At 44.6% G+C, this 141974-nt stretch overlaps 8 protein-coding genes, 1 long non-coding RNA gene and 1 pseudogene across 18 annotated transcripts in view; 3 read left to right on the top strand and 7 right to left on the bottom strand.

Moving 5' to 3' along the window:
* Positions 1–6865: 6865 nt before the first annotated feature.
* On the bottom strand, positions 6866–19409 carry LOC101465854 (sorting nexin-9). 3 transcript variants are annotated; one of them, XM_012916154.3, is made up of 17 exons: positions 19293–19409; positions 15837–15923; positions 15686–15760; positions 13079–13190; positions 12839–12995; positions 12321–12405; positions 12116–12241; positions 11791–11908; positions 11585–11715; positions 10719–10822; positions 10312–10415; positions 10140–10217; positions 9352–9428; positions 9151–9240; positions 8783–8897; positions 7202–7293; positions 6866–7111 (listed from the first exon to the last, which is right to left on the bottom strand). In XM_012916154.3, the coding sequence occupies exons 1-17, from the start codon at positions 19302–19304 to the stop codon at positions 7064–7066; spliced, it is 1611 nt and encodes a 536-aa protein (XP_012771608.1). In that variant the 5' UTR covers positions 19305–19409; the 3' UTR covers positions 6866–7063. The 3 variants fall into 3 exon arrangements, with proteins under 3 accessions (XP_012771608.1, XP_076730636.1, XP_014268979.2); XM_076874521.1 differs by lacking the exon at positions 19293–19409 and having other exon boundaries at positions 15837–19096; XM_014413493.3 differs by lacking the exon at positions 19293–19409 and having other exon boundaries at positions 12839–12983; positions 15837–19096.
* Positions 19410–31266: 11857 nt separating this feature from the next.
* On the bottom strand, positions 31267–40609 carry cd59a (CD59 molecule (CD59 blood group) a). Its single transcript, XM_004575590.5, has 4 exons — positions 40452–40609; positions 39235–39336; positions 39003–39076; positions 31267–32347 (listed from the first exon to the last, which is right to left on the bottom strand). The coding sequence occupies exons 1-4, from the start codon at positions 40510–40512 to the stop codon at positions 32225–32227; spliced, it is 360 nt and encodes a 119-aa protein (XP_004575647.2). The 5' UTR covers positions 40513–40609; the 3' UTR covers positions 31267–32224.
* A 9861-nt stretch (positions 40610–50470) lies between these two features.
* dytn (dystrotelin) lies at positions 50471–57351 on the top strand. 4 transcript variants are annotated; one of them, XM_012916156.3, is made up of 15 exons: positions 50471–50624; positions 51654–51679; positions 52505–52579; positions 54118–54316; positions 54428–54513; positions 54638–54717; positions 54784–54855; positions 54926–55089; positions 55164–55275; positions 55668–55801; positions 55878–56037; positions 56126–56172; positions 56302–56443; positions 56526–56955; positions 57216–57351. In XM_012916156.3, the coding sequence occupies exons 1-15, from the start codon at positions 50590–50592 to the stop codon at positions 57338–57340; spliced, it is 1887 nt and encodes a 628-aa protein (XP_012771610.1). In that variant the 5' UTR covers positions 50471–50589; the 3' UTR covers positions 57341–57351. The 4 variants fall into 4 exon arrangements, with proteins under 4 accessions (XP_012771610.1, XP_076730635.1, XP_076730634.1 ...); XM_076874520.1 differs by having other exon boundaries at positions 52457–52579; positions 54431–54513; XM_076874519.1 differs by having other exon boundaries at positions 52457–52579.
* On the bottom strand, positions 57317–73776 carry zdbf2 (zinc finger, DBF-type containing 2). 2 transcript variants are annotated; one of them, XM_004575593.3, is made up of 11 exons: positions 73585–73776; positions 68894–69082; positions 68694–68728; positions 68556–68586; positions 68374–68470; positions 68142–68293; positions 61001–61541; positions 60809–60925; positions 60388–60734; positions 58819–58981; positions 57317–58747 (listed from the first exon to the last, which is right to left on the bottom strand). In XM_004575593.3, exons 3-11 carry the CDS (start codon positions 68713–68715, stop codon positions 57959–57961), a joined length of 2259 nt encoding a protein of 752 aa, XP_004575650.2. In that variant the 5' UTR covers positions 68716–68728; positions 68894–69082; positions 73585–73776; the 3' UTR covers positions 57317–57958. The 2 variants fall into 2 exon arrangements, with proteins under 2 accessions (XP_004575650.2, XP_076730633.1); XM_076874518.1 differs by having other exon boundaries at positions 68894–68984.
* Positions 73777–74853: 1077 nt separating this feature from the next.
* On the bottom strand, positions 74854–77944 carry eef1b2 (eukaryotic translation elongation factor 1 beta 2). Its single transcript, XM_004575595.4, has 7 exons — positions 77786–77944; positions 77302–77424; positions 77095–77227; positions 76958–77024; positions 76659–76784; positions 75088–75155; positions 74854–74960 (listed from the first exon to the last, which is right to left on the bottom strand). The coding sequence occupies exons 1-7, from the start codon at positions 77863–77865 to the stop codon at positions 74874–74876; spliced, it is 684 nt and encodes a 227-aa protein (XP_004575652.1). The 5' UTR covers positions 77866–77944; the 3' UTR covers positions 74854–74873.
* Positions 77945–81203: 3259 nt separating this feature from the next.
* Positions 81204–83103, bottom strand: LOC101466148 (collagenase 3-like; annotated as a pseudogene). The gene is made up of 8 exons (XR_013093065.1): positions 82944–83103; positions 82722–82850; positions 82474–82632; positions 82024–82116; positions 81814–81969; positions 81575–81732; positions 81417–81520; positions 81204–81342 (listed from the first exon to the last, which is right to left on the bottom strand). The product of XR_013093065.1 is annotated as a collagenase 3-like (transcript).
* A 27181-nt stretch (positions 83104–110284) lies between these two features.
* Positions 110285–111679, top strand: ebpl (EBP like). 2 transcript variants are annotated; one of them, XM_004575596.4, is made up of 5 exons: positions 110285–110319; positions 110476–110652; positions 110853–110922; positions 111092–111230; positions 111308–111679. In XM_004575596.4, the coding sequence occupies exons 2-5, from the start codon at positions 110476–110478 to the stop codon at positions 111552–111554; spliced, it is 633 nt and encodes a 210-aa protein (XP_004575653.2). In that variant the 5' UTR covers positions 110285–110319; the 3' UTR covers positions 111555–111679. The 2 variants fall into 2 exon arrangements, with proteins under 2 accessions (XP_004575653.2, XP_076729707.1); XM_076873592.1 differs by lacking the exon at positions 110285–110319 and having other exon boundaries at positions 110328–110652.
* Positions 111680–112661: 982 nt separating this feature from the next.
* On the bottom strand, positions 112662–113409 carry LOC143412548 (uncharacterized). Its single transcript, XR_013093061.1, has 3 exons — positions 113242–113409; positions 112962–113168; positions 112662–112882 (listed from the first exon to the last, which is right to left on the bottom strand). It is a non-coding gene; the product is annotated as an uncharacterized LOC143412548 (long non-coding RNA).
* Positions 113410–127726: 14317 nt separating this feature from the next.
* LOC143412547 (uncharacterized) lies at positions 127727–128563 on the bottom strand. The gene has a single exon (XM_076873591.1). The coding sequence runs from the start codon at positions 128561–128563 to the stop codon at positions 127808–127810; it is 756 nt and encodes a 251-aa protein (XP_076729706.1). The 3' UTR covers positions 127727–127807.
* Positions 128564–137383: 8820 nt separating this feature from the next.
* The window catches only part of LOC101463733 (uncharacterized), a 12966-nt gene continuing 8375 nt past the window's right edge, over positions 137384–141974 (top strand). The window contains exon 1 of one of the 2 annotated variants that reach the window (XM_014413492.3): positions 137384–137442. Coding sequence is in view for 1 of the 2 variants with exons in the window: in XM_023155163.3 (XP_023010931.2) it covers positions 137947–137949 (3 nt within the window). In the remaining variant the exon portion in view is untranslated. The other variant, XM_023155163.3, reaches the window with a different exon arrangement.

The raw sequence follows: 141974 nt of genomic DNA, 5'->3' as shown, positions 1-141974 counted from the left end.
AATAAAGAAAACTGGAATTTACACCTCAATGGAGCTCTGGTACCTGGATTCACCATGGCAACAAGTAAATAAGAGCAGAGCTTCCATCGCCCGGTACGTCTGGTATATTGTAGTAAAAGACAACATCGATGTTACGGTCCACAGGTATGAATCATGTGATACCAGCATGTATATCAGACAGAGGATGTTCTCAGTGTGTGAAGACCTGAACCACATTAACATGATCACATGTCCAGAAGATCACATCTTAGGCCTTGTGGTGTTCCTGGTCAGCAGAGGTGAGGACCTACAGAGCTAGGGTTGCCAACCGTCCCTTAAAATACGGAATCGTCCCGTATTTAGAAACAAAAGTACACGTCCCGTATTGAGCTAATAAGGGACGCACTTTGTCCCGTAATACAGTGAGAATCAAAAGTAGTCTATAAATGTTTATGGAATTAACGCTTTGTTTGAAAACATAATTCCCAGCCCCTCTCCTGCTTTGTGACCAATGAGCTGACAGCACACTTATGACAATTCGAGTATGACAATTCAGATTACCGCTCATCTCATTGGTCGAGGAAAGGTCGCTTACGGAGAAAATACCGGAAGACAACAGATGACCACAACAAGAAGCATGGCCAACAGGGAAACAAACGCCGTCACTGCGGTGCAAGTCTCGGACGACAGTACACCTAAAGCTGGGCAGACACTGTGCGATTTTTTCAGTCGCGTTATTCAGCTCCTGCTCAAACTGCACGATTGACTCGCAGGGGTTAGAAGTTGGTATGTCACGATGTACTCTCACACTATACCGCCCGATGCTCTGATGCGACCTGAGTGCTCACACTGTGCGTCCATAAAATTAAGGTTATAACAGAAAATCTGTCGCTCGCTCTCTCTGTCTCTCACTCACACAGACACACCACCACCATCAACTTTGCTAAATTGCTAATGAAAAACATGATCAGGCAGCTGTGATTTAGCAGCGATGTAGATCCAACTATTTTCACGGTTGTTGTGGTCGTGATAATTTTATGAGGCCACATCGAAAAGGCTCGGATGAGCTTTCCAAAGTTCTACAAGTTGTGCCTCCATCGCTTGTGTCCAGATCACACGCTGCACAGCCGTGCTGCTCCGTCTTTTTCACGGCGTTTACGTGTTTGCGCGCGAGCAGTGTGAGCGGCTCACGAGCGATTGATGATCGGGAGCTGGTCGTGAGGTGTTAATCACTTCTCGTTACCCCACGTATACTACACGACGCACGATGAAGGCCAAAATCGGTCCGATCACTCAAAAATCGGCTCAAAATGGGCCTAAAACCGCACAGTGTGAGCCCAGCGTTAGAGCAGCAATGTTTGTTCCCCTCAGAGAAAGGGAAGAATGGAAAAAGGAAAACACCTGGCTGGAAAAAGTTAATATGGGCATGTGCAGTGAATATCAGCGCTATGTGGCCAGAAGTGTGATAATATAATTTATTTTGTGTAATAAACGACTGCAAGGATAGATGATTACAACAAATAGATGACTAATACATAAAAGTAATACATAGATGAATAATGATGATGAGTTAAGATGCGTAATCATGGGAACAAGCGGGTTTTCAAACGGGAGCAGCTGATTAGCATTAGAAAAGCTGAAATAATACCTCAGCTGAAGCCAATTGTACTAAATGCACTAAATGTGCACTGTTACAAGAATATTTTTCTTTCTATTGTTTTCTATTATTTTAAGTTAAGCAGGACAGAGTTCTTTTAACGAAAGATTTACTTATATTCTCAAAAGTTAAGCATGACAGGCTTCTGTTTAAGAAAGAGACCTGTTTTATGTGTTAATGTTGTCATTTTGAGCTAAAAATAAATGGCTAAATGATCATTTGTTTCACATGTGTTCATATCACAAAGAATACACATCTACTTAAATCAAATTCAAGTCAAAGGGTTAAAAAAAATAATTTCACACACAAAAAAAGAGCTAGAAAATTCACCACACTGGGAAGGGTGAAGACAACTGGGTCGCCCGGCCCTGGCCACGAGGTGTCCCTTATTTATTTTTCAGGGAGTTGGCAACCCTATACAGAGCAGAAAGCAGAATATTCATGTTTTCTTTTTACAAGGATCGGATTAATTCATGAAGAATGAATTGAAAAACAGAAGGCACAGACAACACTAAAGCTTTAATAATCGGGTTATGTTCACACACACATAAGATTCACATTCCTCAGTGCATCACAGCACCAGGTTAAAATAGACTGTAGTAAAGTAAAATTATAATAATTCTGGTATTCTATGGCAAATGCCAGTCAGGCTCCATGGTGCCGGGCAGTGAGCACAGGGGTCAAACTCCAGCCCTCGAAACTTTTACCTGTTCCTGCTGCAACACACCTGAATAAAATTAGTAGGTCATTTGCAAGACTCTGTAGAACAGGGGTGGGAACTCCAGGCCCCGAGGACTGGTGTCCAGCAGGTTTTAGATAGACCACCTAAGTGATTAGTTCATTACTTCAAGACATGTTGAAATGGTCATTTAGCCCTTTAAATCAGCTGTGTTGGAAGAACAGGACACATCTAAAACCTGCAGGATACCGACCCTTGGGACCTGGAGTTGGACATACCTGCTATAGAACTTGCCTGCATGCTGAATGGCAGTTCAGTCATTTGATGCATGTCACAGCTTGTCATGGTGCAAAAGGACTACTTTTGACACCACTGCACTAGAGGATGTCGGGCCCTCAGACCACCTTCATGAAGTCTGGTCAGGAGAGACAGAGAGGGAACATCAAACACGAGAAACACAGGAGGCAGTAAAGATGGCAGACATGATGACATAAACCTAAAGATTACATAACAAACCTAAAAGCAGAAAATACAAACACTAAACGTAGAAGAAATACAGTCACGACAACCAGAAAGATCAACATACATAAGTCTGGGTCACAGAGATCCAACTGTGGGTTTCCTGTTTTATCTTCAAGGACACAACAATGACGATTCATGTTGATATTGATGAGACATCCTGTTAACAACTATGTTTATCAGTGTCTGCTGGCACTCACTTTTTAAATAAAGTTTAAATAAATCACCGCCCATGTGTTCCCGGTGAACAGTCACTAGAGGGCAGCAGAGCTCCCTCACACTCACCTGAGACTCAGAAACATGTCATCACTCAGGTATTTACCTGAACCACAGGTGTGATCAGTCCTGTGTGTTTACAGGGAGAAAACAAACCAGGTACCTTAAAAAAAAGTCCATATTTAACATCAGGGAAAGGGAAAGTCTGGAAAGGCCTTCAACTTTGGCTACCAAGGATCTTCCACTGATGGATAAATCCCTTTGAAGCCAAAGATTAAATCTTTGTTATATTGAAGTTATGAGGGACTAAATGTTCAGATAATCTAGCATCTTGGTCTTTTTGAATGATAATACCAAGATATTTAGCCTTATCTTTAACAGGAACACCTGATATAATAGTATCTGTGCAGCATTTAACTGTGAAAAGATCACATTTTGGAATGTTGCGTTGGAGACCAGAGGCTATTGAGAAATTTTTGATGACTTTGAGAGCTTCACCAATTTGAGATTTATCCTTTTAAAAAAGTATTGTGTCATCCGCTAGTTGAGTAATAGATAAAGTTCTGCCAGCAACATTACACTGCTGTTTTTAAAATGAATAGAAAGTCTGCATAGGAAGAAGGAAAAGATATGCCGAAATCGGACAACCTTGACGGATCCCACGGTTGATATCAAATCTCTTCGTTGTACCATACAGGAGTTTGATTGAGCTTTTTGCATCTGCATATAAAGTTTGAATGGATTTTTTAAACATATTTCCAAAACCAAAAATATCAAGTGCGCTGAACATGAATTCATGTTCAATGGAGTTGAAAACTTTATAAAAATCCAAAAAAAGAATGAAACTATTATCTGTGATTAAACCTGAATGACCAAAAATATTAATTATTATGTTGTTTGTTATGTGTCTGCCCAGTCATAAAACCAGAATGTGTTTCATCAATAATATCATTAAGTGCACATTTTAATTTTTTAGCCAGACATAGCAATTATTTTATGATCATTATTGAGCAGTGAAATAGGTCCAAATTTCTATCAAAAGGACGTCTTTTTGAGGCTTGGAAATCAAAGTAATTAGTCCCTGAATCAAGGAAGGAGGGACTTTTTCATTAGCAATGCTTTCAATATATACTTTATGTAAAAGCGTGAGAAGTCCTTTAAAAATAATTTGTAAAATTCACAAGTCCACCCGTCATTCCCTGGACTCTTATTAAGTTGCTGTGATGAGGGCATCAGACATAGTTTTATTATTGTCAATAATTGTTTTAATATTACCTAAGGAATCATAAAAAATGTTCATGACTTCTGTAGAAAAAATAGATTTATATAAAGTTTTATAAAAAAGTTCACAAGTCTTGGTAATCACTTGAGGGTCTTGTGTGATGACCCATCTGAACACAGTTTAGTCATGGTGCCAAGTGTGTTGTGATGTTTTTCTAATTTGAAAAAATAGCTGGAGTTTTTGTTCTCCCTCTTAGACCCATTTCCTTCTCACAAAGGTACCTTTTGCCTTTTAAATATATATATTTTCTAATTTAATGTAAAATTTGAAGTCTGTTCCTGTTATCTTCAGATAAATTATCAGGTGATCTTGACAAAGCCATAATTTCAGAAGTTATTTCCAACTCTTCTTTTTTTCTATTTTTAACTATTTCAGCTCCTCTTCTCATTAAGAGAGATGTCAATTCAAATTTCATGAACTCCCAATTTTTACTAAAAGCATTTTCAACACATGCCTTTTCCAATACTCATCTATTTTTGTTTTAATTTCCTTTACCAAAGAATCATTCAGTATAAGAGAATTATTTAACTCTCAATATGAATTCACTCTTTTAGACGGTAGTTTTATGATCTGTTAAGGGTGTTGGCAACATTTTTAATATAGAAACATATTTGGATAAAGGATCAGAAATTAACCAATAATCAATACGAGACTGTAAGAAACTTGATCTATTTTTTCATGAAAATTCCTTAATTGTTGGAGTTTTAAGTCTCCAGTTATCAATTAGGTCTCTTTCCTTTATAAAATCCATCATATAATTGCTACTTTCCTGACTTTTACTCGGCCATCTACCTATCATGGTATTGAGTGAATGATTCCAGTCCCCTCCTAATATAATCTTTAGATTAGCAAATTTACTCATTAAAGACTGATTTCTTTTCATTTACTATAAGTATTAGGTCAGTATTCTCCTGTTTGTTATTGTAGCCATAAATGTTTCCCAGTAAAAGGGTCTGATCATCAGCAAAATAAAATGTCCTCTTTCGGATCAGTTTCTGAAGATATATTTTTTCCTTAAACTTATGTTTCAGAATCAGTTCCCGCTGGATGGTTGGTGCCATGAGACATCCATAAATCTTCACCCCATTGGGATTTCCAGAAGTTAGCGTCCTTAGGTTCAGAATGGGATACTTGTATGAGACAAAAGTCAGCATTCAAACGTTTAGCATATAAAAACAGAGCCTTCCTTTTGGTATTGTCCCTTAGTCCTCGAGCATTTAAAGAATTAAAGGATAGAGATGAAACTTTGAAAAGTAAATTAACTTTTTACCCTGAGAAGAGTGTGTAAGCTTCAGAGAGAACAGAACTACTCTGTCTAAAAAAGTGCTTCAAAAACGTTTTTAGCAACAACAGCTTATTATAAGTCTTTAGAACAATAAGGAAAAGAGACCTTGAGGCACATCCGCAAACAGGACTGAAAGGGATTTCAGTGAATTTCTTTTCTGTTCACGAAAGCACGGGCTCCGACGAAGTAGACAATTTCCCCCTCCTTATGTGCTTTCTCCACCTGTGGCCATAAGTGGTTGCATCTCTCTCGGTTCTCAGGAGAGAGATCTTCTTCGAAATGGAGCTTCCTTGTCTTCAGGTAGTCAGATCCCTTCAACGCCTTTCAGGTGATGACTCGAAAGTGTCTCATGGTAAATTGCAAGATTATGGCACTGGGCAATGGCACAGAAGAGGACTCACGTTGTTGTCCGATCCTGTGGACTGAATCAAGTACCTCCGGGAACTTTAAGCAGAAGTCAGCCTGTTTAAGGCTCTGATGTCTATTCTGTATGACTTAAAGCAGTTATGACATGGTCTGATTTTCTCACCCAATAAAGGAATATTTCATATATCAGTCTACTCTTCATTCTATCAGACACAGTTATCACAGCTCGTACATTTTCTTTTTACACATAAAATGGTAAATGGCCTGCATTTGTATAGCGCTTTTCTAGTCCCTAAGGACCCCAAAGCGCTTCACACTACATTCAGTCATTCACCCATTCACACACACATTCACACACTGGCGATGGCAGCTACATTGTAGCCACAGCTGCCCTGGGGCGCACTGACAGAGGCATACACATGTATGTAAGCATTGAGCCAAATTTAGTAATGCCAACATATTAAAAGAACAATATTTGTCTCTCATATATAATACATCTATATATACACTGTCACAGATACTGGTCTTTGAGTGAAGGTATAAGGTGATAGGAAATATAAATAACTTCCAATTTTACAAGCCTCGCACTTCTGGCCTTAGCGGTCTTTGAGTACGCGGCCCTTGTGGACTGTTAAGGCTGCGTACTCTAAGGCTGCAGACCCTGAACTGAGATATAGCCAGTGTTCCTGCAGCTTCCTGAGTCAGGGTCAATAATCATAATGTTCAGCCTGAACAGATCTGCAGCTGAAAAAAACCTTCCCTGTTTTACAGTTTCGATGGAAACTGAGCAGCTTATCCCGCACACATTTAAACAAGTTTTCTGCACTGTCACAGTAAAATAATTGCTACTGATAATATCAATAAAGATGAGGTAGAGCCAGGTGGAGGCGTAGAAAGTTTTATTAAACGTGTAAAATCAACTGTTAAAAAGTTTTTAAATAAAGCAGAAAAAGAAGGAAACTCATCATTAATCATTATCATATCAACATTTACACTATAAAGATTATGAGGCTTTTATTTTGTTAACAGTGACTCAGGCTGTGATGTCACATGTGACATCACATGGTGGCGGCGGCGTCCTCACAGCGTGGTGAACTGGCTCAGAGCTTCTCTCAGCTTATCTGCGATCTGACCAATCAGAGAGCAGATAGGAGACGACATCACAGACCTAAACACGCAACCAGACTCCGCCCACCCCGCCTCCCGCCTGGCGCTCACCTGCTGGTAGAAGGTGACCTGCTGCTCCAGGTAAAGCTGCATCACTCGGTTGTAGTCGTAGATACGGTTGCTATGGAAATGGTTCATCTCAGCTGGAGGAGAGCAGACAGCGGCGAGTTACCCTTGGACATTTTTTTATTTATTACACATACAAACATTAACTTTATACTATTGTGGTATCATTTTATTTACTTTATTATTTAGTTCTTAGATCAGTCGTTCTTGGATTTTTATTTTGGTGGAATTGACATGAACCCAACATTATCATCTCTTCATACACATGTGGTATGTAGGTGGTGGCTGCAGCTCAGGTGGCACAGCAGGTCAGCCACTAATCAGAAGGTCGGTGGTTCGATCCCAGGCTGCCTCCTGGCTGCATGTCAAATATCCTTGGGCAAGATACTAACCCTATGTTTGCCTACTGCTGGTGGTCAGAGGGCCCGGTAGCGCCTGTGTCCGGCAGCCTCGCCTCTGTCAGTGCGCCCCAGGGTGGCTGTGGCTACAATGTAGCTTGCCATCACCTGTGTGTGGATAGGTGGATGACTGAATGTAGTGTAAAGCGCTTTGGGGTCCTTAGGGACTGAATAAAGCACTATACAAATGACATTTACCTTTTTTTTTTTTTTTTTTTTACATGTGAAACAGAAACAGCTGAAACTATGGCCGGTGATGAGGTAACGCGATGACATCATGAAAAGGCAGCAGGTGACTAAAGCTGAGTGTCTGACGAGACGAGCTGAGCAGGAAACACCCTCACAGGGTTTGTACATGTGACCGTCTACTCTGCTGTCAGACAGAGCAAGACAGTTTTATTTTGAAGGGTTGCATGAAGTCCCTGAATGATCCTGTGATGCTAAAGGTCAGCTGTGTGTCTCTGTCTCCTGAGTGACCGCGGCCCCTTCTCCTTCTTCTGAAGCTCCTCCAGATGTGATGTGTCCTGATGGGGATCTTGGTCTTCGGCTCAGGCCAAAGATTAAAGTTGGGGCTCTGAGTGGGTGGTGGTAACGCCCATTCTGGTCTCCTGCAGCATGTTCCTCAGCAGGATCGTCGTGGTTCTCTCTGAGTTTCTCCTCACTCCTGTTGTCCACACTTGGAGACACTGTGATAACTTTCACTCTTCTCCTCAGGTCTGAAGTGATTTATAAAGTGTCTTTGGATTTGGGACGCTGCTTTCTCAGATCAAACCCTCACAGATGTGTTTATACCAACTGTAAACTGGAGAAATTCCTTGGTTTGGTCTTAATTTAACATCTTTGAGTGTTACAGAGTGAACACAGGTCATTGCACAGCAGGTCCAAGCTGTGAGTCAATGACAAGCTCAGTTCTTCAGGAGGACAAACTGACTGTGGTCATGTTTGTCTCTCTGAAATTATTCTGTCATTGTTTGTAAACAGATTTATGCTTTTTAAATAAAACAAGCATGTTCAGAAACACTGCGCAGAAAATCCATCGCTCTGCTAAAAGCATGACAGCTTTAAATTTCACCAGGGGCTGATAACTTTATCAAAGAGATTACTTTGACCTTTGGGTTTGCTGGGATTTTTGGGTGGTGTGTGTGTGTGTGTCTGTGTGTGCTGTTACCCTGCAGGGCGTAGCTCATGCAGCTGAGCCGCTGGTTCATGCACTTCCTGTCGCTGTTGTTCATTTTTCCTGCAGAAACCAAACGATCACCTTCCTTCACTTTATCTGCAGCAGCCTGAAACACAAACACACACACACACACAGGTGAGACCACGCCCTCCTCAGCACATCTGCAGCACATCTGGAGCCTCAGCAATTAATGTTGCTCTGACAGCGATTGAATAAAAACCTCCAAAATAAAAGCCTCAGTTTCCAGCTTCAGTCTGTTTTATTGTCTCATGTTTTCAGACATTCTCTGTGTGCACCTGCAGTTATGTGTAGCAGTACTGTGTGTAGTATAGTCACTACACACAGTAGTTCTGCTGTACCTTGTGTACAGCGATGATGTCTGGAAAACATGCCAGCAACCCTTTGTACTCGCTGTTAGTCTCCAACAGGAAGTGGAGGTCCTTCTGAGGCTGGAAACATCAACACAACAAAGAATGCAGTAAGAGAATAAACAAATATTATTGTAAGACTGAGAAAACACAGTATACTGTGTATTTATACATAGGTGTGTGTGTTTTTACCTGCTGGGCGACGACCTCAGCAATCTCCTCGTAGGTTTTTCCAGCAGCCGTCAGAGCGTCGGTCAACGTCGCCTCGCCTGCATCGCAGACACTTAAAAGTCTGTACTTATACCACATAATAGATGTTTACTGGATATTTACGTATTTCACAATGGAAACCAGCTTTAAGGAAAATGGTTCAGAAAGAACACACTGAGCTCAGAGTCCCTGAATGCACCGCGGGAGAGCTTCAAGTCCTCCGAGAATGTAAACAAAACCGTTGGTTAGTCAATAAAGTTGTTCCTGTTTAAGTGTTGCTGGAGTCCCTGCATTGTGATTATCTTTCCATCCACCCTCCCTCCTTCCATCCACCCTCCTTCCATCCTCCCTCTCTTCCTCCCTCCTTTCTTCTATACTTCCATCCTCCCTCTTTCTATCTTTCCATCCTTCCTCAGTCCTTCCACCCTCCCTCCTTCTTTCCTACCTACTTCTATCCTTCCATCCTCCTTCCTTTCATCCTTCCTCTCTTCCTCCCTCCTTTCTTCTATACTTCCATCCTCCCTCTTTCTATCTTTCTATCCTTCCTCAGTCCTTCCACCGTCAATCCTTCATTCCTACCTACTTCTATCCTACCCTCCTCCCTCCTTCCATCCTCCCTCCTTCTATCCTACCCTCCTCCCTCCTTCCATCCTCCCTCCTTCTATCCTACCCTCCTCCCTCCTTCTATCCTACCCTCCTCCCTCCTTCCATCCTTCTATCTTCCATCCTCCCTCCTCCACCCTCCACCCCCACACTCCTCCCTCGCTCACCTGGATATTTGCTGGTGATGAATACAGTTGACAGGTTTCTGAAGGCTTGGCCGATGCGCTCATACTCTTTAGGAAGCGCTGGTTAAAAACAGATGAACACATTACCACCCAATCACAGCTGTAAGTATTCTGTGTACATGTACACGGAATAACTTTAAATGTATGCACTGACGTCCGGTGCAGCGTTTCCAGTGCGCGTGCCCGACGTTCAGCAGCTCTCTGATGCCGTCATCCATGGACTTTGTAAAGCGGCTGTAGTGTTCACACCTCTGTTCACTGCACACACACTCAGAGGTCACACAAAGGTAAAAAGCCACAGGTAAAAACATGTGAAACTGAGCTGCTGTTTGATGGAAGAACAGTGAAAGTACATTTATAATAAGGAACAGTAATGGGCCCAGTACACCGCCCTGTGGACTCCCAGTGAGCTACAGCTAAAAAAGGGATTGACGCCTGATGACTGGTCATGTGACATTTGACAGACACAAGTTAGACAACCCTAATGAGCGAACCAATCAGAGGTAGCCTGACAGACCAAACCCAGGGTATAGGCCTTTACAAGCAGACTGAGTGACTTACACCTGGATGACATCGAGCTCTGCAGCTTCAGGTTCAACCAAACTGAACATCATTGGACCCACCGTCTCGTCTTTCTCTGCCTTCCTCTTCCCCGCCTTCCACTCCTGAAACAACAACAAACAGCCTTAGCCAATCAGCAAGCAGCATCAGATATCATCACACCTGACTGGCTCAAACATAATCTCCATAAAAGACCATACAAACATTTATAACCTATGGGTGGGGTCTGTTCTGTACCTGAAGCCTTCTGGTTTGTTTGTAGTCTTTCATTTGTTTGTGAGTAAACAAAAAGTACATCCCAGAGGCTTAGACAGCAGGTTCTCAGGTTTTCATTCATTCATTCATTTATTTATTCATTTTCAGGCACAACAAATACCTATATTGAACATAAAATACACAAAACAAAAAACAAAAATTGCCTGAAAAAGGAGTGGGACGAAGAAAACTTATTAAATCCCACCCCTATACTCACTCATCAACAAAAAAAACAATAAACTTCCCGCAGCTACGCCCATCATTGCATACAGACCCATCAACAGCTCTAAGCGGCAGCTCGCAACCAACAATTAGAGCCTTCATAACTGAATACAGAATATATAAATTATAAATTGCATTACCACAGGTAACAGGTAGTAATAACTACAAGTAACAAACACACACACACAAACACACATACATATACATACATATATATCTACACACACAAGTACATATATGTACATACATACGCACACTTTATTTATTTATTTTATTTTTTATTTTGGAATCCATACCAGCAATGGTAAGAGAACAGACATTACAGAGCACACTAAAACCCATCATTGAGTACCTGAAAGATGTAAAGCAGGAGGTGGAGCTTCACCTACCTTCTCATCTCTGTGGGTGAGGAAGAGCTGAAAGACTTCACTCTGAGAGACGATGGGGTGCCGACACATCCGAGTCATCCAGGCCTGCAGACCCTCCATCCTCATCCTAATGAAGTCATCATCAAACCTGCCTACAAGCACGGGTGAGACTGGTAAGGTCAAAGGTGTTTGCTGGGTCATACAGGGTAGCTATGGCGATGGCTCACCTGTCACCTGTTTGTCAGGCAGTGAGGGGATGGGCAGTATGGACCCAAACTTCTCCAGCAGACGCTCATACAGCCAATCAAAGTGCTTGTAGCGATGATTGACAGGGCTGTTGGTTGTCTGGAGGAAGAGGGAGAAGTCAGAGATTGATACCCAGTGATACTGCAAGTACTACTAAGTACTACAGAGTAAGTAAAGTAAGTAAGTAAAATTTTATTTATATAGCACCTTTCAAGATAAAAATCACAAAGTGCTTCACAGAAGCTAAAACCTAAAAATAAAAATCAACCAAAAGCAAGTTTTAAAAAAAAGTGCTACTAAGCTCACATTGGGCGTTATCTGGTACTCGATGAAGCTCTTCAGTCCGTACATTTTGGACTCTTTCTTTGGATCAGCAATCACACAGTCCAGAGGAGACGTCGGGTACAGCCAGACGGGACCTACTTCTCCCATCTGATCGGACGAGGACCAAGAGCCAATCAGAGCAATCAACACCACACATCATTAACCAAGAGAAAAATGTTGGACTCACGTAGACAGGAAGCCTCTCTCTGCTGTCAGCCGGAGGTCGGGCTAACATAAAGACTTCTGGACTCGGACCTTTGGAGAACGAGAACCTAAAGACAAGAAGGCATCACTGTCTTCTACTCGTTTCTACTGATTTCTACTGACATCTACCGAATTATACTGACATCTACTCATTTCTACTGATTTCTACTGACATCTACCAAATTCTGCCAACTTCCACTGACATCTGCTTCCATTAATTTTTAATAATATCTAACAACTACCAACATTCACTCCCTTCCACTGAAATCTACTAGGGTTTACCATCACTACTGACATCTACTGACATCTACTGAACTCAACTGATGTTTAGTAAGCTCTACTGTCTTCTACAGGAATCTACCAACTGCTAACCACTGTGACTGACATCTAATGACTCCTACCAGTGTTTACTTTGCTCTATGGACCGACATCTACTGGACTCTACTTTTAGCTCTACTGTGAGTCGTCTGTTATATTTGCATATTTCAGAAACATATGTACTTATTGAGGGAGATCTTAACACTGGGTCCATGGGCGCTTCGTCCTGAGGCTCCGGCCTCCCCTTCCGGTTGGTTGTTGTCATGGTAACTGCTCACCGACTGGTCATCCCATTCGTCGTCCCACTCGCCGTCATCATCCTGAACAGCTGATAGGGACACTGCTCGACATTCCTGATGTAAAACCTTTTTCCTCACAGTAACACACTATACTTGAAAATGAGCTGAAACAAGCGTATGTTACCGTGCTGTGTGGGATTGTATCCTCGACTGTCCCATCCCTGTGTGTGACTGACAAAAGCCCCGCCCCCCGAGCTCAGGTCGCCGCCTCCTCCAACACCACCAGTGTTTCTGATCTGAAACATGACAACATCTTTAACAAACAGATGTTCCTGCAGACGATACAGACTTTACTGTAGCCATCAGAGCAGGGTGCTACCAATATGGTCGCAAATGCAACCAAATTTTTCAATTGTGCGACTAAAAAAAATCTTGGGTCACACCAGTTTGACCAATTGTTCGAGTACGAACAAAAAAAAGCCTCGGCAACTCTGAAGATCTCCGTGTGGTCAACAACAGACACGCATTATGCCCCTATCGTGGTCTGAACCAATCAGAGATAGTCAGGGGTTTGAAAGTGCAGACGGACAGAGAGGTGAGTAGCTTGAATAAAGCGGTATCGATTAATTAAATCCTGATTGAAATATAAATGTATTCTGGAGCTGAAAGCCGACAGCTCACTGACTCTGATGTGTCGGCGGGTCCGTGCTTTGTGTTTACATCTTTTTTGAGCTAGATTCTGAGGTGCAGGTTTTGTCTCTCTCTAACCAAAATTCGCTGAACCAGCAGCAAAAGAAGATCCAAACTATGCTTCACATTTGATAAATGTCATCATTAATTCCCTCTTACGTTTGCTGTTTTGCTTCCACCACGATAAAGTCACACTTCATGCACAGCTCTCTCTCTCTGTCTGTACTTTAAGTACAGTTTCCCATCTAAAAGTCTCTCCTTTCTGCATTATTCATTCACTTATTGCCCACCAGTCTACCGTTGTTTACAGCGCTGTCGGCCACTCTTTTTTTTTTTTTTTTAAACTTAAATGACCTTGGACAAGAAAGCTTAATTTCTGCTGTTCAATACTGATCTTAGAAATATGGTATCTAACCAGATTCTTACTATCTTAATGACCTTGTAGTACCATATCACCCTATTAGAGCACTTCGCTCTTGCTCTGCAGGCCTACTTGTTGTTCCTAGAGTATTTAAAAGTAGAATGGGAGGCAGAGCCTTCAGTTTTCAGGCCCCTCTTCTGTGGAACCAGCTTCCAGTTTGGATTCAGGAGACAGACACTGTCTCTACTTTTAAGATTAGGCTTCAAACTTTCCTTTTTGCTAAAGCATATAGTTAGGGCTGGACCAGGTGACCCTGGATCCTCCCTTAGTTATGCTGCAATAGATGTAGGCTGCCGGGGATTCCCATGATGCATTGAGTTTTTCCTTTCAAGTCACCTTTCTCACTCACTATGTATTAACAGACCTCTCTGCACTGAATCATATCTGTTATTAACCTCTGTCTCTCTTCCACAGCATGTCTTTATCCTGTCTTCCTTCTCTCACCCCAACTCGTCGCAGCAGATGGCCCCGCCCCTCCCTGAGCCTTGTTCTGCCGGAGGTTTCTTCCTGTTAAAAGGGAGTTTTTCCTTCCCACTGTCGCCAAAGTGCTTGCTCATATGATTGTTGGGTTTTTCTCTGTATCTATAATTGTACGATCTACTGTACAATATAAAGCGCCTTGAGGCGACTGTTGTTGTGATTTGGTGCTATATAAATAAAACTGAATTGAATTGAATAAGAAAAGATGAAAAGAACTATTGATACATGTTTTGTTAAGGCCTGATCCGTCTGAAATTCATAGCCAGTGCTCTGAAATGGAGCCATCAATCTTTGAACGCTGAAAAAGCACACAGTGTATCCAGAAAACACATTATATGCTGCAATAAATGCACTGCCCAAGTGTCCCCTCTCCCCACTGCCTTTCAGCAGCAGGCAGCAGCAAACAGGTCGTCAGAGGAGCCGATGTGATGATTAGGTTTAACATTGCCTACAATATTACCAAAGAGTGCCGAAGCACTTCAAGCACAAGCACTTTTTCACTAACTTATCTTTCTGGTAGAACTGTGCTCCAAATAAAGAACTTTGTGTTGACAAGATTGTTAGTTAATTGTTTACAAATCAATATTGTCTGTATGGACAGCAATTTCCGCCCCCAAAAAAGTGCACATGTAAAACTGCGGTGTTAAGTGATGCGGTTGAAAAATTTGGGTGCGCCTAACTTTTGTGCTGGTGCGCCTAAGAAAAAAAGTCAGGCACACCAGTGCAACCGTGGCAAAAAGTTATTCTAGAGCGCTGCAGAGGTTACACTGTGTGGTCCAGTGGTCTCCATGGTGGGTTTATCACTCTGTGCTGTGATTTTCAGTATCTCTGTGAAGTGTTTGTGCCTTTGTGAACTTGAAATCAAATAAAGATGAAATATCCTCGGTTTTAGTCTCTGTCGGTTTGGTAAAATAAATGATTGCAGTTTGCCCAATGAAGCCCTGATGGACGTATTTATTGATGTTTGGACGTCTATCAGCCTGTGAGTCAGCTGCTTGTTTTCACTGAAATACTGATTTTCTGGCCTCTGTTCTGGAATCTCACTGAAACTGAGCTGAATTCAAACAAGCAGTCAAATAATAATAAAAACTAAACTCAAAGGTAAGTGTTGGACAGAGTGTGTGACACTGATGAAGGTGAAATTCGCTGATCTGTGCCTCTTTGTGTTGACACGACATGAAATAATGTCACAGCGCTCACCTGTAAATATCCCTCAGGTACAAGGCCGGTTTGTCCGCTGGAGTTCTGGGCCTGGATCCAGCCTCCACCCACAGTCTGAAGAACAGGGACACGTGAGGGGGTGGAGCCGTGTTTCCTTTGCAGTGTGTGCAGTGTAAACACCTGTGTTTACCTGGTCTGTCACAGTGATGGTCTCCCCCTCTCTCACCGACAGCTCGTTGTTTCCTGGCTCCGCTGTGAAGTCGTACAGAACCAGAGCCTGGAGAGCGCACACACACATGCACACACACGCACACACACACAAACACACACGCACAAACACACATGCACACAAGCATGCACACAAGCATGCACACACACACACACACACAAACACACGCACGCGTGCGCGCACACACACACGCACACACACGCACAGAGCTCAGACTGGTACAAACTAAAGTTTAGGGGCAGTCAGAGGAACCAGCTCTGGTTTGGGCTCAGAGGAAACGTCTGGATGTCAGTGAAACTACAAACTCTCGAACCTGACTTCCTGTTGGACCACAGTACTTCCTGACATCCACATATCAGGAACTTCCAGGCTTTCTGGGTTTTTCTTTCCAGAGAAGCTCACACAGAGACATTTCCATGTGCAGCGATGAAACGTCGTCTCCTGCCTCCACACGTTTATTCATGAACACAAATATGATTTCTGCTTGTCGCATTGACAAACACGTCTGCAGAGCCGAACAGTCACAAAATAATTTGAAGTTATATTTGAGTTCAGGACTAACGCTGATGCAGGAGCGCTACGTCGTTGCAAGTCAGTCATATAAAAGTTTACTCTGTGGAGACTGTCACAAACTCTCTCACTGATTAGAGTAATTGTGATTGTTATATTACAACTTCTTTCTACTTACAGTAGAAATGATCATGTGAGTTTTCCATTGCCACGCCCCCACCTGAGGACAACGACGGTCCCCATCACCCTCAGGTCTGTTTCACTCCAACACACCATCACTTCCTGCAGCACCACCCACGCCCACAGCTCAGTCTCTGCCCCAAGCGTGATGGTGGAGGCTGCAGACCTGCCACCACGTCTCCCTCATTGTTAAACTGTTACCATGGTTTCATCCCTCGCATCACTGATCCCCGATCAGGACGCCGTCCTTCAGTGAAACCATCAGAGTAAACATGAGATGTCTGATTGATTTATTCATCCAGGCTCTCATTCCCACCACACCAGCAAAGGTGCAACAGACACAACAGGTAACGAGACATCAAGTACAAACAAGTACAGATGTGTCAATTTGATTATTCCTGGAAACACCAGCAGCACATTTGAAATCCTGATTTTGTCCGATTCCCAGGGCGATCATTTGGATGATGCTGTGAATGCGAAGGCCGTGTTGGTTGTTACACATATAAACACGAAGGTAAGAGGAAAGCAGGCCAAGCAGGGCTTCATAGACAAGTACCAGCCAATGGGAACATCCGCAGCAACACGCAGAGAACAGTGAGCCACGTGATTTCCACAGCCAGTAATAAACCTGAAGCGTGGACAACATCCAGGTGTTTGGGTGATGGGCAGGTACATTCATATCATGAAGCGCTTAGAGTCAAGTTTAAAAACAATCTGAGGTCTTTATGAGCTTCAGCTCTCCGTCTGCAGCACAGCTGATATCTCACACCCAGGCATGCCAGCGTTATTTTAAATAAATCAATAAGCGATGAGTTCTCTGACTGTCAGACAGTAGCGGTTTTAGATACGGGCGACACGGGCGGTTGCCCGGGACGGCATCACGGGCATCAGCAAAAAATAAAAAATAAAAAAAATTGCTCGTACTCGTGCTGCCCCGACATCAGCTAGCGCATATTGGGAATGGTACAGGGACCGATCGGTTTTCTATCGCCCATTTGCTGGGAGTAAGGGCGCCCTCCGTTAGCGAGGTGCGCCTGCTGCTTGCGGCGCAGAGAGGAGAGGGCGGCGCGACGCAGCGGGGGATTCACTGGCTGGCTGGAGCAGCATCTAATAACCAACTCGCAATAAAACAAAATAAAAACAAAACAACAAACACGAAAACACCAGACATCATGATACAGACTTATAATTTGCACCGATGTTTTTTCAAAATTCTATACGCGAAAAGTGAGCGCGAGCCCTCGGTGCACCTGCTCGCTGCTGAAGTCAAAGTAAACTTTATTGTCATCTCCGCTACATACAGTCCAGTATATAGAGAGACGAGACGACGAGGCTCCAGTTACAGCAGTGCAAGTAAACAAACAATAAATATAAGAAGAGTAAGACAATAAATATACACTTTAGGACTCGGGGTAAAGGGATCAATAACAATTTAAAATTTATAATTTACAGTTTGATGATTTAAAGTCTCACACACAACCCGTCGAAAGGGGAGGAAGACCTGCTACTTCCAAATAGAGCACATTTCATTCATAATGTTGTAAATTATGTATTCATGATTTGAATCCTGGATTGTGCGAAATCTCAGAAATAAACCTTAGACAAAGTGAATCTGTGAACTAAGGTGTAGGTCTGTTAGATCATGTTGTGGTGATCCTCGATATGGGGGATTTGTGTTCATACCGGAGTGCAAAATTAAAACCAATGTAAGGTGGACAAGAAAAGTTCAAAGCCATCAGGAGCTCAGTTTAGAAAAAATAAAAAAGAAGAGGAGGAGAAACGAGCAACAGATGCAGGTAAGCAGATGTGTGATTGGATAATGGCAGGTCATCCTGAAACAATCAGAATCAGAATACTTTATTAATCCCTAAGGAAATTATGTGGATTACAGTTGCTCCAAGAAGAAATGGTAAAAATACTAAACTCCAAACAGTACATTATGTTACAGGTTTTAATATTAATTGTCAATTGTTGATTTGTCCTGTTCTCATTGTATGACGAATTATGATGACTGTTTGGTAGCCGTTTGCATACAATGCATACTCTCTCTCTCTCTTCATATGTGTGTTTCTCTGGCAAAATTCAGTATGTTTCGACAACAGTTTTATCGTAATGTATAATCCTTAATATGTTTTTTGTGTATGTGGGGGGGCGCCAGAGGGAGCGTTCGCCCGGGGCGCCAAACAGGCTAGGACCGCCACTGGTGTCAGAGGACTGTGCTGTGGGAAACAGGAGACCTCCTCACACTGACAATCTCTGAGTTCGTCCTCACAATCTAAAGTTTCTGATATATCGCCTGCAGACCTCACTGATCATCGCAGGGATCAATAACTCTCATCGATCTCTCCTCAGCAGCAGGTCTGTGACTTTTGACCCTCCTCTGAGCTTCTCCGACAACTTTTAAACGTGGGCTGGTGTTCCCGCACATGCGCAGCAACAGCCTGTGCGTTCCTATTTTCCCAACTGGATGTTGGCAGTTCTCCCCACGGCTGTACAAGCCGTGCCTGCCGCTCTTCCCTCCCCCCTTGTCTCCCCCCTGTCTCCCCTGTGTCCCCCTCCTCTCCTCGTGCCGCTCGCTGCACCTGTCTGCTGACACCTGCCGTGTCTCAGGTGTGTCCCCGCCGTTCTGTTGCTCCCCGAATCCGGTTCGGTTCAGCGCGCTGATTGGAGCCAGCCGCGGGGTCAGAGGTCACCGCAGATAGGTACGCGTGCAGGCGATGGTCTTACCTGAGCAGCCATGGTGACGTCACAGGAGTAGGTTCGATCCCGGTTCTTGCCGTCAGCTCGCGGACCGACCTGAGCCCCGCTGCGTCAAGGTAGGGAGCGCGAGGACGGCACTTCCGCTGTGGCGCTTCACAATTAAAGCACCGCAGTAGCTCTAGGGCAAACAAACCTATAAAACGACACCTTTAGTGACGACACTTTAGTGACGTCTAAAGAAGCTGTGAACACAGGCAAGTTGAATTCATATAATAAAATACAGGAATGCGTTAAATAAATCACACAGATTCACTTAGTTTTATTAATTTTTATTTTGAAAGTCCGCTTCCGTTAGTTTATTTTTGTGCTCTGAAACCTTGACCACATATGACGTCATACGCGGAAGGGCTATTCCACTGGGCGTCTCCTGAAAACTCTCCAGTTACACGCTGTAAAAATACTGCAGTTGAAAATACTATTGAAGCACATTAAAATACTCCAAAATACACAGACGAACACTACAAAATACAAAATGCTAAAATATTACGAAATACTTGTTAAAATACTGCTATTAAATGCATTAAAACACTACAAAATACACTAAGATCATTAGGATCAGTGTGCAGAGTGTAAAATATGAACTTTAACTGTAAATTTAATAACACAGTAAACAGTAGTTTTTTATAAAAAGTAAAAGTACAGATAGGGGGCGTGGTTATGGCGCTGAACTAGGCACACGTATTTTTGTGAGCTCCTGGCGATATTTTAGTAAGTTCCTGAAAACTGTCCTTTAACTGCGTGAACAGTGATAACTATTGCTTGTAACGAGTTATTATCGTATATCCGCGACATTATGCCGGCTAAGAAAGCACAAAATAAATCTAAGGCACACTCTTCTCTGAGTGAGGAAGACGACGTCTCTGATGCTAGCAGTCAAGCTAACTCTGCAGGTGATGCTAGCCCTGGGAGTCTCCTGGACGTGAGTACTGGAATGGCCCATAACATGGATGTTATTCAAATACTCGACGGAATCAGAAATGACTTTTCCACAAAACTTGATGTGGTCCTGTCAGCGATCCAAGATGTTAAAAGAGACGTGCAGGACTTTTCGGTGCGCATGGATGGGGCAGAGATGCGCATTAGCAGCGTGGAGGACGCCATTAACTCAGAGAAAGGCAAGATAGATGCGCTAGTTAAACAAGTGGCTCTCCTCACGAACAAACTCGAGGACCTCGAAAATCGCTCTCGTCGTTCCAACCTACGACTAGTTAATGTGCCGGAGAAAATAGAAGGACATGACGCGGTGGCTTTCCTAGAGAAGTGGCTCCCCGAAGCGCTGGGACCAGCAACATTCCCGAGACAACCTCTCATCGAAAGAGCTCACCGGTTGCCCGGCCGGACGCAACCCAACCGACCACCCTCACCGAGAGTCCTCATCGTGAAGTTTTTAAGCTTCCAAGACAAGGTTCGGGTGATGCGGGCGGCTATGGCCAAAGGGAAAGTTATCTGCGGGGGTCAAGAGGTCATGTTCTTCCCGGATCTTTCTACAGATCTCCACCGACGGAGGAGGGGCTTCGACCGGGTGAAACAGCAGCTCAGGGCGATGAACGTACGTTACGGATTAATTTACCCGGCGAAGCTACGAGTGTCATCTGGTGGACATACGCATGTCTTTGAGACCCCAGCAGATGCGGAAAAGTTCATCCGAGGTTTGCAGAATACAGAGGACTAGCAGAATATCTGACGGGGACTGCCGAATCCTTCACTATCTGCCCATAACAACTGTAGTTTGAAATTGTTGGATTTAATGGTCAATATCGCTCATCCTTACTGTTGAATTTTTTGGGGAGAGTATTTTTCTTTTTTGTATTTACTTTGGTTGACCGTTCCTTCGTTCTCCTCAGTTGTATTGGGCATTTTATTTATCCCTTATAGATAACTAGCCACGCCCACTTGTTGATTGGGCTTTCATTTGTGTCTTGGAGTACTGGTTGTTCGACATACAGTCGGCTCTCCGGGATGAGAGTTATGCTACAAGAAAGTTTGTAATGATCATTGTATACATACTTGTTCATGTAGGATATACATTTTCGTCAGGAGACGCAATTGTCCAGGTGGTTTGGTTTTGTTTGACCATGTCAGCTCGGTTTGGTCTAGCTGCTCCCTTGTTTACATTGGATCAGCGTGTGCACTTAACTGCAGGGGGAGGGCGGGGTAGGGCGAGGGGCTGTCCGGTTCAGGTTGACAGCTAAGGGGGTTCATTTATGGCAGATTTTGTGTTATTTCTTTGTGTTTTTGTATTTTTCACAACGTGTTGCTTTTTACTGGTTTACTCCCACCACAACAGTTAGAGATACTGAAAGGTTTACCAACAACCAAATGAAGATACTATGTTGCACAATCTGTTGTATTAATAAGAATAGATGACTTCATATAAGACTTTTAAATTTACTTCTTGGAATGTGAGAGGAATGGTAAAAGTGGTTAAACTAAAACAGGTTATTACCAGGCTTAAACAACTTGAGTCATCAATAGCGTTTATCCAAGAGACCCATTTACTCAGAGAGGATCTGGTGAAAGTACGTAGGAGATGGCCAGGCAAAGTGCTAGCATCCTGTTGCCCTTCGCACGCGAGAGGGGTTATGGTGTTAATTCATAATTCAGTGCCTTTCCAAGTAAATAACACTATTTATGATAAAGCTGGCAGATTTTTGGTGGTTCAAGGAACTCTCTTGAAAGAGAATTTCAATTTAGTTAATGTTTATGGCCCTAATGATGATAACCCTTCATTTTTTGAGAATTTATTTCTATTGATAGCTACCCTTCCTGGTAGGATAATATTGGCAGGTGACTTAAATTGTACTCTGGACCCGAAGCTTGACCGCTCATCAGGGATAGACACTTCACACTCTCAAACAAGAAAAAAAATACAACAATATTTGAAAGATCTGAATTTCTGTGATCCATGGAGAATTCAAAACCCCAATAAAAGGGAATTCTCATGCTATTCAGCAGTATTTAAATCCCACTCCCGAATAGATTATTTTTTAATCTCCTCATCTTTGCTACCCAATATAACTAAGTGTATATATGACAGCATTGTGTTGTCAGATCATGCCCCAACCTCACTATTTTATGAGGTAGAACAAGTGAATAGCCACTCAAACAAGTGGCGCTTGCACCCTAAATGGATACATGATTCTGACTTTATGAAATTTGTAGGAGAACACATTGATCTCTACTTCTCAATTAATACAATTCAAACAACTGCAGCCGTAAGGTGGGAAGCTTTTAAGGCATATATTAGAGGACAAATGATAAGTTTCACCAGTTCTAAATTTAACAAATTCAAACAGACAATGAACGAATTAGACAATAAAATTAGAGAATTAGAGAGAGAAGTTAACATAGATGATTCAACACAGAAAAAACAGGAGTTATTGACCCTTAAAGCTAAATACGAGGAGCTGTCTATGCTTAAAGCTGAAGATGGTTTAATAAGATTGAAACAGACGTTTTATGATCAGGGTGAAAAGCCGGGTAGACTACTAGCTTGGCAGATAAAGAAACTTGAATCTGACAGAGCCATTAATATAATTAGGAACGATCAAGGGGAATTATCTACAGATCCCACAGAAATTAATAACACCTTTGTCTCGTATTATAAAACCCTATATAAATCTGACAGCCCACTGGACCTGGTAAGCCAAAGTGCTTTCTTGGATAGATTGATCTTTCCCTGTATTTCTGAGGTTGTGAAAAATGAATTGGAGAGAGAAATAAATTTCAATGACGTTTCTGATGCAATTACGAACATGAGAGGTGGTAAGGCTTCGGGTCCTGATGGGCTTCCGATAGATATTTACAAGCTATTTAAAGCAAAATTAATTCCCCCATTATTAGATGTTTATTTGGAATCCTATGAAACAGGTCGCCTCCCTGCTACATTTCGTAGTGCCCTGATCACTCTCATTCTAAAACCGAGCAAAGCGCCAGCCGAAAGTGGTTCTTACAGACCCATATCGCTGTTAAATTCTGACTCCAAAATCATAGCTAAGGCTTTGGCTATGAGGCTGGAGAGGGCTCTTCCAGCCATTATACACGGAGATCAAAATGGTTTCGTTCAAAATCGCCAGGGGTTCCACAATGTGAGGAGAGTTCTCAATATAATCCACGAATGTGAAGAATTACCTGATACTGCAATACTATCACTCGACGCGGAGAAGGCGTTCGATCGAGTTGAATGGCCCTATCTAATTGAGGTGCTTAAGCGTTTTGGATTTGGTGATCACTTCCGCCGATGGATTGAAATTTTACTTGCTGATTCGGTTGCAATGGTATCTACCAATAATCTCATCTCTAGTCCTTTTGAGCTATCTCGAGGCACCAGGCAAGGGTCTCCGATTTCACCTCTGCTTTTTGTACTAGCCATGGAACCTTTAGCGATAGCAATTAGATCACATCCCTCGATCCATGGTATTAAAATCGGGGAGATGCTACACAAAATTGCAATGTACGCTGACGATACTGTTGTGTTTCTATCACACCTTGCAGAATCAATACCATCTCTCCTGAAGCTATTTGATCAATTTAGCAGTTTCTCTGGGTTCAAAATGAACGAAGAAAAATCATCCATTATGTTTTTAAATATGAACGAGAGGTTGAAACCAGTTGTATCCCACCCATTTGTGAATGCCGCAGAGGGATTTAAATATTTAGGCATCAGAGTAACCCCAACGATAAGCAATCTTAGTTCAGCCAATTATGAGCCCCTGGTGGTAGGGTTGTCGGATGAGATCACTAGATTAATATCATTGCCTCTTTCTTTACTGGGAAGAATAAACATAGTAAAGATGACTATATTACCTAAATTCCTATATATCTTTCAGTCAATTCCGCTGGCCCCTCCTCCTTCTTTTTTTTCCAAGACCAGAAAGCTTCTTTCTAATTTCATCTGGAACAATAGGAAGCCAAGACTCAGACTCTCCCTCTTGTATTTACCATATGATAGGGGAGGACTACAGTTTCCAAATTTAAAATGGTACTATTGGGCTGCTCAGCTGAGGACCACTATGTTTTGGTTTTCAAACGATATTTCCCTTCCCTGGTTAGCAACTGAAAGAATGTCCTCAAAGGGTCTGTCGTTAAATAGCTATTTATACTCAGCACCCTTTAAAACTTTAAAGAAAATTACTACTAATCCCTTTGTAAAAAACACTGTTGTTGTTTGGCATGAAGTACAAAAAATGTTGAATGAATCTTCTGGGTTGTCCTGTTTCTCCCCAATTTGGGGTAATGAACTCTTTGCCCCGGCTAAGAATGACATGGGCTTTAAAGCTTGGCTGAACAAGGGCATTGCGAAACTACAGGACGTATATGAGGAATATTCTCTAATGTCATTCAGTGAATTAAGGGCAAAGTTTGATTTACCGCAGAAACACTTTTTTAAGTATCTGCAACTTAGAAGTTTTATTCTGGCACACTTAAACAATTCAGTGCACCAACCCTCACTCTCCATCCTAGAAACTCATGTTACAAAAAACTGTTTTGGTAAAAGACTGGTGTCCCAGTTTTATAGCCTGTTAGTTGAACACCATAAGGATAACTCTGATAGTAAAAGACGGGAGTGGATTAATGACTTACAAGAAGATATTTCATATACTGAATGGGGTAAAATATGTTCAAAAACACACACTCAGACCATTAACACTCGTTTGAGAATGATACAATTTAATTGGATAATGCGAACATACATATCCCCTGTACAATTAAATAAATTTGATCCTAATATAATTGATCTATGCTATAAGTGTAATAGGCATCAGGGTACACTATATCACTGCCTGTGGAAATGTGAAGAGATCCAAAAATTTTGGAGCTCTGTGTTAAAATATATCTCTCAGATCACAACTTCTCCTGTACCGCTTTGCCCTAAGTTATGCATTTTTAGGCTTGTATCCAGATGACTACTCTGTCTTGTGAGGAAAGAAAAATGGTCGATCTTTGTTTGCTACAGGCCAAACGCTGTATCGCCTTATGCTGGAAGAATGTTGGTTGCCCCTCTTTTAACCACTGGTTAAATAACTTAACATCGAGTTTAGCTCTTGAGAAACTGACCTATATTGTTAGAAAGAAGGCTTCTGAATTTTACAACATCTGGAAGATATTTTTGGATCTACTGAGGAGTGGGGATGTGGGGGGGGGGGCGGGCGGTGAGTGAATAAGACAACTAGATAATGAATAATGTCTGACTTGCTGTTGGGAATATACTATGTAACCTATATTATGATTTATTTTTTTATTTTTGTTTATTTATTTATTTTTATTTATTTTTTATTTATTTTTATTTTTTTTAATTGTATTTATTCGTATGGTTTAATTTAATTTATTTAACTATGCATTTATTTGGAACCCTTTAGGATTAACACTTCAATTATCGTTATTACTATTACTATTATTATTATTATTATTAGTGTTGTTACTATTATTATTATTATTTTAATGACTGCCATACGTTCATTTTATGTTGGTGTTGATACTGTTGAAAAAACAAATAAACATACGTTTAAAAAAAAAAAAAAAAAAAAAAAAAAAGTACAGATAATAACTGTAGAAACACAAAAATAAACAGTGCGTCATAAAACTGTATGATTGTTGTTACAGTGAAACACACATGTGGAGACTCGGGCTTCACTCTGTCTGCTGTGTGTGGTCTCTGGGGGGCTGGGTGGGCTTGCCCTTCCCCAGCCAAACTACAGCTACACCCACAGGTTGGAGTAAACGCTCCTGAAATCTTAAAGTTTGTGTGTTTTCTGGAAAACAAAGACGTGTTGTTGATTCGGAAACAATTTCTTTGCTCTGGTCGATAAACGTTCGTCCTCTCTCGCCAAATGTTAAAGCATGTTGTTGCACACAGGTGGGGATGCTCACATAGGAGGAAGTAGAACTACAATCAGGAACTCCAGAAAACCAACCTTCACACTAAAACAGGAAGTAACCAAAAGACTAAACACACAGAGACACCAACACTGACCCAGGGAGGAGAGTGAACAGAGACAGGAGAAGTAACCTGTAAGCAGGAAGCAGCGCTCTAAGAGTGTCCCTGAAACAAATGAGTCACATTAGAAACAGGTAAACAAAGAGCAGCGCAGCAGGAAGATGAAAGTGAGTCAGCGTCATGTTGATGAATCCAGGGTCCTGCACATTTTTAAACCTCACAGCTGGAACTCAGAATGACTGCAATGATGTCAGTCATGTATAGGGTCACACTTCATGTTTCTAGACTCTATCAAACCTTTAAAATGCTGTTGGACATCTTTAATGACAGAATCTCAGTAATGTTTCAGCGTAAAATGTAACCAGATTACAATCAAACTGTCTCTAAGTCCATGTAGTTTAAGTCTTACGGTGTGTTCACACCGAATGCGATAGAGGTGGCCAGAGCGTCAGGTTTACATGTAAAGTCAATGGAAAAAGCGCGATGATGAAATTGGGAAGCAGATTTGTATCGCGAAAACGCGTGAAACGGGCGTCAGTGTACCGCGTCTGCCGCGTTTGGCTCGCGAATAAAACCACACGCGTCAGTTTTTGTGTTGCATTTGTGCATACGCGCGTTTCGCGTCTACCGCTCGAGTTGGAAAGATCTGAACTCAAGCGTCAAATCACGCCACGACAACCAATCAGGAGCCTGCTGACGTGGCTCTGACCAAAGGGGAAATGGTCCAAGGGGCAGATCCAGCCAAAGCCCTTCATTCTTCATTCAGTATGGAGGAAAAGCTCATCACTGCCGTGGACCCTAGCAATCAGTCGTTTTCTGATGAGGCAGCAGCTCTCCAGGGCAGAAACAATGCTGTTATTTTTCTCCTCCTTCTCCCTGAGGCTCTTCCACTCCAAGCTGGGTCCTTTTTATTCCTGTCTCTCTGTAAAAAGTTAAATGTTATATATTTATGTTTAATGTTTTTGTTAGTGAATTTATATATTTTTTCCAATAAACATTTGTAATGACTAATGTCTCAGTTCTACTACACAGCAAATATTGGCACCCGACTTGACACAAGTAGAATTTATTTCATATTACACTAATAACAAAATATACCAATACAGTGGGATGCAAAAGTTTGGGCAACCTTGTGAAAAGTAATTATTTTCCTGTACAAATCGTTGGTTGTTACAATAAAAATTGTCAGTTAAATATATCATACAGGAGACACACACAGTGATATTTGAGAAGTGAAATGCAGTTCACTGGATTTACAGAAAGTGTTCAATAACTCTTTAAACTAAATCAAGAAGGTGCATAAATTGGCAACACAAAAAAAGAGAAATGAAATGAATATTTAGTGTATATCAATGTGTGTGTCTCCTATATGATATATGCAAGTGACATTTTTTACTGTAACAGCGATTCATACAGGAAAATAATGACTATTAATAAGGTTGCCCAAACGGTTGCATCACACTGTATATAGGAACATAGTGAAGACAAGTTATTTAAGAGAGTAAAGAGAGGTCAGTTTATTTTGGAGTAGAGCTGCATTTATTAAGAAAAATTAAAAAAGACAGGAACACTCTTTAGAGGTTTGTGGGTGGCTCTTAAAAGAGCCGTTGTGGGGAAGTCACTCAGACTTCAAACAGGCTACTCCTTTGGTTGCCAAGACACAGCTCCCTCCGCCGAGAAGTGGGCCATGAACTTCTCCCTCACCAGGACAGCCTCTCTGGAGGAGTTGTTTGCTGCTACATGACCCAGGCCTTGCAACGGCTCCACCACAGCAGGTGCCACACCCCTCACAGCAGGTGCCACACCCCTCACAGCAGGTGCCCCTCTCTCATCCAAACAGCGCAGAAAATTGTGGAGAACACAAGTTGCCTTCACGCATTTCTCCGCAATTTCAGGACGGAGCTCCATGGAGCGCAGATACAACCTCTACTGTGATGGAGAGAGGGAAGTTCCAGCGCTCCTGGAATCCCTCTGCAATGGACCGCCAGTCTGCAGTTGAAGGCACAGCCATGAAATCATCCACTAGACAGTCCCAGATGGCCGTCGCTACCTGGGAGATGATCTGGCTCACCGTGGACACACCAACTCGAAAACTGAATGCGATGGTCCTGAAGGTAGGGCTGTTTGATATAACGATATATATCGGATGACGATATAAAAACGTCTATCGTTTCATTTTACGCTGTCGTTTGTTTCGTGTTGTTGCAAAATAAACTGTTTACGACAATATTTTCTCATGGTTCTGATGGTCCCTGTAGTGGTTATATTCATTTCTTAAAGTTCTCTCTTTCTCTTATATTTAATATAACCGCACTACAGACGGACAAGCGCCTGTTTTTGTGCGTTGTCTTTAGCAACAACAACGGTAACACCATCGCGTGTCCGCTTGTTTATGTTCCACATAAACCTTTCACAATAAAGCTCAAGATCCTGTTGAGACTTTTCAAAATAAACTGAATCACATGAAAGAGCAGATTATTTACGGATGAGAAGTAAAAAGAGCCGCCAGGTGCTAAAAAATAAACCTTAGACTCAAACGTTAGAACAGGCTTTTCCCCGCAGCACGCTGTGTAATAAATACTCACAAAAAAAACGGCGGCCGTTACAACTTATGTCTAAAATGTATTGTTTCATGCATCGGTTAAAACACTCGACTCCAGCTACACGACGCGCAGCTGGAAACACTTCACGCAAGTCGAGCTGCCCGAGATTCACAGAATTGACAGAAAATGTTACATTTTTGTGATTTATATCGTTATCGGACGATAGATGTCTTATATCGGGATATGAGATTTTGGTCATATCGCACAGCCCTACCTGAAGGAGTCCCCGGTGGCAAGGAACCTGGACAAAATTGTTTAAAATTAGTATTATGTGTACTGCAGTTACAAATGCATTATTCCAATTCCAAAACACTTTTGTGATTCAGATTTAAATTACAAAGCATAAATCTTACATAAAACCTTTTGTAATTATAAGGATAATTACATAATGTATATTAGATATAATCTAAAACAGTCTGCAGGGATTATATACAAATATTCAACTATCCCAGAATTAAACCAGGTCTAAATAAAAGAAAGGAGTGAGTGTCACAACAAAGATTAACCCTGTGGTCCTCGTACGACAGTTTGATATCAGCAAACACCGAGAGCATACACTGATAGACACCACAGCCATGCTATCATTGCAAACACTGATAACAGCATAAATCGAATTAAATCGGGACTTGATGAGACCTTTCGAGTATCACTAGAAATATTATACACAGTCGTCTCCGTACCACAGTTTGCTTTCAGTAAACACCAACAGCATGCACTGTTATCATAGCACATCCATGTTACCAGTGTATAAACGGATGGTTTAGCATATATTAGCACAGGTATCAATAAAGGACTACTGTATTAAACACTTTTACTAACCTCAGGCAGACGGACAGGCGCTCTGCAGGTGGGATTGAGCGCCTGTAATTGGTGTCTAGGCGGGCGATGCTGGGACTGACGCGGGACAGCAGGTCCTCAAACTGGGCGAGGGGAAGATATCGCTGAAATAAACGTCATCCAGGCGCAGCTCCTGGAGCAAGTGGTGAAACTCACCAAACTGCTCATGCGTCTGGAGGACCTGATGGACCCAGGTACGGCGAGGACGTCCTTAACGCCGCTGCTCTGCTCTCCACAGTAAATAGAGAAGGGAGACTCTCTCTTCAAACGCTAGCTCGACAGCTGCCATGTAGCAAAGATACCGTCCGGCACAACTTCCTCCCACATCCCTCCCACATTTCCGGTTCACGCGCGTATTTTGACACACGATGAATTCGCGTTGGACACGCGTCGAGGTGCGAATGTGCACACGTCAAATTAGGGGCGTCTGGGCCGTTTTCGCTCGCGTCTATCGTGTTCGGTGTAAACACACCGTTACAGACACAAGATAAACCAGATAACTCTGCACTGAGCTCCATCTGAAGGTTTAAGACAAGTTCAAATACGATAAAGCACAGAGGTAGCAAAAACAAGTCAGATGTCATGAAAATCAAAAACATGTCTCAATAATGAAACGAGCTGTTACACCGGAGACTCATACTGAGTCATGTCAGTGATTACTTCAGCTGTTTCCTGGAATACAGCTCCTTCCTGGAGGACTGAACGGGTGGAGGCTAGGATGGAGGAGCTCTCTGACATCCGGTGCTGATGGTCCCATCAGGGTAAAGGACGCCAGCTGACCTCAGTCAGGTGGGCTGTGTTAACAATGCTGGTTTCAGACAGTGTTCCCGGGCACATTTGGTAAGCAGCACAATCATGCTGATGAGGAATGCAGTGTGGTCCACAGGTGTCCAATAAAGGAGTGCAGCCTCGTCCCACACACACACACTCTGGTGTGACGCACTGCAGACCATGGCGAAGTCTTTGTGTTGTTTATGAAGTACTCCACAGTCTTTTAAAACCTCTGCCATCTTTACCTCTAAACATCTTTACATCTTTACCCCTAACCCTACCCTAACTTATTACCAGCTGAACCGTCTTGCTTTTTCAGACATTTTTACCTTGTGCCAACTTTATTGGGACCTGCAGCAAGCATCAAATTTAGTTTAAACATTTGTTATTTCTGTTCTGTAGTGAATTGTAGTGAATCTTGCCTCATGTGACTGAAAGTCTTTAAATATTTCACATTGAAAGAACTTTTGTGGTTGTAACAGTCTTGTTTCCTCTGGGTTAAAAAATGATTCTGACTATGAAAGCTCAGCCACCGGGATCAGTCAGTTGTGTTGCCGATCGCGGACTAATAGTGATATCACACGATTCCTGCAGTAGAAGGAATTGATCGATAGATAGATAGATAGATAGATAGATAGATAGATAGATAGATAGATAGATAGATAGATAGATAGATAGATAGATAGATAGATATAGACGTCAAACCTGAGTCAGCCAGCAGGGGGCAATGCTGTCCAACTCTTCAGCATCATCATCAGCTTTTACAGAAACACAAACATCAGAGACTGCAGACTGCTCTGAAAGCAGCAGAAGGCCTTTAATCATTCAAATGTAGTCACACCATCAGAGATAACATTATTTTGACTTTATTTTGAAAGACAGGAGCAGAAACCTTTATTCATGTACACAGAGATGAGTGAGAGCAGCTTTCAGGGCTCGGCGTTAGCTTTGACTTTACTGAAGGTTTCCTCTTATGCTTTGTGCTTCTGCAAACAGCAGCAGAACAAACGCCACACAAATCATCATTTAAGGGTTTTAGTTTTATTTAAGCAGCTGCTTCGAGGAAGGCCTTCAGGCTTCTACAGAGAGCTAAACCTCAGTCACATATCAGCTCAGACGCAACGTTCAGAATCAGAGAGGCTTCCACTTCTTATCCATAACTGAACCTCCAGAAACCTGACAGAGAGAAACCCAGTCAGAACCTGCCTGAGAATCTGTCTGATTTAAGTTCCTGTCTGTGATGCAGAGACAGCCACAGGGAGCTGCTCACAACTTATTTTATTTTGAAAATCTGACTGAGAACCGCAGAAAGAGCTATGTTGAAGCTGTAGTGTGTAAGTGTGAAGTACACAAGTGGGTTAAAATGAATAAAATCTTCATGTTTTCTCACAAACACTGGCCTGAAACATCAATCACTCCCTCAGTGCAGGTCTCGGTCAGTCTTCAGGTGTTTGTGATGCGTCTTTGCTGAGATGTGACTGATCAGCGATCGATCAGGCTGAATATTCATGTTTGATCAGCAGCTGGGATGCTGCAGGATTCACTTTTAAACATTTATGGGAGCTTCGTGATCGATCAAAGGTCGGGATGTTGGATCTTTAAGGCTGAAACTGATCGATTAATTATCAATAATGTAACAAAGTGAGGAGGACTGGCTGATTGATCAGTGAGCATCAGTACTGCGATTGATGAGAAGCTGCCGTGGTTAAAGAGGACTCAGGGGGGCACCGCAGAGCTGCTCAGGTCGCCCTTCAGTGGATGCACCACCACATGACCGCCAGCGAGGCCAGTACACCAATCACAGAGCTTGTTGCAGAGGAGGGGGCGGAGTTACACAGGTCAGAGTTGCAGCACTTGAAGGTAAAACTGGAAACCTGGAAGTAATTGATGATGTCACAAATCAGTGATCAGACAAAACACGCACAGCAGTAGGAGCATATTCATAATCAATACACTAATTCCTCCTTGTTAGGGTATCAATCACACTGGAGTCTGGACTCCAGAAACTTCAAGAACTGCAGGAACCTTCAGGAACCTTTAAGGCGGTTCTAAAGGAGGGTTTTGAACGTGCCAGAGGAGAAGAGTTTACAACAGCACTGCAGTTATGTGCAATGTTCCCTCTAAGCTGCGCGCGTGCGCAATTGTGCACTGCTGGCTCGGTCTCTGCGCACAGAAAAGCTGCGCACAAAAATAAATCTAACCTGAATTGAGATTAAAATTAATACTTTAACAATTCAGTTTTGCAGTGTGAGTCAGTGACTGGCTGCTCCCGTATGGGATCAGAACGATGCCACCTTATCCCAAAGTCCAGCCAATGATGCGATGCACATTCGTATATACGCAGCTAATCAACGTGGTTGACAGGCTATGACGGCGTCCTTATGTGCTGGTGTTTTAGCGAGCAAAGCGGCTGATGTGGAGTGAAGCCACGTTAATGACAACGTGTACGACCATTGGAGATGTGAGCAGGACAGACGGAACAACTGACGGACAAAGTGTGGACTTTATACCAGTTTTTAAATTGTGTTGATCGGCCACGTAAAACCAGAGTTATGATAAAATATCTGCAATGTTTGTTTTTCTTCCTGAATACTGTCGTTGTTTATATTTACTGCGGGAAGAAACGGTAAAAACGGCGTTTTATAAGGAAAACGCTCGAAAGCCTGTGAGCAAAAACACCCCCCCACACACACACACACACAAAAGGCATTTAGTTGTTAAGGGAGGGGGAAGTTTTAGGAGTGACGGCGTGTTTGAGATGTGAGAGATTTGAGACGTTTAGCACAACACAAATCTTGTGTAGTCAGTGTGTAGTCAGTGTGTAGTGAGTGTGTAGTCAGTGTGTAGTGTAGTCAGTAGTGTTGTGTGTGTCAGAACAATGAGGCGACTGCTGAGTGTTACAGGTGTTACAGCAGTGACACATCTGCTGCTGTCAGGCCTGCAGGTATCAGGCTGTTGTTCTCCTTCATCTCATAGTGGACACAAATTATTTTTGGAGCGGCACAAATAATTTGTGTGGCATCAGATTTGATGCAGAACAGCTGATTGTTCTGTAAATAGTTTGAAATGTTTGTTTAAAAAACGCCTTGGCTGCATTTTTAGGTAAACAGCTGCAAAAAACTTTGTTGTTTGCAAAACTCAGTTATTTTTTTGAAGAAGTAACTATATCATTAATTGCCCAACATTGGTCATTATTTACTGTATTTTACAGACAGAGTTACAGACTCTCTAACTGTTACGTTCCCCTGAGGGGTCTAGGCGTTGAGGGGGAAGTAACAAAAAGTGTCCAGGTCAGAAAAAGGAGACAAGGCATGAGGGTTAAATTAAGGAGTTTTATTAAAGTAGCTCAACTAAAAGAGACAGACAAGCCGCTATCACCATTTAAGGAAAACAAACAAAACTCAGGCATTGGTCAATAAAGTACAACCTAAGTCAAAAAGAGTGCAGCTCACTAGCTGTAACCACACTAATGGCACTCTGGCCCAGAGCTCACCTTTCCCTGGGCTTAAATACTTTAAATTACTGATGTGAGTCAGCTGTGTAACAGGGAAAGGTGGCACCTCAGGCAGAAGAGGTGGTGGGACACGCCCACACAGGCACCTTCAGGAGGAGGCCCTGCTAACCTCCACCATCCAACAAAGAACCTGTGTTTTGATTCATTGCTGTGTAGAGTTTCTTTGACAAAGTGATTTGCAAGTATAACCTCGTGTGTGTGTGTGTGTCTGGCGTTAGTACTTCAATTTTGTAAATAGCTGTAAATAGATTTGTCAAGTAGCTATCGTGTATTTTGTTCACCTTGTATATATCCTTCACTGCAGCAGCCTAGTAGGCGTGAGAAGCCATTTTTGTTGATTAAGTTTTCTCCTGTTTTTCATTTAGAAAGTTAGGTAAGTGAATTGTCTTTTGTTTGGTTTTCATTTTGTGTAGGAAAGCGTAGGGACCATTAGGGAGTTTTGTTTGTTATTTTTGGCATTGCTCACTGCTGAAGAAAATAAATGGCTGCTTAGCACTTTAAAAAGATATTGTTGTTGGTGTTCTTGCTTGGGTGGTGTGTGAGTGGGCCAGCTTCTTGTTGCGTTCAATACTCGCCTAGACTAAGAACGTAACATTAATTAATTGCATAACTCAGTTACTTTTTTGAAGAAGTAACTATATAATTAATTGCCCAACATTGGTCATTATTTACTGTATTTTACAGACAGAGTTACAGACTCTCTAACAGACCACAGACTCACAATACAAGTCAGAGCTTTATAAATATATAAAAAAAGAAAGTTGTGTTTTCAAAATTGCAGTTGAAGTTATTTTTCCTTCCAATAGTGTTAACATGCTGCACAGGTCATCAACAAGATCTTCTTTAAATTTTCATTGTAAGTGGGCTGAAGCAGTTAATTAAAAGTAGTCTAACAGAAATGCTGTAATTTGATTATTTTAATAAACATGTAACTTGGATGCTGGCGTGACCACAGTGCACACGTCTGCTGTTGCTCACAGTGGTCCAAGTGTCGGCTCAGGGAGTTTGTGTGTTCGCTCAGACACGTGAAACATTAGAGGGAACATTGTTTATGTGATGTTATTTCTTCAGAGAAATCTCGAAGAACTGAGTTCAGATTTGTTTTTACATTTTGGATTTTGGATTGTTTGTTCAGCCACAGCTCTCTGATTTTTACAGGTTTGTGAGGAGGACTCATGAAGCATAGACTGATTATTGAAAATGTCTGTGCGGGTTCTCTGTGGCGGTCTTAATCAATGGAAGTGGAAAAAAAAATGAAGATGCCTCTTTGATAAGAGGTGAAATAGCTTCATGAAACATCTGTTGAGCTGTGACTTTTTGATTATTCGAGGGTTTTTTTGCAGTGAAGTAAATCATCTGCATTTGAAGCAAAGCTTTCTTTAAACTATCAGCAGCCTCACTTTAGTGTAAAATACAGATGGTGTGTCTCAGTGACGTCCATGGATGCACAGAGTTAGCTAAACCCTCTCATGTGTTGGTCCAGACATGGGATGTCAACCTCATTTTACACTGTGGGCCGGAAGTCGACCTTAGGTGGGCCAGATCCTCTTTATTTACACATTTAATGCCTGACATATATAAATAGTTAAATTCCAACAGCATGTTTGCATGATGAAGAAAAAAAATGCTGCTCGGATTACATTTACAAAACATTTTTATAGTTAATAAGGAAAACATGGAATTTTTCTATTATTTCATGACTTTCATGAACCGTCATGGGGGAGGTTTCTATGAGTAACAATAAACCTAAAAAACTTATGAAAATACAGTTCAAAATTTAAAAAAATCATGCCCTTCTGTACATTTTGCAAAGGCTTCATGTGGGCATCTTTGCTGTGCCTGATTTTGGCCCCCAGGCCTTATGTTTGTTACCCCTGGTCTAGACTCTGAACTGAACACTTCCTTAGCAGAAAAAGTCCTTGCAGCTAAAATGTCCCAGAAATAAAGAAATGTTAAAACTTGGACATGTCCTTAAAGGAAATATTTGCATCGGTATCCCGGCGCACCCACTGACCGATCCCACTGACTGGGATCGGTCAGTGGGTGCGCTAATGGAAACATTTTTTTGGGAAAGGTTCACTTCAGGCTTTTAATGAGCCACATGAGGTGATAACATTTGTTCTGGCGGGTTTTGAAAAATCTGCCATTTTACTGTGAAAGATGTGACTGTGCCACTGTAACACATCTGACCACCACACCATCCTGCTGGCCTCTTGATGGCTAGTCATTGATGGCTAACACTCTGTACAAACTGGAACAACTAACTCCGGACTCTCCCAAATTCATCCTGGGTAATTTCAACCACTGTTCCCCTGACAAGTCGCTTAAAGGATACCAACAGTATGTTACATGCAGCACACGTCAGGGGAAGACTCTGGATAAAAGCTACGGCTCTGTACCAGATGCATTCAAAGCCTCCCCCCTCCCCCCTCTCGGCTCAGCAGACCACCACACCATCCTGCTGGCCCCTGCTTACAGCCCAGTCATCAAGAGGATTAAAAAGGTCACCAAAAACATCAAGCAGTGGACAGAGGAAAGTATCCTCACCCTACAAGGATGTTTCGAAGCCACTGACTGGGACAGCCTTCTTTCTCCCTCTGATGACATCGACAAATAGGTTGACACGATGACATCATACATCTCCTTCCGTGTTGACAAGATTATCCCCTCAAAAACAGTCTCCATCTACCCCAACAACAAACCCTGGATCACCAAGGAGCTCAAGGAAATCCTTAATTAAAAAAACAGGACTTTCTTCACCGGCTCTGCACTGGATAAAAAGGAGGTCAACAGGGAGGTCAAGAGGGCCATAAGAACTGCTAAACTGGAGTACAAAAATACTGCTGAAAAAAAATTCACCACAGTGGACCTCCGCTCACCCTGGCAGGGCCTCAAAACCATGGCCTCTGTGAATACTGTGGTCACCACCCCCAGAACCATCCAGGTGGAGGGCAGAAACCCCTCCTGCCTCCCTGACGACCTCAACGCTTTCTACACCAAGTTTGAGACGGACAACATGGCCCAGCTTGAGGAGTCCAGATCCTCACTCAAACCTGGCAGCTCTGCACTCACCTTCAGGACTGAGGACGTGGTGAGAGCCCTCAGGAGGATCAGGGAGAGGAGCTCACCTGGCCCTGACAACATCAGCAGTCAAGTTCTGAGGCACTGTGCAGGGCAACTAGGAAGTGTGTCCTGGACTCTATTTGAACACTCAGTTGACAGTCACACCGTCCCCCAGCTGTGGAAACACTCCACAGTCATCCTCATCCCCAAAAGAAACAACACAAAGTCTCTGAATGATCTTCGTCCTGTGGCCCTCACCTCCCTGGTGATGAAGGCCATGGAGAAGATCATAAAACAGCACATCGTAAGAGCAACTGACCCCCTGATGGATCCACTCCAGTTTGCTTACTGTGCACGCAGAGGTGTCGATGATGCAAAACTCTTCATCTCGGACTCCATCCACAAACATCTGGAGCTCCCTGACTCTGCCAGACTTCTGTTTGCTGATTTCTCATCAGCGTTCAACACTCTGCAGCCTCACATCCTGGCCACTAAACTTTCCTCCCGATTTCACCTGGATGTTCAGTGGATATTGGACTTTTTGACCAACAGGACGGGTCAACAACTCTCTCTCCGGTCTCCATTCCACCTCCACTGGCTCCCCCCAGGGCTGTGTGCTCTCCCCCCTGCTCTTCATCCTCTACACTGATGACTGCAGATCCACACAGCCCAACTGTCACCTGGTTAAATATGCTGACAACACAGTTCTCCTGTCACTGCTGTCAGGCCCTCACAACACCACGGGCCCGCTCTGCAGGAGTTTGTAGAGTGGTGTGACAGCTCCAAACTTGAACTGAACGTGAGCAAAACCAAAGAGATGGTGGTGACCTTCTCGAGCAGGCAGAGGGATCTGGCTGCTTCAGTCACCACCACCATCCACGGGAAGCCAGTGGAGGTAGCTGAGGTGTACAAACACCTGAGAACCATCTTTGACAACCTCCTGAGATTCTCTGCCAACACAGAGGAGATTCTCAGAAGGTGCCACCAACGGCTATACCTCTTTAGGAAACTCAACTCCTTTTGAGTCAGCACAGCCGTCATGATGACTTTTTACTATGCCTTCCTGGAAAGCATCATGACCTTCTCCATCACCTGCTGGTTCCACTCCCTCAGCCTTCATACAGGAACAGACTGCAGCACACTGCATCAATGTGCTCTACAATCATTGGCCTGTCAGAACCCTGGCAGGTTTTCAGCCAACAGGCCCTCAGACAGGCAGCCAAAATCATCAACGACCCCTCTCACATTCTTCACCCTGCATTTCAATGGCTCCCCTCTGGGCGACGCCTCCACTGCATTTCCTGCAGGACTGAGAGGAGGAGGAGCGCCACCTTTGTCCCCAAAGCAGCTCTGCTTTTTAACTCCAGCCGATGAGGCCATTTCCCACACCCAGAAACATAAACTACTCTACACTCTTGTTATACTGCCGACACTTTACTCACTTTTAGTCACTTACAGTTATTTATTCACGTATTCAGTCACTTTAATTTTAAAACTGTGTATGTATTGTATATTCTGTGTATTTATTATCTCATTCTTATTACCTGTTTGTGCCCTGTCCTTATCTTCAACGTCATGCTGCTCTGTTGTATCTTAATTGCCCCTTGGGGATAAATAAAGGCTTTCTGATTCTGATTCTGTACTGGTGTCAGTGGATGCTCTGATGGCACAAAGAGGAGCTTCATCACATCAACATCAGCAGCAGAACAGAGCGGCTCAGTCTGTGGGGGCCTCAGCACTGATGCTAGCTGTTACCATCAGAATAATGACTGGAGTTGAAAACCAACGGGTTATTCTATTCAATTCAAATACTTTATTGTCCCACAAGTGGAAATCTGTTTAGCAGCAAGGCAACAATAAGAGTGAACAAAACAATAACCACAACAACAACCACTTCCACTCTAACCCTAACATAGTTCCACTGAGGCTCAGGGGTTAAAGGTCAGAGGTACCTGGGGGAACATCTGTGCCAGCCGGCCGTACTCACAGTCCGAGTACTTCATACACTGACGGTACGTCATCCCACCTGCAGGACAGAAACATTAGAAACATGAGTAGAACCTTGGAGGTAAGAGCTGCTGGGCTGATTTGCATCCAGCTGGAGGATCAGACGTGGAGCCTCCAGACTTACAGAGGTCAGGAACAGTTCTATAGGTGAACAGGTAAAAGCAGGTGTGACTGTACCTCTCTCCCTGAGCGTGAGGCAGGCGTCGTCATAGCTACACTCTCGCTCTTTGGTGCAGCTGGCTGTGTAGTCCTTACAGCTGTAACAGCGGATGGCTGATCCTGAAACACACCACACATCTGGATTACAACATGTCCACTCAGGGCTCTGAAGGCCATCTGAGTGGGAACAATGATCAGAAACATAAAAAAGTGTTCCCTGCCTTCTAAAATGAATCAGAACCAAGACTTTCAGTCCACACTAGTTCTTCATCTGATCAACGTGAAACCAGCTCCAGCCAGGATGAGGGTCCAGGTCATTAGGGTCGTCAAATAATTACAGGTTAAATGAGCAAGAATCTTAAACACAGTCGGACTTTCAGCTCTGCAGACACTCCAAACATATTGAGTCAGGTAACAACAGGTCATCACTGACAGAGGCTGATTATTCCCATAGAGCCAGTTCCTGTCACAGTACAGCCTTTCTGTTAATGAAACGTTAACTGTAGACTCTACATGGACCTACAGCCTCCTCACACCTGACCGCAACATCTGTGGTCACATCTGCAGTTTTATCCCATCAATCACCTGAACCCGTTAACCAGACTCAGACCGATTCACCATCTGCCAAATGACTCTGACTGTATCGGAACTCGGGCTTCACGTCAGACCCCAGTTTACTCAGAACAATCAGACCCTGGATATGCATACATCACGACTTCCATTCCTTAACTTTCTGTTATCTGCAGTCAGAGAGCAGTGCCCTAGTTTAAAACCAACAAGAGTGTACGAATAACTGTTTCCACGTGGGACTCGAACTACAGTTTGGAAAAAGAGAAAAACGTCATCTTTTCTAAAGCTTCATGAACAAAAAGCCACATTTAATCTGAAGCTCTTCTTTTCAGCCCACAGTATCCTCATAAATGTGCAAAACCTTATTTCTTTATAACCATTTTCATTAGTTATGATTTAAACCAACAGCTAGCAGCCGCACCCATCACCCGTCCCACTCACTGTGAATGCTTCCTATTCAGCACTTTCAGTATCGTTCAGATACACAGGGACTGTTGAGCTTTTGTATTCAGTTTCATTTACACAGCAGTAAATCACAACAGCAGTCTCTTCAAGGCTCTCTCTGTTTTACAGTAAAGACCCTATGTTTATAAGTATATATGTATATGTTTAAGTATATGTATATAAAGTCTACAGAGTCAGACATGTGAATGAATCAAACATACCCAGTCCGATCAGAGTGCAGCAGATCACCAGACAGATCCCCAGGGTGCTCTTCATTTTCATCTCTGCACAGCTCACAAACTCATCTGTCAGAATAACAGAGCAGGTCCACGGCTCATCCAGCAGCAGCTCTGATGATGATGATCAGGAGGAGGAGCGATGACTGACTCTCATCAAGGCTGAGTGTAGCTCAGAGGCCACACCCACTGGATGGAGCCTGTGCCATCATCTTATAAACAATCACATGCATTATTTCCATGGGTCTGCGGTCTGCAGTCACCATGAACACAGGCGTGTCCTCAGTACCAGCAGTCACAGAACCTCTAGTGTCAAACGTTCGGTCCGTTTCTTTGGTGAGTTTGTTCCACTGCAATGTTCAAACTGACACGTTCAGCAGGAAGTTTACAGTTTGCAGTTTCTGTGGTGTTCGTACAAACCAAAGAATGAAAACAGAGAGGTGAAAGCACCAAAGGATTACTGTCTCTCTGTGGGAGCCGTGGTCAGAGGTGGGCGAGGAGACATGACTTACACCAACTTTCTGCTTGACCTTTCACATTTAACCTCGAATCAACTCAAACTGCTCGACCGTCTCCACGAAGCTTTCGTGGTTCAAACCTTTAACATATATCAGGGGGTGCATAATATCATATCAGGCCTCACGGAATAAAAATAATAAACTAGAACAGTTAAAATTAGAAAAAATGATCCACGATTTGGACGCCAACAATGCAAGGGCTCCCTCTTTAGATAAGTACAACACTATTTGTGCATTAAAATATAAACTAAATCAAATACTAACCAGCAACATTAATAGAGCGTTCACCTTTGTAAGACAGAAGTACTTTGAATTTGGGGACAAGCCACATAAGTTGTTAGCTAGACAGCTAAAGAAGTTAAAAAATGACAGAATGATTCATAAAATTAGATCACGCAATGGAAACCTGGTTACATCACATAAAGACATTAATGATAACTTTAGGCAGTTTTATCAATCTCTCTATACTTCTCATTCCACTGCAGGGCCTAAAGATATGCAGGACTTTTTAGATAAGTGTGATCTCCCTGTGTTAGATCAGGTGGATCGCAAGATTTTGAATGCCAGGATTACAACTGAAGAAATTATTAAATCTATTGGTTTATTAAAAAATGGTATGCATCCAGGCTGGGACAAGATTTTATTTCCTGGATAAAATTACTCTACAAGAATCCCACAGCCAGAATCCTTACAAACCAAACATTATCCACTCAGTTTAAGCTCAGCAGAGGGACACGTCAGGCATGTGTTCTTAGTCCTGTTCGCTCTGGAACCCCTGGCACAGACGATTCGTACTCACCCTGATATACGTGGCTATGACACAGCATATACTTCTAATACTATATCGCTCTATGCTGATGACATTTTACTATACATAACAAAACCCCAAACCTCCGTCCCGGCAGCCCTCTCCGTTATTGACAAATTTGGCACCTTCGCCGGTTACAAGATCAACTGGAAAAAAAGTGAAGTATTGCCCATCAAATTGGAAAGCAATGAGTGGTTTGCATCTCTCCCATTTAAAATAACTTGTGAAAAAATTACATATCTGGGCATCACAATAACAAGAAAATATATTTCCTTAGTGAAAGAAAACTTTCTCCCTCTACTGGAGAAGCTAAAAAACAACATCCAGTTTTGGAGGACACTCCCTATCTCCTTGATAGGAAGAGTGAACTCAGAATGGTATTTCTCCCGCAATATCTGTATTTGGTCCAAAATATCCCAATTTTCCTGCCCAAATCTTTCTTCAACAAGCTGGATGCCATTATTATGCCGTTTAAATGGAACTACAAAACACATAGAATAAAAAAAGAACATCTATGTAAACACGGATCCCTTGGTGGACTTGCACTACCTAACTTTATGCATTATTATTGGGCATCAAATTTAAGAATAATTTACCTCTTACTGGATGATACAGCGTTACTCCCCCATGTTCTGCAGATGGAGCGGGAGGACTGCCTTCCTTACTGTGTTGGTGGAATATTACTTTCTCCTACTCCCTTGACAAGTGCACACTATAACTATAACCCAGTGATCCATACCACAGTGCGAATTTGGAAACAAATAATTAAGCACTTTAAACTGAAATCATTATCAATGAGTATGCCTGTTACAGCTAACCCCTCTTTCCTTCCATCATGTGCAGACGGAGCCTTCAACGTGTGGCAGGAACTGGGAATTCGTAAATTAAAAGACATACTCAAATGACACCTTCATGTCATTTCAACAATTAATAGATAGATTTGGACTACCGTGCAGCCATTTTTTTTAGATATCTTCAACTACGAAATTATATCCGCACACATCTGCTGCAGTTTGAAAGCATGTCGTCTGACACCTTGGATAGATGCCTTAGTGATAGCCGGGGGTTCGAACAGAGTCTCATTATTCTATAACTCAGTACAGGAGATGAGTACACCTTCAACTCACTCAATTAAAGAGGAGTGGGAAAAGGAATTTGGGATTTCCGTATCGGAAGATTTTTGGCAGGAGGTCTTACTCAACATAAATATGCTTTTTATTAATTCCCGTCACTCTTTAATTCAGTATAAAATTGTACACAGGTTACATTGCTCAAAGGAAAGACTTCACAAAATGTACCCAGACTGCTCTCCTCTCTGCGAAAAACGTATGACACATTATGGAAATCTGTTAGATAGTTTTGCACTTTGTCCAAGGCTTCAGGGTTTTTGGTGTGACATTTTTACTTACCTCTCTAATATTTTTAAAAACAAGATTGAGCCAAATCCAACAGTAATTATCTTCGGGATCTCCAAAGAAACACAAAGTTTACAACATTCTCAAAAAAGGTTTATGTCATATGCATTGATCATCGCAAAGAAACTGATCCTGCAGCTTTGGAAAGGCAAAGAGGTTCCTGTGTTAAAGATGCGGCTTGCAGAACTTACAAATACTCTTCACCTTGAAAAAATAAGATATACCATGAATGGCAATGTGAAAGATTTTGAACTAATCTGGCACCCTTTACTTGCATATCTTGGGAAAATTTAAATTTTTGGCAGTTGGGGGATCGGGGCCCATAGAGGGTGTTGGGTTTTTTTTCTTTTGTTTGTTTTGTCTTGTTTTGTTTAGAGAAAAAGGGGGCATAAGTTCTATTAATTTGTAACAACTGTGATACTTGCTTCTAATAAAAGACATTTGAAACAAACCTTTAACATATATAATGATTGCTGTGAAACTTTAAAATCAAAAACTTTTCAAGATGTTTCTGAAAAACGATCCGTTGAAATCTGAGGGAAAGTTTGAAACTGAATATCTGAAAAACTATCAAAGATAAAAGCTTGAAACTTCACTGCTCTTTCTCGTCATCAGAATAATTCAGGATCTGTGATTTGGGACGTCTCTGAGCAAAGGGCTTTGATCAGTGGTTGTTGACAATTGTTGACAATTCAGATTTTGACTGATTCTGATGAAAACTCCAGGCTGTTATTTCTAGGGTGTTTTAGATATTCTTGTGCAGACATTTTCAAACTAATGACCTGAAAGTAGGTCGATGGACTGTTTTTCAAGGACACACATCTAGAAGTTTTTGATGTATGAAGCTAAAATTTCACAACACAAATTAGTTCTGTGAAAATCTTATGGAACAACGTCAAGCCTGAAATGTTTTAAAATGTACTGATTTCAGGAAGAATGACCACCTGGACAAACCTCAGGTCATAAATCAGGGGACTAGATCTCATGAATATTTTACAGCCTGTCTGAGAGCTCAGAGCTGGATGTGGAGTCTCTACAGAGTAACAGCATCTCAAAATGGCCTTAAAGCTCATGTTGTCATGTTTCTTTGACCAATCAAAACCACGGTCTGAGACACATACCAGATAAGAGTAACTTTCATGCCCCCCCTCCCCCCCACAGGGAGAGCACAGAGAGGCCAACCTGTCATCAGTGTTTGAATGCCGCAGAAACGTTGTTTTTTTAAATAGTGCCTTTTCCTTCATCAGCTCATCAACTCTAGTAAATTGAAAACATTATGAAAGAAAGCAGCTTCACAGATGTTCAGGATCAACTCTGATGATGCCTTTGTCTCCTCCTCAGCCTCAACTACACACTCTAGACCAGGGGTCCCCAATCCCAGTCCACGAGGGCCGGTGTCCCTGCAGGTTTTAGATGTGTCCTTGATCCATCACAGCTGATTTAAATGGATAAATTACCTTCTCAACATGTCTTGAAGTTCTCCAGAGGCCTGGTAATGAACTAATCATGTGATTCAGGTGTGTTGACCCAGGGTGAGATCTAAAACCTGCAGGGACACCGGCTTTCGTGGACTGGGATTGGGGACCCCTGGTCTAGACTCTCGGTAGGAGTTAAATAAGAGTGTCGCTGCACGGCCCTCGGGGCTGATGTGATGGTGGCGTTCGATGACAGTCGTTTAACTCAGAGTGGCAGAAGAAGAAAAGCTCAGTGTTGGTACTCGAACACTCCAGAAACAAACAACAAGCTTCATTGAAAGAGAAACAAAGAGGAGAGGAGGTCAGCGGGCAGCAGAGACAGAGAACAACAGCCAGTTCATGGCCTGGCCACAGCAGCTGCTTTGTTCTCCAGCATCAGGCCATCAGCCCCTCATTGAGCATTCATGTCAATCAGCTGCTCCACCCGCAGAGCAAACACGCTGCTGGACAGGTCCAACAAGGTTCAAGAACACAATGGAGAAATGCACCAAGCCCCCAGTATGTCAGTCCTTCATATACGTTCCACAGACACATGTGCTCAACACTGATACCAGATATGTCCCATGATGCTTTGGGTTTTAGACCAGGTGCAGAGCTTTAGTAACACACGATCAAAAACAAGGAAAACACCATAAAAATGCAGAGTAATTGATTTCCACATTTTTAGGGTTGTTGTTTTTGTTCTGTATAGCCAACACTGAAAACATTGTCATATTTTCACATTTCCTCTTTAGTTAACCCGTCAGTCTAAGTTTGCTCTTCATCATCATCTTCCTCTACCTCTGATGTAACCGTCCGCACTGTATCTCTGATTCTACTCTTTTATATATCGATTTCATCACCTCTTTATTTATTCTCGTTTACTGCTCACTTCATCTCTCACCCTGCTCCAAATCATTGATCCTGATAAATTGTGTTGGCACCCTCTGGTGGTCACAGTCTGCAGCAGCAGCCTTCTGTGGTCAGCTGACTCTGAAGTCTGAACCAATTAAATCAGAGGAAGACTGAAGCAAACTGTTTCTCTGATGATGAGAACAGTGGAGGTAAGTGCTGTGTGACGGACTTTCCACCATGTTATATGGACCAACCTTTGACCTCCCCAAAGGAGGACTTTTGAGGATTTGCATTTTTTCCCCTCTCAATATTAAACACCTTCATTTTGTGTTTACTTGTGTTATCTTTTCTAACACTTAAATTTGTCTGACGATCTAAAACCTTTAAGTGTGGCAAACACAAAAAGAGGACGTCAGGAAGGGGGCGAACACTTTTTCACACCACTGTAACTCAAAGGATGAACCAACAGCCAGTCTGTGAGACACAGAGGGATATGTAGAGTTGGATATCTTGAGACCGGTCTTGCTGTCTCAGATTGACATAGTGGTCGGGAGATTTGGAGTCAACAGTATCCATGAACGTAACGTTCGATAATGTGCCATGCGCAGAAGCATCAGCTCTAAGAGCCGTGCTTACAGAGCGCTTTGTAGTGAATCAGAAGAGTCGACTCCCATTGAGCGAGAGCCGCTCCTCACTTAATTTCCTTTGGCTGCTCAGCTCTCACACAGTGGCTCAGCTATGCTCCAATCCCTCCATATTGTGGCCAATCACATGTGAGGATATAGGATAATATCATTATGTGAAAAACAGAGAGGGTGAGAGACACGACAGTCAAGTGGAGCATACGTCTGTCCTCTCAGTGAGTGATTGAGACAGTAGACAGCGGTGAGGAGGGCTGTGCCAGTGCAAAAACACATAAATATGCCCGACACCCGTAAACGAAGCAGCATCTGGCTGCAGTTTAAAGACTTTTTTGTCTCCGCCTCAGTCTTGGTCTTGTCTCAACTTTGTTTTAGTCTTGACTCGGTCTGTCTTGGTCTCGATACCCTCTGGTCTTGGTATTGTCTTGGTCTTGGTTTAGGCGATCTTGACTACAAGTCTAGGAATATGTTTGGTGTCTCTGGAGACTTCATACGTTCTCCAGGTTAATCTGATTTGATTATTGAGAGATAAGTTGGCAGCTTTTATTACTCCATAAAAAAGAGAAATAAAATGAAAAGAAAATCAATGTAATGAACATTATATTATTTTATATGACAGAACAGAACACACCAATATTTAGATCACACACTAAAAATTGATTGAAATGGTTAGGAATGGAGTTACTAATGAGATAATACATGTTTATTGGAACTTTTTGGTTTCTGGATAACTAAACACACCCCGGGTCAAACAGACCCAGGAACATCATTGGTGTACCTGAGCAGGGTTAAAAGGTGATTCTGAGCTCATCTTCTCAGTGACTGCTGTAAAATAAAATAAATAAATAAATAAAATTATAAATGAACACGCAAAGCAAATTATTGTGCAACAGTTGCAGAACAAAGAGGGAATAATGCAAATGTACACTTACAATTTAAAACAAGATAAAAACGTGTATTTATTAAAACCGAAGAGAAATTTGGTTTAAAAAAACCAAAAAGAAATGTTTCTCCTAAATTCAGCCAGCAGACAGGTTTATATATTTAAGGTTTATAAACTTTGTTATGTATGTCGAGTATAAAATGTGTCCATGTGCATGTGTTTGACTGTATTAGACCTAAATCTGAAGAAGATATGTGTTTCTACTTGTCCTACATTAGATATATTAGTATATTTACATTAGCTAACGTTGCATAAACAGTCTGACTGCAAAGCAACAAATGAAGCTAAAAACAGACAAACTGATGATGACTTTGTACACATGATGAAGACAACAGGTGTTACCTGTTCAGTCTGTACCGTACTTTTCTGCCATCTCTCTGAGACAACTGCACAGATTTTGCACAGATATGAGATCTCATGTGATTTCATGATATCACAGGAGCTTCTGCCTATGAGTCACATGACCACAGCCTGGCTAGATTGTATCAAGTTATATCAACATGACTGAATTTAACAAATGTTAAGTAAACTGTACATGATTTAACTACTTTCATTGTGAAAATTTATAATTGTTTTGTTTAAATTACACTACTTGTTAACAAAACCACCAAATTTCACTTTATCTCACTCCACTCAGATGTCCAACAGAACAAATGTTAATGAATAATCTTAAAACATTAAATTCAGCTAAATTTTGACTGAGCTAAATCAGTGGCTCATGCCCCACATGCCTCTGTTAGTAAGTTTTGTTAGCCGGGTCTGTTTATAATAATGGATTGGATTTATATAGCGCTTTTCTAGGCACCCAAAGCGCTTTACAATACCACTATTCATTCACTCTCACATTCATACACTGGTGGAGGCAGCTACAGTTGTAGCCACAGCTGCCCTGGGGCAGACTGACAGAAGCGAGGCTGCCATATCGCGCCATCGGCCCCTCTGGCCATCACCAGTAGGCAAGTAGGGTAAAGTGTCTTGCCCAAGGACACAACGACCAGGACAGAGAGCCCAGGGATCGAACCGGCGACCTTCCGGTTACAGATGCGATTCCCAACCCCCTGAGCCACAGTCGCCCTTTTCGGTGTGAAGCCAAACGAACTTAAACGTTTTAGGATAAACCGAGCAGACAGTTCACTCTTTAAGCTAAGTGTATTTATGGGAGCCAAACAGCTGCCCGTGGACTGTGGTGAAGACACAGACTCAACCATGCTGTGCTGAAGTTTGTCCTTAAAGCGCTCTTATCCAGTATAAACCACTAATAATGAGACAGACAGTAGATGGAAAAGTCCTCCTCCTGTTTCTTTTGTTGTTAACTGCCATGGTTTGTTTTCTTTCTGCAAGTGTCCAGAGTCAGAAGAGACTGAGAAGGTGAGAGGAGATGGGACACTGGCTCTCCATTCTTTGCCATTATTCGCCTCTTCCTCAAAGCCATGCTCACCTCAGCTATCAATGTACCCGCTCCATTCCAGTCACACCTGTCAATTATCAGTTTACCCTCACTGACCCACGGCCACGTCCAGCTCTAAAAACACTTTACTACGAATAAATCTGTTTTCTTAATGAAACACTGTAAAATGTATGTGCTGTCTCTGCGTTTGAGTCCAGTTTTTCCTGTCGGCCTGTGACACTGCATCCCTGATGATACACCAGGACAGATCCAGCAGTGTGTGAGGAAGAGGAGGAGAAAAAGGAGCCAGCAGCAGCTGAGAGATGGAGAGGAGAACAGGGGGAGTACAGACAGCCGTTCTCTGTACTTGTTAAAAACAATTAAAATACATTCTAGATATTTCCAACACAAAATATAACAGCTACCTATACAGTGGCAAATACGTGGTGACAAAGAGAATCCAGATCAACTGGAAAATAAGACTGTTTTTGTAAAATGAAAAGTTTTATCAATGTAGCAGAGCAGTGAGTCCCTGCTGCTGCTGCTACTGGACAAACACCTCCTTGTCCATGTTTCTGTGTCTGCAGACTGCCAGGACAGGATGGATCTGTTAAGGAGGAAAAGATGGACAGACAGCTTTGATAATACTTTGATTTACCCAGAATTCATTTAATGAAAATATTGTTTTCAAAGTGGGATTGTGCTGCTTTCAGTGGGAAAGGTTTACAGCTCTTCTAAATAAAAAAATGTAGCTACAATATGTTCATGAACCTGAAGTTTGCAAGTATCAGCATCAAATCATGAATGTGAAACTCATGGTGTTTCATGTGTCCTGATGCTCAGTCATCCAAGTAAACAAATGCCAAAAATGCTCATCTGGACATAGTGTTTTCTGGGACATGGTGTTTTCTGGGACATGGTGTTTTCTGGGGCATGGTGTTTCACACAAATATAAATAAAATAAACACGCTGTCCAACACATCTGTAGCTGCTGCTGTCACACATGCTCGGTGACAGCAGCAGTGTGTTATACCTTCTTGGTCTTCTTGACCTTTGAAGCCTGTCACCAAATTCCAGCAGATTCTTCACCAGGACCCTTTGTGATAGTTCAACCCAGGAGCGTCAGGTAAATGACGCTCCTGGGTTGTGTGAAATCCCAGAAATAAACCTTAGACAAAGTGAATCTGTGAACTAAGGTGTAGGTCTGTTAGGTTATGTTGCGGTGATCCTCGATTTGGGGGATTTGTGTTCATACTGGAGTGCAAAATTAAAACCAATAGAAGATGGACAAGAAACTTTCAAAGCCATCATGTGCTCAGTTTAGAAAAAATAAAAAAGAAGAGGAGGAGAAACGAGCAAAAGATGCAGGTAAGCAGATGTGTGATTGGATAATGGCAGGTCATCCTGAAACAATCAGAATCAGAATACTTTATTAATCCCTAAGGAAATTATGTGGATTACAGTTGCTCCAAGAAGAAATGGTAAAAATAGTAACAGTAACAGACTAAACTCCAAACATTATGTTACAGATTTTTAATATTAATTAGTCACTGTCAGTTGTTGATATGTCCTGTTCTCATTGTATGATGAATTATGATGGCTGTTTGCATTCAAATCACACTCTTTCTCTCTTCATGTGTGTGTTTCTCTGGTGAAATTCAGTCTGGTTCCGACAACAGTTTTATGTTAATGTACAATCCTTAATATGTTTTATGTGTGTGTGTGGAGGGGGGGGGGGGGCAGAGGGAGTGTTCGCCCGGGGTGCCAAACAGGCTAGGACCGCCACTGGCCCTGACAAGCTCAGCTGAAGCTCTTCTTCTCAGTTTCTCTGGCAGACATTCATAAATGTCTCTGAGCTTCACCAAAGGCTGATGGCTGGGTTTTGGCGCCCTCTCATGTCAGAAGCTCAGAATGCATGACTAAAGCTGTGACTGGCTGGGAATCGTTAGTCGGAGATTAAATAAATCATGAAGCTCTGGCAAGCAGCTGATGTCACACTCTGCTGGCTGCGGATTGGTCCACAGGCAGCAGGTGATTAGCAGGTGTGCTGACACCTGAAACCTTCATCCATCAGCAGCTTCACTTTGTGTCTTCAGCAGCCAATGCTTGGGTTTCAACTGGGACAGAGTGAACGGAGGTGAGTCTGTGTCTACTTAGACTCTACTGTCTCTGTCTGTCTTTGTTTCTATGGTTCTCACTGACAAACTCTCTTCCTCCTCCTCATGGATGAGACAAGAGTCCACCACAGTCCAGAGTATCTGTGCTGATCCAGGAGCAGGGTTAGCCTAGAAAACAAAGAACGCTAAAGTCTGACTCAGTTACCATGGTCACTGACCTGCTTCCTGTCTACTCCTCCTGCTGAGCCCAAAGTCTGATCCTCGGTTTATTCTGGTGCTGAAATCATGAGAGCATTTAAAGATCTGCGCTCGTTCCTTGATGAGTTCCTGACCGAGTGTCACTGTTTTTGTTTCATAATCTATAACTAATGTGAGATTCACTCTGACCTCACATCTCCATAAACACCACGACACAGCAGAGCAGCATGAACTCTGTGCTTTCTATTCACAGCATGTGCAGTACAGTTTTGTAGTAATCCAGTGAGGATGATCAGAGAGGAAACATGGAAGACAGCAGTGTTAGAACTCATCTGTTTAAGTATTGTGATGATATTTGAACGATCAAAACTTTAGTAGTTTGAGTTCTGCAGAGTTTCCTTGCCTGCTCGGTGGCACTGATGATTCTCACATCTCCACCCATCTGAAACACAAGTTTGTTTGCTCTGTTTTTATTTATTTATTTCTATCCCCCCAGTGCGCAAATATAACTGAACCTCTGTAACACAGTAACCACATACCTGTAATCTGATTACTGATGGATGTAATGTGAATACTTTGGAACAGCCTTTTAGTTAGAGGTTAGTAAGTCTGAGTCTCTGTGAACTTCATAAAACATAAATTCATACATGAATGACTTAAAGTATTATTCATGAAACTAAACAAACAGTCAGCACTTTAAAACACACTGAAGTTACTAAAGTTTCTTTTCTCTGTTGAATTAAACTGTAACTTTAATCGTGATCAATCATTAATCACTGGCAATAATCATGTTCTGAATGAAACACAAAGAGCTGCTCACTGATCAACAATGAGCTTATTCTGTGTTTCAGACTCATCATGGATCCAGACTCCATCGGTAAGATCGCCTCACTGTTCAGTGAAACCTGAAACCCGCTGAGCTCAGGTTCAACTACATGTTTAAAAAACAAAAGCCTGTGTGTGAGGAGATGACAGCAAACAGAAAGCAAATAGAGACAGAATAGAAATATGTCTGTTCTTTGTTCTGTTCGTTAAGATCAACATCCTGAAAGTAAAGTGTCACACTGTCTTCAATTATGTATTCAGAGCAGGGTGTTTGTGTAAGATGATCCCTGAGTGCTGCCTGACAGGTGAGCCTGAGTTCAGGGAGGATGGAGGAGCTCTGATAGCAGTCTGAATGAGATCCTTTGACAGTGCTGATGGTCATCATAAGACTCAAACATCTTCACTACAAACGGCTTACTTTCATGTATTTGTACACACAAATACATGTTGTTATTTTTGTTTTTGTTTTTTTCCTTGTTTGTTTGTTTGTTTTGTTTTTGCTTTGTTTTATTATTTGCTTTGAGCCCTGTGTACAGGAGCTGCATGCAAAAAGATCTTTTGTTAAAAGGGTTGGCGTAATAAGCAAATGCTTCAGCCAGTACCTTTTGATTAGCCTTGTCTCGTGCTTTCTTGCTTTGTGGTAGATCTTTGTTCTGGCTTCACTGAGATATTTGAATGCTAATCAATCAAATCAAATCAATCAATCAAACAAACAATACATATATGTACAAAGAGTAAGAAGAAAATGAAGCCTGATGTACATGAACCTGAGCATTGACACAGAGACGATGAAGTTCACACAAATGTTTATGTTCACCAGCATTTCCAGATGTTTATGTTCCCCAGTGTTTCCAGATGTTTGCTTCCTGTTTATCAGAGAGTTTCAATCAAATCTGTCCATCGGGCTACAGAACTGCCATGAAGCTCCAGGCTCTGCAGAGACTCTGTTGCTGTGGGTAACAGTGCACTGAGTGTATTCTCTGTACCACATGTACTGCAGTATATGTACTGTACTCTGTGTAGTAAATGTACTGCAGTATATGTATAGTACTCTGTGTAGCACATGTACTGCAGTACATGTGCTACACAGAGTACTATACATATACTGCAGTACACTTAATGTACTCTGTGTAGCACTGCGTGTACTCTTGTACAGTCAGATGTTCAGCTCTAACACTGACCCTGAGACATACTTGCCAACCTTGAGACCTGAGAATTAGGGAGACATTCCATAAAGGGGGGAGGTTAGGTATACATATACAGAAAACTTGAATTTCACAGTGTTTACTTATTTAAAATTGTATTTAAAGTAAGTTATTACTGTCCCCCAGCCGGGGCTGTCCAAATTCAGAGGCTGCATCCACCTGAGAACCCGGCCTTCATGGTCTAAGTGGGCCGGGTACCCTGAAAGCCAGGTAGGCCAGAAGTGAGCGACTGTGCCGGTCTAGCCCTCAAAAATATGTCACGAGCTTTCTCAGTGGAGTGAAACTCTGCCTTCTGCTCCTTGCTACCTAAATATAACCGGACGCTGACATAACTTCTCGACCATCTCACGCTTCTTTTTCATCAGTTTTCTGTTTGACGTTTATTCAGCTGTGTGAAAACCCTGAGAGGAACCCTCCCGAGGGATTAATACAGTTTTATTTAATCTAATCTAATAACTTTAATCTCAGCCAAACCGATTTACTCAGGAACAAATAAAACACTGAAAAAAGTCAAACAATAACATTTTTAGGTTATCTGTGTGCCTTATATATCACGTTTAACCTGAGTAGCCAAAGACCGCTGGGGTTTGAAAACGATCTGCCGGGAGTTTACTGTTCTCGCCGGCTTAGATATTTGAAATTTACACAGCTACATTCTCGCCTGAAAATATGCTAAAAGTTTATTTTGCAACCCAGAAAGAGTAATAAGAGTAATGTTAAAACTAAGTAGCTGCCGCCATTGGTGGGATGGCTGTAGCTCAGGTGGTAGAGCAGGTCATCCACTGATCGGAAGGTTGGTGGTTCGATTCCTGGCTTCCCCTAGTCTATGTGCCAAATATCCTTGGGCAAGATATTAACCCCAAATTGCTCTCCGATGCATCCATCGGAGTGTGAATGTTAGCTATGAAGCACTTAGAAAGATGTGCTTGTGTGAATGGGTGAATGCACTAGTTGTGTAAAGCGCTTTGAGTGCTCAGATGAGTAGAAAAGCGCTATGTAAGCCGGTCCATTTACCATTTTTGGAAACTGGAATTGGCTGGGCCGCGCTATGAATTCAGGGATATGGTTTTTCATTTTTGTTTTCATTTTGTTTTGGTGGAAAATCAGGAGAAATTCGGGAGAATGGTGGCTCCGGGAGATTTTCGGGAGGGGCACTGAAATTCGGGATTCTCCCAGTAAAATCGGGAGGGTTGGCACGTATGCCCTGAGAGTCAGCTGACTTCATGAGCTCACCTCTGACCTGTACATGTTCAGATGTTACGGTGACATCGCTGTCTGTTTCTAGTGGACACCGTGTTGGTGCGACACGTCACAGCGGCTCTCCACTCGGGGGGTGGAGCTCAGAGTGACGTCGCAATGAGCAGACAGGAAGTGACCTGCGCTCTGAACAGGATGTTCCACAGCGCATCACAGGACGTGCCATTTCATGTGACTGCAGCAGCTACCGAGGAGACATGCAGTCTGATGTTCAGGTTGTTTGACCGGTCAGTGTACTCACAGTATCACATTACTTGTAGTGCTCATAGTACTAACAGGACTGCACCCAGTCAGAGTAACAATCTGTGTGCGTGTGTGTGCGTGTGCGTGTGCTGCAGCAGTCAGTCCGATGAAGTTTCAGCTCGCTCTCTTCAAACTGCTCTTATCGCTCTGTCCTCAGATAACCTGCTGCTAAAGTACAGAGGTGAGGACAATACACTGCTCTATAACAGGCCTTCACAATAAAATGCACAGCACTTCACAATAAAATGTACAGCCCTTCACAATAAAATGCACAGCCCTGTAGAATAAAGCTCGGGTGTTTTCAGGTCTGCTGCAGGTCTCGACAACCCCTTCAGGATCCATCAGCAAGCCTGGACTCAGGTGTTTGCTGATGGACCTCATCCAGGTAAAAAGCTCACACTACATTTCCCAACATGCCTCTGCTGCTGCTCTCTGTAACGTGTGTTTTCAGGTTCCTGCGGCAGTTCAGGAGGAAGTCGTGTTTGACGATTTGGAGGCGGCGGTTCAGTCGTGTTTTAAAGGGGTGAGAACACAAACGCACACCTGGCTGTGATTGGCCATCGTCATGGTTAACATGTTATGTGTGTTTATAGGTGTTGACCCCAACGGTGAGCAAGCATCATCTGTTGTCATGGCTGCAGAGTGAGCCATGCCTGTTGCTATGGTTATCCACTCTGTACCGGCTGTCAGCCAGTCAGAGCGTCCAGCACAATGTTCGCTGTCACATCTGTAAGACCCGCCCCTTCACTGGGCTCAGGTGATGTACATTTTAAACTGGAAACTGGGTAAACCCGGTCCAGATGTGTGACGAAGATTTACCTGTGTATTCAGGTATCGATGTATGAAGTGTGTGAACGTCCATGTGTGTCAGAGCTGCTTCCTGACTGACCGCCAGACCAGGAAACACAAAACCCACCATCCAGTGCTCGAGTTCTGCAAGCAGGTAAGAACACACGTAACCGGAAGCACAGGGAACAGAACAGGTATCAAGAAGCACAGGGAACAGAACAGGTATCAGGAAGCTCAGGGAACAGAACAGGTATCAGGAAGCACAGGGAACAGAACAGGTATCAGGAAGCTCAGGGAACAGAACAGGTATCAGGAAGCACAGGGAACAGAACAGGTATCAGGGGGCACAGGTAAGAACTCATTTAACAGTACAGGTAAGAGGAACAGGTGACAGGAGACAAAGGTAACAGGAGTAATAGGTGAAAGCCTGACAGGTAAGAGGACGCAGAGAGGAAGCGAGGGGTAAATCCCCACAGGTGCACATGGAGGGGTAACGCTTGTAGAAGACGTAATAACCTGTTCAGTTCAGTTGTCATTCTATACCAGCCCACCTGGAGAGAGTCTCTAACCTCGTTGGTGCGCAGTGCTCATCACGCCTTGCTGCCACGGCGACACACTCAGAGAGAAGCTAATTGGAAGAGGGTCCTAATGTGGGAGGAGCCAAGCGAGACGGAGAACAGGTGTGAAAATAACACTTTCATAATACGACCCCCCTCGTTAGGTATCTTATTATAATTACATTTCTTTTCCCCTCAGAGCACCACCTGCTTCTGATGCCTCAACACGATTGGCTGGCTCGTCTCACAGCCCCTCCTCTGAGAGGGGTGTTTCACATGCCGCCTCAGAGGCTCCTCCTCCTCACTGCTCTTCTTCGTGTAAATCTCTGCAGACGAATGAGGACACGTCCAGTCAGCAGGTGACGTGATGAACTCACTGTGTACTGTGATGTCATAAAAATTATGTAATAGCAACAGTCATGTGACTGTGTGTGTTTGGCGTTGAAGACAGTGGCGTTGCTGACAGACGTGAAGAACCTACAGAGGGACCGATGGTGAGAACAAAGAAAAACAGAGCCAGATGGTTTTATCAGCCTCGTGTTTATGTTTGTTTGTTTCTTTTTATCTTGTTTTGTTTTAGTTTGCTACCTTATGTTGTTTGTTTGTTTGTTTTTCCCCATCAGGCTGTTGGAGCAGGAGCTCCAAACGTTTCGGCTCACTGTCCAATCCGAGCAGGGCATCCTGGAGGAAAGGTGCTCTGAGATGGAAGTTACTGTGGAAACATTGACGCGGTACAATGCTCAACTGCAGGGCATGCTCACACAGGTGAGTGGATGTGGGCGGAGTGATTGGCTGATGACTGCTGAGGTGCCTTCTATTAGTTGTAGCTGAAAATGTTGTTCTTCAGGCTCTGAACAAGATGGAGGCTCAACAACACGCCAGCAACATGCCAAACAGTGCCAACACGGAGAACACAGAAAGAGGAACCATCACGCCAACTTCTGACACTCTGAAAAGCACAGAAGAAGAAACAGAGGAGGAAGAGGAGATAGAGGATGAGTGGAGCCAGGAAGAACTTCAAACTCAAACATCTCCCACAATCCACCAGGGCTCACCTCCCTCACCTGATGGAGACTGTGAGGAGTCTGCAGGTCGCATGTCTCCACATCATCCAGTAGAGCTACAGCATGGCCCTGAGGAGGCGGAGCTACAAGGAGAACGAAACAGTCTGTCTGAAGAAGAGGAGGAACATGGGCCACGTAGTTCAGAGACGCTGCTGCAGGGGACTGTAGAACGACTGAAGGCTGCGCTGGAGACACACAGGTGGACTCAGACAGGTGAGGCACAGACAGGTGACTGAGACTGCAGAAGGAAACGGAAATGACTGCCTAAGGTCAGACTCACCTATCAGGTGAGCACACACCTGACAGTCAGTACCTGTAAGTCAGTGCATCATTTACACCTGCTGCATATCCTTTCCAGCTCAGTCTCTTTGCCAAGCCAGTTAGCACAAGTCCTTTCTTCTTCATCTCTTTGATAACTTTGTCCTTCAAACACTAAAATTAATGTTACATCATGTTTCTAACTCTGTGTCCAGGTGAGAGGACGAGGGCGGAGCTTCTGCAGGCTGCTGAGCAGGTGGGAGACTCGATGCTCCACCTGGTCGACGCTATGGAAACAAACTCACCAGCTGATTCGTCCAGCTTAGAAAACTTTATTTAAACATTAAATAAATGCACAGATACAAAAAGTATCAAAGTTCACCTGTAGAAAAGTTACCAAAACATAACGTGTTTCTATGGAGACGTGAAGCTGCCAGGATCATCATCAAGTCGTCATGTTTCATGTGATGTTTTACAAACATGAATTTAAATAAAACATGAAATTTCTTTTGTCATATTTTTTTAACATTTCATCCGAATTTTGTTTACACACAATAAATAAAATCCATTCATAATTTTTATTCCAATGCTTCCCAAATAAAACTTTAAAATAATTAAATTAAAACAATAAAAGCTCTTCAAAATGGACAGATTAAACTTTATATTTAGATTTTTAACTTTAAAAATTAACATTTTAAAACAATCAGATTTGAAAACATCATTATGGCCAAAACAAACCTGGCATTTAAAACACACCTGGACAGGCAAGTCGTACTACAAACACAGTAAAAATGATAAATGGATTCAGTTTTCATTTTAAAATTGGCACCAGCAGGCTTCCATACACTTCTAACAGCCTAATTAAAGGCTACATTATCCAAGAATAACTGATCAATAACCCATCAATAACCAGCACCATCAGGTTTCATGAAAAATAAGACTTCATTTTGAAAATCAGCTATCGCCGCGACCTGCGGCCCCTCCTCCGGCGTGATGACAGTAAGGGGGCGGGGCCTGCAGAGATTGGGGGTTTCCTGCCAGGTCCAGCCCGGCGCAGCCCCTCCCTCCTTGGGTGAAGGGGTGTGGCCTGACCCCTGGTTTGTATCTGGGAGGGTGGAGGGAGTGCCCTCTCCCTTCTAGCCCCTCTTCTGCTCTCTGACAGCCTGTTGAGGGGCGGAGCCTGAGTTATGTCGGACTGAGCAGAGTCCCTGCTTAGCGTGCTTAGCAAAAGGCTGCTGCTGTGACCTTTGACCTCTGTGGGCGTTCTATCGGTGTTCAGGTCCGGGCTCAGACTCCTGAACAGCTGACGAACACAGGGCGGCGGTGGCCCAGAGGGGGTGGAGCCTCTGCGCCATAGGAGGCCTCTGGGTGGGTTCTTGAGGATACGGTTGGAGGCGGGGTCGTAGAACCGGACAGGAAGTCGTTTGTATTTGACCTTTAACCCCTGCTGCTCCAGCGGGCGCCGTTTCTTTCTGCAGCGTTTGTGGGTGGAGCCTAACGCTGACATGCGGTTGGGGGCGGGGCCTGATGGGGAGGAGAGTAGGTAGACCAGCGAAGTGCGTGGCTGTACAGGTGTGATGATGCTGGAGTACGACGAAGGGAGAGAACGCCACGTTGGCACAGGTGTCCTCTCAGCTGCCTCTGGATTGGCTTGTGGGTAGTCGATGGGTGGGGCCTCAGGGGATAGCTGATGCACGGCGGGAACGACCAATCGGACTGTCTGAGTGCTGTGACTGACCTTCACCACCTGCAGGAACAGTGCAGATGAGACCTTGTTCTTTTGCAGGAACTGACAGCGCTCTAAGTCACACGACTCACCTGACACCTTGATGCCAGTCTGAAGCTCCGCCTCCTTCCCCTCCTTCTTCTCATATACACATAGTCCCCCTCGTCTGGGTCCAGCAGGGGTAGCATACCTGCATCTGGCTCCACCTCCTCGGGTTCAGCATCCCCCTTCATTTTCTGGCTCCGCCTACCATACCTGAGTTTGATGACATCAGCAGAGAGAGTCATGGGTGTGATTTACGACCTGAACATGGATTACCCGCAGAATAAAAACCTCGTTTTAGTGGAAAAGTTGCGTGACAGCGACCACTTCAGCTCTTATACCTGAAGTATCTTAATCCAGGACATCTTTAACCAGGATGTTATTGGCTACTTTTACTACCTAACTCAAACTGCAAACTTAAGGAGACTCAGGCAGGTCTCTAGACTAACGTTTTGCCATGGCTGCACTGGTGCACCTAACAACAAAAGTAACAAAAGTTACGTGCACACAAATTTTTCAACCACATCGCTTAACGCCGCAGCTTTACATGTTCACTTTGTTTTTAACTGCTGTCCATACAGACAATATTGACTTGTAAGTGATTAACTAACAATCTTGTCAACACAAAGTTCTTTATTTGGAGCACATTTCTACAAGAAAGATAAGTTACCGTATTTTTCAGACCATAAGGTGCACGGGTTTATAAGGCGCATTAAGCGAAACCAAACAGTCAGATAAGTCTTTAATAAACTTTACTCAACTCATTCTTCTTGCTTCCTCTACTTCTGTATCATTGATTCATTAATGTTGAATTCTCTCAGCTGCTCTATTCCTGCGTGACTGATAAGAGTTTGAAATCCATGTCGTAAGCATGTCTCTTAACAGGAGCCATTTTGGGGTCCTTATACACACACAATACGGTAATATTATGCTGAAGCACAGTGCGTATCACTACACGAGGCTCCTGACTGTGGTAGCAGCTGTGCTCCAACAATCTATCAAGTGGTGCGGCTTCATAGCTTACCAAAGAGATGCTGAACCATTTTCACAGATCTTTGAGCGCCGTGTACATAAAATCGTTTTGTGGTCAGTAAGCACAACCAGAATTCATACATAAGGCACACTTTTGAGGAAATTAAAGGATTTTAAGTGTGCTTTATAGTCCTAAAAATACGGTGCAGAAAAAGTTCTTGTGCTTAAAGTGCTTCACTGAGCTGAAATTTAAACTTAAAATATCTTAAGATATATAAAATTAAAAGAAAGTCAAAATTAAGTGCCTCAAAGGTTTTGAACTGAACATCTCAATATCTGAACACCTTACCTTGTGCATGGGCACCTGAGAGGTCCCGACCTTGACTATCTCTGATTGGTTTGGACCACGATATGGGCATAATGTTGTCTGTTGTTGGCCACACAGAGACTTTCAGAGTTGCGGAGACTGTTTTTTTTTTTACTTGAACCTAGGATTTTTTTTTGTCGCACCTTTGAGAAATTAGGTCGCATTTGCAACCAAACTGGTCGCACTCTAGAGCCCTGTCAGGTAAGCTCAACTAGCTTTATGTAAGCTCAGCTGACTTCTTGTTTCCTGTGGATTGTAATATTGGCAGGTTCTGGCTCACCTGGCGAGGGACTCTGTGTCGAAGTAGCAGATGAAGCGCCCACGCCTGAACTGTCTCACCAGCCTCTCCACCTTCTCCTCGTCCTCCTGCTGGATCTGGGTCCAGGTCTTCCCCCTGAAGGATTCTGGGATACGCTCCGGGGCGGGCCTCACCTCCTCGATGGGTAGGGTCCAGAACCCCTCCTCCGTCCTGTCACCCGGCCCGTGGAGGGCAAAGTGCAGCTGCTGTGAGTACACTCTATCTTCCACGTCCACCTGCGTGTCCATCAGATGGCAGAGGTCCCGCCCCTCCGCCTGACTCACCTGCGCAGGTGTGTCACTGAGAGTTCGCGCTCGTTGCAAAACCACCTGCAAGGTGACATCAGTGATCAGTGTCTGCGCTTGTCAGGACACGCCCAATTCTTCCCTGGACCCACAGGTACCTGCACAGGCGAGTCCCAGTCTTCACTCGGTGTTTCCATGGAAACAGGGAGGCTTAGCTGGAAGCTGTCTGTATCATCTTGGCAGGAAATGGCGGCATAACAGCACCTTTGAATCACCTGCGGGTGGAACAGAGAGACTGGTTGACAGGAAGTCCACCTGGGAACCATCAGTGTACTGGAACAGGAACTAACCTCCTCGATGGTCTGGTCCAGAGGGTCCGTGTGGCCTGAGGAGAATGCATCCTCTCTGTGGGCCTCCCTCCTCTCCCTCTGCCAGGTGAGCCAGGGCCTCTCACCTGGACCAGGCCTGTGGTCTGTGGGGGTCAGGTGGGGTTGGGGGCCATGGCCTGGACCTCCAGGGCGCTGCGAGGAGGACGAGGACTCACTGGTTTTCCTCCTGTTCGTCTTCCTATGGGCTTTCCTATGGACAGGGGGCGGAGTCTCCAACTGAGAGGCCGGCGCTCTGCTGTAAGGAGAGTGGGTGTGATCAATGATGCCTTCGTCCTGCTCTCTTATAGGTACAGACAGCCTCTCCTGGCCCACTCTGTCGCCTGACTGGCTGCAGGCATCATCTTCTTCCATCGGACGGGCTGGGTGACAGGAAGCGTCATCAGAGCTGGGCAGGCATTCCCGGGTACCTTGAGACTGGCTGTTGTCGGACAAACGGACTTCATCGAGCTCCGCTTTTGGCAATGGGGGGGTGGAAACTGATGGGAGGTCAGTGTGAGACGGCCTGAGGCGGACAAACAATTGGACAGGTAAATAAACAGGTTTGTTTGAGTTGTCAGAGGTCTGCGCTATGAAACCCTGAAGCTACCTGTCCTATCCAGGTAACTTCAGTGGTGACTGTGGATTTACAATGAAGGTAGTTCACTTATTACTGGGGTGTCTACCTCCTAAGTCTTGTGTGATTAGCTGTCTCAGGGTGCAGACTGTTGTAAACTCTAACTTCCAGGGATCCATAAGAAACAGGATTTATTAAGTTTCATGTAGCTAGAGGTTAGCAGGGAGTTAAAAGAAGTCCCATAAATGAAGACAGAAAACTAAACAGCAGTGACGTTTGTAGGGTGACTGAAGGTGGTCCACCTTCAGTCACCCTAGGTCAGGGGCCCCCAACTCCCCCCAGTTTTTAGATGTGTCCGTGATCCAACACAGCTGATTCAAATGGCTGAATTACCTCCTCAACATGTCTTGCAGTTCTCCAGAGGCCTGGTAATGAACTAATCATTTGATTCAGCTGTGTAGACCCAGGGTGGGATCTAAAACCTGCAGGACACCGGCCCTCAAGGTATATTGGTGTTCTACCTACAGAGCTATGGTAATATAAACACATTAGCACAGTGAAGCTGGACGACACAGCTAACTTTCCCCCCTCAATAAAAGTTTATGTGAGAGTTCCTGATGGGCAAATGCAAATGAAAAGATACTGAGAACAGCCCAAACTTCATCTGAGATCATCCATCAGCAACATGAGGTTAGTCACTGTGTGGTCTGTCCTGATGCTCAGCTTCATGTACACGTTCAAATCTTTGTTAGCCTCAGAGTGACTCTTTTCTCATCCACTAGAACAGGGGTCGGCAACCCTAGGCACGCGTGCCACAGTTGGCACGCGAAGGGTTAACTGATGGCACGGCCATAGCTGGACTGGCCATCGGTGACCCGATGATTATTTTTTTATTTTTTTTTGTAACAGTATAAACAATGAAAGGTGGTGGATTGGCCAGATGCTGGCCGGTGTGTAAAAATAACTCAGTTGTTTGGTGGTGGCATCGCGGAGCTTCCACAGATTCAGTAAAATTAACAAGTGGTGGAGGCCAGCACGTGGATGAGGGCGATCGGAGGCAGGACGAGGAGAGACCCGAGGCGGCCGCCGGTGTTCCAGATCAACTGGCGTTTAGATCAACTGGCGTTTAGATCAACTGGCGTTGGTCGAACAGATGTGTGGCAGACTTGCGTTTCAGGAGCTGCTACCTACAGACCAGCAAAAAAACGCCAAATGTGTCATCTGTGACACTTGTGAGGTTATCTCAAACACACTCCGTCAGTCTTGATGCTGTTGAACAACAAAATGTTTAAAAATGTGGCGAGTTTACCTGGTGATATCCTCATGCGCGACGCGATCGCGAAAACAGCAAACAAGTAATACCACGCCGATGTCGTTCACAGGACAGCAAGAGTAAACGATCAGGAGACTCTAGTCGTCGTTATCGTTCCCCTCGCACGTTGTATTTCTCCGGTTTCAGCGTTTTTGCTTCACAACTAAAGCGTGCAGTTTACTTTGTGTGCACCAACATGGACTCGAATCAACCAGCGCCACCTCTGGCCAAGTGCCACAGCCTACAGCCAGATCAACATGTGACACACATCTGCACCACGTTTGAATTCGTGTCATGCACAACACATTTGTACCGTTCAATTGTCTCTGTTTGTGCGTCATGCAAATAAACCTTTGAAATGAATGAAATGATATCATGTTTGTATTATCAGCATACATTTGTACAAAATGCCAAATTATATACACAAAGTCATAAGAATCACCACCCTTGTTCATCATGATATCAATACTTTTGCCCATCAGAAAAATGTCGTGAACAAATACATGACACACTAATATTTCACCAGCGTCAGGTGAACTGACCTTCAGGTAAGAAGTTATGACCTGCAGTCTATCTGGTCAGATATAAACCAAGTTCAGGTGGAGTTTATTTTCCTTATACTGACTTTTTAAAGTCAGTTACAATAACTCGTACTGCTACCAGCTAGCATGACGGAGTTTCTATACAGCTGGGTGGGTGCTATGATGTTACTGATGTTGAACTTTATTTAATTCATAAGGTCAGTTAGTATAGTTGCCAACCGTCCCGTAAAAAGACGGAATCCTCCCGCAAAATATTACGCGTTTCATGTTGAGCTGAGAGGGGACGCAGTTTGTCCTGGACTTCAGCTAGAATGAAAAAAGACACAAAGGTGGAGTTATTCTGTCTTTGCTGCACAGCTGCCTCTTCAGCTGTATCCCAATTCAGGGTCTGCAGCCTTAAAGGCCGCACTTTAAGGCTGATTACGTCACAGCGACACGACGAAGGCTGTCCCAATTCAAAGGCTGCTCGAAATGCAGCCCTCAAATGCGTCCTTCATTTCCCTGAATTTTAAGGATGTGGCGGTGTAGACTTCGTGGCCCAACATATCCCAGAATGCATAGCGCGGCGGTGGGTGTGGATAATTTTGCCGAAAATAAACGGCGGATGAGGGGCGCCCGAAGAGTAAACTTTAAGTAAGTGCTGAATATGACGTCACTTCTTTATGTGCAAATGTTTAATAACGAAGAACATTAAACATTACTGTTGGCCACGTGTTGGCAAAATTATGTGATATGACGTTTGTACTAACTTGGTTTTAAAGCCTTTACTTTAAAATATACGCCGTTCAATAGCTGAGCTTAATCTTACAGAGAATGATCAAAGCTCATGTAGAAACAAACAAATGAACATTCTCCTTCATTTCTGTCAAACAAAGCTGTATGACACATTTCCAGCTGTTAGTATCATGGTTGCTAGGCAACCTGGGCAGCGCGACGGAGGCTAGACCGTCCCATTTCACAAGCCTCGCACTTCCGGCCTTAGCGGTCTTTGAGTACGCGGCCCTTGAGGATCGTTAAGGCTGCAGACCCTGAACTGGGATACAGCCTTCTCCTCTCATTCTCTCTCCTGTTGCTACTTTAATCATGAAACTGATCAATGATCAGCTGATCGGCTTTTCTCTCTTGTTTGTTTATCGCCCACTTTGCGCCAGAAAGAGGAAACCAGCAGATGTCGCGGTAAACAACAACAGCACTTTTAAGCTTGATCAGCTGTTGTTAGAATTTATTTAATATTAATTTCTAGTATCAGCTGATGTTTGCTGGAGCCACAGCTGTAAAGCTGCTGGTCATGATGTCGGTTTGGATATGTGGTGAGAGGGAAACATGAAGATGAAACCAGGAGACGTCCTTACTGGATCATCAGAGCTGAACAGGTGATGGAGAAACAGGTTTACCTTTTAGGTGACATGAATGAGTTGAAGTTATGAACTGTTTCTGAGAGACAAATAACACCAGGATCCTTTTCTAAGCAGCTGACAGCTGGTAACTGTGCAGGGGCGGATCTAGCAAAGTGTTGCCAGGGGGGCAGGTAGGGCATTAACAGGGAGAGGGGGGCACAAAGAAATACTTCCTTATTGTCATTTAAAATGTCTGGTTGTTATTAAATAATTATCTGAAGCTTACAACCAAAGTTTTTATCTGATGTAAAATGTATAGAAATCATACATATACCAACAAGACTGTACATCACTGTCACCACAGCGTTTGTTTTCATTCAAAGGCTTTATGGCTTTAATACCTGGTGGGCCGGTCTTTAGTCAAAATGCCCGGGCTGCTAAAAATAACTTACTGGTGAGAGGGACGTTGTTAGCTTTCCACATTCTGACATTTCAAAAGCTTCAGGAGCTTTCTGCTCAGCACAGCATCAGCACCACGGAGATACATGGATACATCCGTAGACTCGAGACACAATGCATTTTTGGGACTTTCAGGTGTTTGGACCAATGTTTTATTTTCTGATCAAACCAGAAATCTTTAATGAGCAGCTGGATTTGTCTCACATTAACTGGCTGAGGTAATGCCAGTTAATGCAACATCGAAGCAGCTGGAATCCACAGCTGTGCGTGTTCATGGAGCTGCATGTTCACCTGCTGGACATCACTACCTGACAAGTTTAACTGTCTTCAGAACATTGCAGAGGCCTTATTGACAGTATTTGGCTCTACATATCTGTGTGAGCAGATTTTCTCTCACATGAGTGTCCTCAGGTAGCCTCTGAATGCTGGACACTCAGAGACCTGTGCCTGGGAGACCAGAGATCACACTAACATGTGTGTCTCTGTATTAACAGACATGCCATATTGGCTTAGTTTTCTTATCATTCTTGTGAGGAGACCATATATAGCATTTGTATTTTCTGTTGTACAGTCCATTTGCTGTTATGGAGTTCTTGTTATGGATAAAAAGTGTCTTTTTTTGTTTCAAAATAGCTGATAACTATTCGCTGATAGCTGCCAACATCTGCGAACAAAAATAATTCTATAAAGTGGTTCTACAGGGTGGGCCATTTATATGGATACACCGTAATAACATGGGAATGGTTGGTGATATTAAAGTCCTGTTTCTGGCACATTAGTATATGTGAGGGGGCAAACTCCTCAAGATGGGTGGTGACCATGGTGGCCATTTAGAAGTCGGCCATCAATGGCGTGTTATGTTACGTTACGTTGAAACCAAGCACACCATTGTTTTTCTTGTGACATTACCAATAAGTCTGATGTGTCACATGGCCCTCTTCCTATCCGGTTGTTCAGTGATGACGCGACGAATCCTACTTCCGGGTCTAAAGTAGTCTGCGTTTAATATGGCTTTTGTGTTGTTAACATGTTTAATGTTATGTATTTTCTTCTATTTGATCTCAAAAAGCTCCTAAAACAGTCAGTGATCCCTGTTGACCTCCCTCGGCTTTTATTACCGCTAATCATTTATTTAAGCTCAGTTTTTAAAACCTTAGGATGTAACTACAGCCCAGCCCATGCAGCAGTATATGAATGACTAACCTCGTATTGTGGATGGATTATCTCAGTTGTTCTCCTGGCTGAAGTTTGGTCCTTTTACAGCATCCTGCCATGCGATTACATTTGTTTCTGACCACCGAGAAAACTCACGTTAACTTTTATCGAGTGGAAAAAAAAAGTTAGCTTGTTTATATTATGCTAACATAGCTATGTCGCTAGCGGTCACGTAGCACATCATTATATACCAGCTAGCCCAACTTCAGTAACCCTACAAACGTCACTGCTGTTTAGTTTTCTGTCTTCATTTATGCTGGAAGTGATAAGAAAGCTGTACGTTTTAATTTGTTTCCAAAACCCTGCAGTCAGGACATGCTATATTGTATTTAGATAGAAGCTAGCGAGCTAACTCCCTGCTAACTTCTAACTCTGTTAAATGTCATAAATTCCATTTTCATGGATGCCTGGATGTTAAACTCAATTGTTACACCTGGTAGAGCAGAACGCTGATCATTTTATTAAAGATGAAAGACTTTAGACAGTTTTTCAACTCTCAGTAATGCCACAGTGATCGTTTGATATATGGACCTGCAGCGGAGTTTAGACCCAGACACGGCTAGTGACGTCAGACTGAACAACCGGATTGAAAAAACAAAAGTTGTATCCACGATGGCCGACTTCTAAATGGCCACCATGGTCACCACCCATCTTGAGGAGTTTGCCCCCCTCACATATACTAATGTGCCACAAACAGGACTTTAATATCACCAACCATTCCCATGTTGTTACGGTGTATCCGTATAAATGGCCCACCCTGTATATAGTGTGTAACTGTTAATATAGAGCGTTATTAAGTTGATTGCTAATGCAATCATATGGCACACTGACCTCTGAGGAAATTTTAAATGGCACTCGCCATCAGAAAGGTTGCCTACCCCTGCGCTAGAATATTTGGTGTCTGGCAAACCAGTCACAAAGCTCTGGCCACTGTTACCAGGGTCCCATGTTACCAGGGTAACAGCGGACAGATGATAAAAGGAGAGGAGAGGGAAGGTGAGACTGAAAATACAGAAAAACAAACATATTTCAGTCATCCAAGAGAGATCCCATATACCACATAATAACCACAGTGAGTTTCTACTACTGGAGCCACTGTGGAGTTTTTCCCTCCGTTTACCTCAGCTGTCTATGTGAGAAGCCCCCACCTTTATTTACTCTGGAACAGGCTGAAAACGATGTGAGTCAGAGAAGCTCACTGCTGACAGCGATACTGAGGCTATCCTGAAATTTTCCGTGGGTAAGTGTTTTGCTCACTTAATCCCGTTAGCTGTTTTTAGTTTGCATTAATGAATTTGTCTTTGAAGTAGATCTAAGTTTGTTGGACAAAGTTGTAGGATGTGAGGAAGTAATCAAACTGAGGGAAAGCGTAATTTTTAGGACACTCGAGCCTAACAGGAGGTGGCCTAATGTTAGCTTATAACAGCTCTTTTTGTTTAGCCGGCTCGCTGTCACGGAGACAGGACGGTCACATGTCTAATCAGCTGACAGTGACAGTACTGGTGTGCAATCATAGACATTAATTCTCAGAATATTTCACTGGTAGGGTTTTAATCCTCTGATAGTGTCATGTTTGTAGCAGGTGACACTCACGGGGATCGTGTTCTGTCACATGGTGCCAGCTCCGCCCCTTTCATGTGAACACACAGGTTAAGACTGTCACAGGTGCATCTATGTGGGTTACCTGGGGTCGTCGTAGCGATGTGGGTGGTGCTGCAGAACGTCCTCGAGGAAGCGCTCCAGCAGAGTCAGTCTGTTTCTGCCGCTTGCTGAGGTGGACCCTGAGCCTCTGGAGGACGCCCGGACTGAATCCAGGTGTCTGAGACTGGACAGGTGCTGGAAAAGACACACAACGTGATCAGAGAGTCACATGACCTAAGGGCACGTTCAGGTTCTCCTGTGACGTGTGTGCATACCTGGTCCAGGTTCCTGTACAGGACTCTGCAGTAACCACAGTAACCCTGTCTGCTGGGCTGACACCTGGATGGGCCAGGCTGAGGCTCCGCCCACATCCTGTCACACAAACAACACATGTGACCACACCTATCTCACCTATCTCTGATACAGAAGCTGAAAGCTCCTGCGCAGGTACACTCACCTGCTGGTAGGCTCAGCCTTCCTCTGGTCATCTGAAAGAAACACACAGTGTGAGACAGATATCACCTGTGTGTGTGTGTGTGTGTGTGTGTGTGTGTGTGTGTGTGTGTGTGTGTGTGTGTGTGTGTGTGTGTTCTACCTTCATCAGAGGAGTCGGACATCCTGACTGGAGATCTGAAAACAAACAGGTGAGAGTCACACCTGTAGCTGTCAGCACACACGCAGGTAGATAGATAGATGGCGGCGTGTACGGGCGCAGCGGCGTCAGAGTGGAAGTTGTGTGTGTTTGTGAGGGACTATGTGAAACATCTGGTGTGTGTGTCTGGTTTCAGTACTCACCTGGAGGACGTGCAGTCAGTGACCTCTCTCTCCAGTCACAGTGCTCCATGCTGTAACCAGTGGTAAGGTGAGTGTGTCCATGAGCCTGGAGCTACAAACGGGAAGTGATTGATTATGGGTCAGAAGTCAGCGGAACACACTGGCCTGTCTGATCATGAGACAGGAAGCCTCTGATTGGTCCAGGTAAACCTGCAGCACAGACAGTCCATTATGCAGCCAGGTTGGAAACACCTGAGGGTGCTTATTTATCGCATCATACACACTCACAGCTCAGTAATGTGACTGGCTGTGTGAGGACGGGGCTTGTACAGCCCTAGTGAGGGTTTGTGATGTCACAGCTCACAGGTAATATGGCTGTTGAGTTGGAATTATTAAGGTTAAAGGCAGAGGTGGGACCAAGTCATTGTTTTGCAAGTCTCAAGTAAGTCTCAAGTCTTTATCCTCAAGTCTCAAGTCAAGTCTCAAGTAATGTCAGGCAAGTCAGAGTTGAGTCTCAAGTCACTGGTGTAAAAGTCCGAGTCAAGTCACAAGTCTGAAACTTTGAATTTCAAGTCCTTTCGAGTCTTTAAAAAAAACAAACGAAAAAATAATGTTGCAGTTATGCTAAATGTAAATATTAGACCATGTAATTTTAAAATCTGTGTTTTTCTCAACACATACAAAATAGTGAACTTAGAAAATATACACAAATTGTGAAATTGCACCTCTTTAAAATGCAGCTCAATTAAACTTAGCTCCAAGAATAATTTTCACCGACGGTTCTGAGATAAGCTGCATGTTATTCTTGGATGCGGTTGTAGGACCAGCTTTAAAATCGCATGACAAAAATATCATACACATTAAAAAAAACTGTATCACCAACGTAGCCTGGAAAACATTTGCTAGTTAGATGAAGTCAGCTATCTCATCGTAGCATATTTATATGCATATTTATAATTATACGGTTCTTGGAGTGAGTGCATACACTCATGAAGTTTAGTAACTTCCGGTCACTGCAACAAGCCCAGGTACAGTTTACCGACGGATGGGTGCAGGACCTTGAAATGCACCGTGTAGAAAGTAAAGACCATCGTACGTATCATAAGTTTACCAGTCTCACAAATCGTCGTCATAAATACACATTCGTTAACCGTTTATTAATATAACCTTTGAGCTCAACGGTAATTAATTAGTAGTGGAAATAATTTCTGGTAGCATCACAGAAATGTAGCAGTGACAATAATACTGTATGCTGTAATCGTACTGGGCAATTAGTGATACAAAAAACCTGTTTTATCCTGTGAATAAAAGTATATGTTTTTGTCAATGTACCATAATAACAGAAGCGAAACGCAATATTGTGTCAGGATAATTTACTATTTATGCACAATAAATAAAGGAGCATAGCGCGACAATTTCTGTTCAGCGCCAGACTTGCTTGTAACCTATATCACCAATTATGTTATGAAAATGACTCATTAACTACAACAGCAGACTGACCTTTGTGTAAATGCTTGGAGCAGACTAACCTGTGAGCTGGAGGGTTCTGGGACGTTATATTTGATCTTTGAATGGCTGCAATCCAGTCGCCTCTTTGTTACTTCGGAAACATGGCTCGAACAATTTCTCTTCCACGACGTAATCCGATAACAACCGATCTCTTTACCCGTCGGCTTCCCGTGGCTGTCATGCGACCGGCTATTGCAGTTAATAATACAACAGCTTCTTGACATTTTTGTGTTTCTTTTTATCGCTGTGTGACTGATTTCAATTGAAAGCCTGCGTGCGCTAGTACCGCTTGCCACGAGTTCCCAGAATCCTTTGCGGTTCTACCCGTGAATGACGTCACATTTTCAATCTCTATATAATATGCATGTTAAATTTTATATTTGGGGTAAAATATCAAGTCTTTTCAAGTAAACCGGTTCAAGTCCAATTCAAGTCCCAAGTCATTGGTGTAAAAGTCCAAGTCAAGTCACAAGTCTTAGAACATTTTTTCAAGTCAAGTCTAAAGTCATAAAATTAATGACTCGAGTCTGACTCGAGTCCAAGTCATGTGACTCGAGTCCACACCTCTGGTTAAAGGTCACAGAGCCTGAAACAGCTGTTTCTTAACTGTGAACACTTCTAACAGCTGCCAACAGGACAGCCCACCTGAGCTTCACGGGCCAATAGGAACACTGGTAAACCCGCCCCCTTGCAGAATGAGGTACTCCCATTGGCTGTTATTCTCTGTCACTCACTTTGGTCAGCCTGGTGTGGGCGGGGCCAGCAGCTGTTTGATTTAAAGTTAAGGAAGCATACCGTTGGCACGGGAACCATCTGACTGCACATATACAGTCAGACACACACACCAACACAGCATCAGCACCAGGGACTTACCTGGCTGCGTCACCATGGTACATGATCGGAACACCTGGTTGGGATCAGGTGATGTTCAGATTACGATCGCCTGCTGAGTCACAGCTGATCCCTGATAACTGATCATTAACGTTAACAGACGTCTTTCAGTAGAATGTCAGAGGCTCTTCACGAAGCTCTATTCATCTGCTCGGAGACGTACCTGAGGAGGCCTTTGACTCCTGCCTCGTGGTCACATGACCTGTTACACATAGGGATGGGTACCGGTGTCCGTTCTGACATAAACGGTAGTGACCAGACCGAAAAGCAGCGCACATTTCGGTGCTTTATTTCGGTGATTTTTTTCCCTGAGCTGTGATACGCTTTAGATTCTAGCCAATCATTTTACGTTTCCGAGGATAGTGGGTGGGGCCAGGTACGTACGTTCTTTTAGAGCAGAGCTACAGATTAAAAATGCCCAAGGCGAAGCGGTCAAAAGTCTGGCTGTACTTCACAGCAAAAGATGCAAACTCAGCAGCCTGCAACAAGTGCTTTAAGCTGATACTGTGATACTGTCAAAGGAGGTAACACCTCGAATCTGATGAAACACCTGGCGACGCAAAGCATTTTTTTTTAAAGCCGAGAAATGCGCCGTATTTGATAGCTTGCTGCGAGACCTCACACCGAGCACATCTACTGCGGGTGTGGTGCCTGTTATCGGAGTTAGCAACATCCCCCAAAAACCCGAAGAGGAGAGTCCTGGCCCCTAGCCCTGCCAGTGTAGCAGAAATGATGAGGATGATGATGCAGCAGCAGCCGTTCTTCTCTGCGTGAGTAGCTTAAAGTTGTTCGTGTGTAATTTAGGTTGAGTAGGCTAACCACGTTATTACATTAATGCATGTAAGGTGAACTAGCAAACACCCTCGTAGTTACATGCGGCTGTCTTCTTGTTTGATGGCAGATACTCCCTTCACCCTGGCCAAAAAGGCTAAAATGACCAAAGAAAAAGTGGAAAACAGCTAAACATGAGAGGTCTTTGGACAAAGTTTGTTTTTTCCATTGTTTAAGCACTGCTTCCAGCCAAGAGTGATACCATATATGCCCCATAGCTGCAGAAAAGGCTAACATTGTTATCTTTTTACAAAAAAACAGCTGAACATGAGAGGTTTTTGGACCAATTTTGTGTTCTCCATTCTTTAAGCACCGGTTTGAGCACCGTTTAAGCACCGGCACCATTTCAAAAGTACCGGTTTGGCACCGGTATCGGATAAAACCTAAACGATACCCATCCCTAGTTACACACCATGTCAGCGGGGAGGAGTCCCATACATGAGCATATGTGAGTGCAGTACAGGCGATGCTGTGCTGTGATTGGTGTTTGAGTGCAGGTGTGTCTGCTAATAAAATGATTCATATGTAAATTAAACAGCCTCCTGTGTGACCTCCACTTACGCAGAGCTGCTTTACTGACTGAAGGACCGCTGCTTCAGGTTAACCCAGTGTTTAACCTGCATGCTTACATTCAATTCAATTTTATTTATATACGGTCAAATCACAACAAAAGTCGCCTCAAGGCGCTTCATAGAGAAAGGGGCGGGGCTACATCTTCTTACCAATCTAATTGTGATGTTCAGAGTTTCAGGTCAGCTGACCTTGTCACTGATTCTTTGATTTCCAGATGTTTTCAGTGAGACTTACTGATTTCATATGAACCACTGACTGAAGCTTAGACTGAGCGTCTCACTGTCACACCGCTGTGTTACTGAAACTGTTTATTATGTTGTGTGTAGATCTTTATCACCATCTGATGAAATCTCTGGTGTCTCTCATAGGGATCATTTTCTGTGGAAGATTCACATGACCCATGAAACACCTGTGATTGGTTCAACACTGCCAGCTCCACTGCTTTTATGTGACCAGCGGTTAACGCAGTGTGTTTATAACCAGCTCCCGTTTCCATGGTAACTCTGAATAAACAAGCAATTATGTCAGTTATTTGTTTGTAAACAAAAGGCGCCTTCGACTGACCACTCAGAGCCCTGCTCTCCCTGCGCTCTGATTGGCTACTGTCGCCTGAACCGAGCTCTAATTGGTTGATTCTGACTGAAACTAACTAGCCGCGTGCTAACCTCCCCTCTTAAGCCTGGCTGGTTAAACTCACGCTAACCCCGACTTAAACCGGACTCGCGGTAACCATGACGACGCCGCTCGTCATGCTGCCGGTGACGTGGCTTTACCCTCACGGCAGCTGTTAGCATTAGCACCTGGCTATGCGGTAGCATGGTTAGCCCGCTAGGTCAGGCCGAAAGAGCAGCTGAGTGGCTGTCTGCGGGCTCGGTGCATTCACGTCAGGGCGGACAGAAACCGTTTACCTTCCGCTGTTTGTTGTTCTTCTTGCTTTTGTTCAGTTTCCACAGATTTAAAAGCGCTCCGCCGTCGCGCGTTGCTACCCCCCTCTGTTTAAGTTCCGGTCCGACTCTTCTTCCACGGATCCATTCGCTGCAACACAACGGGGGCGTGCCGCCGCCAGCAGGCCGCACGGAGAAGTGCAGCCTCTACAGCCCGGGTTCCAGGGTTTAAAAAATAAAAGTTACTTGTTTCTGTCCTCCAATCACAGCTCAAGTTGCACATTACATCATGAGCTTGGGATGAACATCATCACTCTGCACAGACTAATACAATGATTGATGAACTAGCTCAGGTGATGAAACAGACTTTAATTGAATCCACTGAAGAGGATGCGTCGACTGAGTGTGCCCTAAATAAAGTTTGAGCTGACTAAGACTATGTTCACACTGCAGGTCTGAATGCTCAATTCCGATTTTTTTTGTCTGCTTGTTCACACTACAAATAAAATGCGACACCAAACGCGCACTAGTGTGAACGCTCAAAGCGGCCGCATGCGCAAAAGAAGACGTCACACACACAACGTGCTGTTTAGACCCAGAGCAAACAGTATTGTTTGACTGATGGCCTTAATATAAAGACTTTGGACTTTACGTTTCCCAATTTTTGCTTGAAGTTATTTTGTTATTTACATAATAATGTAGATAACCTAATAATGATCCTTATTGCTGTTTTAGAGGAGCGCTGCTTCAAAGGATAGCTGCAGATTTCTGTCAGAATCTGCAGATTATACAGAACAAAGAAAATGTTCACGTTTCTCCAACGTTGTCTTCCCAACAGTTTCACTGACATCTACACTGGATGGCCAGGAAGCGTTGGCGATGTGTTCTCGGGCACTGATAATTTGTGTCTGTCTTGTGTCAGTGACGTAAAAGACTGATATAATGCAACATGACCGTTCAAACAGTAGTCACTTTCTAAAACATCGGATATGTATCGGATTCAGTACCACATACGAAAGGGACCCAGATCGGATTTGTGCTGTTCACACTGTCATACCATGGTCGGATATGGGTCGCATAGGGTCAAAAATAAAATTAAAATAAAATCGGATTTGATGCGCTTTCGCCTGCAGTGTGAACGTAGCCTTAGTGGTTTAATCTTAGGCTTACTTGCACCTGAGTTTAGGATCACCTTTGAGTTTACCTGAAAGCACCCCTGAGCTCCACCTGCTCAGTGCTACAGGTCCCTTAACCACAGGTGTGAGTGTGTGTACAGGTGAGTCAGACACAGTGTATGGTGCAGAGCTTTTATTTCAGATTTTATTGAATGCAGCGACGTCCATCGACTGTACGAAGTCCTCGAACTCCGTGATCTTCTCCTCCAGGATGTCAGTGCCCACCTGAGACAGGTGACATCACACAGGTGAGCTCACACACAGGTAACAGCATTTACTGCTGCAGGTGTGTCACAGGTGATCTAATCAACCTGACAGACACCTGATCAACAAGCAGTAACAGGCCACTCACCTTGTCATCCTCCACCACACAGTTGATCTGCAACTTCTTGATGCCGTAACCCACGGGAACCAGTTTGGCTGCAGGACAGATTAAGCAAAGTTATCGATCAGTGACTACAAGCTGCAGCCATCGGGTTATTGGTCAGTGATCAGAAGCTCTCAGATCAATAAGAGTCCATCAGTGATCAGCCGAAAGATGGTGAGTTAGATCATCAGTGAGCCTGATCAATATTACACTTATACACACACACACACACACACACACACACACACACAGATCAATAACCTATTATCAATAAACAGTTCAGAACATCAAAATGAGCCTGTACTAGAGCAGGGCGATATGACCAAAAATATTTATCACGATATACATTCAAAAATTTGCAATAACGCTATAACTGACGATATAATTGACACGAGACAAAATACTTTACAACTCCACAACTTTATTAGGGCAAAACAAATAAAAATAAAAACAATGTATTTTCACTTCAACAAGCAGCCGGTTTTTATGTGCATCAAAGTTATATAAATATTTAACAGTGCAAATGCAAATTCTTCGCTGACAGTTTAACCAAAAGGCATTTCCAGTGGAAACTGGCCGACATATCCTCAGCATAACCATGTATAATGTCCACAACACTTAAGAGGTTATACACACACACACACACACACACTATGTCAAAGCACAGTACGTATCGCTCCGCTTACGACAGCCGTATTGCTCCGACAATCCATCAAGCGGTGCGACTTTGTAGCTTAGCAAAGTCGTACTGAAACATTTGACAGATTTTCGAGCGCCGTGTACATAAAATAGTTTCGAGGTCAGTAAACACAACCAGAGTTCATACATAAGGCACACGGGATTATAAGGGGCTCTGTCGATTTTCAGAAGAATCAAAGGACTGATTTTAAGTGTGCCGTATTTTCCAAACAACATGGTAATAACGACGGCCCGCTAGCATGCTCTACCAAAAATAGTGCTTTGTTGTGTATCTGACGGACGAAAGCTAAACCAGTTCCACACCACTGAGGTTGCAGCATTTTTACAAACCAACTTTCGCCCTTCTCATTCTCAGTCATGCTTTTGGCGCCATGTGCGTATGAAAACAAAGGCACTGTGCATGCGCGTTTTTCCCATATTCTATCGCGATATTTCATTTTCTTTTTGTTGCCCAACATTATACCGGCATTACCGTGAACGGTATGATATGGCCCAGCCCTAGCCTGTAATGATATATAATCATTACTTCAGGTGTCACAGGTATACTGATCCACCCAATAACTGATCAGCTCCATTGATCCATCAGTACTCATCTATAATCAATGATCACAGCGTTATCAATGACTGAACTGACAGAGTACTGATCAGTACCTCACTACTGCTCCGAGTGTTAGACACTACTACTACCACCACATCATCTGGTACAATGATTACTGTAATGCTACTGCAGTGCTACCAGTAGTATTACTCTGTGCAGTACCCACACCAGCCCATCTATCCAAATACTGACTCCAACCCTGTGTGTAATACTTTGACCCCACAGTGGTGTGTGTAGTAGTGTATGCAGTAGTACTCACACTGGCCCCACACCAGCCCGTCCATCTGGATACTGCGTACGCACTCTTCGAGCTTCGCCATGTCAGTCTCATCGTCCCACGGCTTCACGTCCAATAGAATCGAAGACTTGGCGATGACTGCGGGCTCTGCAGGACAGGGGAGTGGTTAGTTACTGTGGAAACTGAGCGAGCCACGAGCCGTGCAAGGGTGGGACTCGTCAGGCAGAAAAGGCGTCCATCAGGCGTCAGCCGAAAGATGGTGATTGGTTAATCATCACAGAGTCTGTATTATGCATTGGCTGCGAGGGGGGCGGACCTACTTTTAGACTTCTTGGCAGCGTAGGCGGCGAGACGTTCCTCCTTCAGCCGGGTCGCCTCAGCATCTTCCTGTCAAACAAAACTCAGGTTAGAGTGACCATGACACTGTAGCGTCATGGTGACATCACCACCTCCTCACCTCCTCATCTGAACCAAACAGGTCGATGTCATCATCGTCCTCGTCTTTGGCTGTGGTGGGGGCGGAGCCTGAGGTGGTGTCGGCCACTCCAAGGGGCCCGTACTGACCCAGGGGCTTCTTCACACCTGGAAGACTAAAACAGGAGGCGGGGCTTAGTTGCTGCCGCCAGCACACCGGTATTCACCCCATGATGTCAGCAGCGCTCACCTGCTCTTCTCGCTCTGGTAGGACCGGATGTGGTTGTACCAGCGAACTGCGTGGTACAGGTCAGCAGGGGGCGGAGCCGAAATAGCTTCGAAGACCGCCACGTCAGCCTGGGAGGGTACGTACCTGAGGAGAGAACACATGACCTTGGTTAGGGGTACTCCAAGAGCAGGTGCAGGACTTCACTCAGTCCACGTGAGTCAGCGCGCAGCCTCGCGGCGCGCAGCCGTTAGCAGCATGCGGCTAACGGACTAACAAGCTAACAGCTTGTCACGTCAAACGGAAGTGAATAAAAACGGCATCGGCCCGGACCCTACCCCTCCTTCCAAGACTGGTGCACCTCTCGCGCCAGATTACCGTCCCCTTTCCGGTTTCCTTTCTTTAGCGCTTTAATCAAGGCAGCTAACTGTTAGCTCAGCATGGACCCAACATGACGGCTATTTTGGGTCGCAGTTTCTCCCGCTTTACGACGGTTCCCGGCACTCACCCTTCGATGTAGCTGCGGTCGGACAGGAAGTCATTGAGCACTTTGAGGCCGGAGGCTGACTTCAGGTCACCGAAACCCATGATGAAGAGGAACCGCGAGGATCCGCCGGAGGAGAAAGAAGAGGGAGGAGGAGGAGCGGGGATCCTCTTTATAGGAGGAGACAGACTCCTCCTCAGAGGAGTGCTGGCGCTCCGCCCCGAGGAGGAGGGAGGAGGAGGAAGGCGTTCCCAGTCCAACTTTATTTAAAAACATCTGCTGACAAGAGCCGGAGAGCGCGGGTTCGAGTCCAGCTCAGGACACGTGACAAACGTTAAAGAGCGACCAATGAAGAGGCAGCACGCTCTGTAGCCTTAATTTAGTGAATCATTAGAGCAGACCGAGGAGACTGTGGCTTTGGAGCTGTGTAAATAAAGTAATTATTACCTGTATGTATCTACGGTTACTTCATCATCAGCAGCAACGATCCAGCTCAGCTGCTCCTCTGACTGATGTCAGATCAGTCAGACATGAATAATCGATGGTCCGTTTCATGATGGCGATGTCTCAGTCCTCCTCAGTAACCTGATAAAGTAACTCCTCCTGCAGGTGTTGGGGTGCTTCAGTGTTTCTGCATCTCATCGTGTACCTGAGCTCAGCTAGTCCTGGATCAGCATCAGTATCACATCACCCACAGCTCACCCACAACAGTCAGACCTTCATCTTACATAAACTTCATCCTGCTGTCTGATGTCACAGATAATGTCACTGATGTTGTATATCATCATCTCCATCATCTCCAGCCTGATCTCCAGAGAGAGTAAGATGGACGCTGCTGTCAATGACCATAACATCATCTTCATCAGCAGCAGCGGCATTCACTCAGAGTATTGTTATAAAATCATGCAGATCAGTCTTCACTGTCGCACTTTGATGACATCACACAGCCTGAGACAGGCTATGACAGGCAGGTGAGAGGGAGCAGGTGGTCAGAGTCAGTGACAGATATGAAGCTGAGGTATCGAAATCAGCAGGTCATCAGACTGATGTGACCTCAGTAACGGCTGTGGGGGTTCGAGCGATCCCTGGCAATCCCAAAATGTGACCTCAGTAGAGTGCACACCATCAACTGGCCAGTCAGGGCTAGAAGAACTGCAGGTCTGTTTTACTCAGACCTGCAGTTCTTCTAGTTCTTTTTCTGGAGAACAGCAAACACTAGCCTTCCTGCAGGCACGCAATAAGAGCACACTCAGTGAAGATCATCAGTTTTATCCTGTTCAGACATCACACTCCTCTGTAACCGCAGCCATTTTTATTTCAGTTCTACTTGAACTGATCCTAGTACAGTATTTAACTACTGTAAAGTACTACACAATACAATTCTGGTAACAGTAACAGTTCTCAGCTCACTTCCTGTTTCTGAGCCTCTAGTCAGACTCACCTGAAGCTTGGCTCAGGACACAACAGGAGATGGTCGCTGCTACACTTTGTACCTGAACAGATGTGCGCACAGCTGGTTTAAACCTCTGATCAGATCACACCTTCTGTTGCTCTAAATGATGAGCTCTTTATAATGACATCACTGACATTAACAAACAACTACAGCGTTTATGTAAAAGCACTGCATTACTTTCCTGTCTCTAAGATAGCTGTGAGTCCTTAAACCGACATATGAAAGCAGATGTTTCTGTCACCTGTCCCAGGGTTACCCACAGGTGTGACTCACACCTGTCCAGCTTCACTTTCATTGGCTGTCTGTGTGGTTCAAACTCAGTGTTTCCATTCAAAGTAAGATCAGCAGCTGCTTGCAGTTTGTTCACAGGTCCAGGAGAGGGCACTCTCATTCCACTCTACATATTGACCAACCTGCTAAAACAAACTTTTATTTATTTCATTAATTTAATTCTGACTGACTCTCTTTCCCATGATGCACCACTACTACCAGTTCTGTGGTTCTTCCATCTGCCAAACCCCACTGTACACTCTCGTTTACCTGTCCAAGTGTGGAGGCAGCAGTAAATACAGATGTTCAGTCAGACCCTCAGTTTAAATAAAGTTTGTGTTACCATATTCTGATATGAGTATCACCTGAAACGTACAGGTACTGGTTTTATACTCTAAGTATTTTTGCCCCTTTATTCAAGTAAAGTTGTACTTGTCCCTTAAATACCGTAGTGTGTACCTGTGTCACCTCAGGCTGTAACACACCTAGACATGATGTATTTACTGTAATTGTCGGGCTATAAGCCGCTACTTTTTGCACAAGCTTTGAACCCTGCGGCTTTTAGTCAGGTGCGGCTTTTCTATGGATTGTCCATGATTTTTGTGATATCGTAAGGTGATTTGTTTTGTTTGTTCCGCTGTTGTCCGGCACTACGTTGCCTGGCAGAAGGGCATGTGATCAGACACACAGTATCGGGGTTCAAGAGTGGTATGTTGGTCACATGTCCGTCCGCCAGGCAACATAGTGCCGTACAAGTAGCGCGAAAAACAAACTTCAAAGTAGCGCTACGCGTTCAACGGGAGGCGTGGATGACGAGCAGCGATAAACTTGCGAAAAGCAAGTTATGCTCAACTCCACTGGTGGATTCTGACAGCGTGGAAAAGTGTGAAAACATCCATGATCACCTACGGATTTCGAAGGGCTGGACTGCTGCATGATGGAGAGGACACCGCCACGGCCCTTCTGAGGGTGTTCGACTCTGACACTGGTTTTGAAAGTGACAACGAAGGAAAGGAGCCGAGAGTGGATGACGAAGCCATCCTGAGCCTGTTCGTTTCCGACACTGGAGAAGAGGACTTTGGTGGTTTTAGTGCGCAGGAAGAAGAGAAAGATGGTGGTGAATGACTGACTTTTCTTCTTGTTAAAGCCGTGTCGCTGCACCTGAGCCTAAAAGGTAGTCCGAATCTATTTTTCTGGTGTGCTGTAGGTTATTGTTATGTACTACATTTGTTACTCATTTATGAAGCACAGTACATGTTTCGTACTTGTAATTACCACTACTTGTACATATACCTAAAAAGTTATGCAAATATGTACCCGTAACTTGTTTTTCAAAATATTAATAAAAGGGGTGTGTCTCCAAACAGCCATCTCTTTCCTGACAATTCCCTTTGTGCATATTCTCTTACATATGATAAGTCAACATTGAAACACCTGCGACTTTTAGTCAGGTGCGGCTAATGTATGTACAAAACAGGATTTCCCCCTGATTTTAGCTTGTGCGGCTAATATTCAGGTGCACTTTGTAGTCCGGGAAATACGGTAACTGGTTTGTGTTTGATGTGTGTGATGTTCACAGGTTGACTTGCAGCAAATAAACAAGGACGACTGTGCCACAGGGAAATTTATATTGAAAACTTTATAAAGCAGTGACGTTACAGAAACACCTGAGCTCAGTGAAATCATTAAAAAATGATTGGCTCTTCTTCTCCTTTAATTTGGGATTTTGTGTGAACTTGTCAATGGGTCTAGAGTTTGAAGCAGGACAGGAAGTAGCTGTTCCTCAGCACACGGAGCAGCTTCCCCGTCCTCTGGCTGAACTCGTACATGTATGGTCCACTGTACAGGTAGAAGAAACCTGCGGGACACACGTCACCTGTTTGTTCTGCATTACAGCCCAAAGACCCTGAAAACAGCTGGACAGATGCTCACCTCTGTACAACAGAGCCGCTGTCACTCCGGAGCTCATTTCCAGGAAGGTGTCATCCACTTGTTTGGGGTTTCCGTCGTCCATGTCCACCCTGGCCTCGTCACAGCTGGAAGAGAAATGGGATTAGGCAAGATATTCCCCAGGTGTGACCTGAACATACCTGTAGTAACTGCTGCCTACAAAGAAAAGAGTCTTCCTGGTCTGTGGGTCATTTGGGGGCGGCATCCTTTTCCACTGCTGTGAGTAGACCAAAGCTGGGCATGGATTTAGGATACCCGGTCATGAGGTCATAGCCGCTGAACGCCCAGACGCAGCAGCCTGCAAACAGATGTAAAGAGGATTTCATCGCGGACCTGTGTGAGGGAGGGATGAAGCGTGCTTCAGCAGATGGACACAGACCTTTAAAAAGAAGGACTCGGTCTGACTGTGGGCTCTCGTATGCAGCGTCGATGATAACTGATGCGTCGGGCCAGAAGTTTGTGATGACAGCCTGCTGAGGGGTCACAAGCTGAGGGTGGCTACACCAGAAGAACCTGATCACACACAAATGATCATCTCAGCAACACCATGGAGAAAAACGCTCCACATGGATTTGTTTTACTTTCCTGCCCTTGAAGAAGAGCATCTCTCCTCGCAGTCCAAAACCAGGGTCAAGTCGCAGGCGTCGGGCTTGACGGGCGCCCTAGGGGTCATCATTTGGACCTGGAGGTCATTTCATCAATGTGACATCACAGACAAGCTAGTGCACAAACTAGTGCACAAGTTCGCTTAATCAAATAATGACTCAACATTTGTAGGCCCATCTAGCTTCACAATGACAGAGCAAGTCTAAACTTTGTAATAAAATACCTTCAAGTTAGCCAAGGTTAAGTCACTCCATAATATGACCCCGAAAAAGTACAGTGTTTTTTAATTATTTATAGATAAATATAATTGATGGCATCCATTCAATAAAATTACAGGGAAATTATGCCCTTAGTTGTAGACTGTGTTGTAGAGTGTTACCACAAGTTTTGGTCAAATTGAAAGTTTTTCATAAAGGAAGAAGTGAAGACTCACTGTAAAGGGACTTGATACCTTTAAGATCCCAGGGCAGAACAAAGGTGTCCAGGTTACTGTATGAGTACATTGAATACATGAGAGCGCCAGGGTCATCAGAGTGAGACAAGCCCAGAGAGTGACCAAACTCGTGAGCAGCGACCATGAACAGGACGTAGCCTAGAGCAGAAACTCAGAACCACAGGTCACAGTTTAAGGTAGTCAGGCCACATCCTGAGCAGTAATCAGGAACAAAGTCACAGAGTCACCTGTGTTTGAGTGGAATGTGAAGGTTTCATCATCATCAATATGGGCATCTCCTCCAATCCCAAGTGCCTGGCCAAAGGCGTGGGGGAGATTGCCATCGGGGCCATCCAAGGGGCTGCCGTCACCATGACCTGTTGGAGGGTAATCAGGGTAGACTAAACACACACACCTAAGATTGCATTGGTCTTTATGGGATAATATTACTGTGTGCTTTGTGGACTCACCACTGCGGCTGAAGGAGATCATGATGTCAGCAATGCTGCTATAGATTCTTCTGAACCTCAGGGGCGTGACTTTGGCCCACACCTGCAGAGCTTTCTCTATGGAGTCATCCACCTTCGCCACAGACATGTCAGGTATATAGTACCTTTGCCAAACTTGCATCTTTCTGGGCTGAGATATCGGCACACAGTAAACTGAGTGCCAGGCTCAGCAGAGCACTCAGGCTCAAAATCTTCATGCTTCCTCATGTCTCAGGCTGGTGGTCGAGAAGCTCTTATATATGCTACAGGCTGGAGGAGCTGAGTGACTACCTGCTGTCACCGAGGAAGCGGTCCTTTTATGGATCACAGAGGAAGTCTGGTTTTGATCACATCACGCATACATATTGCCACATCGCTACCGCGGTTTATGGGGAAAATCTTCATGAGAAAAATCACATTAGGAAGTTCTCTACTTGGACAATCATCAGCCTTCAGTGCACTCTCCTGATTTTGTGTTCTCCACAGGAAATCAAAGTGTTGTTGATGGATTAGTGACTAGATTAGACCTCAGGGTGAAGTCAGAGTTACTCTTTTCCAAAGATACAATAAAAACTACTCAAATCTTCAAGGAAGAACACTTTCCTCTGACAATTTTTTTGACAGATTAGATTTACAGTTCGTATTTTTACGTTAGTTTTAGTTGGTTTCCAGGACAGGCTTCTGTTTACCAATCACGCCATGTTACGATGTGTGAAATAATAACACAGCCATGTCTGAATCTTTGAAGAGCTACCCAGAAGTACCCGGAGGATGATTTGTCTGAGACCCCTGCAGGAAGGTGATTCCACTGATGGGGTGGTATAGGACACACTGAGGCTACGTCCACACTAATGTGTTTTTGTTTGAAAACGCATTGTTTTCTCTCCGTTTTGGCCTCTTGTCCACACTGAGACGGTGCTTTCCCCAAGGGAAAACACTCTCGAAAATGCATACATTTCAAAACGGAGCTGTCCCGTCGCAGTGTGGACACTCGAAAACACAGACTTTCTAAAACGATGACGCATTTTAGTCATGCTATAAACAAAGATAGCGGAGGGCATTATACAGCAGTTGTTTTGATTGCTCTCAATTTTGACAGCCCTAAAAGAGATTAAGATCAGTTTGTACATGCTCCAGATAGCTTTTCTTCAAATGTGAAGTTTAACCAAAAAATGTGGTTAAGCTCCAACACAGAGCTTAACCACTCTGTGACTGATAAGTTCAAGGAGTGTTTGTGCTCTCTAAGGCCCATTAATCATCTGAACTTTCTAACTTCATAACCGTAATTCTCTTTTTCCAAACCCTCCCATACATGAAGAGGGGGGAATTATTGACCGTGCAGCCCAGGATCTGTTCATATACCTGGCGGAGAAGACGAAGGAAAGTGATGTTGTGGATGTCACAGTGAAGGTTTCCTACATTGAGGTGTACAAGGAGGAACTACGAGACCTGTTGCAGCGGCAGACCACCCACAAAGAGCTTCATATCAGGGAAGATGAGAGGGGAAACACGGGTAATCAACTTTTTCTACCTTTACTTTACTTATATTTTAGTATTCAGAGTGAAAATAAAAAAGTAGAAACCATACACCTTCAGAGATGACAAACTGCGTCCTATATTTTCGACCATCCATCTGAGTATCATCCTATTGATAGACCGTTGTGATGTTATTAACACTTATGTATTTCAGGATAAAAAGAGAGCGCACTGGAGAAATCACAAGTACCGCAAAAGATATTATATACTGTGTAATCATTTACAGTCAGCGGCTCTGTGGTGCACCTACTTGTAATAATATGTAAAATTGTTTTTAGCTCATTTAATGAGTGAATGATAAATGATCCAGTGAGATTAGGCATTTTGTGTGAATGTCTGCCTACAGGGGAAGCAACAGTCTTGTTTCATTGACTAAAAAGTCTCTGTGTGATTCCAGTGGTGGTGGGAGCTGAAGAGGTTGTTATCACCTCAGCAGAGGAGCTGCTCAGCATTGTAAAGATGGGAAATGCTTTGCGGCACACCAGCACCACAGGAATGAACGAGCGCTCCAGTCGCTCTCATACCATCCTCACCCTTCAGGTCGTGTTATCCTGCCACAACAGCAAGAACTCTTCCTTTAAGTCTGTCCGCTCCTCTAAGCTCTGTCTGGTTGACCTGGCAGGCTCGGAACGTGCTAGAAAAACTGGGAACACCAGGACACAACTGAAAGAGTCTGCTCATATCAACACAGGCCTGTTTGCACTGTGCAACGTTATCCGTGCACTTTCAAACCGAAGTCAAAATCGGCACAGTAACAACTCCGGCAGTGCACACGTACCATACCGTAATCCCAAGATCACTCGACTCCTTCGTGACTCATTAGGAGGCACATAAAAGGAGCATTTTCCTAGAAATGTTGAACATGGTAGGCAATCATGATCCTGTGGTTAAAAGGAGACTGGAACAACAAGCCAAAAATGCTTTGTATACCAGTAAAACCATCCAGAATGAAATTGTTTCATGTTTGGCTGAAATGGTTGCTGAGGAGATCATGCGAGAAGTTAAAGACAGTGCACAATTTTCAGTCATTGTAGATGAGACTAAAGATGTCAGTAAATCAGAGCAAATTTCCACCCCAAAAAATCTTCTCTAGATCCGCCCCTGAGGAGGCAGCGCCCACACGCTAATGGTGGCGTGTGTAAGCCCCTCCCACCACTTTGTAGCTGAGACCCTGGCCGTCCTGCAGTTTGCATCCATTGCCCGATACGTTCAGAACCGTCCAAGTCCTTCTTTCAGGCAGCGGCTGCAGGAGAGACTCAGAGCTGTCAGTCACTCACCTCCAACTCGTATGGAGTGTTCAAAGGAGGAGGGAGACCATTTTGCTCCATTAAACCTCAGAGAAGAGCTAAAAAAATGCCAGGTAACTATAAAAGATTTTAAAAGGGATGTTGCCATTAAGAGATCGCAAACACTTTGATTACAATCAATTGATAAAAAGTAAAGCAAAAAAACTCTGAGATTTTTATTTGGTTGCCTTGAAGTGTAAAAGATGGTTAGTGTCTCCAACATGTGGACATGCCTGACACATTAAACAACAACAAATGAGCTTGGTGTTTTATTTATATATTACTGTACCCTCTTAGATACCTGCTATTCAGAATAGGAGAAGTGTATTCAGACTGAAATCATTTCAAACTGCTGATGGAATTGCCGTTAAAGAACTGAAGTGTAATATGGATTTTTTTTTAAAAACCACAGATATAGCTAATGTAAACTAAGAATGACTGCATCCCGTTTAGATTTGAGGCTGTAGAAAGAAATAAAGCCATGGGTATATCATTGGTTATTCTTTTGTTTCCGTTACAAGTTGTCAACATTTTGTCTGGAACATCTTATCCTCTGAGAGCTTATGAGAAGATGATGTGAATAAACGCAGCATGGCTCAAATGGATCAAACTGTTTACATAGACAAAAGCCAAGTTGTACAATTTTATAGGCTTGCTATCCTATCCAGTTTCTCTTTTGTATGCTTAGGAAGCTCTCCACATAGACAAGCAACTGTTGGAGCAGAAAGATGCAGAACTGAGACGGGTAAAAGAGGAACTCGAGAAACTCCTTCAAGAGAAGAAAACTCACCTTATGTTGTTAGAGGAAGAAAAGCAGCGATCACGCATACAGGTGAGGAGGAGAACAGTGCAATAAAGAGCTGCTCTGTGATGCAGAAATCAGTATATTTTATTTACGGGGAAAAAATTAAAAGATGAATTTAATGCATGTCTGCTGTGTTATCATTTGTTCTTTAAATGTGCGCCTCTGTGCAAATGTTTAGACAGAACAACTGGTGAACCAGCAGATAATGATTGATCGCCTTCGTGGCGAACTCATGACCTTTCGGGGGACAGCCTCAGGGGCAACAGTGGAAGTGGGGGGGTCTGAGTACTCAGGCAAGAGACCCCCCAGTGTCCCTCTGATCACACACAGCTGCATGTGGAGGCCTCCCAGGAAGGTAGGAAGCAGTGGGTAGTGTGTGGGTTAGGTTGATGTCCATAAGTGAGGGTTTTTTTTGTTGTTGTTGTTTTTGTTTGGTCTGTTATAATGGGGTTTTTTTGTGACTTTTATTATCCGTGATCCTAAAAAGTGTGCCTATAGACTGGAGAGGGTAATGGCAGCTTTTAAAATCCATGGCCAACTCGTGCTGGCTGAAATCGAGGAAAAAGATGACGTGTACTGCCCGCTCTTAAGTGGGTCTGGGTGAGTGAAGCTTTTTGTTAGTGTAAAGCTTTTTAATGACATATTTAATCCATGATATATCTTATATAGCATGTCTCAGTTTTTCTACATGAAGAAAAATATAGAAAAGGTTCTGGTAGACAGGTGATGTATTTATGGAGATGTCAGGAACAGTTTCTGTAGTAGACCTCCTGATATCCATAAATAATTGTGTCCTTTCTGCAATTTTCTGTTTCACAGGGAAACAAGAAAGGCAAGTAAGGATCAGAGGCAGATGGAAAATGCCTGAAAACAAAATGAAATAAACAAATGAAGAAACCCCTGAAGAATATTCCCACTATTGATCGAAATCAGGGTTCTTTTTTTATTTTATTTTTAAATTCTTAGACTCCTGATCAGCCTGTAATGCATGCCCTCCCTAAACACACACACACACACACACACACACACACACACACACACACACACACACACACACACACACACACACACACTAACAGAAAAAGCTAGATTTGGTACGATATGTTACACAATTAAATAAGATTTACAAGAGGCTTTCTGAAATATCGACAAACGTTCTAAGCTTGTGTTAAAGTAGCTGCTTGGCAAATCAAATAAATATGGGAACATTTCTGGCTATTTGTTTTTTCTGTCATGGAAACAACAAATTCAATCTTTCTATCAGAACTACATCTTTTTGGTGTAGTCACAACATTTTGGTGTCAGTGAGACAGTGGCAACACGATAGAGGTGTTTTTGATGCAGATTTGTTGTTGTTTTTCATGAATTCTTTTTATGTATAGTAATGATTTAGCACGTAGACAGTGGCTGTGCTCTGCTATGGAACGATCTGTGGAAAATCATCAGAGGACTCCGTGCAGTCCTGTGATTTAGTAGCTTAAAGAAGCACTTTTTGCAGCAGTAACTTGAAGTAATACTTTTCCATGTGACTTTGTCAGTCTCTCACATTGTTGTGGAGAAATTGTGTTCCACTCCTCTTTACAGCTTCACTTTATTGAGTTCTGTGTGCACTTGTTTGTGCACAGTTTTCTTAAGTTCATTATACAGTATTTAGTCAGCTTGAACCACCTTGATTCTTTTCTTTTCCAACTATTCAGCTGTAGATTTTCTGAGGGACTCATATTTGACTCTAGAATACTTTGGTTTACAGAGAAGTTCATGGTCGATGTGATGAATGCAAAGTACCCATGAAGGTGATGTCCAGGTGAAAATAAGTCCAATTCATCACCCCTCTGCCACTGTTGATATGAGGTGTTTGTCCTGATATGCTTGTGTGTGCATTATTAAATTATAACATCTCCACTTTGGTGTGGTGTGTCAAAAGGATATTGTTCAAAAAGTTTTGTGGTTTATTTAAATGCCTAAGCTGTACTGCCATGACCTTTTTATAGAGAAGAGGTTTTCTCCTGGCAGCCCTTGCAAATAAGAAAACCAACAGGCTCAACTGTGTGTCTCAGACAGTGTTAATGGAGCGTGTTGTTTTGTACACGTTTCAGTGATTTAGGTCTGTGGTTGGAGTGCACAGCCAGTGTTGCATGCTGACAAACTATTAATTGTTACCACCTGTGCCTATTAGGGATTAGGTCCAGGTAGTGTTTTGTGGATGGCTGCGCCGACATGTGCATTAGAACTGCTGAGGAAAGCCTTGTGCTAAATTGCATTTGTTTTTTTCTTATTATCTAGTAATATTAAAGATTTTATACATGAAATTGTGAGTGCTGAAGTTCTTATTCATAAGTTAATACTTCCAAACAAGTTATATTTGTTCAGTCTTCTTCTAACTGTACTGTCATGAACTTAAACATTGAATTTGTTAACCGAAGTCTGCAGAATCTGAAGGTTTTGAGCTTTTGGCAGTTTCTCTGAGCACTGCACAGTCTGAACTGGAAATCCACTCTTGGAAAGACTGTTGCATTGTTTTAACACAAACTGTGAAAACTTCTGCTTTTACACTTCCAGATAATCAGTAAATCAAGTCCATTTGATTAGTATCTGGCTGCTACTTAGTCACATAATTCCTGTGGAAGCAGAAAGGGTGTATTTAATGTGACGTCAACGTCAAATTGGTTTTTTATTTGTTTATTAATTCATTAATTTATGTTCGTGTTGCTGTGTGTGTTTCTGTGTTGTTCACAACATTAGAGTTCAGCTTTGATTGCAATTTGTTTGTAGGATTATTCAATTATTTTGTGTTTCCTAACATGTTAGCATTATAGTTACTGTAGGAAAAGAATTAATATACATGTTGTTCCATGGTTTACTGGTGTTGAGCTTCCGCTATACCCCCTGTTTCTGGTTTATTTGTTAGTTTATTTTAACTGGTGGTTTCTTCTTTAATTGGATGTAATTGTTATTCGTTTTTGGTTTTCGTTTCAATTAATAAGTGCTGTATTGGAATGACATTTTTATTACCGTTTGTTTTCACTTTCCTATTACTTAGTGTTCCTAATGTGTTAAAGCAGATCTCCTCCCACCTGTTTCCATTTGGCCATTATCCTTTTTTTGTATTATTTTTGAATTACAACATTTTTGAAATTTGACGCTTGAAAATGGCATATTATCAGTGTTATTGTTCTTGTACAAGTTATTCAGCAGTTCTTGGAGACTGTTTGGGATATGATGTGCCACATTTAACCCTTCTTGATGATGCCCAACAAGTTTGAAGCAGAAATATTGTTTCACTGACAAGTTATAGGCCACAACCACTTTTTGGCAGCTTGAAAATGGCATATTATCAGTGTTATTGTTCTTGTACAAGTTATTTAGCAGTTCTTGGAGACTGTTTGGGATATAATGTGCCACATTTAACCCTTCTGGGTGATATCCAACAATTTTGAAGCAGAAATATTGCTTTTAGTGTTGTCAATCCACATTGCTGGCATTGCATCTTTCAACATGTTTGTAGGTGGATTTGAATGCACCAGGTGTAAGTTCAGCCACTCAGCCTCTACTCAATGTGATCATAGAAGCAGGTGCAGATGTGTGTCACAAGTTAATCTAGTAGTAGGCTGTGGTTCTTGGCCACAGGTGGCAGCAGTGGACTCACCTCCATTGGAGACTGCTCCAGCTGCTATGTGGTAGTCAGTAGATGGATTCCAAATTGAAGATCATATGCAAGTTTTGGGGACTGTTTATTACTAATCACTGTGTAACTGCTGTAAATTCACAGTAACTGCCATCTCCTTACAAATGTTTATTGGATTAACCACACTTATACAGACTGTATAGAACTACCAACTCTAAAATGTTTGTTTGCAGAGAAAAGATACAGACAGACTATGCTTACAGGATGTGATGTGACAACACTAATGAAATATTGATGTGTCATTTTTGTTCAAGACGTTTTTCTTATGGGCAAAAATATTAAGATCATGATGAACAGGGGTGGTGATTCCTATGACTTTGTGTATATAATTTGGAATTTTTTACAGATGTGGTCCAAAATAGATACATGATATCATATCATTCATTTCAAAGGTTTATTTGCATGGCTGTCTTTGTGGTGTCCCAGAAACGATGTGGGCTTCATAGATAATTGGCAAACCTTCTGGAGGAAACCTGGTCTTGTTAGGAGAGACGGCATCCATCCCACTTTGGATGGAGCAGCTCTCATTTCTAGAAATATGGACAAATTTATTAAACCCCCCAAAAAATGACTATCCAGAGTTGGGACCAGGAAGCAGAGTTGCAGTCTTACACGCCTCTCTGCAGCTTCTCTCCTCCTGCTACCCCCCCAAAAACCCATCTCCATAAAGACTGTGTCAGCTTCCAAACAGACAAAAACAAACTAAAAACCAGCAACAAACAACTTAAACATAAACAATTACAAAGAAAGAACAATACAGTATCCACATCTGAACCAAAGAGTAAAACAGTGAAATGTGGATTATTAAATATTAGATCTCTCTCCTCCAAGTCTCTGTTAGTACATGACTTAATAATTGATCAACAAATTGATTTACTCTGCCTTACAGAAACCTGGTTGCAGCAGGATGATTATGTTAGTTTAAATGAATCAACACCCCCGAGTCATTCTAACTACCAGAAACCTCGAAGCACAGGCCGAGGGGGCGGTGTGGCAGCAATTTTTCACACCAGCCTATTAATTAATGAAAGACCAAGACAGACTTTTAATTCATTTGAAAGCCTGATGCTTAACATTGTCCACCCCAGCTGTGAAACTCAGAAACCAGTCATCTATCGTCCACCTGGGCCTTACACAGAGTTTCTGTCTGATTTCTCAGACTTTATATCTAATTTAGTTCTGAGCTCAGATAAAATAATTATTGTGGGTGATTTTAACATCCATGTAGATGCTAAAAATGACAGCCTCAACATGGCATTTAATCTGTTATTAGACTCAATTGGTTTCTCTCAAAATGTAAAAGAACCCACCCACCACTTTAATCACACTCTAGATCTTGTTTTAACATATGGCATAGAAACTGAACATTTAACAGTGTTTCCTGAAAACCCTCTCCTGTCTGATCATTTCCTGATAACATTTACATTTACAATAATTGATTACACAGCAGTGGAGAGTAGACTTTATCACAGTAGATGTCTTTCTGAAAGCGCTGTAACTAAGTTTAAGAATATAATCCACCCACTGTTATCATCTTCAATGCCCTGTACCAACACAGAGCAGAGCAGCTATCTGAACGCTACCCCAACAGAGGTCGATTATCTTGTTAATAATTTCACCTCCTCACTACGTACGACTCTGGATACTGTAGCTCCGGTGAAAACTAAGGTCTCTAATCAGAAGTACCTGACTCCGTGGTATGATTCTCAAACACGTACCCTAAAGCAGATGACTCGTAATCTGGAGAGGAAATGGCGTGTCACAAATTTAGAGGATCATCATTTAGCCTGGAGAAATAGTTTGCTGCTTTACACTCTAAAAACTATTGTTTAAGCTCAACAAAAAAAATTAACGCAACAGTTTCCATTACTCTTTTTGAGTTATGATAACTTATGTTGAAATTAGATTGAACCAACAAACTATATTGAGTTACGGGAATTAAATTATCCTCCATAATCAAAGGTGATTTTAATTACCATTTACGTAATATTTGGTAGCTTAAAAACATATTTTTAAGTTGTTTACTCATAAAAATTATGTTCCTCCAATTACTTTTTCCACATTATTTGAAATGATTTTTAAGTGTTATGTAATTAATTACAGCAATTACAAAAACAATTTTTTAAAGTTCATTATTTAAAATATTAAGTTGCTGATTTTCATCATTATTGTCATCATTTTAGCTTTCTCTTATTTTTTTTTATTGTAATAGCTTTTAAGAAAGGAATTCATTCAACATTTTTTTTATCAAATAACTTTTTTATTTTTTAACAGTAGGCATTTCAACACTTTGTATTTAAAAAGTGAAAATAAACCAGAAATTTAGATTTATACCATCACAGCCAAGTTATAGAATATGCCTTTATGTATTTAACACCACAGAAACAAATGTGTTCAATTGGTAAAAAATCTACTTAGAAAACATTTTGTTGCAGTAATACTTCCATGCAAGTGTTCAGTAAATGTTAACTTTCAATGCCTACCAAACTTTACAAGATCTTGCATCTTTCTATTACACAATGCAGCAAACACCTTTAAGATCAATGTTACACATACAGGATTCAAAACAGTTAACAATTTTTGAAACAGAGTCAACATCTTTAACATAATGATGGTTCCATCAAGGTCAAGGAACAGCTTCTGAACAACTTCAAAAGTATATTTCAGATCCTTGCATTAGCTTAGACTGAGAGCATATATTATGCCCATGAGCAAAACACAGCACCTTGGGAAATTCTGGCCCTCCATGATTTTTGTTTCCTCCACCACAATGGTTGCAGTCTTATGGTTAGATCCAGGGGTGTACCGGTTACTGATGATGGCAGTTTTCATCACCTGCCTTAAGTTCTTCGGTGTCCTTGTAAAGCAAATTTTAAAAAATAGGTTAGTGAATTATAGATTAGACTTTTATACTTACTGAATCTTAATGAATTCAGATAATCAATGGAACACACACACACACACACACACACACACACACACACACACACACACACACACACACACTGTTGAATTACTTGCACCAAACTCCATGAAAAGGTCCTCGTCCTTCTCTCCAAGGAATGTGATAAGGCAGCAGATGGCTACTTCTCTGCGTGTTTCAATTGTATTGTACTATTTAAGAAAAAATAAAGTATGCGTATAAACTACATGGGTGACTGCCAACAAAGTGCATTTTAAAGCTACCCAAAGTCTAAATAGTTGTCCTACCTCAAGAAGCATGTCCTTGATCTGCCTGATTCTCACTCCTTTAGCTCCTCCCCTTGATAAAATGACATCCATCAGTTTTGGGGTGGAATGGTCAAGTGTAGCCATTCAAGGCTTACAGTGGTTATTCTCTTGAACTCCTCCTTTATCTGTAGACCACACAAACAGAAGAATTAAACCTTGCAGACTATTAGCTATACTGCATTAATGAATGCTGTATTACATTATTTAAAGAGGATAGACATGATCTAAGGCTACCCCAAGTTTTGAGGGAACCAAAACAATCGTGGTGAAGACAAGGGAGACTTCCCCACCATAACCGTGGTGTAATCTCTAATGTTTTAGCAACCCTGTTTCTGCAGAGGTTTCGAATTTACACATTGTTCACTCCCAGCCCATTTTGTAAAAAATTAGATTAGATTAGATTAGATTAGATAGAACTTTATTAATCCCTCGGGTGGGTTCCTCTGGGAAATTCGATTTTTTTATTTTTATTTATTTATTTATTTTTGTGTCCCAACTTAACAAAGCACTAATGACCCTAGATTATCACACTATACTAACTGCTTACATAAAGTCTTGATGTTAAGTAGATTCACATAGCCTATGCCAGAATAATGCTATTGGAATGACATTAACAATATTTCACACAACCTGATTTTTCAAAAAGAAACAAAGATAGCTGCAGCTCTTAAGATCAAGAACAATACTTACTTTAAGCTGTATCACAATAGTAATCAAAATCATTTACAATGTAATATTACATATAGGTCATGCAAATTTTATAAAGACATAAAATAGGTGAGCCAGGGGGGAAAAAGAAGCCTCTAGGTCATCTTCTGACAAAACTATTCACAGCTTAAAGGCTTCTAATTTTGGTAAAAAGAAAAACAAAATCAGCCTAAGATCGAAATTAGATTGCACTGTGTAGCAAAACTTTAACCACGCTTTTCCTAGCCACAGTTGCACTCTCTAGCTGAAGACTTTTGTCAAATGAAACTTTATAAGTCTTATCCTCTGCTGTGCTAAAGTTTAGAATGGCTAGCATTAGCCACATGTGGTAGTGCAAAGTATTTCCTTATCTGTATGAGCATCACATCATACACAAATCCACTACAGGTGACTAGCACAAATGCTTTGCTTTGGTAGAACTGTTATTTGTAAATGAAATGTTACTTACCTTGAAATGTCTTTTACAAAAGCTTGCACCATGCAACCCAACATGTGTGAATTTGCCCGGGCTAGTTAAGTCGGTAGGGGAGGGAATTTGAAATCAGAAGTTACAGTGGAAAAAGAATAAGTTATCTATTCAATTTCTTTAAGTAATTACAACTTGAATTTTATTTTAAACCCACTAACATTGGGATTTAATTTCAAATTACATATAAAATTAATTTAATGTAATTACCAACATTATTATTTCAACACAACCCAAAAAAATAAAGTTTGCAACTTAGAAGGTCTATCTTAATCAATAAATTAGAATTTTTATGTTGCAGCCATGGATTTAATCAAGTGGTGGTAAAAGGCCTGATGAATTACTTTTTAGAGTGTATAAGAAAGCCCTCCGCAAAGCCAGAGCATCTTACTATTCATCACTGATTGAAGAAAATAAGAACAACCCCAGGTTTCTCTTCAGCTCTGTAGCCAGACTGACAAAAAGTCAGAGCTCTGTTGAGCCAACAATCCCTTTAACGTTAACTAGTAATGACTTCATGAACTTCTTCACAAATAAAATTTTTATCATTAGAGAAAAAATTACCAATAATCATCCCACAGATGTAATATTATCTACAGCTACTCTTAGTACCATTGATGTTAAGTTAGACTCTTTTTCTCCAATTGATCTTTCTGAGTTAACTTCAATAATTACTTCCTCCAAACCATCAACGTGTCTTTTAGAAAAACTGCTCAAAGAAGTCCTGCCATTAATTAATTCTTCGATCTTAAATATGATCAACCTATCTCTAATAATCTGCTATGTACCACAGGCCTTCAAGTTGGCTGTAGTTAAACCTTTACTCAAAAAGCCATCTCTAGACCCAGCAGTCTTAGCTAATTATAGGCCAATCTCCAACCTTCCTTTCATATCAAACATCCTTGAAAGAGTAGTTGTCAAACAGCTAACAGATCATCTGCAGAGGAATGGTTTATTTGAAGAGTTTCAGTCAGGTTTCAGAGCTCATCACAGCACAGAAACAGCTTTAGTGAAGGTTACAAATGATCTTCTGTGGCCTCTGACAGTGGACTCATCTCTGTGCTTGTCCTGCTAGACCTCAGTGCAGCGTTCGATACTGTCGACCATAATATCCTATTAAAGCGATTAGAACATGCTGTAGGTATTACAGGTACTGTGCTGCAGTGGTTTGTATCATATCTATCTAATAGACTCCAGTTTGTGCATGTAAATGGAGAGTCCTCTTCACACACTGAGGTTAATTATGGAGTTCCACAGGGTTCAGTGCTAGGACCAATTCTGTTTACATTATACATGCTTCCCTTAGGCAGCATCATTAGAAGACATAGCATACATTTACACTGCTATGCAGATGACACCCAGCTCTATCTGTCCATGAAGCCAGATAACACACACCAATGAGTTAAACTGCAGGAATGTCTTAAAGACATAAAGACCTGGATGGCCGCTAACTTTCTGCTTCTTAATTCAGATCAAACTGAGGTTATTGTACTCGGCCCTGAAAAGCCTAGAAATATGGTATCTAACCAGATTCTTACTCTGGATGGCATTACCTTGGCCTCCAGTAACGCTGTGAGGAACCTTGGAGTCATTTTTGACCAGGACATGTCCTTCAACGCACATATTAAACAAATATGTAAGACTGCGTTCTTCCATTTGCGCAACATCTCTAAAGTTAGAAATATCCTGTCTCAGAGTGACGCTGAAAAACTAGTTCATGCATTTACTGTATTACTTCCAGGCTGGACGACTGTAATTCATTATTATCAGGATGTCCAAAAAACTCACTGAAAAGCCTTCAGCTAATCCAAAATGCTGCAGCAAGAGTCCTGACAGGGACTAGAAAGAGAGAGCATATTTCTCCCTTTTTGGCTTCCCTTCATTGGCTTCCTGTTAAATCCAGAATTGAATTCAAAAAACCACAGTTTGCTCGAGGACGAACAAGCAGGGTTGGGTAAGTTACTTAAAATGAGTAACTTAGTTACATTACTAGTTACTTCCATCAAAAGTAACTCAGTTACTTCAAGTTACTCGTTACTTTCAAAGTAACTAGTTACCAGGGAAAGTAACTTTGGTTTTACTCAGACTTCTCTTGTTAATGTGTTGCTTCCATAACTTTGCCAGTCTTCTGGCTTGCTTACTTGCCACAAGTGCACTGTGCCACCTACCAATAGAAAGGAAAAGATAATGTGCATATTTCCACGAGAGAAATCCCACGCCTGGACCGTCGTTGACCGCCGCCATGATTCTAGCCTACGTCACAGCGTCATGTGCGCTTTTTACATCCAACACAAAAACTGCAGTCGTGGTGCTTTCGATTATACTCAGAACTCAGAAATTCTGCCTTCTGAATAGGAAGATGTACTGTACTTAAGAGAGTAAAAAGAGGTTAGTTTATTTTGGAGTAGAGCTCCATTTATTATGAAAATTTTAGAGGTTTGTGGGTGGCTCTTAAAAGAGCCGTTGTGGGGAAGTCACTCAGACTTCAAACAGGCTACTCCTTTGGTTGCCAAGACACAGCTCCCTCCACCGAGAAGTGAGCCATGAATTTCTCCCTCACCAGGACAGCCTCTCTGGAGGAGTTGTTTGCTGCCATACGACCCAGACCTTGCAATGGCTCCACCACAGCAGGTGCCACACCCCTCACAGCAGGTGCCACACCCCTCACAGCAGGTGCCCCTCTTGTCCGGAAGTGATGCTCTGCATCCACAACCGCAAGGAGAACAATGGAAAAAGTTTCCTTGTAGTTGTGGAACATGGATCCTGAGTTGGGGGGTGCCTTCGTCTGGATGTGCTTCCCATCCAGAGCTCCACAGCAGAGAGGGAAGTTCCAGCGCTCCTGGAATCCCTCTGCGATGGACCGCCAGTCTTCAGTTGAAGGCACAGCCATGAAATCCACTAGACAGTCCCAGATGGCTGTCGCTACCTGGGGGATGATCTGGCTTACCGTGGACACACCGACTCGAAAACTGAATGCGATGGTCCTGAAGGAGTCCCCGGTGGCAAGGAACCTGGACAAAATTCTTTAAAATGAGTATTATGTGTACTGCAGTTACAAAATACATTATTGAAATTCAAAAATTACAAATTACAAAACATAAATCTTCCATAAAACATTTTGTAATTATAAGGATAATTACATGATATATATATTAGATATAATCTAAAACAGTCTGCGGTGATTATATACAAATATTCAACTATCCCAGAATTAAACCAGGTCTAAATAAAAAAAGGAGTGAGTATCACTACAAAGATTAACCCACAGTGGTCCTAATACCAGTTTGATATCAGCAAACACCGAGAGCATACACTGATAGACACCACAGCCATGCTGTCATTGCAAACACAGATAACAGCATAAATCGAATTAAATCGGGACTTGATGAGAGCTTCTGAGTATCACTAGAAATATTATAAACAGTCATCTCCGTACCACAGTTTGCTTTCAGTAAACGCCGACAGCATTCACTGTTAGCATAGCACATCCATGTTAGCAGTGTATAAATGGATAGTTTAGCATATATTAGCACAGGTATCAACAAAGGACTACCGTATTAAACACTTTTACTAACCTCAGGCAGATGGACAGGCGCTCTGCAGGTGCGATTGAGCGCCTGTAGTTGGTGTCTAGGCGGGCGATGCTGGGACTGACGCGGGAAAGCAGGTCCTCAAACTGGCCGAGTGACAGCTCCTGGAGCAAATGGTGAAACTCACCAAACTGCTCACGCGTCTGGAGGACCTGATGGACCCAGGTACGGCGAGGACGTCTTTTACGCCGCTGCTCTGCTCTCCACAGTAAATAGAGAAGGGAGACTCTCTCTTCAAGCGCTAGCTTGACAGCTGCCATCTTGCAAAGATTCCGTCTGGCACAACTTCCTCACACATTCCTCCCACATTTCCGGTCGCGTTTGTAACATGTTGACCTATGTTTGTATCAGCCACGAGATGGCACTGTGTTGCTGCAAGGTGTGTAATTCACTGGCGAGCAAGAAGCCCCAGAAAAAAAAATGAGAATAGGAAATAAAGTGGGAATCGGAGCAGAGATTGGTGTGTGCGTGCATTTAATAAGAAGCTCGGTATACAGACAAGGATAACGCATGGTGTCAGAGTAGCGGTTTTCTACGCAATCCCTCGCCATCGGACAGCGCAGACATGGAGGCTTACGGCGTTCCCACACCGCGCATGGATTGGGACTCTAGCAACCTGCCCGAGGCATGGCGGCGTTTCAAGCAGCACGCCGAGCTAATGTTCGCTGGTCCTCTTCGGGGGAAGGAGGAGGCAGACAAGTGCAGCTACCTTCTTCTATGGGTCGGTGAGAAAGGACGGGACGTCTACAACACGTGGACACTCACCGCAGACGACTCCCGAAAGCTTCAGACGTACTACGATAAGTACACTGATTACATCATACCTAAAGCTAACCCAATCTACGCCAGATATAAGTTCCATGAAAAGATGCAGGGTGAAAATGAGGCGTTTGAACAGTTTATTACGGAACTGAAACTGCTTGCTAAAGACTGTGGGTACCCAAATACAGATGAAATGGTCAGGGATCGCATGGTATTTGCCACTAACTTGCCACACGTCCGAGAAAAGCTACTCAGCCAAGGCGCAGAGCTCACGCTAGAGAAAGCACGATCACACGAGCTAGCAAAGCAACAGCTAAAATCTATGGGTCACTCCAGGGGCCAAGAAACTGTGCACGCCATCGGCAGGAAACCGCACAGACAAGAAAATCAAACAAGAAGCGTGGAACCAAAAGAACACGCTAATGCAACACTAAAAACGTGCAGCTATTGTGCCGGACAACAGAGTAATAAAGACACCTGCCCAGCAAAAGGGAAGCAATGTGCAAAATGCAAGAAAATGAACCATTTTGCAAGAGCATGCAGGTCAAGACTCTCTTCGCAGACAAAAGCCCACCTCAAATCAGTACACACTGTGAGAGAGAACATAGAAATGATAACTAAGGACACAGATGAGGAGCAAGACTGTTTCTACATTGATAGCATCACCATAGAAAATGAAGGAAGAAATGATGAGCAAGCATATGCAGACATGCAACTCGGTTCCCCCCCACAGACAGTGAGGTTTAAAGTTGACACTGGGGCGCAAGCAAACACAATTCCAGCCAACATGTTCCAGACACTCTTCCCACATGTGGAAGGGAAATGCCAGCGAAAATGCAAACATGAAGACAAAACCTGCACGTTGGAATTCCATGTTGTTAACACAAGCGCCCCACCTGTATTAGCAATGAAAGCTTGCCGTGACCTTAACCTGGTAAGCATCGTGATGGCAGTGACGGAGGAAAGAGACAAGACAACCAACAGTTCACAGGCAATACTAGACGAGTATGCTGACGTATTTAAAGGGATAGGAGAATTTCCTGGTGAATGCAGTTTCCATGTAAACCCAGACGTTGCACCCACAGTCAGCCCACCTCGTCGGATTCCTATCGCTCTGCGAGCCCGACTCAAAGACGAGCTCGACAACATGGAAAGGAATCAAATCATATGCAAGGTCACAGATCCTACGGACTGGGTGAATGCACTTGTTGTCGTGGAAAAACCCAAGACAGGCAGACTCAGAGTATGTCTGGACCCCAGACCCCTCAACAAGGCTATACAAAGACCCCATTACCCTCTACCCACCTTGGAGGATGTCACCACAAAACTTGCTGGGGCCAAGTATTTCAGTGTTTTGGACGCCAGATCAGGCTACTGGGCCATTAAGCTAAGCCACGAATCATCTCTGTTAACCACATTTAATACTGTGTTTGGCAGGTACCGCTTCCTCAGGCTGCCATTCGGCATAATCTCAGCCCAGGATGAGTTCCAGCGACGCGTGGATGAGACCTACGAGGGCCTGAGGGGCGTGGCAGCCATTGTGGACGACGTATTGGTCTTCGGAGAAACCAAACAGGAGCATGATGACTACCTGAGGGCCATGCTGCAGCGCAGCAGGGAGAGCGGTGTAAAACTGAACCCTGACAACTGCACCATCTGCGTCAAAGAGGTCAGTTACTTCGGTCACACATTGTCACACGAAGGACTAAAACCAGATCCACAAAAAGTAAAAGCAGTCCAAGACATGGCGCCCCCACAGAACAGGGCAGAACTGGAAACAGTGCTGGGGATGGTTAATTATTTAGCAAGATTTGCCCCACACCTGTCAGAGATAAACGCACCGCTCTGCCAGCTGTTAAAGCAGGACAGTGAGTTTGTATGGGACAAGAACCATGACAGATCCTTTCAATGAATGAAGGACCTGATCACTAGAGAACCAGGCCCAGTTCTCTCCTTCTTCAACCCCAAGAAAGCGCTACGACTCCAGGTCGATGCATCCAAAAGTGGCCCCAGTGCTGTGATGCTGCAGGACGGCAAGCCAGTCGCCTACGCATCCAAGTCACTTATCAGCACTGAGCAGAACTATGCCCAAATAGAAAAAGAGCTGTATGCTGTTCTCTTTGGCTGCAAGCGGTTCCACGAGTACATGTACGGTCGACATGTAACCATTGAATCGGACCACAAGCCACTTGAGTCCATACTCAAAAACCCACTAGCATCAGCACCACCACGGCTACAGAGGATGATACTACAGCTGCAAAAGTACGACATCAGCATCATCCACAAACCAGGGAAAGACATCCCGGTAGCCGACACGCTCTCCCGGAAATCCATAGAGTTCCACGATAAATCACTATGTGACGGGATGGATGCGCAGATCCACTCAGTCCTCAGCAACATGCCTGTCAGTGATCAGAGACTCTCAGAGATAAGAAACGAAACAGCCCAGGATCCTCAGCTCAACACTCGGAGAAGGACCACATTGAGTGGATGGCTGGATAAAAGGTCTCAATGTCCGCCTGACATCCAGGAGTTTTGGAACCACAGGGATGAGATCTCACTGATAGACGGGATCATGTTTAAAGGAGAGAAAATGATCATCCCAAAAAGGCTCAGAAAGGACATGATAGATCGGATTCATTCCAGCCATATGGGCATAGAAAAGAGTAAAAACAGAGCCAGAGACCTTCTGTTTTGGCCAGGCATGGGAAAGCAGATTGAGGAAGCAGTCGGAGCCTGCAGCACATGCCAGGAGAGACAAGCTGCTAACCCCAAGGAACCGCTGTTGTCACATGCAATACCAGAATGACCGTGGCAGGTCATAGCCACCGATCTGTTCACTTGGAACTCGGAAGACTACATCATCATCGTAGATTACTACAGTAGATTCTTCGAGTTGGAAAGACTGCACAGCTGCACTGCAGAAGCAGTGATCCACAAACTAAAGTCAGCCATGGCTAGGTATGGTATTCCAGAGTCAGTGATTAGTGATAACGGCCCGTGCTATGCTTCAAGTAAGTTCCAACAGTTCGCAAAGTCATGGAGTTTCACCCACACCACTACTAGCCCCCATTACCCACAGAGCAACGGCCTAGCCGAGAAAACGGTCCAGACAGCAAAAAAACTTCTGGACAAGGCCAAAGCTGAACATAAGGATCCCTACTTGAGCCTATTAGAATACCGGAACACCCCTGTGGACAACTTAAAGTCACCTGCACAACTACTCATGAGCCGGAGACTCCACTCCATCCTCCCTGCAACACCAAAACAGCTGGAACCCCAAGTAGTTTGCCAGCAAACAGTGCGTGAAAGGAGAGAAGCCTGCCAGCAGCGCCAGCAGACTCATTTCAACAGAGCCGCCCGACCTCTGCCTCAACTATATCCTGGCACACCGGTCCGGTTCCGGCAACAAGCTGGTTCCTGGAAACCAGCTGCAGTCACAAGTTGTGCCGACACGTCCAGAAGCTACAACATAACCACAGATACAGGACAAGTTTATCGCCGTAACCGCCGACACCTCCGTGAAGGCAGAAACAGCGTAGGAGGTGAGGAGTTCATTCAAACAACAGTCAACAGCGATGACAGCTCTGTGGTTTCTCAGCCCCCGCCTGTGGAGCCCCCTGATAAAGACATTACAACACCCGGATACACGACTCGATATGGGCGTGTTACTAAACCAAGACAGGTCTTGGACCTGTAATATTGTAAAGGTAAAGGGTGCAGGCGGATCGCTGCCCTAAAAAAAAAAGAAAAAAAAAAGGGGGGGCTGTTTACATGTTTGTTGTTCCAATGATGTCACTAAATGCATCTGTATATTATGGTTATGATGTAGCGAGTATTGAGTCGAATGCTATGATAGTAATTGACATACTCACTGAAAAGCTGCCTCTCCGTGAGTATGTGTCCTGACTTTAGGGACAATCAAAAGGCCAGTACCAGAGGACCTCAGGGTCCGCGAGGGTTCGTATGGTAAAAGCAGATCTGAGAGATAAGAAGGCCCAAGACCATTAAGACATTTAAAAACCAATAAAAGAACTTTAAAATCGATCCTGAAACACACGGGGAGCCAGTGCAGCGATTCTAAAACCGGTGTAATGTGGGCCCGCCCTCTGGTCTTCGTCAGCACACGAGCTGCCGAGTTTTGCAAGAGTTGTAAAGTTGAAATATTCTTCTTAGGAAGACCAGAGAGCAGGGCATTACAGTAATCAATGCGACTGGTAATAAAAGCATGCATCAGCATCTCCGTGTTGGCCCGAGAGAGAATAGGGCGGACTCTGGCTATATTTTTTAGATGATAAAATCCAATTTTGGTTACATGTTTAACATGTGGGATAAAACCAAGCTCAGAGTCAAAAATAACACCCAGGTTTTTCACTTGTAGCGAAGGACATAGTGAAAATGCCTCTAATTTAGACAAGAGTTTCTCTCTCTGAGCCTCAGGACCGACAATTAAAACTTCAGTTTTGTCCTGGTTAAGCTGTAAAAAGTTTTCTGCCATCCAAGATCTTATATCCAAGATACAGTTAAAAAGGGCATCCATTGGTCTGGTGTCATCAGGAGACACGGAGATGTACAGCTGCGTGTCATCAGCGTAACTGTGGAAGTTCACTCCATGCCTCCTGATGACACTGCCGAGAGGCAACATATACAAATTAAAAAGTACAGGGCCTAGAACCGACCCTTGAGGCACACCACATGTCATTTTATGGATCTTAGAGGAGCATGTATCCATACTCACCATAAAAGATCTGTCAGAGAGATAGGAAGTGAACCAGTTGTGTACAGCACCAGAGAGGCCCACCATGTGTTTTAGTCTGTTTAAAAGAATAGCGTGGTCTACTGTATCAAAGGCTGCGCTTAGATCCAGTAGCACCAGGACTGAGAGCTTTTGGGCGTCCCAGTTACATCTAAGATCATTTAAAACCTTTAGGAGAGCCGTCTCTGTGCTGTGGTTCACCCTAAATCCAGACTGGAATATCTCCAGGATCTGTCTATCATTGAGAAAATCAGTAATCTGAGTAAAAACAAGTTTTTCTAAGACTTTACTTAAAAATGGTGAGTTGGATACAGGTCTGTAGTTATTAAAATCATTACAATCCAAATTGCTCTTCTTCAGAAGGGGCCTCACCACCGCCGTTTTAAAGGCAGCAGGGAAGACACCCAACTGAAGAGAGCAATTCATCATGTATAAAAGCTCAGCCTCAAAAAATCCATAAAGTGTTTTAAAGAGTGAAGAAGGAATTGGATCTAAAAGACATGTGGTGGGTCTCACTGTGGAGAAAACCTTCTGAAAGTTCTCAGCATTAACCAGGACAAAGCTGTCCAGTGTCTCCTCAGGTACAATCGAGCCCTCAGATGTGTTTACAATCATATCGCGATTAGATAAAATATCAGATCTGATGGCGCTGATCTTTCCCCTGAAGTGGTCTGCAAACTGCTCACAGAGCGAGTCTGTGGGGGTTCTTTTGGAGCTTTTAAAATCAGGGTTAAATAAATGATCTATGGTGGAAAAGAGGACCTTGGGATTATTTTTGTTAATACTGATTATTTTGGCGAAGTATGAATTTCTTGACTTCCTTAATGTATTATTGTACATTTTAAGTTGCTCGGAAAATATTTGATGGTTGATATTATTTTTATTTTTCCTCCATCTCCTTTCTGCTGCCCTGCAATTTCTTTTGAGTTTTTTGACTTCTTCGTTTCTCCAGGGTGATGCATGTTTTACGTTAATCTTTTTGGTGGTGAGTGGAGCAACGGAGTCAAGGCTTTTCTTCAGTTTGCTGTTAAAATAACTAAAAATCAAATCGCAGGGGGGCATTTGACTAAAACCCTGGTAAAATTTGCAGCCACTTCAGAGGTTAGATAGCGCCTCCTCACAGTTCGCACCGAGGTCTTCCGCTGAATAAAACCGGTGATGTTAAAAAACACACAGTAGTGGTCAGAGACAGCCAAGTCAACAACAGAGGACACGCTGGTGGACAGCCCATGGGTGATGACCAGGTCCAGAGTGTGTCCTCTGTTGTGAGTCGGCTGCGTGACGTGCTGGATAAAATCCAAACAGTGAAGAATGTTTAAGAATTCTTTTGTTGCAGGGTCAGAAGGATTATCTATGTGCAGGTTAAAGTCACCGGTTAAAATTATCATATTATACACTCAACAAAAATATAAACGCAACACCTTTGTTACTGCTCCCATTCCCCATGGGATGGACGTAGAGACCTAAAATTCATTCCAGATACACAATATAACCATCCCTCCCAAACAGTGGTCACAAATCAGTCCAAATGTGTGGTAGTGGGCACATCTGCCATATTGAGATAATCCATCCCACCTCACAGGTGTGCCACATCAGGATGCTGATCTGACATCATGAGTAGTGCACAGGTGTACCTCAGACTGCCCACAACAAAAGGCCACCCTGGAATGTGCAGTTTTTTGCGCTATTGGGGGTCTGGGGACCCAGAACCGGTCAGTATCTGGTGTGACCACCATTTGCCTCATGCAGTGCAACACATCGTTGCATGGAGTCTATCAGATTGTCAATTGTGGCCTGTGGAATGTTGGTCCACTCCACTTCAATGGCTGTGCGAGGTTGTTGGATATTCGTGGGAACTGGTACACGCTGTTGTATACGCCAGTCAAGCACATCCCGAACATGCTCAATGGGTGACATGTCCGGTGAGTATGCTGGCCATGCAAGAACTGGGACATTCTCAGCTGCCATCTGCCCTGAACAATGTGAACCATGATTCATCCGTGAAGCGCACACCTCTCCAACGTGCCAGACGCCATCGAATGTGAGCATTTGCCCACACAAGTCTGTTACGGCGACGAGCTGGAGTCAGGTCAAGACCCCGATGAGGACGACGGGCATGCAGTTGAGCGTCCCTGAGACGGTTTCTGACAGTTTGTGCAGAAATTGTTTGGTTGTGCAAACCAATTGTTCCAGCAGCTGTCTGGGTGGCTGGTCTCAGACGATCTTGGAGGTGAACCTGCTGGATGTGGAGGTCCTGGGCTGGTGTGGTTACACGAGGTCTGCGGTTGTGAGGCCGGTTGGATGTGCTGCCATATTCTCTGAAACGCCTGTGGAGACGGCTTATGGTTGAGAAATGAACATTCAATGCACGGGCGACAGATCTGGTTGACATTCCTGCTGTCAGCATGCCAATTGCACGCTCCCTCATTGCTTGTGGCATCTGTGGCATTTTGCTGTGAGACAAAACTGCACATTCCAGGGTGGCCTTTTGTTGTGGGCAGTCTGAGGTACACCTGTGCACTACTCATGATGTCAGATCAGCATCCTGATGTGGCACACCTGTGAGGTGGGATGGATTATCTCAATATAGCAGATGTGCCCACTACCACACATTTGGACTGATTTGTGACCACTGTTTGGGAGGGATGGTTATATTGTGTATCTGGAATGAATTTTAGGTCTCTACGTCCATCCCATGGGGAATGGGAGCAGTAACAAAAGTGTTGCGTTTATATTTTTGTTGAGTGTATTTTGAATGTATGTCTGTTAAAAATTCTGAGAATTCCTTGATAAAAGCAGCGCTGTCTTTAGGTGGTCTATAAATTGTGACAGATAAAACTGGAGGGCTGCTGAAAACAATAGCATGGAATTCAAAAGTGGTAAAATGATCAAATAAAATTTGTTTGGTGGTGAGTGTGTTGTTGGCTAAAGATGCAGTCCCACCACCTCTCTCACCACTTCTAATAGAAAAAGAGAAATTAAAATTTGGTGGGGAGGCCTCAGTGAGAACAACTGGTGCATCCGAGCCCAGCCATGTTTCAGTTAAAAATAAACAGTCAAGTTTATTATCTAAAATTAAATCATTAATAATAAAAGACTTGTTCGACAGAGAGCGTACATTTAAAAGTGCCATAGTGATTGAGACTGGTGGATTATTGACAATAGAGTTGAATGGATGTTGATATTTTTGAAGAGGCCGGAGGTTATTAATGTTTTTGGAGTTACTGGATTTATGATAATTCTGTTGCTCTCTGTTCGTGATTATGACGGGTATTGTGTTGACTGTGGGAGAGAAAGGTCCTAGTCCAGAGTTTTGTGTATTACTGTTAAAAGTGGAACAAATATAGGAGCTGGGACCAGGGGAACATCAGTCAGTGGCAGACAGTGGCGATGTGCGGGAGTGCTGTACGCCAAATGCCAAATTGGCGGACAGCAAACGGCGTCCCCAGGCGTTGAGGTGGAGCCCGTCTGCCCCAAAAAGATGCCTCCTCTCCCAGAAGGCATCAAAGTTGTTAATAAAACCCACGCCGTGGGAGATACAGGCAGAGGAAAGCCAGGTGTTAAGGCTGAGCAGCCGGCTGAAACGGCCTATCCCTCTGCCACAGGTGGGGGTGGGCCCAGAGATAAAAGCACTCACCTGCAACTGACCAAGGAGGCTGAAGAGTTCGAGGAAGTCCAACTTCAGCAGCTCAGATTGCTGTTTGGGGATGTCATTGGTGCCGATGTGGATGATGAGCTGGTTAACCTGTGGGTGGGATGCCAGAATGTTGGGAATTCTGTCCACTATGTCAACAACAGTGGCTCCCGGGAACGACAGCGTGAGCGCCCCCCTCATCCGCACGTTCCTGACGATGGAATCCCCGAGGACCAGCGTGGAGAGAGGAGGTGCCACCGAGGGCTGTTGGCCATCTGAGACGCCCGCGCCGTGACACCGGGGGTGTTCAGATGGAGATGCGCCAGCCGGACTGCATGAGTGACTCCCAGGTAGCCGCGCCGTGGGTCCTCTTCTCCGAGGAGCCGGGGTAAAGCACAGCTCTCCGCGGTGAGTTTGCACCACAGCGTCGGGTTGCCCACCGCGGCTCCGGGGGCGTAGTGGTGGAGATGGCGCAGACCTCAGCGACACAGCGGGATGGCGAGGGCTAGCGGTCAGAGGAGGAAAGTCCACAGGATCCAGGACATTGAATTTATTCTCCAATACTACCGCACCGGAGGGGTGAGGGTGCGAGAGACAGATCCTCCTGCCCCCTCTGCAGCCACCACGCGTCTCAACCATGGTCCATGGCGCTGGTTGGAGTGGAGTGGAGCTGACCAGAGCCTTGGGTCTGGCCCCTAGCTGAAACCAGGAGTTCTCGTCCTTGGCAGAAGCACCAGCGACGCAAGTTGAGAGCCTGTGTTGACTGTTGGCGGGATCTTGGGACACAGCAGCTGGATGGTGCACTGTGTCGGCTAGCTCAGCGCTAGTAGCGGTGGTTTGAGCTTTGCCAAGGAGGATCGTGTCAAGTTCGCATTCAGCCCCCTGGATTTGGTATAGCGTGGATATCCTTTGTTCCAGCTCGATCACTTTTTGGCTCAGGTTGATGCAGCTTTCACAGCTGGATGTTGAGGTAAGTGGTGCCATTCCGGAATCTCGTACCGGCGACAGCGTCAAAAACAAAAACAGACACTGCCACTTTAGCTTACGTTAGCTAAAAAGTCAGTCGTGACACAGCAAGAAAAGAGTTTTCAGATCAATATCCAGCAAATGCAAAACCAAGCTTTCGTCAGCCTTGATAACTTTTAGCCGAGCAAAATATCACAGATCCGCACGGAGGTTACGGTGGAAGTCTACCTCCTCTTCATGGCGGCAGACAACAATTGACTGCCGCCATCTTGGATTTTTTTTAATATCCTATTAGAGCGATTAGAACATGCTGTAGGTATTACAGGTACTGTGCTGCAGTGGTTTGTATCACATCTATCTAATAGACTCCAGTTTGTGCATGTAAATGAAGAGTCCTCTTCACACACTAAGGCCAATTATGGAGTTCCACAGGGTTCAGTTCTAGGACCAATTCTGTTTACATTATTACTTTACATTTTTCAAAAAATGCCTCTCTGTGCAAAATGGGTTTAAAAACATAATCAACGATGGGATACTGTTTGTCAGTGATTTGAACCAGGCAAATTGTGGCAGGATCAGCCTGATGTTATTTGTATCCCACTGTAACTTTACTGTATAAAGAGCTAACATCTCCAAAATGTCAGGAGTAGTTAGTCATTACAACAAGTGTTTGTGAACTAAAAATCAAGAATGTGGGATACTGTTTGTCCGTGATTTGGAGAGCCCAGCGCTGCTCCCAACGCAGGGGAAACTAATTCTGTCACAGAGACCTACCTCGGCACTTGTGCAGGTGAAACAAAGGGAAGATTTGCTTCACCATATTTTCTAGTCTTTGGCTTAGAATGAAGTTGGTTTGGAAACATAGTCAGCGGTGCTTCATCTCCTGCTTTGCGTTTGTGTGGGCACACCGTGCTAGTAGTGTCCAAGCGTTCTTTGTGTTTTTTTCCCTTTTCATACCGCGCTCCCCCTGCAATGGCTCTGTGCCCCCCCTAGGGGGCGGGCCCCACACTTTGGGAAGGTCTGTTAATAGATCTCTCTGCATTGAATCATATTTGTTATTAATCTCTGTCTCTCTTCCACAGCATGTCTTTATTCTGTTTTCCTTCTCTCAACCCAACCAATCACAGCAGATGGCCCCGCCCCTCCCTGAGCCTGGTTCTGCCGGAGGTTTCTTCCTGTTAAAAGGGAGTTTTTCCTTCCCACTGTTGCCAAAGTGCTTGCTCATTCAGATTCAGATTCAGAAGACTTTATTTATCCCCGAGGGGCAATTGAGATACTGACCTTGCCGACCGTACATACAATATACAAACATCATATTGGGGAGACAGGTCAGGCTACGTAGCTGGCAGGTCAGCCACACGAACAGCGACCCAGAACCGAACAATTGAAAATACAAAACATCAGGAAAGACAATGAGGAAAAAAAGAACTCCCCCCAGACTGCGCTCCAACAGGGAGATCAGTTTGAGAACAGAAAAAACCCCACCGCTGCACATAGGGGTTCATATGATTGTTGGGCTTTTATCTACTGTACAATATAAAGCGCCTTGAGGCGACTGTTGTTGTGATTTGGCGCTATATCAATAAAATTGAATTGGATGTACCAAAGAACTGCTGAAGTACTGTTTGTATTTTTTTAATGAGATTTGGGTTTTATTCCCCTGTTTGTTTGTTTGCTTGTTTTAAACACTGAGCTCCTCATTTTCTTCTTCTGTGGTCAGAATGAATGTTAACGTTTAGCTTCAGATAAACATGATGTTCATCTGCTGCTGACCTTTGACCTCAGCCGTTTGTGAGGGAGGAGGCGGGAACAGGGAGTGGAGTGTTCTCCTCACCAGTGAATGGGAGAGTGTGGGGCGGGATTTAGAAACAGCAGTTCAATAGGGAATGCCAGGGGGCGGAGCCTGAGACGTCCATTTTCACACAGAGCAGTGGTGAGCCTACACAGAACGACTGCATACAGCATTTCTGCAATATTACTACACTAATCCTAAAATAATTTTACTGTGGCATATTTGAAGTACAGTCTGTAGTACTGGTACCTCTTCTATATGCTGTTCCTTCTCTTCCTTTTTCTTCTGTGGTTGCAGATGGACTCATCGGCGCCTCCTGGCCTCTCTCTGGTCTCCGTCTTGTCTCTGTTAGCATGCAGTGGCCAGCTGTTGGCAGCTGTCCTGCTAACACGCAGGTATTGTGGGCGGAGCTCTACACAGAACTGGTGGATCTTGCTGTGGCTCTTTTATGATGTCATTGTCCATCTGACGCTGGTAGGCGGTGCTTTATTCTTAGTTATTCCCATCTTCATCATGATGACAAAAAACGTTATTCAAGTTTCAGCTCATCTTCAAAATTAGACTCATTTCATAAACACTTAGTTTTTGTTTATTCTTGTTTATTTTTTATTCTAAACCTAAAGGTTTTTAGGAAGATCCATTTGTTTCCATGTCTCTGATTTTTGTTTTTTTAGGAGGGTCCGTTTGTTTACATGTCTCTGGTTGGGACAGTGGAGGCTTCTGAAGGGCCACTGGCTGAGCTCTGTGAGTATTTTGTAAATACACTGCAGTATTTCCAGGCAGTGTTAGTTTGATCTGAAGTCCAGTATGAGAACAAAGTAATGAAGTACTTTTACTCACAGATACTGTAAAAACACACTATTTGGTACGTCATTTGGGATGTTTGACTTCTTCTCACCTGTCTTACCTGTAGGGAAGGAGTACGGGAAAGCCGACAGTCGCTGGCTGGTTTCTGATCCGACGATCGTCTCCATCGAGATCCTGACCGTCGTCCTCGACTCGCTGCTAGCTCTCCTGCTTATACACGCAGTACTGAAGGACAAGTACTACAGGTAACACTTCCTGTACTGCAGTTACTGTGTTGCTGGTACTGCTTGGTACTGATGTTAATGGTGAACCAATCTGTCAGACACTTCCTGCAGATCGCTCTGAGTGTGTGCGAGCTATACGGCGGCTGGATGACCTTCTGTCCCGATTGGCTGATGGGCAGCCCTCACCTGAACACATCCTCCTTGCTCTACCTATGGGTCTACCTGGTCTTATTTAATGGAGTCTGGGTCCTGGTCCCAGTCCTGCTGCTGCTCCAGTCCTGGTTCAGCCTAAGGAGTCTGTACGTGCTCAGAGCGGACCAAAGCAAAGCAGCTAAAAGACAGTGATGTCAGTGATATGGTTTAAACTGATTGATGGGGCCGAGTCCGAGGATCATTTAAATATTCATCTGATGTCAGAATCAATCACCACGATCAATCGTTTGAAAAATAAACATTTTATTATAGATACAGTTTCAGTGGCTTAAATTATTGCTTTGGAACATCTAACCACATTCAATTCAATTCAATTCAATTTTATTTATATAGCGCCAAATCACAACATAAGTTGCCTCAAGGCGCTTCATAGATACAGAGAAAAACCCAACAATCATATGACCCCCTATGAGCAAGCACTTTGGCAACAGTGGGAAGGAAAAACTCCCTTTTAACAGGAAGAAACCTCCGGCAGAACCAGGCTCAGGGAGGGGCGGCCATCTGCTGCGACCGGTTGGGGTGAGAGAAGGAAGACAGGATAAAAGACATGCTGTGGAAGAGAGACAGAGGTTAATAACAGATATGATTCAATGCAGAGAGGTCTGTTAATACATAGTGAGTGAGAAAGGTGACTGGAAAGGAAAAACTCAATGCATCATGGGAATCCCCGGCAGCCTACGTCTATTGCAGCATAACTAAGGGAGGATTCAGGGTCACCTGGTCCAGCCCTAACTATATGCTTTAGCAAAAAGGAAAGTTTGAAGCCTAATCTTGAAAGTAGAGATAGTGTCTGTCTCCTGAATCCAAACTGGAAGCTGGTTCCACAGAAGAGGGGCCTGAAAACTGAAGGCTCTGCCTCCCATTCTACTTTTAAATACTCTAGGAACAACAAGTAGGCCTGCAGAGCGAGAGCGAAGTGCTCTAATAGGGTGATATGGTACTACAGGGTCATTAAGATAAGATGGGGCTTGATTATTTAACTCATTCACTGCCATTGACGTCTATAGCCGTCAATTGCAGTGCATGAGTCAATGGGTTTAACTCATTCACTGCCAATGGCTGGCAGTGAATGAGTTAAGACCTTGTATGTGAGGAGCAGGATTTTGAATTCAATTCTGGATTTAACAGGAAGCCAGTGAAGGGAAGCCAAAACAGGAGAAATCTGCTCTCTCTTTCTAGTCCCTATCAGGACTCCTTGTCACGGCTGCCGAGGCGAGCCTGTCACGGCGACGGATGGCCGGTACTGAATAGGACCCAGGTGCAGGAACCCAGAGCGGAGACGGTAGATGATTTAATAGTTTATTACGGTTAAGTGCAAGGGGAACAAAAAAAAGGGAAACGTGGCAAAGACAGAAAATGACGAGACGTGGAGCCTTGGTGTGGCGTGCCCAGGGGAACGTGGCTAGGGCGAGGGAACGAGGCCTGAGAAGTGGAACGGAGCTGAGTGGGGAACAGTCACACTGAGGGGAGAGGATATAGAAGTTAGGCAGGTAGTGAAGGCAGCTCAGAAGTGGCCAGTATAAGAGCAGCAATTCTTACTTTGCAGTTAGGGACCTGGAGTGTTTGAGAGGGGGATGATGAAGATCCAGGGGAGGCTGAGTGGCGTGGAAAGGCTGACCTGAGATCCGGGGCTCCAGATGGAGTGTGATGGCAGGAGGGCAGGCAGGTGAGGCACAGAGGGATTTCCAAAATGATCACTAGGTATTCCGAGTCCGGAGGTGGAGTGAGCCAGGGTGGGTACAGCGACTGTAGCACAAAAGAGTCTTAGTTAGTAAGATGAAGCACAGCGAGAACTTGAAACACAAGACCTGTTACCAACATGGGTTGATGACGAACTGGCAGTGAGTGAACATCGATGTGTGGTTTAAATCCCTCTGGCTTGATAGCCTGCAATAGGCTCCAGGTGTGCAGGAGCTGGAGTTGGCCCTGCCCAGGGGCGGATCCCAGGTCAGTTCAGGAGCCTAATGGAAACTCCAGCCACCCACCGTAGACCATGACAGAGCCGTGTGGATTTAGAAGGAGGACCCAAGATGCAGGCAGTCGATGAGATACCGGTGGCTTTATTTACAGAGGTGTAGTGGCAAACAAACAGTGGGGCATAACAAATAACTAAAGACACCTAAACTGGGAGAACTAAAAATAACAGACCTGGGAGCATATGACAACGGATGATGAATAGCAGAGAGACGCAGACGAGGAACAGGACACCGTGGAACACAGGGTAACAGACTGACACGGAGTTACACAGACTGACACGGAGGAACACAGACTGACACGGAGGAACACAGACGAACCGGCAACAGGCAGGAGAACACACAGGGCTTAAATACACACACCATCCTGGCCGCTGTTTACATCCCGCCAGACGCAGATGCGCAGGCAGCTCAGTGCGCACTCGCGGAGCAGATTCTCCACACGGAGCGGACATTCCCGGACTCTCTCATCATTGCTCTTGGGGACTTTAACAAAGCCAATCTGAGCCATGAGCTTCCAAAATATAAGCAGTATATTAAATGCCCGACCAGAGAGGAGAGGACATTAGACCACTGTTACAGCACGATCAGCGGGGCCTATCGCTCGGTGCCCCGCGCTTCACTCGGACTTTCTGACCACGTCATGATCCACCTAATCCCCGCGTACAGACAGAGGCTGAAGCTCTCCAAACCTGTCGTGAGGACTAAAAAACTGTGGAGCAACGAGGCTGTGGAGGAGCTTCGCACGTGTTTGGAGACCACAGACTGGGACACATTGAAGGCTGCTTCTAACAGCTTGGACGAGTTTACGGACACTGTCACCTCCTATATCCACTTCTGTGAGGACAGCATTGTGCCATCACGCACCAGGGTGAGTTATAACAATGACAAACCCTGGTTTACTCCTAAACTCAAAAAGCTGTGGCTGGAAAAGAGAAAGGCGTTCAGAAGCGGAGACAGGGACTGCTACAGAGAGGCCAAGTACAGGTTCACTAAAGAAGTGGACATTGCTAAACATCAGCACTCTGAGAAGATGCAGCAGCAGATCTCAGAGAATGACTCGGCCTCTGTGTGGAAAGGTTTTAGGAATATCACAAACTACAAGCCTAAAACCCCCCACTCCACTGATGACTTGCTCTTAGCCAACACCCTTAACGACTTCTACTGCCGTTTTGACGAGCCATCAGGCAGCCTTCACACCTCCAACGGCCCCAACAATAGAGACACTTTGGACACTAATTCCCCCACCTCTCCCCCCTCCATAGAGCCATCACCACCTTCAAACCGTTCACCTACAACACCCCCCTCCTCACCCCACACAAAAGAGGATTTCACACCACCTCCTCCCACCACAACTCTTCATATGCATGAAGCAGATGTGAGGAAGCAGTTTAAGAACCTGAATGCTCGGAAAGCTCCCGGCCCAGACGGTGTGTCTCCTGCCACCCTCAGACACTGTGCAAACGAGCTGGCCCCAGTGTTTTCTGGCATTTTCAACTCCTCACTGCAGGCATTTCATGTGCCTGCCTGCTTCAAGTCCTCCACCATAATCCCTGTCCCCAAGAAACCTAGGATCACTGGACTAAATGACTACAGACCCGTGGCTCTGACATCTGTGGTCATGAAGTCTTTTGAGCGCCTAGTTCTCTCCCATCTCAGGACCCTCACGGCCCCCCTCCTGGACCCCCTGCAGTTTGCATATAGAGCCAACAGGTCTGTAGACGACGCCATCAACATGGCCCTACACTTCATCCTGCAGCATCTGGACTCCCCAGGAACCTACGCCGGGATCCTGTTTGTGGACTTCAGCTCTGCCTTCAACACCATCCTTCCAGACCATCTCCGAGACAAGCTTTCCCAGATGAATGTGCCTGATCCCATCTGCCGGTGGATCACTGACTTCCTGACGGACAGGAAGCAGCATGTGAGGCTGGGAAAGAATGTCTCGGACTCCCGGACCATCAGCACCGGCTCCCCTCAGGGCTGTGTTCTTTCTCCTCTGCTCTTCTCCCTGTACACCAACTGCTGCACCTCCACCCACCAGTCTGTCAAGCTAATCAAGTTTGCAGATGACACCACCGTTATTGGACTCATCTCGGACGGGGATGAGTCTGCCTACAGGAGGGAGGTTGAACGTCTGGTGTCCTGGTGCAGCCACAACAACCTGGTGCTGAATGCCCAGAAGACAGTGGAGATTATTGTGGACTTCAGGAAGCACACAGCCCCACTCCCCCCCATCATCCTGACTGACACCCCCATCACCTCTGTGGACTCATTCCGCTTCCTGGGTACCACCATCACCCAGGACCTGAAGTGGGAGCCCACCATCACCTCCGTCATCAAGAAAGCCCAGCAGAGGATGTACTTCCTGAGGCAGCTGAAGAAATTCAACCTGCCAACACGGACGATGATGCAATTCTACACTGCAATCATCGAGTCCATCCTCACCTCCTCCATCACCGTGTGGTACGCTGGAGCCACTATCAGGGACAAACAGAGACTGCAGCGTGTTGTGCGCTCTGCTGAGAAGGTGATTGGCTGCAGACTCCCATCTTTGCAGGACCTGTACACCTCCAGGACATTGCGGCGTGCAGCTCGGATCTCAGCTGACCCTTCTCACCCTGGACACAGTCTGTTTGACCTGCTCCCCTCAGGCAGGAGGCTCCGGTCCATTCGCACCAGAACCTCTCGCCATAAGAACAGTTTCTTCCCCTCTGCTGTTGGACACATGAACAATAACCATATGACTGTACCCGCCACTAACACATGACCCTACGCTGTGTCACTGCATCATTCCATGTTTGGCACTGATCACCACCTGCACTCATGTATATATCTTTCAATGTAGCACTCTTAATTCTTATTCTCATGTATATATCTCATGTATATCTCATGCACATATCTTTCCACGTAGCACTTTTAATTCTTATCCCTAATTTTATTTTTTTCCATGTCTATTTAAGTGCTATTTATGACACTATATTTGCACTGAAGCACCGCAGCAATTTCCTAATGTTGTAAACCTGCTCAACATTTGGCAATAAACCCCATTCTGATTCTGATTCTGATTCTGATTCAGTAATCAGGGGATGAGAGACAGGAGGGCAACACAGCTGGGAGGAATCTGGGCTGACGGGACAGGGGAAACGTAAACTGATCACACTCACATATGACACGGACCTTCACAATAAAACAGGAAACTCAGATACATGGAACCAGACAAGACATTGAACTAAACAGACAGATTCACAAACAGATGGGGAGACACCATAGACAGACAGATACAGACGCAGACTCAGAGGCAGATCGAAAATAACACAGAACTTAAACAATCATCTAGAAAATGATAACAAACTAAAAGCGCTGGGTCACCGACCCAGGACCATGACAGTACCCCCCCCCCCCCCCCCCCCTCAAGGGCTGGCACCAGACAGCCCAGCAGAAATGAAAAAACGGACCAAAACAAAACAGAAAACAACCCGACCAGGGTGGGCGGAGGGGGCCCAGGACGGAGGGACAGAGTCCAAAAAGGCCCAGATGGTCAAGTTCAGGAGGCCAACCATGCGAATGGCAACGGAGCAGGTCCGGATGCCGGCCATGCAGTAGGCAGTGGCGTGGAAACAGTTCTGGGGGCCGACCATGCGGACGGCAACGGCGGCGTGGAAACAGTTCTGGGGGCCGACCGTGCGGACGGCAACGGCGGCGTGGAAACAGTTCTGGGGGCCGACCGTGCGGACGGCAACGGCGGCGTGGAAACAGTTCTGGGGGCTGACTGTGCGGAGGGCAACGGCGGCGTGGAAACAAGTCCGGAGGCCGGCCACGCGGAAGGCAGTGGCGACGTTCAGGAGGGCGTCCACAGTGGCGGAGATGCCCAACAAGCGGCCTGGCAGATGACCGACGATGTGGAGGTGGTAGTAGGGGACCTGAAGGCTGCGTGGCCCCTGCAGCCCCAGGCGAAGCGGAGGCTGGACCAGACGGGGCGGAAGCGGAGGCTGGACCAGACGAAGCTGATGAGGACGCTGAAGCGGAAGCTGGACCAGGCGATGCTGATGCTGAAGCTGAAGTTGGACCAGGCGACGCTGATGAGGATGAAGACACGGAGGCTTGACCAGACGAGGATGATGAGGATGCGGAGGCTGGACCAGACGAGGCTGAAGCAGAAGGGGAGGCTGGACCAGGCGAAGAGGCTGAAGCAGAAGCGGAGGCCGGACCAGGCGAAGAGGCTGAAGCAGATGCTGAAGCGGAGGCCGGACCAGGCGAAGCAGCTGATGAGGATGCTGAAGCGGAGGCCGGACCAGGCGAAGCAGCTGATGAGGATGCTGAAGCGGAGGCCGGACCAGGCGAAGCAGCTGATGAGGATGCTGAAGCGGAAGCCGGACCAGGCGAAGCAGCTGATGAGGATGCTGGAGCCGGACCAGGCGAAGCTGATGAGGATGCTGGAGCCGGACCAGGCGAGGATGAAGCAGTGGCTGGACCAGGCGATGCTGAAGCAGAGGCCAGACCAGGCGATGCTGATGAGGATGCTGGAACCGGACCAGGCGAGGCCGAAGACTCTGAGGCCGCAGCAAGCGAGGATGATGAAGCTGCAGCAGGCGAGGGTGATGAAGCTGCAGCAGGCGAGGGTGATGAAGCTGCAGCAGGCGAGGGTGGTGAAGCTGCAGCAGGCAAGGGTGATGAAGCTGCAGCAGGCGAGGGTGATGAGACTGCAGCTGGTGATGAGACTGCAGCTGGTGATGAGACTGCAGCTGATGGCTGGACGGGCTCCTCGGGCCCCCCAGCTGACGAGGCAGAAGGCTGGACGGGCTCCTCGGGCCCCCCAGCAAAAACAGTCTCAGAACCAGTGGGCACTGGAGCCCCTGGCACACACAGAACAGAACCAGCAGGTGCGGAGACCTCTGGCAGGAACGCAACAGAACCAGCAGGCACACGGGCCTCTGGCAGGAACGCAACAGAACCAGCAGGCACACGGGCCTCTTGCAGGAACGCAACCGAACCAGCAGGCACACGGGCCTCTGGCAGGAACGCAACAGAACCAGCAGGCACACGGGCCTCTGGCAGGAACGCAACAGAACCAGCAGGCACACGGGCCTCTGGCAGGAACGCAACAGGACCAGCAGGCACACGGGCCTCTGGCAAACACATAGCGGCCTGCAGCTGCGCAGAGCATTGACCCTGCTCAGGCAGCGACAGCTGGGTGCAGTCCTCAGCTGGCTTCTTAAACTCCAGGGGTCCAGAGTCTGATGGGGGCTGAAACCCAGCCTCTGGGGAGGCCCTGGAGTGCATCTCAGTCTCAGAACTGGCCAGCCTTTGAGGAATGTTGACATTGTTCTTGGGTTTGTCTCTCTGCTTAGAGTACGAAGTTATTGAACTGTCCGTTATGGGTTGGACTGACATGGCTTGCTGTACAGGAGGAGTAGGTGATGGCTGAACAGGTGGTGGAGCAACTGACACAGGATGCAGGGCTGGTGACTGCTGAACAGGAGGCTGCACTGAGGATAAAGCTAATGATTCTTCTGCTAACCGGGCTACTGACTGGGCCATGGATTGTAACAGGGTTTGTAATAAGTCTGGCTGTGACTGTAATTGAGCTATGGATTGTGAGGCTGAATGTGGCGGAGGTGGCGACTGGGCTTCTGGCCGGGCGGCTTACTGAGCTCCTGGCCGAGCGGCTAACTGAGCTTCTGGCTGGGCGGCTAACTGAGCTTCTGGCCGGGCGGCTAACTGAGCTTCTGGCTGGGAGGCTAACTGAGCTTCTGGCCGGGCGGCTAACTGAGCTTCTGGCGATAAACAGTTTTTGTCCTGTGCCGTACAGAACATCACCCCTGAGTAAACGGTCCCACAGTTCAGACCAATAATACTGTCCTGTCCACTCACCACAGCTGGCTGCTCGGAAATCCCCAGGTCCGACTGTGGCGAGGAGCGTCGGCAGCGTGAGCGCCGTTTCCCCCTCGAAGGCTGGGTCAACGGGCCGGGCAGAACATCCTCTGTCGGACTGGGCAGTGAAGCATGAGCTGCAGGGTGGGTGGTAGCAGCCGGGGGGTGAAGACGGAGTCCATTCAGAATGAAATTCTGTGCGAGCGGGTGAAGTGAGCTGAGCAGCCAGGGGAGACCAGAAACAAAGCGCTGTAGCCGATTAGCCACGGCTTGGCGAAATTCTCTCCCCTCGTGCTCCAGCCACGCGTTGATTAATTTGTCCACGGAGTAAACAATGTCCTCCCGGAGCTCCTTGGGCGGGTTGAATGCTGCTGGGTCCATAGTGGCCGGTTCGTACTGTCACGGCTGCCGAGGCGAGCCGTGTGGATTTAGAAGGAGGACCCAAGATGCAGGCAGTGGATGAGATACTGGTGGCTTTATTTACAGAGGTGTAGTGGCAAACAAACAGTGGGGCATAACAAATAACTAAAGACACCTAAACTGGGAGAACTAAAAATAACAGACCTGGGAGCATATGACAATGGATGATGAATAGCAGAGAGACGCAGACGAGGAACAGGACACCGTGGAACGCAGGGTAACAGACTGACACGGAGTTACACAGACTGACACGGAGGAACACAGACTGACACATCATTAATTGTGGGTGATCGTGGCTCAAGAGTTGGGAGTTTGCCTTGTAATCGGAAGGTTGCCGGTTCGAGCCCCGGCTTGGACAGTCTCGGTCATTGTGTCCTTGGGCAAGACACTTCACCCGTTGCCTACTGGTGGTGGTCAGAGGGCCCGGTGGCGCCAGTGTCCGGCAGCCTCGCCTCTGTCAGTGCGCCCCAGGGTGGCTGTGGCTACAATGTAGCTTGCCATCACCAGTGTGTGAATGTGTGTGTGAATGGGTGGATGACTGGATATGTAAAGCGCTTTGGGGTCCTTAGGGACTAGTAAAGCGCTATATAAATACAGGCCATTTACCATTAATTAAAAATGTTTTCCCAGCTAAAGATATAACATTTAATAAAGCCACCTTAAGTGTTTTAGAGGTATTACTTGTCCCCTCGTGTTTGGGAGCAGTCTGTGGCACACAAGGTATGTTTAATATATTTAAAGATCTTTTAGAGTGCATTTCTCTGTGTTTTGACCAGGCCACATGTCTCCTGTCACCTAAAAGTACAGAGATTTTAAAACCTTCTAGTAAACAGGGTCCCAGCTTCTCCTGGGAAAAGTCACCACTGCCATAATCCTCGCAGCCCGGACCCTCCACACATCACACATCAGACTTCGGAGACAGAGCATGAAGGTGGTAAGGAGAAACTAAGGGGGGCGAGGCTGAGCAATGTGACTTCGATTGCTCTGTTGAGGGTGGGGCTCGATGGCGAACCTTTTGCCGCTCTGGTGGGGGGTTTATGGGGGACAAAAAGGGATTGGGCCGGGGGGTAGATCTGAGCCCAGCATTGACCCGCTCCATCATCTCCTCAGTGAATTTCAGGTGTGGGGAGGAGGGAGAAAGGGAGGGGGAGGAGGGTGATGGGGGTGATGGCCTGTCAGGGGTTTGGGGGACTGGGGAAGATCGTGGTCCCTGGTCCTGGTCGTTGGTGTTGTTGAGAGAGTTGGAGGCAAATAGGGACCCCTCTTCTTGCCTCAGATGTCTCTCCTTTCTGAGGCTCTTCCTCAGATGCCATGGATGTCTCTCCTTTCTGAGGCTCTTCCCGGGTGGGGGCAAATGGAGCTCCTCCTCAAGGTTTCTGCTGGGCTTTGTCTGTTCTTGGAGTACTGTTTGTTCCTCTTTATGAGATAACTCCTCGTTTATCTCAGCCTTGGCACCAAGCACAGATGGATGACGTATGGAATAAAACAAGTTGGAGGTGAACAGTTTCACCCCTGACTTGTTAAAATTAAATCCATTTGCTTTAAACAGATGCCTGCGTTCCCAAAAAATATTAAAGTTGTTGATAAAATGCACTGAGTGGTCAGCACATGCTGATATAAGCCATTTATTCAGTGTAAACAACCTGCTGAATCTCTCGTCTCCTCCTCTGATCGGCAGTACAGGTCCACTGATGAATACAGCTGCATTCAGAGAGTTTGCAGTATTTAATAATCCAGTAAAGTCCTGTTTCAGAACCTCCGACTGTTGTTTGGACACATCGTTTGACCCTGTATGCAGAACAATCTTTGTCACAGTTGGATATTCCTCTGCAATTTGAAGAATTCTCTCCTTCAGATTGTTGACCATATCGTTAGGAAAGCAGAGGACTTTAAAAATTCAAATCAAATTCAAATTTTATTTGTCACGTACACAGTCATACACAGTACGATATGTAGTGAAATGCTTGGACAACTGCTCGTGACCTAAAGAGAACAAAAAAGGAAAAGGCTATGAATAAGAAAGGAAATAAATATGAAAAATTAAAAAGGGTAAATTTAACTAGGAAGGAATAAAATATAAATTAAGGTTAAAAATGAAATAACTGTACAACACAAATTAGAATGAAGGGTAAATTTAACTGGGAAGAATAAGATAAAATATATAAATTAAAGTTGAAAATAAAATAACTGTACAACAAAATACACAATATAGAACTATATAAGAATGTATGAAGAAATCTAAATCTAAATAAATATATACACAATAACAGCAGCTGTACAAGTATTAACCGGAAATGAAGAATATAGTGACCAGTGTTGTGCAAAACCAAAGTCCAGAAAGTCCAGTGTGTGTGTAAGAACTGTATGTGTGGGTCAGTACTGTGTGGTGGTGTGATTGAGAGACCGTATCGCCTGCGGGAAGAAGCTCCTCCTCAGTCTCTCTGTGTTGGTCTTCAGGGAGCGGAATCGCTTTCCTGACCTCAGCAGAGAGAACAGTCTGTTGTTGGGATGGCTGAGGTCCTTCACGATCTTCCTGGCCTTGGTCCAGCACCGCCTGCTGTAGATTGAGTGCAGGTCAGGGAGCTCGGAGCGGATGGTGCGCTCAGCTGACCGCACAACCCTCTGTAGAGCTTGTCTGTCCTGCATGGTGCTGTTCCCGAACCAGGTTAAGATGTTTCCCGCCAGGATGCTCTCTATGGTGCACGAGTAAAAGTTCCTGAGCACCTTGGAGGGCAGTTGGAAGTCTCTCAAGCGTCTGAGGTGGTAGAGACGCTGTCGGGCCTTTTTCACCACGGTGTTGATGTGACAGGACCATGACAGGTCCTGCGTGATGTGAACTCCGAGGTATTTGAAGCTGTCCACTCTCTCCACTGGGCACTCGTTGATGACAGGGGTCTGGTAGTTCCTCTCCTGCTTAGTGCTGAAGTCCACTATCAGCTCCTTTGTCTTACTGACGTTTAGAAGGAGGTTGTTCCTCTGGCACCAGTTCTCCAGATTCCTAATCTCCTTCAGGTAGGCCGTCTCGTTGTTATCAGAGATCAGGCCCACCACGACGGTGTCGTCAGCAAACTTGATGATGGTGGTGGAGCTGGTAGTGGCCACACAGTCATATGTGTACAAAGAGTACAGCAGGGGGCTCAGAACACACCCCTGGGGGGCTCCAGTGCTGAGAGTGGTGGAGGCTGAGACATGTCCGCCCATCCTTACTGCCTGTGGTCTGCCAGTTAGGAAGTTGGAGATCCACTGACACATAGATGAGCTGAGTCCCAGATGCTCCAGCTTGGTGGTGAGTGTGGAGGGAATTATGGTGTTAAATGCAGAGCTGTAGTCTATGAAGAGCATTTTAACATAATTCCCCCTTCTAGTGTCCAAGTGAGTGAGTGACGTGTGGAGGAGATGAGAGATGGCATCGTCTGTGGAACGATTTGGACGGTAAGCGAACTGTAGTGGGTCCAGTGTGTCTGGTAGTGAAGAAATGATGAAGTCTCTGACCAGGCGTTCAAAGCACTTCATCGCAGATTAGATTAGATTAGAGACCTTAGTTTTCACAGGAGCTACAGTATCCAGAGTCGTACGTAGTGAGGAGGTGAAATTATTAACAAGATAATCGACCTCTGTTGGGGTAGCGTTCAGATAGCTGCTCTGCTCTGTGTTGGTACAGGGCATTGAAGATGATAACAGTGGGTGGATTATATTCTTAAACTTAGTTACAGCGCTTTCAGAAAGACATCTACTTTGATAAAGTCTACTCTCCACCGCTGTGTAATCAATTATTGTAAATGTAAATGTTATCAGGAAATGATCAGACAGGAGAGGGTTTTCAGGAAACGCTGTTAAAAGTTCAGTTTCTATGCCATATGTTAAAACAAGATCTAGAGTGTGATTAAAGTGGTGGGTGGGTTCTTTTACATTTTGAGAGAAACCAATTGAGTCTAATAACAGATTAAATGCCATGTTGAGGCTGTCATTTTTAGCATCTACATGGATGTTAAAATCACCCAAAATAATTATTTTATCTGAGCTCAGAACTAAATTAGATATAAAGTCTGAGAAATCAGACAGAAACTCTGTGTAAGGCCCAGGTGGACGATAGATGACTGGTTTCTGAGTTTCACAGCTGGGGTGGACAATGTTAAGCATCAGGCTTTCAAATGAATTAAAAGTCTGTCTTGGTCTTTCATTAATTAATAGGCTGGTGTGAAAAATTGCTGCCACACCGCCCCCTCGGCCTGTGCTTCGAGATTTCTGGTAGTTAGAATGACTCGGGGGTGTTGATTCATTTAAACTAACATAATCATCCTGCTGCAACCAGGTTTCTGTAAGGCAGAGTAAATCAATTTGTTGATCAATTATTAAGTCATGTACTAACAGAGACTTGGTGTCATGATCCTGGGTCCTTTTGACCCAGCGTTTTGTGTTTTCTCTTCGATTTTGGTTCTGTTCTTCCTCTGGTTAGTGTTTACTCTGTTCTGCCCGTGTGTTCCTGTATCTAGTCCGCGTTTCTTAGTTTGTGTCCTTTCATGTGTAAGTTCCTGTTTTATTGTGAAGGTCTGTGTCTTATGTGAGTGTTTTCAGTTTGCCTCCCTAGTCTCGTCATGTTAATTACTCCCAGCTGTGTCCCCACCTGTATGTAATCCCCCTGTGTTCTCTGAGTGTATTTAAGTTGTGTCTTCTGTCATAGTAGTTGCTGGTTCGTCTGTGTTGTTTCCCCTCGGTCTCCCTGCATGTATTTCCCCGGACCTCCCTGCACCGTCATTCCTGGTTTGTGTGTTAGTTTACCCAGTTTAGGTTTCGGTTTCATGTTCACACCCTGTTGCTGTTTGTACCCACTGCTGTAAATAAACACTCACCTGCACCAGAGCTGCCGCCTTTTGGATCCTCACTACAAATCCACACGGCTTGCCCCGCAAACCGTGACAGAACGAACCAGCCACCATGGACCCAGCGGCAGTCAATCCGTCCGAGGAGCTCCAGGATGACATCGGCTACAATGTGGAGATCCTCCTCGGGCTGTGGCTGGAGAATCCTCCGCACGAGCTTCGCCGCGCCGTGGAAGGTCGGCTACAACGGCTCTTTTCCGGCCTGCCATGGCTACTAAATTCACTTCCTCCGACCATACAGGCTTTTCTCCGGCACACACCCCACCTTCTCTCAGCCACTCCTGCCTCGCTGCCCGACTCGCCGGATGCGATCTTGCCCGGCCCGTCGGAGCCGTCTGCGGGGAGGAGACGCCGATCGCGCCGCAAGCGCGCCACCCCACAGCTGGACGTTCGGACTTCTAATTCGCCGGCTGTGGTGAGTGAGGACTGTTTTCCATTTGCGGACTGTATGACTGTTCATTCAGGGGCGGTGTTCTGTGCGGCAGATGACTTTGTGAACAGCATATCACCTCCCCCGCAGCCACTCTCAGCCCAGTTAGCTCCCGCGCAGCCACTCTCAGCCCAGTTAGCTCCCGCGCAGCCACTCTCAGCCCAGTTAGCTCCCGCGCAGCCACCCTCAGCCCAGTTAGCTCCCCCGTCTCCAGTGCCACCCTCAGCTCGGTCTCCAGTGCCACCCTCAGCTCGGTCTCCAGTGCCACCCTCAGCTCGGTCTCCAGTAGCTCCAGTGCCACCCTCAGCTCGGTCTCCAGTAGCTCCAGTGCCACCCTCAGCTCGGTCTCCAGTAGCTCCAGTGCCGCCTGTAGCGCAGGCCCCAGTAGCTCCAGTGCCGCCTGTAGCGCAGGCCCCAGTAGCTCTGGCTCCAGCATTACCGGTTCCACCCGTTCACTCCATGCAGGGAGAAAGCCTAAGTCCTACTCAAGGTGCTTTTCATGATTCAGCCGCCATTGGCACTGTTTGCCGCTCCAGGGCTTCCCCAGAGGCTAGGTCCCAGTCCTCAGCTGATTCTGGACCCCTGGAGTTTAAGCAGCCACCTGGGAAGTGCTCCGTGTCAGTGCTGTCTGAGCAGGGCCAGTGCTCAGCACAGCACCCATTTCCTTCATGTCTGCCAGTGGACTCCATGCCTGCTGGCTTTGTGATGGCTTCTGCTGGAGGGTCCAAGGGACCCGTCCAGCCTTCGTCTCGTATCTCCGCTGGAGGGTCCGAGGGACTGCTCCGGCCTTCGTCTCGTGTCTCCGCTGGAGGGTCCGACGGACCGCTCCGGCCTTTGTCTCCTGTTTCTGCTGGGGGGCCCGAGGAGCCCGTCCAGCAGCCTTCCTCGTCAGCTGGTGGTTCCGAAGAACCACACCAGCCTCATGCCTCGTCGGCTGGAGGGTCCGAGGGGCCCGTTCAGCCTCCTGTCTCCGCTGGAGGGCCCGAGGAGCCTGTCCAGCCGCCACCTGCGGCCGCTTCGGCGTCGCCTGGTCCAGCTTCATCAGAGTCTTCGTCCTCGTCTGGTCCGGCCTCATCAGAGTCTTCGTCCTCGTCTGGTCCGGCCTCATCAGAGTCTTCGTCCTCGTCTGGTCCGGCCTCATCAGAGTCTTCATCCTCGCCTGGTCCTGCGGCCTCTGCTTCTGCTACGCCTGGTCCAGCTGCATCCGCCTGTGCTTCTGCTACGCCTGGTCCAGCTGCCTCTGCCTGTGCTTCTGCTACGCCTGGTCCAGCTGCCTCTGCCTGTGCTTCTGCTACGCCTGGTCCAGCTGCCTCTGCCTGTGCTTCTGTTACGCCTGGTCCAGCCTCTGCCTGTGCTTCTGTTACGCCTGGTCCTGCCTCTGCTTCAGCGTCGCCTGGTCCTGTGCCCTCCAAGCCTCGGCCGGTGCGCCTGACACTTGGGCGCCGCCGCTGCCTTCCGCACGGCCGGCCCCCGGACCGCCATCGCCTGAGTGGCCGCCGTTGCCGTCCGCACGGCCGGCCTCCCGAACTGTATCCACGTCGCCGCCGTTGCCGTCCGCACGGTCGGCCCCCCGAACTGTTTTGGACTCCTGTGCTGTTGGCCCCCTGGCCGGCCCCCTGAACTGTTTTGGACTCCTGTGCTGTCGGCCCCCTGAACTCTTCTGTTTTGGACTCTGTTTTTTTTTTCCTGTGTTTTGGTGTGCTTCGTTTCTTTTGGTTTTGGGCTCGTTTTTTGTTTTTGTCTTTTGGCCTTCTGGTGCTCCGGTTTTGTTTTGCTTCGAGCCCTCCTTCCTGGGTCCCCCGCCGCCCGCCCTGGTCGGGTTTTCTGTTTTTTTTCTGGCTGTTTTGTTTCTTGTTGGGCTGTCTGGAGCCAGCCTTTTGGGGGGGGTACTGTCATGATCCTGGGTCCTTTTGACCCAGCGTTTTGTGTTTTCTCTTCGATTTTGGTTCTGTTCTTCCTCTGGTTAGTGTTTACTCTGTTCTGCCCGTGTGTTCCTGTATCTAGTCCGCGTTTCTTAGTTTGTGTCCTTTCATGTGTAAGTTCCTGTTTTATTGTGAAGGTCTGTGTCTTATGTGAGTGTTTTCAGTTTGCCTCCCTAGTCTCGTCATGTTAATTACTCCCAGCTGTGTCCCCACCTGTATGTAATCCCCCTGTGTTCTCTGAGTGTATTTAAGTTGTGTCTTCTGTCATAGTAGTTGCTGGTTCGTCTGTGTTGTTTCCCCTCGGTCTCCCTGCATGTATTTCCCCGGACCTCCCTGCACCGTCATTCCTGGTTTGTGTGTTAGTTTACCCAGTTTAGGTTTCGGTTTCATGTTCACACCCTGTTGCTGTTTGTACCCACTGCTGTAAATAAACACTCACCTGCACCAGAGCTGCCGCCTTTTGGATCCTCACTACAAATCCACACGGCTTGCCCCGCAAACCGTGACACTTGGAGGAGAGAGACCTAATATTTAATAATCCACATTTCACTGTTTTACTCTTTGGTTCAGATGTGGATACTGTATTGTTCTTTCTTTGTAATTGTTTATGTTTAAGTTGTTTGTTGCTGGTTTTTAGTTTGTTTTTTGTCTGTTTGGGAGCTGACACAGTCTTTATGGAGATGGGTTTTTGGGGGGGTAGCAGGAGGAGAGAAGCTGCAGAGAGGCGTGTAAGACTGCAACTCTGCTTCCTGGTCCCAACTCTGGATAGTCATTTTTTGGGGGGTTTAATAAATTTGTCCATATTTCTAGAAATGAGAGCTGCTCCATCCAAAGTGGGATGGATGCCGTCTCTCCTAAAAAGACCAGGTTTCCTCCAGAAGGTTTGTCAATTATCTATGAAGCCCACATCGTTTCTGGGACACCACTCAGACAGCCAGCAATTTAAGGAGAACATGCAGCTAAACATGTCACTCCTGGTCTGATTGGGGAGGGGACCAGAGAAAACTACAGAGTCCCACATTGTTTTGGCAAAGTTGCACACCGATTCAATATTGATTTTAGTGACCTCTGATTGGCGTAACCGGGTGTCATTACTGCCGACGTGAATTATGATTTTACTGAATTTACGTTTACCCTTAGCCAGCAGTTTTAAATTTCCCTCAATGTCGCCTGCTCTGGCCCCTGGAAGACAATTGACTATGGTTGCCGGTGTCTCTAGCTTCACATGTCTGAGAACAGAATCCCCAATTACCAGAGTTTGACCCCCGGCAGGTGTGTCGGCGAGTGGGGAAAAACGGTTAGACACATGAACGGGTTGGTGGTGTACCTGGGGCTTCTGTTTAGGACTATGCTTCCTCCTCACCGTCACCCAGCCGCCCTCTTTCCCCAGCTGCTTGGGGTCTGCCGGGGAACAGCTAGCGGGGCCTACGCTATCTTCAGCTGCACCAGCTATAGGGGCCTGGCTAGCTACGGGTGAATGAAGGGTGCGAAGCCGAGTCTCCAATTCAGTAATCCTGGCCTCCAGAGCTGCAAATATGCTACATTTGTTACAGATATCATTACTGCTAAAGGAGGCCGAGGAGTAACTAAACATCTGACACAATGAGCAAGAAAGTGCAGGAGGGACAGGTGAAGTAGCCATGGGCTGTATCCCAATTCAGGGTCTGCAGCCTTAAAGTACGCATTTCAAGGCCGATTACGTCACAGCGGCGCGCCGAAGGCTGTCCCAATTCAAAGGCTGCTCGAAATGCGAAACTGTGAAAAGTAAGTACTGAATATTATGTCACTTATTTATGTGCAAATGTTTAATAACGAAGAACATTAAAACATTACTGTTGGCCACATGTCGGCAAAGTTATGTGACATTGGTGACGTTTGTACTAACTTTGTTTTAAAGCCTTTACTTTAAAATATTTGCCGTTCAATAGCTGAGCTTAATCCTACAGAGAATGATCAAAGCTCATGTAGAAAGAAACAAACAAATGAACAAAATATGTTCTCCTTCATTTCTGTCAAACAAAGCTGTATGACACGTTTCCAGCTGTTAGTATCATGGTTGCTAGGCAACCTGGGCAGCGCAACGGAGGCTAGACCGTCCCATTTCACAAGCTTCGCATTTCCGGCCTTAGCGGTCTTTAAGTACGCGGCCCATGAGGATCGTTGAGGCTGCGTACTTTAAGGCTGCAGACCCTGAATTGGGATACAGCCACGGTGCTAACGAGTCGGCTACGAGCTAAGCTAAGCTAGCGAAACAGTACAGAGACAGTGAGTGAATACTTTGGCTATTAATTAGGTAGTGAGTACACAAAAAGTGTGCTTCGGATGAAGCAGGTGAAGATTATACTATGAAAAACGAATGTATTTAAAAGTTGTTAATTAAATTGCTAAGCAAATAAGCTACTCAGAAACACCACTGTGTTTGAGCAAGAACAGGAAATGATACTCTACCGCAGAGCGAGCCCATCTTGATCATCTTGTTGACGGAGTTGAAGGCTCGCTGGAGGCCGAGTCCCTTCAAGGCGCTGCAGGCCTGAATCTCCCATAGTCTGTCTGTGTAGCTGGGGAGGTCTAGCGCAGTGGACACCTGAGGGGGAGGAGTCAGAGAAAAGGAGTCATCAGTTATTGAGGAAATATGTAATCAGATTACAGTAACTTTAGTATTTATCATCAGAGCTCGTGTGAGCTCCAGAGACAGGAGTTAGAATCAGGCCATTTTATCGGGGTGGCTGTAGCTCAAGAGGTAGCACCGGTCATCTATTACTCGACAGGTTGGTGGTTCAATCCCTGGCTGTTTAAGCACTCTGAGATAAGATGTAAGAACCAGTGTATTTAATATTTACTTTATTAATCCCAGAGTAAACAATGTGCTGACAGATGCTCAGAGACAGTAAAAACAGTAAGGGGTTAAGGTTAGACCCAGTGCAGGACGCTCTGAGGCCGTCCTAGTAAGGAAATCAAACATCTGAACTTCACCTGTGTAAATGTTACAGCAGAGATTCTTAAAGTCAGGGCTGTGGCCCTCTGGTGGGTGGTAAAAGTACGGCCCGAGACATAATTTATAATAAATCTACAGATCCTATTTAAATTATTCTAGGAGCGGCTCCAAAATCAAACAGATTTCTCAGTTCAAACTTTCTTTGACTACATTTTTGTCATTCATTTAAATAATTAATGATAACATGTGCATTTCAAAAAGAGTATGAACTGAAAACACAACAAGGCCGAGTGTCATGGGCCTGGGTCTGAAGGACCCAGGGTTTTTGAATAAGTATTGACTGTGTATTTTTGGTGCTGCTGTCCTTTGTTTCCACGTGTTTGTGTATAGGTGGGTGTGTGTGGGTGTGACAGAGCACCGGTTCTTCTGGCCTGGTGGGTGTGTTAGCCAGGAGCCTGGCCACACTTGCAGAGGAGAATCACACACACCTGGAGCTGATCAAGCCTCGTCGGGGAGCTATTTAACAGTGTGGCTGAGTGCTCCTTGATGGGGGATTGTTGTGTAAGACTCCACGGCAGTGTCTTAGCGTAAGTTAAAATCAGCTAGCGTATAACGGCGAGAGCGTGTGTCTTGATGGCTGCCTCTGGTATTTTTCCAGTCAAGAGAAACAAGGGAGTCAAGGAAACACACAGGGATTTGTCATTTTCTGCACTGTAAATAAACGCTCTGTTCACTGCACAGAGTCCAGCGTTTGGGTCCTCCTTCCCCACGGTCTGCCACTCAGACCGTGACACGGACGGCTTTAAAAGCTACTGACTCTGTCAGATGATCTCATCGCTGTTTAAAAATGAATTAAAAAAAAAAACCAAGTGCTGAATCATTCATTAATACAGACTATTAGAGTAACAGGTGTGTAGCATCGCTAACTAGCTAGCAACAAACCTCCAACATAGTGCGTATGCAAGCGGTTAATCTAGCGAACAAATTCACAACAGAGTGATTTTAGAACTATAAGCTATTAGCTATTAACTATAAGCACTTTGCACTTTGCAATAATCTAGAGATCTCAGACCTACCATTTATCAGCTCAAACATCCAACGACATGAATGCTTTAAAAGCATCAACATCAGCGCTTCTCTGACAGCATGGTGGGAGTTTCTAAAATTGACAGCGTCTTCATTAATCCCATGCAAACGTACACCTATCTGGAACAACCCTGACATATTACAAAACAATAATATGATAAACTTTTCAGATTGGAGTGGTAAAGGAATCAAATATTTAGAACATATACTAGAAGGAACAGAATTTATTTCATTTGACAGACTAGTTACACAATATGGGATCAACAAGAAAAGATTTTTAGAATATCAACAAATTAAATCTATAGTAAAAAAGAAATTTAAACCGGGTCAAGTTGAACTACAAACACCACCAAGTGTGGTTCAATTTCTTACTCTTAAAACCCCCAAATTACTATCCAAAATATACAGAATGCTTTCTAAAACAGATGAATCAATATCACTTCCTATTGCAAAATGGGAAGCGGATTTATCAGTTAACTTAGACCTAAACTTCTGGTCTCAGATTTGCTTAAAAACCTTTCATCTAATTAGAAATCCCAGTCTTCAATTAATTCAATACAAAATATTACATAGAGTGCACTATACAGGTCATCGGATGTTCAAGATGGGCTTTACGTCTACCAACAACTGCTCACCCTGCCAAACCAATTCACCGGACAATTATATCCACGCTCTTTGGTTCTGTCCACCAGTTCAGAAGTTTTGGCGCGAGATATGTGAAGACTTATCAAAGTGTCTGAAATGTAACATTCCAACTTCCCCCTTAGTGTGTTTGTTGGGCAGCTTAGATAATGTCACTTCAGAAAAGAATATCGCCCATATGGTTTTCACTGCCCTATGCATAGCCAAGAAAACAGTCCTCATGAACTGGAAAAATAAAAATAATCTTAATTCTAACCAATATAGAAATTATCTATTAGATTACATTAGTCTTGATACAGCCTCTGCCACCACATCAGATCAATTGCTCTGGGCTCCTTTGATCAGCTCCATCACCTAGTGGGGGTGGGGGGTCATAGTTTGGTCCCGCCTTCACTGTTGTGATTGGTGTGGGGGTAGGGACAGGCTTAGGGCGTCGGGGGGTTCCCCGGAGGCATTTTCCTTGGGGGGCTCAACCCGCGGTAGCGGTCATGTCCGGTTAGGGGCTCTGTTGGCTCTCAGGTGACTGTTTCCTCGCGGCTGCGTGCAGCGGGGCTAGGGGAGGGTCTGTGCTGACGGGCGTGGGTTACTGACCTGGTAGCCTGGCTGTCCCTGGGTGGGTCCAGGGTATGCGTGAGGTTCTGGGGGCGCTCCGTCTCTGGGCTGGGGCCCGGGCCGGGCCTCGGGGGCTTGGGTCCTGGTTGGTGTGTTGCCAGGGTTGTGGGCGGGTGGGTGCATGGGGGCCCAGCCCTGGAGCAGGGTGCCGCCGGTGCATCGAGCCACCTGGGGGGCTTTTCAACTGGTGGGGAAGATTGTCACATCTTGCAGGAGCTTTCCTCTCCTCAGGGGCTCTCTCTACAGGAGGGGGAGATACAGGAGAGGTGGAGGAAGATCTCAGCCTGGGTGTTTATTGTCTTATGTAGTCTGGAAGAAGAGTGGATGGTGGGGTGGGTGCAGTTTTCTCTGTGGTGGGGTTGGGTGGACTGTCCTGGGCTCTGTGGGGCCGGGAGGCGCTGCTGCGCTGGGCCCCGGTCTGGATGGGCCTGGGCCCCCTTTCCCTGGTGGGTCGCGGAGTATGGGGGTGCCTACTGGGGTCAGCGGGGGAGCTGGCCCCAGGGAGGGGTCACTTGCCCCTCCCTTCCTTCCCTCCCCATCTCCAGCTGCCTCCCTCTTCCCGCTCCATCACAACCACCCACACATGCAGGGTGCAGAGGAGGCCACCCCCCCCCCCCCCCCCGTCCCCTTCTGGCTGCCTCTGCCTCAATTTTATCCCACAACTTAGACATTCACATTACTCACACTCTCATTACACATACATATAGGATCTTGGGGGTGGGCACGATACACGGAATCCAAAGTACCATCAGGGTGTACACCCCACCCCTGGCGTCGTTGCCCACCTCTCAATGTTAAATACACGTAGACATTGAGGGCCAGCAGGAGGGACCATGCGCTTACCTGCTGCTCTCTGGCAGGTAGCTCCATGCCCTCCTGGGTTTTAAATGCACCTTAGAACACACATGCATCAACACTACAATGAGTGGGTGGAGGGAGGTTTGGAGTCTTCTCTCACCCCCATTCTCTGCGACCTGCTGGAGCGGGGGGGCTAGGAGGAGGAGTTGGCCGTCCGACTGCGGTCTGGAGTGTGGGGCCTCCCTGCTGCTGCGGAGTCGGGGCGGTCTGCCTCCCCCCACCGCAGGGAAAAGGGTAACACCACCTGGGTCTGGGTGCAGTTCCCCCCCCTCCAGGGGCAAGGGTACCTAGACCCGGGGCTTAGAGTACGCTTGGGGAGTGTGATCGTGTGTACAGCGTCTCTTTATGTCTGTCTCCACGTTGGTTGAGTGTGGAGTAAGTGTATATGAGAGCATGAGGGTGGGAATGGATGTTTGTATATGTGTGTGCCTGTATTTCTGCGTCTATATGTCAGGTTGGGTGTCAGGCGCCACCTCTCTGGGGACATCTTAGGCCCTCCAAGGTATGGAGGCCTATCTCCCCCTACCACCACTTCCCCTGCCAGTGGCGGACTCCCTCAGACGTCGGTGCGTTGGTGGTTCTTTGTGTCCGGGGATGGGCGTCCAGGTACACACCGGCTCACTCCTTGGCGGCCGCTTATCGGGGCCTGGAGCCTGGGGCTTGCTCGGGCCACTTCGGAGGTGGGGTGCCCCTGGCCTCTCGGCCTGGGGCTCGGTCACTCAGGCACGGCTGGCTGCCGGCGGAGCTCACGGGCGCGTCACTGCAACTCCCCCTGGCTTCTGCTCCGCGGCTGCTGAGTGAGCCCTCATCTGGGACTCTCCTCAGCTCTTTCTGGGACAGTGGCGCGGCTGCCCCTCTGTTGGTCTTCCTTGGTCTCTTGTGTTCTGGGGGCCTCTGGATGTCTGGAGTTTTGATCTCCTCCATACCTGCTTCATGCCCTGGAGGACGGGGCTGTGGCCCCCCCACACCCTCTAGCAGATCATTACATGAAGGAACCTTTTAAAAAACAAAAAACAAGCGCGTCCATGCTCACAGGTGTTCACACCCACAAACTACACCCTTTTTGGCTCCTACCTCAAAGCACACTGTGTTCTGTTGATCTTATGTGCTGCACAATAATGTTTAATATTTAGTATTTACTGTCATATTCCCATATATCATTGTGATGTTGTTTATTCTATTACTCTTGTTCTCTTCTGCTTGTTTTTTTTTTTCTTTCTCAGCAGGTGACCCAGGTGATTGATATATGCATTTTTTTTCTTTTTTTCTTCTTTTTTTTCTTTTTCTGCTCATTCTGTTGGTTTTTGGTTTTTGCCCTTCTCCCCCGTCCCTCTTCTCAGCTGTTTCTCTTTCCCTCTTTCTTTCTCCCCTTCTTTCCCCCAGTCAAGTCTGTCCCATGTTCAGTAAGTGAAAATAAAATAAACAATAAAAGGTGAATCAAATGGACCATTATGGCAAGGCTGGGATGGTCAATTTGGTAAAGTAAATCCGTTGGGCATCTTTCTTTGCCTTTAGACAACAATTCTGATGGCAAAAGAGCCAAACGGGACAGGCAAAAAAAACAAACAAACTATAAGCTGATAAGCTGTGTTTTGTTTTTTTTTTATAACAGTGACATGGTTGTATTTACCTTAATTAAACGAGTCGTCAGTTGCAGTAAACCAGCAAAAAACTCGGGCTACGTAAAAAGTGTAGAGGGGCGTGTTTGCGGTCACGTCCAGCAGGTGTGTGGGCGGGAGCGTTACACAGTCGCTCCACCTCAACTCACTACGCAGACTCTGGCTCCTAATTTGCAAGATGGCAGCCTCCACAAGCGGGATATTTTGGCTTCATTTTTGCACAATGGGAGGAGGCGGTGTCGCGTCGTCCATCTTTTATACAGTCATTGGTCGAAAGCATCGGAGCGGCTACAACCATTATCATCTGCAAATTATGCCGGGCGACAGTCGTAGCAAGGAGATGAAGCACTGTTGAAATATGGGGAAAGCCAAAAACTGCGCTTCCTCCACTTCTGTAACATTGATTCCTTAATGTTGAATTCTCTCGCAGCTGTTCTGTTCCCATGTTGTTGCAGTATATTAATAACTAACCTCGTATTGTGAATGAATAATCTCAGTTGTTCTCCTGACTGAAGTTTGCCCCGTGTATAGCATCCTGCTATGCAATTGCATTTGTCCCTGACCACCAGAATCCCTCATGTTAACTTTTATAAAGTGGAAAAAAAGTTGGTGTTCATCCTCCAGCTTCACTGTGCTAATGTTATGCTAACATAGCTGTGTTGCTAGCAATAACGTAGCACAACATTATATAGCCCAACTTCAGTAACCCTGCAAACGTCACTGCTGTTTAGTTTTCTGTCTTCATTTACGTTGGAAGTGATAACAGAGCTGTACGTTTTAAATTGTTTCCAAAACCCCGCAGTCAGGACATGCTATATTGTATTTAGATAGAAGATAGTGGGCTAACTTCCTGCTAACTTCTAACTCCGTTAAATGTCATAAATTCCGTTTTCATGGATGCCTGGATGTTAAACTCAATTGTTACACCTGGTAGAGCAGAACACTGATCATTTATTAAAGATGAAAGACTTTAGACAGTTTTTCAACTCTCAGTAATGCCATAGTGATCATTTGATATATGGATCTGCAGCGGAGTTAAGTCCCAGACATGGCTAGTGACGTCAGACTTAAGAACCGGATACCTTTCTAATGTGACGTTGTTGTCCCTGGCTCTCTTTCTCTGTCTCTCCCTCCCGCTCTGTTCCTGTGCTACTGAGAGTGTAACTACCAGGGTTGCCAACTCCTCAGTAAGGAAAATCGCTATTGGCTGTCCGAAAAGTCGCTAGAAGTCGCTAAATGACGTCATCGCCTAATTTGCATACTTGGTCATGCTAATATAATTGTAACCTACGTTGTTGGAGAGAGAAATAACATCGTGGAAGAAACATAAAGTGAGTAAAAAACGTCCTAAATGCATTTAGAATTTATTTAGAACTACGAATTAAATTTATTTTAGCAATTATTGTTTTTTGTAATGTCACAATTGCAACCCTGCTCCTTTATCTGGGCTTGGACCGGCAAAAGTGACCTGAAATAGGCACTCTGGTGGAGTTACTTTGTGTGTGTGTGTGTTTATAAGTAGTTTTAAACCTGATCCACAAAACAGCATAACAGTAAAAGAAGAATTGACTGCGTTACAGTCAGTGCGGGAGCAGCGGCTTCGCTCATGTGCGATTCGTTTGCAGTTCGGATGCACAGGTGTGAACATCTCCTGCCCTGATAGCAGCTGGGGGAGGACTATCCTCCGCCTGTGAGCGCTTTGGCACGGGCGAGGTGCCCACGGCAGCACCCGCTGCTTGTTGAGAGTAAGAGCGATACGTGCTTTCACGTCAAAAAGATGTCATAAATAAGTCTCCAATAACACCAGAAAAAGTCGCCAGATTTGTCGCTAGTCGCTTATTAGAAAAAAAGTCGCTAAGGGGGTCTGAAAAGTCGCTAAATATAGCGACAAAGTCGCTAAGCTGGCAACACTGGTAACTACTGTCCCTCCCCCCTCTTCCCAGCGCAAAGCACAAGGCTAGCATGTGGAGTGAAGCGGAAAAAAAGTGGAGAGAGGGTGAGAGAAAGGAAAAAAACAAAACATGGCTTGCGATAAGGAGCCGGCTTGTGTCGTTCACGAGCCATTTCGTTTGCGATCGACACATCACTACTAGTGATGGTAAATTTGATTCTTGTTACTGAATCGGATTTAATGAGTCACTCACCAAAGTGAATCGGGTTTTTGAGTCCATTGATTCACAAAGTCAGTTGACCAGAGAGTGCAAAAAAATTTACATTTTCACTCAAACTTAATTTCTTTCTCTTTTCATGTAAATCCTACTGCTAAGATGAATGATTCTAAAAAAAAAAAAACAACAACTATTTTATAGAGCAAAAAAGAGCAAAAACATTTCTAAAATTAAGCAATTTCCTATTAAAATTGCTTAATAAACATTTCTTTTGTTTATGGTAAATGGTAAATGGCCTGTATTTATATAGCGCTTTACTAGTCCCTAAGGACCCCAAAGCACTTTACATATCCAGTCATCCACCCATTCACACACACATTCACACACTGGTGATGGCAGCTACATTGTAGCCACAGCCACCCTGGGGCGCACTGACAGAGGCGACAGAGGTTTATTTTTATTTTATTAGCATTTTCCTTAAATGTGTTAAATATATATTTTCTCATCTAACTGTCCACTGAGCTGTGAGCCAGAGGGCGGTAATGCGCCTTAACATTGGTTGCCAACCAAGAAGAAGAAGAAGCTGTGAGCCAGGAGGGAGGGGGTTAGTGAGTCCTGAGTGATTCGCTTACGCTTATGATTCAGCACAGGAAGGGAGGGGGTAAGTAGCTCAAATGTGCTGTTAGCATGTTAGCAGAGCGATGCTACTGTGAACCGAGAAGCTATTTTCTTGATGTGAGCTTCTACTCAGGGTTTTTTCTTCCAGTTCAGAGCAGATTTTTTTTTGTTAAGATACTGGATGTTGTGTTTTTCTCCACAATTTTAATTATAAGCTAGATACATTGCTGCTAACAGCAACAGGGATGAGTCAGTGAGTCAGTTGGGCCTGTGAATCATGATTCATGAGTCAGTAAAGTGATTCTCGAGTATTGAACGATTTGTTCATGATTCGCGCATCACTAATCACTACTGTCCAGTCTCTGAGGTGACAGCACTGCTGTGGCTCCTACAGCTTCATGCACAGCCTGCAGAGCTGATGGAGTCTGCTCTCAGCTGCACAGCAGTGAACACCAGCAGCACCACCCGTTAGCACACAGTGCTCCCTCTGCTAACAAAGGACTGTGGGCTTCCTGTACCAACTGACAGGATCCAGCTCTGCAGACAGATGGTAACACATCACCGCAGCACAAATAGCACAGGTCTAATATATGCACGCACGACTCGGTGTGAATGTGACCTTTAACCCTGATGACCGCAGTGTGCGGGTTGGTGTATTTCACAGTCAGTGGCTAACGTTTGGTCCTGCATGCTAACTGATAACCTTCCTGGAAGCTGAACAGCGTTTGTTTAATTCACCCTCAGCGTGACTGAAGGCTCCCACTGAACATGCTCTTTGTTCCCAGTGACCACATGTTCACCCACGTGGCGCACACACTCTTCTTTTACATGACCTCAGTCACATGTTTGTGTTTGCCTCTTACTTTGTAAAACACACAGGTTGCAGCTGTCTCACTGTCGACTTACTTTGTACTGATTCATTAAAGATTCATCCAAGCTCTGTGGTTTCTAATAATTCTGGAAAGGTTATTGTTTGATCTGTGTTTCTGTCCTGATTATTACGAGGTTCAGTAAGTTCTCAACCAGTGTCGGTGTTGATGTTGGTGCTGTTCTCCTGAGGCGCTGTAACACTGAGTCATTGGTCCAAGCTGTTAGAGCTGAGGGTGTGTAATGTTGGTGAAACATGGAGTTTTATTGTGGTGATCTTGCTGTTTGCATGCTTGTTGTTCAATGTCTGTCCAGGGCTGAGTTTGCTCTGTGGGGCTGATAGGTTGGTCAGGAAGTAGCTCTAAGGTCCTTTAAGACTTTGTGGGATTTTGTAGTGTTTTCAATTTCATTTGTGGCAGGAAAACATAATTTTTATTAATCAACCCAGAGAATTAAACCATGTTGATGTTGGACGAGCTGGGATATTTGAAATAGGCAATTATAACTCATAATTATATTTTAATAATAGGCATTTGTTACGTAATGTGATTTATCTGATTATGTTTGTGTGTCTGAGGATGTTGGGATGACTTATAGTTTCCATTTTGTTTTTAGATTTGCTACAGAGCTGATTTTTTTTCTATTTATGTCAGTGCGCCTCAGGGTGGCTGTGGCTACAATGTAGCTTGCCATCACCAGTGTGTGAATATGTGTGTGAATGGGTGGATGACTGGATATGTAAAGCGCTTTGGGGTCCTTAGGGACTAGTAAAGCGCTATATAAATACAGGCCATTTACCATTTTACCATAAATAGAACCTGTTTACAAGGTTCACGATTCCTGGCATTCCCTCTTCAAGTGTGGAAACAATATAATTGCACATAAGATAAAGTGTCAGGAGTGAGCAGCAGTACAGATTTGAGCAGTACAAGATTAAAAGTGGCAGTTAGTACAGTACAGTACGGAGAATGAGGTTTTGTTTTTTTTTGTGATTACTGATAAAGTGAGTGACCAGTGCAGAATGTAGAATGTACTTGAGCAACTTTAGGACAGCCTCTGTGTGCATCCTGTGGTGTGTAGTGTGTGAGATGTGGTTCAGGTGTCGTATGGCTTGGTGGTAAAAACAGTTTTTAAGTCTTGTAGTCTAAGCAGACAGACTCCTGTAACGTCTGCCAGATGGTAACAAGGAGAACTGCTGATGTGCTGGGTGGCTGTGGTCCTTGATGATGCTGTGTGCTTTATGGTGGCACCGCTGGAGATAAATGTCCTGAATGCAGGGCTCGCAAAATTTCAAAATCCCTGGTAGCCCTTCGGGCAGGGACTCTTCAGTTTTTGGTAGTCCAAAATAAATTTAAGTAGCCCGAATAAAAAAGGTAGCAATTTTTTGATTGATGTTTTGTTTCCCGTTTTGTTTCCTTTACAATATTATACATTAAAGTATAAGATTGTAAAGGAAACAAAACATTAATCAAAACAATTGTTGAAACACAAATTACAACATTGTATAAAAATTACAATCATCAACTTAAATACTTGGTTCTAATTGAACAGACATTTCTATGAACTTGTAAAAACTGTGTAGGACATGAATCAGTCTCTGTCAGATCCTGAATTTGAAATTTCCACTGAAGTCACGGGTAAGAGGCAAGTGGAACCAAGATCGAGGACGTTTGCTTTTTGAAGTTTGCAAAGACTGCTAAATTTTCCCAGTGGTAGTTCACTCTTTGCAACATAGTACGCTGTTCCTTTTGCAATTGGTGTTTGTTCTGGGAAAGATATTGCAGACTGAGCAATAATGCATTTCTTGCATTTCTCATGGGTTCTAATGGGGGCCTTTCTTAAAATGACTGGTCCCAGTAACAAAGGCGCTTGTCGACTCAGAAATCGAGGGAAAACCAACAACACATCCGGCAGAACATTATGTTATTTACACGGGTGCACATAAGTGGTCCGCATGTGCGCATTCGCTGTCAATATAAAAGACGCGCACCAGATAAGAAGTTGCAACGTGCGTTTGCGTCCATATAAAAGGCAGTGTTTTTGTCCGCTAGAGTGGGATTTTCACGGCACATCCTGCACCACGTCTCTGTGCGTTCATCATTTGTTTGAAGCCAGCTCACCTCCTGCAACTACTTGTCCGAGAATACGTGCTTCTTTTGTGGTTCGGACTCCTTCTGACATTTCTTTGGAGGTGGAGGAACATCACAGTAATTGCTTAAAGGAGCTTCTTCGACATCTTTAAGAGTTCTAAACAAATGTCTGTCCTCCAGAAAATCTTACAGTGGGGCAAAAAAGTATTTAGTCAGCCACCGATTGTGCAAGTTCCCAGAGGTGGGACCAAGTCATTGTTTTGCAAGTCTCAAGTAAGTCTCAAGTCTTTATCCTCAAGTCTCAAGTCAAGTCTCAAGTAATGTCAGGCAAGTCAGAGTCGAGTCTCAAGTCACTGGTGTAAAAGTCCGAGTCAAGTCACAAGTCTGAAACTTTGAATTTCAAGTCCTTTCGAGTCTTTAAAAAAAAAAAAAACGAAAAAAAGCATGTTGCAGTTATATGCTAAATGTAAATATTAGACCATGTAATTTTAAAATCTGTGTTTTTCTCAACACATGACAAAATAGTGAACTTAGAAAATATACACAAATTGTGAAATTGCACCTCTTTAAAATGCAGCTCAATTAAACCTAGCTCCAAGAATAATTTTCACGGACAGTTCTGAGATAAGCTGCATGTTATTCTTGGATGCGGTTGTAGGACCGGCTTTAAAATCGCATGACAAAAATATCATACACATTAAAAAAAACTGTATCACCAACGTAGCCTGGACAACATTTGCTAGTTAGATGAAGTCAGCTATCTCATCTTAGCATATTTATATGCATATTTATAATCATACGGTTCTTGGAGTGAGCGCATACGATCATGAAGTTTAGTAACTTCAGGTCACTGCAACAAGCCCAGGTACAGTTTACCGACGGATGGGTGCAGGACCTTGAAATGCACCGTGTAGAACGAAAGACCATCGTACGTATCATAAGTTTACCAGTCTCACAAATCGTCGTCATAAATACACATTCGTTAACCGTTTATTAATAGGACCTTTGAGCTCAACGGTAATTAATTAGTAGTGGAAATAATTTCTGGTACCCATCACAGAAATGTAGCAGTGACAATAATACTGTATGCTGTAATCGTACTGGGCAATTAGTGATATAAAAAACCTGTTTTATCCTGTGAATAAAAGTATATGTTTTTGTCAATGTACCATAATAACAGAAGCGAAACGCAATATTGTGTCAGGACAATTCACTATTTATGCACAATAAATAAAGGAGCATAGCGCGACAATTTCTGTTCAGCGCCAGACTTGCTTGTAACCTATATCACCAATTATGTTAAGAAAAATGACGCATTAACTACTAAAAAACACTGACCTTCGTGTAAATGCTTGGAGCAGACTAACCTGTGAGCTGGAGTGTTCTGGGACGTTATATTTGATCTTTGAATGGCTGCAATCCAGGCCATCCGTCGCGTCTTTGTTACTTCGGAAACATGGCTCGAACAATTTCTCTTCAACGACGTAATCCGATAACAACCGATCTCTTTACCCGTCGGCTTCCAGTGGCTGTCATGCGACCGGCTATTGCAGTTAATAATAAAACGGCTTCTTGACATTTTTGTGTTTCTTTTTATCGCTGTATAACTGATTTTAAT

Source organism: Maylandia zebra, linkage group LG15 (genome assembly GCF_041146795.1).
Source record: "Maylandia zebra isolate NMK-2024a linkage group LG15, Mzebra_GT3a, whole genome shotgun sequence".
Taxonomy (NCBI): Eukaryota; Metazoa; Chordata; class Actinopteri; order Cichliformes; family Cichlidae; genus Maylandia; species Maylandia zebra.
The sequence above is the reverse complement of the archived record's forward strand: the minus strand, read 5'-3'. Positions and strand labels throughout refer to the sequence as shown.

Excerpts from the sequence above, each read along its gene's own strand:
- cd59a (XM_004575590.5), bottom strand. The coding sequence starts at position 40,512 with ATGAAAATGAAGAGCACCCTGGGGATCTGTCTGGTGATCTGCTGCACT. Across the intron at positions 39,077-39,234 it reads CCTCACGCTCAGGGAGAGAG|GTGGGATGACGTACCGTCAG; the intron begins GTACAGTCACAC and ends TCTGTCCTGCAG. Across the intron at positions 32,348-39,002 it reads TGGCACAGATGTTCCCCCAG|GTTTCCAGTTTTACCTTCAA; the intron begins GTACCTCTGACC and ends AATTACTTCCAG.
- LOC101465854 (XM_076874521.1), bottom strand. The coding sequence starts at position 15,944 with ATGTGTGTGTGCGCTCTCCAGGCTCTGGTTCTGTACGACTTCACAGCG. Across the intron at positions 13,191-15,685 it reads TACCTGAGGGATATTTACAG|ATCAGAAACACTGGTGGTGT; the intron begins GTGAGCGCTGTG and ends GTCATGTTTCAG. Across the intron at positions 7,112-7,201 it reads AGGTCACCTTCTACCAGCAG|ATCGCAGATAAGCTGAGAGA; the intron begins GTGAGCGCCAGG and ends CTGATTGGTCAG.
- zdbf2 (XM_004575593.3), bottom strand. The coding sequence starts at position 68,715 with ATGTCCGACTCCTCTGATGAAG. Across the intron at positions 60,926-61,000 it reads TGGACCAGACCATCGAGGAG|GTGATTCAAAGGTGCTGTTA; the intron begins GTTAGTTCCTGT and ends TTCCACCCGCAG. Across the intron at positions 58,748-58,818 it reads GACTGGCATCAAGGTGTCAG|GTGGTGAAGGTCAGTCACAG; the intron begins GTGAGTCGTGTG and ends CTGTTCCTGCAG.
- ebpl (XM_076873592.1), top strand. The coding sequence starts at position 110,437 with ATGCTGTTCCTTCTCTTCCTTTTTCTTCTGTGGTTGCAGATGGACTCA. Across the intron at positions 110,653-110,852 it reads TCATTGTCCATCTGACGCTG|GAGGGTCCGTTTGTTTACAT; the intron begins GTAGGCGGTGCT and ends TTGTTTTTTTAG. Across the intron at positions 111,231-111,307 it reads CTGAAGGACAAGTACTACAG|ACACTTCCTGCAGATCGCTC; the intron begins GTAACACTTCCT and ends CCAATCTGTCAG.
- dytn (XM_076874519.1), top strand. The coding sequence starts at position 50,590 with ATGCTTGGGTTTCAACTGGGACAGAGTGAACGGAG. Across the intron at positions 55,802-55,877 it reads CCAAGCGAGACGGAGAACAG|AGCACCACCTGCTTCTGATG; the intron begins GTGTGAAAATAA and ends TTTTCCCCTCAG. Across the intron at positions 56,038-56,125 it reads AGGACACGTCCAGTCAGCAG|ACAGTGGCGTTGCTGACAGA; the intron begins GTGACGTGATGA and ends TTGGCGTTGAAG.
- LOC143412547 (XM_076873591.1), bottom strand. The coding sequence starts at position 128,563 with ATGGCTACTTCACCTGTCCCTCCTGCACTTTCTTGCTCATTGTGTCAG.
- eef1b2 (XM_004575595.4), bottom strand. The coding sequence starts at position 77,865 with ATGGGTTTCGGTGACCTGAAGTCAGCCTCCGGCCTCAAAGTGCTCAAT. Across the intron at positions 77,025-77,094 it reads TGTTTGGTTCAGATGAGGAG|GAAGATGCTGAGGCGACCCG; the intron begins GTGAGGAGGTGG and ends TTTGTTTGACAG. Across the intron at positions 75,156-76,658 it reads CGGGCTGGTGTGGGGCCAGT|CCAAACTGGTTCCCGTGGGT; the intron begins GTGAGTACTACT and ends TCTGTCCTGCAG.